We start from the raw sequence: 144179 nt of genomic DNA, 5'->3' as shown, positions 1-144179 counted from the left end.
GTAATTCTGTCACACATACTTCAGCAACACTGAAAATTAACACTTATCAATGCTGGATTTCATTAGGTGCCTTGGTCAGTAATGTTTCTGTTCATCTTTTAAATATATAAATATTGCTTACTGATTAGAGGATTTCCCTGCTAATATGATCTAAATAATACGATTTCATCAGTATGAGGAGACAATCTCTGAGAAAATCTCTAGCTTTCTCTTTGAGAGCATTTCCACATGGTATAAATAGTTACATGTTTATTGAGACTGATTGTCTGTACAGCCCATACAGCATTTATAGCCCTTGAAATCTCAGACCCACATTCCTTGTCGAGTGAATATTTAGGAAGGAAAGTACCAGACAGGCAAGCAGAAAATAAATTGTCCTAGAATAAACAATAGTCTGTGAATAAGGCTGAATATAAACCTGAACAAAACCTGAGCATAAACATTAATCTCACCTCTTCATGAACGTTTTAACTCTGATGCAGAACAGTAATTTTTAAAAATCATGAGTGCTTGTGTGGAATGGGGGAAAAAAGAGCTAACACAAAAAAAGCCCCTAAAAAACTAGTCAGCCAAATCTGATCATTATTTTTTCAACTTGGCTTCTAAATTGAAGTAGAAAACTAAATGTTTGGAAATTAGTAAAAACTTTAGATTCGCATGAACAAGAAACAGAAAATGATATAGATATGTATCAGATTCAGTAGTTTTCTAGATTATAGTATGCTCAGTCAAAAAGGTTTTCCATTTGTTTGCTTCATGGGCATATCAGAAAATTAGATACAAGATGCAGATGTTCTGGGTTAGGAAAGGTAAAATATGCTGGTTATTTTGCTTATTATTAATAGCTCATGCAAAACTCTCTCTTATATGACTTAACTTCCAGAAAAGAAAATCTGTACTTCAGTTCAGGGCCACCAGACAATCTGTGTAAACTCTGGCACTGTCTAATTCAGTATTTCATACATACTGTATCCAAATAATGAAGAGTCTAGAGGAAAATCAGATACCAGAATCAGATTAGTGGTTGGGTTTGGGTTTTTTTAGAACTGAAGTGTGCAGAATTTTTCTACGTACCCAAAAGAGATAAAACCATTTGGAAGATTATCATACTATAGAATAACCACTGAAAGAGCAAGTTAGGATAGTTATTTCATCACAACAAACTAATATAGAAGTAGATGAGGCTATCATACTGTTACTAGCAGCTTGGATGGAAACTCTTTTTTACAGTTTATCCTTTCACAGGTGTGATATGCAGGCAATACTGTGTCATGAATTTGGAGACCATGAATCATGGCTGCAAAAAATAGGGAAATATGTCATAGCAGCCCTTCTAAAAGTAAGTAGTCAAATATTCTCCCTCCTCCCCTCCACTCTCAAGGCATGTCAGTTGTCACAGGAAGAAAATAATAAATTATTTTGCATTCAGTGCCTTAGACAAACCTACAATGCATTCAGCAGTAGCTTTATTTGTTTCTTATCTTCAGATTTCTAATATGATTTACTGGTGGAGTTAATCTGGAAAAAAAAAATCTAATTATTTTTCACACTTTATGAACTAAATAACACAATAAAATCAGTCCCATTCCTTGATAATCTCTGTGATAGTCTTTGATCCTTGTTTCAGATATCCTCTGTTCCTTTAACGTGACTATACCTTTTAATTTGAGACAGGAAAAATAATTTGCTTCCTGCTATTAGAGTGAATATAATTTGTGAAACTGATCCAATATATCACTTAGCTACACCATTCCTGTTGTCTCCTTGTAGATTAACCACGGGTCTGGTGGATTGTTCTTGATGGAAAGTCAGAACAAACCCATTTGCTATGCCATTCTTCTATGAAGTTAAGCCTCAGTGATTCTACTTTCCTTTTATTCTGTCACTTTCTTGTTTTTCTGTCTCACTGTGTAAAAGATTTTCCTGCTCTATAAAAGGATTGAAGATTTTGAAGTATGATGGCCAAATTTGGGTCAGTAAAATAAAGCACTCCACTGTGTAGACAGCTAGAATATAAGAATGTATGTCTGAGATGCCCACTAGGGATCACTGAAAGCTGATTTTACGTTTAATGGTGCACTATCTTCAGTGTTATGGAGCATACTTAAAACCCGGTTGCCTACCCCAAAAATCTCCAGCATAGGGAAGTATAATGCCTGATCATATGTACTTCCAAGTACATATAGGTGATTCTTCAGTGATAGTATAATAATATCCTGTGAAAACACTTGATTTATCAGAAATTCCAAATTCTTAGTGTCATTTCAGGCAAATTAGACATCTTGACTTGTCAGGAGGTCATATTACCATAAAAAAAGTGAAGTAAAGTAATAATAAGAAGCAAAACTAAATGAAAGAGGTCTCAGTAGTAGACTCAGCAGTAATCACTAGCAATAGTGGTATTACTGTACCTAGCCTAAGACTTGTTATTTAGTGATTCTTATTCTTCACAAATATCATTTGTAGAAGTGTTCAGGATACTCTATTTTTTACAGGCTGAAGTTATTGTAGTGTAATTATATTAAAAGGTTTTACCTGCACTGACTTATTTTTAAAATCTCAAGAGGAAAAAAAGTCATAAGAACTAAGTGTACAAAGTATGCTAAGAAGTTACCACCTTCATCTGGTAAAGTGGGTTTAATGTTAGCCAGCATTACTTAACTTTACATGCTTTCAGACATGCAGATAATGTAATTTTCCTTACAAGAAGAGAAAAGGAGAAAAAGAAGGGAAAATTCCACAAGACTAGTTTTCCAAAACTCAACCTGTCTTAGATAAATTTAAATGAGTAATTCCTTTTTAGCTGGACAATTTCTCCCTTGAACGAAGTTACAGTGTTGTTATCTAAATTTTGTAGTAATGATACAATCATAATAATAATAATAATAAAAAATTAAATCAATCAGCTTAAAATCAGAAAAATAAAAAAGTCTTTCATTATGACATTCAGTTGCATATATTAATTCTGTTTAAAAGTTTTTCAATCTTTAGCTGAAAACCTATTTGCTTGGAGGTCCTCAGTGACGGAGAGCATTTGGACTAAAAGAGATTAGTGATAACTCTGCAATTCCTATAGTTTTAAATAGTAAGATGAATTTAGGTAAGATGAAATTTTTGTGCTTTGTTAAAAGTACCTAACGGTATACAAAAGATTGAAACAGATAAAGATTAAAAAGTTTTATATTTAGATAAATCTGAAGGACAGATGTTAACAGATCAGAGAAGATATGACTATTTCTCCAAATGAATATAAATTGATTTCATATGCTGTGTATCGAATTATTAATTAAAATTTAAGCAATTGAGATTGTTTTAGTTGAACTCTTATTTTGCAGATACCTATATGAACATATGACACCTCCTGAAACCTATGGGATTTCTATGTGATGGCATGAGTGTAGTCTTTTAAATCAATATATCAGACTGTAATCAAACCATAAGAATTAATTTGGAAATGCTTGAAAAACTCCATGGAGGTAAATATCAAATACTTGTTGAAAGTTCCTTGGAATTGAGATATTAAATTAATTTTGTCTCTTTTAAAAATTCCAGCCCTATTTTTTAGTTACAGCACAACCACTGTTTAAATCTGAGAGCCTTGTCTTATTTTCATTAGGTGTTGTATTAGTATTATTTGTATTATTTGTATTATTACATTGATTTAGAGTACAGGACTAGGTACCAATTCAAAGTCTTATGAATAAATAAATATCTCATAACTAAATCCAGTTAATCTGGTCTCTGAGAAACCCAACCTGGGTTAGGGATAGGACAACAATTAGCAAACAGAACCAGGGCAAAGTATTTCAACAATGGATAAATAGCACTTGTATTATTTGGATGAAGTAGACAAAATTTTCTGCAAACTAATTCCAATAGGTAACCAGTGTTAACTGTAGCTTACTAGCATCCATTTCCAGCTGTGTATTCTTCTACTCATTTTATTCAACTTCTCTATTATCTTCTTGCCAATAAACTAACAATACAATTAAATTTGTATGCTGTTAAAAACAAAACAAAACAAAACAAAACAAAAACCTAAACAAAACAAAACCACGAATTTTCTTTGTATGCACTTTCCAATTCTTGGAATTCAAAAATAGTATTTATTAGCACTAATGTATTCTTAAGAGCATTTGATAAACAGGAAGGTTGTCTGCTGGGCAGTTCTGCTTTATGCAGGACACATTTATATAAATTTCTGGCTTATCTTTGTTGTTTAGTTAATATGATTATAATTTTGGCAGCAGAGTTTGTGTTCTTAAATGTTAATCTGGAAGTGGCTGAGAATATTTCAACATATTTTTCAATAGAAAAGCCATTTTTTTTCAAAACAGAAGTTTAGTATAGTCACATATCCATTTTGATTAGGTGTACTAAAATAGCAATAAAATGGAACTTAAAATATGAATACTATGGGGAAAATATCACTTTCTGGTCTGAGTTACTTCTACTTTTTCATCTGTAGCAGAAATTAACGCAAATAAAAGTAAAAATAAGGACGATAACATGCAGTGTCAACATTTTTGAAATTTAGTGTATAAAATATACCAACCTACAGTACATTTCCTAGCACCTAAGTTTTTTGGATTTTTTTATAATTAAAATATCCAGATGAGCAGTGTCCATTATGATGACTGAGAAGATCAAGTTTATTCCTATGACTCTCCTCAGGTAATCACAGAATCACAGAACCACAGAGTGGCTGATGTTAGAAGGGATCTCTGGAGGCCATCTGGTCCAACATGTCTGCTCAATCAGGGCCACCTGGAGCAGGTTACCCAGCAACATGTCCAGGCATCCTTTAAATATTTGCAAGAAAGGAGGTTATACAACCTCTCTAGGCAGCCTGTGCCAGTGCTCAGTCACCCTCACATTAAAAAAGTGTTTTCTTACATTCAGACAGAGCCTCCTGTGTTTTAGTTTGTGCCCATTGTCTCTGGTCCTGTCACTGTTACTTCTGAACTGTTAAACACAGGTGCTGTGGATCCATTTGTAGGTGAAGAAGGTTAAGTCATGTCTTTTATGATACAATTGGAAGTGTAGAAATTGCATCACTTCCTGGTTTTTCTACTAAGCATATATCATTTCTTTCAAGCCATATTTAAAAGGCACATTTAAAATGAATGAGAGCTAAGAAGTGATATACACTTGTTTCTTCTATTTTCTATGACAAAAACATAAGCTGTAGAATGTCAATCAGAGGGGGAAGTAGGAAAAACTTAATTGCATCTTTTTTCTTCTTTCATATAAACTTCCCCTATTTGTTTAAACTCAAGCTCAGTTTTGCCTGAGAGCTAAGAAAATAGTGATACCTGTTTTGGAAAATGTTTTGCGACACCTGGAAAACTAAGACCACTCTTTCAGTGATCCACTTTTCCAGTTTTTCTTACATAGGCTTCTACAGCTCTTTGTCCATTAGTACTTGTCTATTTTCTTCCTCATCAATGAATAAAGTAAACTGAAGACATTAGTATGCACACCAAAATTTAATAACAATCGATGATATGCTAATTTCCTGCACTGCAGAAAAAGGACAAAGCATTATAATCATGCTATGGTTGTTGAGTTTTCAAAAACTAAGAATACTTGCATAGTGTAAATAAATTGTGCTATGTACTATTTTGGAAGATCTGGATATGCCGTAGGTTAATAGGTAGATCACTATATGTTAAGTTAAACATTTTTTAATTACAGCTATTTAATTGCACACTGAATGGGTGCTTTGAATTCAGGAGACAAGCAGAGTGTCAGAAGTTACCTGAGCAAGTTCAGTATAATATAGTCTGCATGTTATGTTTAAAATATTCAGTCCTAGAGTAAATTAATCACCTCTCTTGAAACATAAGTTATTAAAAATGCACTTCAGCCTATGTTAATGTTCTTTGCTACCTAAAATAATGTTCTTTGCTGTTGATATCCTTTGTTCTATGTGCACAGAAATTTCTTCACTGCCTCTATGCTGGACTCTGTTTTAATCCTTATTTACAAGAAACATTTTTTCAAATATGTATTTTATTAAAAGTCTGCTACCTGCCTCCCAAAATTCTCTCTGTTGCTTATCCTGATCAATCACTTTTATAATTACTTGAAAGACACTACAATAATTTAAATACCCATATATTCTATTCTAAATGTTCATAGAAAAGAAATGGAAATAAATAATACCAAAGATCACTGTTCTTCATATAAAATAGGACCGGAGAAGTAAAAAGGCTGGGAAAAATTAAGGTACCATTATGGCTTCTTTGGGGAATAATTACAGAGCCATCTATAGCAGTCTTTCTTAAGGGATTAAGTTTACACTGTTTGATCAGTGTAAATGGATGACTGTATCGCCATAAATAAGGTAAAGGTTACTTTTAGCACAATGTACATAAAAAAATCTACAAGCAGATACCATATTTTTTCTTTTTCTTTTTTTTTTTTTTTCATTTTGAATTTCAGCAGAGGGATTACTTGAGAGCTTTTTGCAGCAGGCATGCCATACTTAAAGATTGAAATGTGAGCATTGTAAGATCAGTGAACAGCTGATGGTGTTTTCTGTTAACAGATCAAGCTTTCTGGGAAATCTTAAACTCTCAAGAAGAGGGAGCCAGCAATGGAAAAAAGCCAAAGTTTATAAAGAAAGTAACTATGATAGTACTGTAAAGACCTGAAAAAGAAAAAGACATCATTTTACTTCTACATATGCATTATAAAATAACATCCTGCTGGGTTGTACTGTTGCTTGATTATTGTTTGATTATGCTTTTATTATTCAGTGCCAGTAAACAGAAGTACAGACAGTTCTCCTTTATGCTAAGCTCCTTTTCACTCAGATTTTCATAAGTGTGGAAGTGCCATTAAGATTCCACAATCATTCTAACCCTGCTTACCACATAAATTCTGCTAGCAGATGGAGAATGAAAAGCTAACTGTGCACACTATATTGTACTGCAGGAATTATCTGGATTGTGAGTATCAGTTATTTTGAATTTACCTTACAGTGGGGAAAGGAATTAAATATGCTGTTGAAGTACCTTATTCTGAATTCTATTATTCTATATTATAATGGCCCCTGGAAGCAGAATAGAAAGGGAATGCTGCTGAAATTGTCCTTATTTACTCAGGAAGATTTAGATTCACCCCTTAAAGTCTGTGAGCAAGGAGGACAAAAAGAATTGAAAGCCAGCTTTTCTCACTTGTTTACAGAATTAAGTGCCAGTAAAGTTAATTAATTGGGTAGAATGTTTATATAGTGAGAATATCATCTTCCTATGAGAAAGGGGGACAGAACTTTGGCACTCAAACTCCTTATTAATGTTAAGGATGTAGTAAATTCTATATCTGTAAATAAAACCAATGAAAACCAAAACAAAACCCAAACTATAACTCATTTTTAAATATAATTAATTTTTAATATAAATGCTGATGAATACCATAATAAATATTTGCATTAATGGATTTTACATATGTATTTAAAATAGCATCTAATTTCAGCATTATGTCACAGTTCAAATTGATTCTACAATAACTTTTAATTATAAAAAAACCCAATAAAATTTCTATAAACAATCATGGTAGTTTCCAGTTACTGTTTATGCCCTCTATCTCTTTAGGAAAGTAAATAATGATTGTTACATTTTGGCTAACACTAAAACAATGAACAATACACTCAGTAGTTTCAAATTTTTTCAGTGACTGAGTGAGGTCCCTATTTTGTAAAATTTGCCTTGATTGCCCTGGGATTTTACAATGTTTGTCACTATGTTTGTTCCTAGCATAACAGGAATCTCATCAAGTTCATCAAAGGCAAATGTGAAGTCCCACACCTGGGATTTGATCATTTCATGCTCCAGGAGAGGCTGGTGACCAACCAGTTGGAAAGCCGCTTTACAGAAAAGACCTGGCAGTTCTGGTGGTCAATGAGCTGAACATGAGCCAGCAATGTGCCCCTCTGGCAAAAAAAAATGGCCACAAGCTTACAGTTGCATCAGGAAGACGGTTGTCTTGCAGGTAGAGGGAGGTGATCCTTCTCCTCTAATCAGCACTGGTAAAATATATCTGGAGTGCTGAGTCCAGTACTGGGCTCCTCAATACAAGAGACACATAGATGTACTGGAGTAAGTTCAGAAAGGGGTCACAGACCACAGAGATTGTTAGGGGACTGAAGCATCTGTCATATGACAAAATGCTGAGAGACGGCACTGTTCAGGCTTGAGAATGGAGCTGAGACAGATCTTATAAAAATATATAAATATTTGATGGAAGGGAGGGAAGATGGAACTTCTTCTCAGCATGGCCCACTGACAAGGAAAGAAACTATGACAAAATTTTTTTTCAATTTCTATTGAAATATAGAAATTTTCATTTAAACATTTAAAAAACAAACAAACAACAAAACAAAAGCTGAAACCCCACTCAAACAAAACAAAATGAATCTTTTTTTAATGTGAAGGTGATCAAACATGGAAACAGACTGTCCAGAGAGACTGCTGAGGCTCCATCCTTGGAGATATTCAAAACCTGACTTGACATGGCCCTGAGGAACCTGCTCTAGATTTCCCTGCTTTAAGCAGGATGGTTGAGCTGGGTGATCTCCACAGGTATCTTCCTAACTCAACCGTTCTGTAATTCTGTAATATAGGTATCTCTGAGAACATACAGCCCACGTTTTATATCAACTAATGCTGTTGTCAACAACATTAGGTTTTTGAAACTTATCTATTGACAAACATGTATTGTAACTTGTGATAGTTAACATATATATTAGCTAGTCTCAGCTCATTGTATGAGAGATATGAAGATTTCTATAGATTGAGGTATTTTCTCCTACTTTAATTGTATCTTTGTGCCTTTGTTTCCTTTTGCTGAAGGTGTTATCTTTTCAGTCCCCAACTTTATATCCTAGGACTATTTTATTGCTTCTGAAAACCAAACGCTACAGAAATTCTTCAACGTAGAAACTAAAACTAAGATACTTCAAATCAGTAGTCATATGGTGCATGTACAAATGATCTGAGTGTGTAAACCCCATTCCTCAGTTTATCAAATAATGTCTATCATTAATCTCAACATCAATGTCAATGTGCAAAAATATGTATTTACCACTGAACATACAGGTTTCAAAATGCTTTTGCCCTTTGGCATCCCCTTACTTCAGATGTTCTCCCTACTTTTGTCTGTATGATGACAACTTAGCTACATTCAGTGAACTATACACCACAAATAGTTTGTCCTGCATAGTAATTTTGTAAACACTTATTGAGAGAAATTAATCTTTTACTAGAGCCAATTATGCAGCAAATGGGTTTTACTACCTATGAACAATGAACATGCTGTGCTACCCATCTGGTAGAACATCTGAACTTTATAAGCTATAGAATCACTATGTATCTTGTTCTTTCTGTCAGAACAAAAGGCAAAATAACACATCGGCCTTCATAAGGAGTGTGTAACTGAACAAGCAGTTTGTTAACTGAGGCCTTGGATAGGCATGAACCACATTCATGATGGTACGTAGTTGTTGACAGAACACATATAACAAAACTGATTAAGAAAAATGTCTTTCCACACCATATTGTGGTAAAAAAGTGAGATCCAAAGATGTAAACTCTATATTAGCAACAAACAGTCATATATATACTTAGTCATCAAAAGATGAGAATTTTTGGTAACTTTGGTAACTTACCTATCTTGGCACACACCCTCCTCCACTTCTGAACAATTCTAGTGAGAAATCTAGAGCTTGTGTTGAAGGCATTACTCACTTCAGCAACCTTTAAGTCCTCTCTGAATCTCACCTTCTTATATATCAAATATTTTGCTTTATTCTTCAGATATTTAAATGCATTTGTGCTACATTTCTACATTACATTTTCTGAACAGAGCTTGGAAATGCACTCTGGTAAGCCTTGTTACTTGACTTTTTTGTTGGTGTTTCACCTTGAAAGGAGAATTGGCAGCAAATGGTTAATGTTGCATGAAATTTATATCTTCAGCAACACTAGAGCTTTTTGTTTCAAACTTTGAGTGTTTTTTGTCCTTAGTTCTGTCATATTACGTTTCTGTAAGTTTTCTATGTGACCACTTTGAAAGAGGTTGTTTAAAACATCCAGCTTGGTTGGAATACTATTGTTTATTTCATACTATTTTGTATTACCTCTTGCAGAAATGTGCTCACTGATAGAGGTTTATGATAATTTCAATGTTTTGAAAAAATTTACCACTGTATTTTTTCAGTAAAGAACATTTCAATTCCCTTAAAACATAACAACACTGTTCTGCTTTTAAGCAGAGAGTATTATACAGAACACAGTATACCAAGCTAAGTTCTGTTACTATTTTGCAGCTAGTAAGCATATATTGACTTTTTTAGGTCAGTATTAAGCTTATTGACTGGAGAATTTAATATTTACAGTATTTTGTCAGAATCAATATGATGATCTTAAGGGGGAAAGAAAATTTCTTTGAGCCAACTAAAGCCCAATATTTTCTGTTTGTGCCAGAAGCCTGTTAATATTTAAACATATATATGGTGAAAAATTTGGAATGTAGTGACAATTAATAGGCCATTGCTCTTTGTCTCCTGGAACTCTAATTTTTTCAATATGAAAAAATAATATTTTTTATCAGTGTTTGTTGCAGATCAACCACCAGATCAAAACAATGCGCTACGTAGTGGATTTTCTTAAAAAAGACACATAGAAAAGTAGCGAAGTGATGATGCCACACTTTTCAATGATTGTATGCTTATGTAGCAATGTATAATACTAAGTAATTATGTATTTATTTTATGTTTATTAGTGTATTATAGATTTTCTTAATTAAGAAAGTATATATATTCAAGTTTTGCTTTTAGAATGTTTGCAATATTCACTTCCTTCATCATTTTTTTAAGAGATGTCAGTGGAAGTCCATTCAAGAAGCCTAAACTGAGGAAACTGAAGTGATTTAATTTTTATTTTAAAACTTATTCCATAGATCTTTGAGTATTTAAACTGATAATAGATCAGATTAATTTGTTTTTTATACTCAGTCTCCAACTCATTTTGAGGACATGTTCCAGAAAATCTGGAAACAGAAAGAAAGAAGAAGGAGTACTAAAATGTCTAATGCAGCATATGAATCTCCCCTGCCCCCCAAATGGATATGAGAAACAAATTTCTAAAGGGAAAAACTACCATCACTCAGGTGTAAAAGAAAGTTTTGTTCATTTTCAGATGTTTTTAGAGATGCCAAAATCTAAATGTTTTTATAAAAGCATCTGGCTACTTTGCTATTTAGTATTCAGCTCTTCACAACTTGATATATTCATGAAGACATTCATAAAGATACATCATCATAATTGCAAAATAATTGAGGAATCAGTTTCAGCATTTATTTTTAATATATGTAAATTATTTATCTGTGGTATTCTTACTATGGTAAAATAAGTGACATTGATCTATTGGATAGAATATCTTTAGGGAACAAGAGACAAAAAAGAATTATTTGTTTCAAGTTGAAAATACCAATTTTTCTATTAAGAACCTCAAAATCTCTTGGGATGAAAATGGAATCAAAAGAGCTACACAGATGTCAAATGGAGCACTCTATGATGTCCTAAAAGCTTATTTACTCTAAGAGAAAAATATAAGGGGAGAAGAGAGAAAGCAGCTGTAACAATCTACAGTACATGTGCTGTTGCTGAGATATGGTGTATTTCTTAAGGAAAAAACTTTGTCAGTATGTAATATGAACTCTTGCTCTGTGTTACAAGGCAAAAATAGAATTTACAGAAAGAAAAAAAAATCATTGCTCTCTCTTAAAACTTTGCTTTGGTTTGTTTTTATTTTCTTCCCCTCTGGATGCAAATATACCTGTCATTGTATTTTCATCTAAATAACACCAGAAATAGTTGAAAGGTACATTTGATTTCATCACAGCATGGAATAAAGAGGAAAAACATCATAAGCATTTGTGTCTTAGTCTAAGGCCTGAGCATATAGACGTACCACTTTTCTCTTGCCTTGTCACCTTCTTTGCTTTTCTTCTACCTAAAACCTCAGTTTAAGTACAGGCTGCCATCTTTACTCACCTTTTCAGCAAACATAGCATGAATAATGATGAAAGTAAAAACAGAATAAGAGCTGTACAATGTCAGGTGAAACATTAAGATAGTGAAAGGTTCATTTATGTTGACTAGCGAAAGCCAACAGCAGATGTCTAGCAAAAAGTAACAGAGTGGGGCACCTACGCATACTCTCCTAGATTATCTTCCTAGTCTCCAGCTGTTTTAGGCACAAACACTTTTTGAGCCAGAGGTATTTTCTTTGTATTTGAAAACCTGGATGTATTTCCTTTCTGCCTCTCATGTTTGTCCAACCTGTCTTTTGATCCCATGTAATGTAGATTACTACAAGGCAGATTCTGATTAATATTACTCTTAGGCAAATACTGTTTGTTTCAGATGTTCTGCGAAACCTCTACACAATTCTGAACATAATAAACCGAACACTTATTATGATGAAGAGTTCCTTTTTCTCTTTTCTTTTCTTTTCTTTTCTTTTCTTTTCTTTTCTTTTCTTTTCTTTTCTTTTCTTTTCTTTTCTTTTCTTTTCTTTTCTTTTCTTTTCTTTTCTTTTCTTTTCTTTTCTTTTCTTTTCTTTTCTTTTCTTTTCTTTTCTTTTCTTTTCTTTTCTTTTCTTTTCTTTTCTTTTCTTTTCTTTTCTTCTTAATGTTGCACAGATGGCACTGCACTTGCTGTTCTGGGATTGCTGTAAAAGATCCCCAAATAGCTCCCACATACTGCTCTGTCTTAGGCAGTTTCCCTGATCTCTTAAAGTGTCCCATTTCCCTTTTAATAGGGAATAAACATTTTCTTTCCTTTTTTATTGAACTCTGCTCCTAAGAAACTCCAATACACCTGTCAGATGGAATATATTAATTTTCAAGTTTGAAATATTTTCCAGGAAATATAAAAAATTTTCAAACAAATGCTAATAGGCTGGTAACAGAGAGGACTACAATCTAATATAGGGAAAATTATTGTTCAGAAAAGAAAATTTGCCTCTTGAGCTATACTTGAATGTTTTTCACTTATTGCATATATCTTCTTTTAAGGTAAAACTTTTAAAAATCATATTAAATGTGCACTATAACCATATGTTGAATTACAGTATCTTTCTGGAGAGACTTGTCCAATTACATTAAGACAACTTCTCTAAATTAATAGTCAAGTTGCATAGCAAATGAACTTAAAATTTGGTTTTAAAACTATAATCCCATGTCACAGATCTTTTCCTACGGCTACATGCAGGAAGGTATAGAAAAAAAGTATGTATATAATTGATAAATGTATAAAATGCTGAGATAGATTAAAGAAATACTCACTGCTTGTCATAAACAGGTATATGAGTCTCTGATGTCTAGAAGAAAAAAAATGTCACTCTTTTTGGATATGATTTTAAAAGAAATTATTAAAAAAAAGTTTATCTTTTAAAGGAAATGTAAATTGAGTAAGGAAGGTGACTTGTATCTCTGAGCCCAGTTACTCTCAGTCTCTAAGATTCTCTTGGTCAATCAAATCTGTATAATGCAGTATTCTCTATTAGTGGAATTGCATGTCATCTACCGTGTTGATGTTTTGCAACCAAGGAAAATCTGAAAAGATGTTTTCACTGAATACCGTGATACCAACAAAATGTACATTACAGCTAAAGTGCATTTATACCAGTAGTTCTGCCTTGTGTTGCAATATAATCCAAATAGACATTGAAAAATATTCTTTCAAAATATTTGTTTCATATTTGGTTTTGTGGCATATGTTTGTTTTCTCATAGTCTGAAATTTAAAAACTTACATGTGCAAATCTAAGCGTGACTAATTTAATGAAATCTTCCAAACTCTGAAGTTAACATGAATTTGACACAAAAGAGTAGAAAGTATGTTGACATATCTTAAATCTTTGTAGGTGGGTTTGGTTTTGTTTGTTGTGGATTTTTTCATTTTTCATTGCATTTAGTTTAAGACAAGATTTGCTGAAAAAGAAGATGTGCATATTTATGTACATGATATTCTCACTTGTGTAATGCTGCTTAATGCAGACTATCTACTGTTCCTGATAAAAGTTAAGAAAGGTATTTAGTATCTCTTGTGAACAGTCTGAATTTGACAGAAGAAATACAATTGCTTCTCTGCCTACAGACGGTTTATTTAAGACTATTACCCAATATGTAGCCCTAGGCAGAAGTTTGGTTCGGAACTGATTAATGATTGCCTGGTTTGAGTGTAAAGTATGGTATAGGAACTTGCCTAGGCTATCTACATTAGACCACTGTTCACAAATCCCTAATTTTAACACTCTTGAGTTTTCTTACTTATTTTAATGATTTTGAAACATGTAAATATTGCCTAAAAGGAATGACTAAGATGCAAAAACCCTGACAAACAAATGAAAAATCCCAGGGAAATACTAGAAGAAAACCAAACAACACAGCCACCACAAACTAAGCCATTGCATAAGGGGCAGAATGAAGATAAATATGCAAACAAGATCTGAAAAAAATTCACAAATGGATATCCAGTATGTTTTTTCCATGATATTATAAAAGTCACTAAAACTTAACTGATTAAAAACATTTATTTTTGAAAATAGTGATTTTTAGCTAGAATTCAGCAAAGTACCAAAAACATGGTAAATGCTTATTTCCCTTCGCTTACTCTATATCTTTAAATTAAATAAAGAGTAGCCTTGCCACGTAAAAAATGTTTATTAATTATATGTGTGACAACTATAGAAAAAGTATGCCAATGCAATTAAAAAAACAAAAAAAGTGTCTGAATGCAGCATGTTTAATGGAGATGAAAGCTGAAGCTCCATTAAAGTAGTATGAACTGCTGCAAAATGACAGCTGTGTGACTTGATTAAAGGAACAGTTGCAGGTGCTTCTGCTAATTTTGAATTGCTTTTAGAAGCTATATTTTCACAGGATTTTTTAAGATAACTTTTTTAGTTTCTCAGTCATAAGGCCTGACCTTTACGATATTTTGACTGGAAAAATCAGTCACCTCTGATCTGAACACTGAGATACTGGAGATAATGAGATGTTGAGGTTATAGTTAATATTCAGAAAATAACTTAATGCACTGAATAGGAAGATATTTACAGAAACAACGAATGAATAAGTGAATGGATGGAAGGGAATGAGAAAGTGCCATGATTTTTTTTTGTGGAAGAACACATATATTATGGTGGGTTATGGGCATTCTTTGTTCAAGAAAACATTAGGCAAGCTGTTCCACTTTTTTGTGTATGCTAAAACAATGGCTGGAAAGATGAATTTCAATGTTTCTCAGATGATGGGATAAATTGACAAATATATAAATTCTTCTCATGCAAATTACAAAGTACTCATGCAATATTTGAAAATTAGATTAAATAGTAGCTTAAAGAAATGTTAAATTATTTTCTATACCTCGTTCTCAGATCTTCTCAAGAATAATTTATTTATGGTTGTGTGCAGAGAGCTGCAAGTGGTTAAGCAAAAGGAAAGTGTGTTTGTCGGTTCCAAGCATTTGATATTGTGTCTATAAAGTCTCTATCAGAAAATTTGACAAAGTCTTGTGCCATTCTGTGAACTCTTTGTAAGTGGCACTGCCCCATTTGTTTTTACCTTTAAGTTCTGCATAGTGTAAGATTCCACTCAGCATTATATCTTTATTCATTCTGCATTCTAACAGACCCTTCATGCTCTTTGATAGTCTATCAGAAAGTTATTGGGCTACATGCTTTCAATTTGCCTGCTTAAGCATAATTTTGTTCATTGGCCTAATGGCAAAACACAAGGAAACGGAAGAAATACACAGCAGACAGTGCAAGATGATCATAAAAGAATAGTTCAAAAAGCAAAACTAAAAGGGACAGACTTCCTCCCCAAACCAGAATTAAACTAACATTTCTGCTCCAGATGAGTCATTAAAATCTGAAGAAAAATACTTACTTTTTTCCCCTCTCTTCCTCCCCACCCCTCTCCTCAAAATACATTTTATTTTCTTCTACAGTAATGAGCCAAACCAGTGGGAAATCAAAACCAGTTCCTAAAATAGATGACTGCATGGCCAAATTTTACAGACAATTAATGGCACTGAAAGAGATATGACTGGCAATAGGTAACGTTAGACAGAGTATGATTTTCAAAATATTTGCATTTGTGGACTGCTAAAACTTCAAATATTCAAATATTAAGTTAGGATATGAATGCCATACTGAACTGCACATACAGAACTATTCCAGAAATTCAATTTATTCTATTGTTTTACAGTAGTCACATTCTTAAAAATGTAATGAACTTAAAGAAGTAAATACATATCATTTCAGATATGACTGAGTCAAATAGAGTTTTATTCTGTATTCACCTGGTAATTGACTATTTGCAGTAAATGTAAATCACGCAGTCAAGGGAGTGCAGATCAGTTCTCTTAAGTGACTGTTCTTTAAAATATTTTCAATAGTCTTTAATGTTCATTTAGGGCAGGCTCTCTTTGCATTCTCAAATATATCCGAAGAAAAGAGAAAAGACTTCCAAACTACAGTTTCCTCATCCTCTTCCTAGAGAGTATATCTGCCTCTGGGAATTCTATCTCAAGGAACATATTCCTGTTTCTTCTTTCTTCCAACATTAGACCTTCGCTCATGTGGGGATGATGAAAAAGTTGTTGTTGGCCTAAATGTTGCTTGTGTCCACCCCTGAAACATACTGAGAGGTTTGTGTGTAATCAGTTGAGCACCAAAGTCAAAAATTTCAGAGAATTCTTTAATACTTTGAGAATTTTGAGTAAAAAAGAAGAAACACTTTTAATCACAAGAGTTGCTGTATATTATGGTTCCATCTTCTTAGTACATTTGGGAATGCTGTAAAAATTTTTCATTTTTTTTATTAATCTTTCTATTTTACAGACTAGAAAATTAGAACATTGCAGAGAATTATACAAATAAATCCTGAGATCTTCAGAATACCTGAAGTGTCTTGGTCTTTTCTTCTAAATGAATGTTTGCATCTTACTTTTTGCACACATTCTTTTACATATTGTGGTTGACAGTCTTGTCTGGAAAAGTTAAAAAATAGTGATGTAGTTTATATATTAAAAACTTTTATAAATTCTAAATGATTCATGAACAGTAATCCGAATATTTTTCTTTAGTGCACATTAGACTTAATCCAAACTTTTGTAAAAAAGCATGTTGTTCCTTAAAGAAAAGGAAATACATTAATATCTTCTTCCTCAGTACTCAGACATCTCCAATTTAAAATAAAATTTATTTTCTTATTCTTCATAGGAGTGTAGTAATGCCTTGTTTCCTATGTCATGGAAGAATTTATAGTGAAATACACTGAAGATAGGAAATTACTCATTGTTGAGTTATAATATAGAAAATAGAATGTATTCTTCCTGACTGCAAAACCTTTAGCTGACATTTTTCCAGTGATTCAGTACTACACAGTGCCTTCAAATGTGTCATTTTCCGTTTTTTGGCACAAGGTATCTAACATTGGGAATACATCTATGTTTTATTTGTACTTAGATTGCATGTCTGGAAAAAGTTACTATGAAATGTATAAGCAAGGAATTGGTTGCAAATTACTGATGGCAGTTGTCTAGCAACTGCTCTATTTTGGAAATGACCAAGGGGGCATTTCAGTTGTGTTTTAACCATTGATAGCTTAACAAGTAATGTCAAAGACAGGTAATCTGTGTCTGAAATATTTTTAAAATTGAAGATTCTGTGTCCTTTCATAATTTAAAGTGTTTCCATACTTATTATAGCAAACAATACTTCATGCAGAGTTTGGGCAGATATAACTACTTCTTCTAAAAATACTTACTGAGATTTAGGTGAATTAAGTCATTTTCATCCTAGCATCTGTTATGTTTTCTTCACATTAATATTCTACTTAAAATTTATATACATTTTAAAATATTAGATTCTAAACAAATGTTGAAGAATATGAGCAGAAAATTACCTTTGAATTTACAAATGCAAATTCAGTTATTAAAACATTTCTCTTATTCTATAAGAGAACAGAAACATTCCTTACAGTCTATATCTCAACACAAGCTACGCAACAAGATTTGGATTTTGAATTTTAGATTCTTGCAGTAAACCCAGTTTGAAACTAAGTTACAGGCCAATACTTACTACAGGTAAACATCCAATAAATAATTTTAACATTGAATATATTTGATTAAAAAGATGTTTGTATGAGCAGAAGAAGGATGTAGAATATGTTATTTACTCAAAACATATTTATTAACATCTTTATGATCTTGATATCATAAATTATTGCCATTTTTCTAGGTTTGGCTAATGTCTTGCAACTTAAGGAAACAGATAACAAAACTATTCCAGAGCTTGGAACTGTTTCAGCAGATTATTTAAGACCATGTTACTCTATAGCTGGTCAGGTGAAGGACTCATCACTCAAGTTGTCCATGAATAAACTCAACATAAGTGTCTGTAGTACAGAATAACTATCCAAAACTCAGTAGGTGTTATCTTTGAACCCTGAAAGTGTACTGCCTGAGACAATAACTACATATGATTTGGCTATTAATGCAAAATAAAACATGGGAACATTGTCAATGACAAATTAATACAGGGAGGCTTTATACCTTTTTGGATCATACTGCCATTTGAAAACTGAAATACTGAAGTACAACTAAGTTATCAATAAATACAGAAACTAGACTTTCTCTTAGCATCTTTGGTCACAGCTGGTCATATCTCCTCCTTGTAATTATTTTGAATGAGAGGGAGAAATACGTGTCACTAATTTGAACTGTGTATTGAGGATAAAAACTAGTTCATGATTTCCTGGTTTCCTAACAATATATGTTAGTTATTATGTTGAAGGTAACAAATTTTCTGACTGAAGGTGAGAGAAAAAGATAATCAGTAACATTTAAAGAAAGGAATTATCCATGGTCAATACATCCACCAAAATGTGTGAGCATGTACCAAGCATACTTGCAAGTAATGAGCAAAGTCTCATAACACCATAATTTTTACTAAGTTAAGTTTTTGCTGTAAAATTTCTATGTATTTATATTCAGGACTTTATATTAATATAATTACTATGGAGCAGAGGACTTAATTTCACTTTTTAAAAATAATCTGTGGGAAGTCCATAGGTCTCCTTGTCTTCTGCTTCAGATGTTACCAGACTATAACAGATCAGAAAATACATTATGTAGCTAGGCTATGCATATTTGAAATTAGCTTTCATGGTTATTTTTAAACCTGGTTGTGCCCTTGAAATTCCCTCATCTTCATGCTTTATAAAGAGAAAAACACAACAATTATGTCATTTTAGGAAAGAGAAAGAAATTCTCAATGCATTCTTCAAATTAATAATTATTAGTAGTAACCAAAATCAAGAAGTATAAAAACTGTAGTGCTGGCTTATTGCCATATCTAAATAATACCACAACAGAAAGTTATAGTTATGTTGTACAGCTGAATGAAACAAAACAAAACAAAGTAACAAAATCATTTAATATATGTATGCATCACTGACCCTTGTGTCTGTGATAGATCAAAAGAGATAATGATCCTCATTCACAAAAGCTGAAAAAGCCACAGTAAAAATGGAGTAACTCAATAATCAAGATAAATATAGTACGATTAAATTAAACTGAAAAATAAAAACAAGTCATTAGAATAGTAACCATTGAACTCCATAATGTTACTCTTAGTCTGAAAGCATTTATTGGATCTTCTTTTTATTATAGAGTTAATGAAATCTATTGGAAATAAGAATAAACAGAATTGTTCTTCAATCAGTAGTTTGTGCTATTAGAGGTTTATACCTAAATGTGAATCTCAAACAAAAAGGGCATTCCACATTTGCTAGAATTGTACTATTTGCTAGAATTATACTATAAATGTCATCTCACAAATAAACTCTGGTAAAGACAGTTTTCAGCTCTATATTTTATAATATTTTTATCTTTCCAAAACTTGCAGTTGAATTCCCAGATCCCTGCAACAAAACAGTAGAACAGAAAACAAACACTATAAGTATGGCAAAGGGATTTTCTTATTTGTAAGAGAGGACAACAGGGACAAGCCATTAGAGCTTCACTTGTAACACCCTACTTATTTCCAGCTGTTGCATTGACTCAGTATAGGTGAAATTTACATTGGGAATAAGGTTTATAAGTCTGATGCCTATAAACCCCACTGAATATATGAATGACTTTTACTTCTTCTAAGATCAGTTAAAAGATTTAATGATGTTTTAGATTGTATGCTAGGTCACTGTCCATTTAAATTTTGCTCTTTCCTAATGTCCTTGTTTTTTGGGAAGGAATAGTTTGAGTAATGGAAAGATATTTTCAATAATGAAATAATGAATAATAAATAATAAAAGATACTTTGGACAATGAAAAAATGCCCATATAACACATTATGTAAAATGGTTTTAATTATTTAGTTTATTTGTATGACAATATAGATACAGGAAATCTGGGGATGATCTGAAAGTGGGTCAAGACTGTTACACAAATTGATGAATCTTTTCTAAAAAGCATCATATTGTATGAAAACATGCAGAGGTAAATAAACTGATTTTGCTTTTTGTATAGGCTGCAGTTCTTGTGAATTTGTGCTTGCGAGAATAGATTGATATGTGAATTTGGAAAGTAATTAAATGATGCCTGACCCATTCCCTGTATAAATCGAAAGTAATTATGCTTACATATACGTAGTGCTTGAGAACTTTAGGATTAAGTACACAATATTTATTACAAATGCTACTTTGATTATGTTTGGAGTGTCTCTGGTGATAAGAAAGCACAGTATGGATTTCACAAAAAAATTCACATAAAAGTTCAAAACCACAAGTGTATTGTTTAGCCTAAAGAAGTGGCGACTGAAAAGGCATATGACAATAGTCTTAAGTTCACAGAGGAGTTTTATGAAAAGGAAAATAATAATTTGTTCTTTATGTGTGTGGTAGATAAAGCAAAGGCTGATGGGTTTGTATTGTTGGAGAGAAGAGTCATGTTAGATACAAGAAGCAGCTTTATTATGATAAAGATATTGAAACAGAGCGATGCATTCTTTGGAAGAGGGTTGGTGTGTTCCTCATCTATAGTCTTAAGAACAAAATAAACTATCAGGAATTAAACTGGTTCTCTCCTAGTGCAAGATGAATGCTCAAGATATTACACTTTTCCTCTTTTATTGCCCTTTATTGAAAAAGGGGGAAAAAAGTGTTGCTGAGACTGTTTAAAATTGTCAAGGGTAGCTTAGCTTTGGCAAGAAACAAACAAACAAAAAGCAGCAGCACCAGAAAAAAAATAAACATTTTATTTTGACATTTTATATGAAAATTTAATTTTCAGGAAGAGCTGACTGGACCAAAACAGATTATTTGCTTTTTCATTTCATGGTGAAGCTGGTGTTATGTTAATTCAGAAGGTAGTTGAGTGTTTATACTTTTTTTTTTCAGAAAATCAAAATAACCAGTATCATTTGCAGTGCTTTAAACTTCTCTGCCTTTAAGATTGATGTGTGTAGGCACTGAACATGACAATCATTTGTATTCTACTAGTTTCTGTACCTCATGTGAGGGACTACATGCATTTTACTTAAGATATAGTTTGGTCTTGATCAAAATCGCATTGAATTTAAAGCACAGATTGTTACTGATTTCTCCCCAGCTTTGGATTAGACTTTTTGTGAAGTATCACATTTCCTTCGGAAAGTTGCATGTATAATAATTATATATAATATATTGTACCATCATTTCTGACTGACTTCAGTGCTGTACAAATGAGTAGGGCATACTGATGAAGCACCAGAGGTATTTAAAGACACTCCAACCAATGGTAAACCATTTTTATATACTGCATGCAGCTACGTGAATTTCTGGTCTTTACTAAAGCCTTCTTCAAAAACCAATTTTTTTTTTTTCCAAGTGAATCAGATGTGCTTCATATTCATCCACATGCCCTAAGAATGGGACTAAAGCAATATAAATATAACACATATGAACATCAGCCCCCTTGGATATTATAAAATATATATACTTTCAAACCTCAAAAGTACTAGCTACCTAGGACTGTATAAGTTCTCATTTAGAAGGTTACTCTGTTCTTCGAAAGCTCCAGTAGTTAATTTTAATATTTTATAATTCTTATTAATATAATTAGTGCTTGGGGGCAGAAGGACTCTATAGAACAATTGGGCAATTGGCAGATGATAAAGTTGTCTAGAGAATGCTTTAATATCAATAATGACTTAGTTGAAATATGCTGTTTGTCACAACAAAAGGATTACAATTAAAAGATTATATGCCTTAAAAAATGCATGCATAAATCGTGTTCAAATTTAAGACACTGGAAAGATATATTTTACCTTAAAGCTTATGACTGCTACACTGTATTACAATTTACAAAATTAAATCCATCCTCTATTCTGAATGTATGTAGTACTGAATTATTCAGCTCAATAAAGGACATAATAATAATAATAATCATCATCAAAGCAATAGTAATGAGAATCCCTTAGTTTTGTCTGAGTCATGAAGTTATAACACCATTTACTATGTAATGTTGTTATGTTCTTGCTAAAGCCAGGGATTTAAGGACCAAGTTTTCGAGGTAAAAAAGCCCTACTGCTAACCACTTTTTTCTTGCACGCTATTGTTCACTTCAAAATCTGTTCCTTATGCCCCCCACAAATGTTTACACTTGCTTACATGCCAAAATTTTACGCCAGAAGATTACATTGAGAACTGTTAAATGAACAGGAGTTTATGTTTAGGGCTTTCAAACAATATTGTTTTCCTGAATTTTGAGATTTAGGTGTATTTGACATATAAATGTGGTCACTCTTGATCCTCATAAAGTTCAACCACCATTTCTGCTTCAGGATAAACAGAGAACAGAGATCAGCATTTGTTTCTGGTAAGACCTGTATTTTCTACTGGTGATTTTTTTGTTGTTGTTGTTAATAGATTTAATTTGTATATTACCAACAAACAGGTTAATATTTTCTAATCAAGCAAGTAAAGCTTTTTAAAACAGGTGTTAATCTGTCTCTGGAGGCACCAAATTTGTACAGACGGTTAAGGTCGTAATGGTCAAAGGCTGAAAGAAGAAAAAGGACGATCAATTTCTGCTACTTCTATTTAAGATATATTACTGGAGAGGAAAAGGTCAAGATTATTGATTAAAAAGAAAAAGCAAAACCATGAATATGTAGTTTACTTGCCAATGCTTTCATTGGCACTCACTGAAAGATAATGCTTGCACTGGTCCTTGATTTTGGATTTGTTTCTCTGCTGTAGTCCATAATGTTTAATATAAAATATGTAAAAACTTTTAAGCAAGAGAAGCATCCATACTTCCCCCTCTCTGATGTTTGCCATAATACAAGAATCATACTTTCTGTTGGTTTCAGAGTGGTTTTAAATCTCTTCTATGGTGACACAGCTTCTTTGGGAGCTCTGGGAGCTGCCCTTCTTATCAGAGCCTGCACTTTCCTAACTTCCTCCATAGGATAAATCTGTCAGAGCCCCAGGCATATACCCGCACTCCTGGGGGTTTCATTGCTCAGACTCAGGGCCAACTTTAATATTGCAATTCTGCTGTGCTGCAAAGGGCTGCACAGCTGCCAAAGAGCTGTGAGAGCCCCTAAAGTGGCCCACCCTCCTTTCCCTTCTCTTGGGATGTGCTTTTCAGCCGGGTTCTTGGTTTTGGTCCATCTCTGAACTACACTGCAGCTACAACAGTGCAGAGCCACATCCTTTGTTGATCCAGACCCTGAATCTCACCCATATATGTGACTACTGACCTCAGACCAGCCCCATCATAATGGACTTGTTGATGGTCAAGGGACTGTGGCTAACCCTGGTTACCACCACCAGGCCTGAGACTCTCTCTTACTTGTGGAATTCCTGTCCTGGCTTCACATCATAACATTCCCCATCACTATGGGCTTGTCTGGTGATCTGGATTCTTGGCTGACCTTAGCTGCTACCCCTGGGCCTGCCCTACTCCACTTGTTGGGGTGTGCTGGGACATGGCCCATTCCCCCTATTCCCTGATAAAATCATTGTCCTAAGAATCATTAAAATTTCTTTGAGCAAAAGATGATATTAATTGCTGGGTGAGTTGGAGATATCATCATTGGACAACTCACCTGTTTTCTGGGTAAGTTGTCTAATGATGCTATCACAAGAAAGGAAAACATACCCTTCTAAAGCAGAATGCAGCAGCTACTGCCAGAACAATTATACTTGTATTTGGGAAAGTGAACACTGCTGCTAGAGGGTTAGGCACACTTTGCAAATTCCTAATCAAGGATGTTGAGTGGAAGAATGTCAGTTTTTTGGATCCCCATTACATCAGTAGTGAGATAATTCAAAGTTATAAAACTGAAACAACTATTGAAACTATACTTCAGTCCCCTACTGACACTTTAAGGCTACAAATTGCCATGACTCTGAAGCTGACACAGCAGGTGAATAAGTTTTAGGCTGAGATACCTAAATGTTATGCAAGTTTTACATTAAAAGGACATATTTAAACTGTACTATGGAGTATAGAAATCTCACCTCCAGAAACATAGCAGTGTATCTGTGCAATTTTTGGAGTGTGTCTATTTTAATTAAGGATGCTGAGAAATGGAGCTGATTAGTCCAGAACAGTGTCACCCTCCAATGACCATCCTGCTTTTGGGACCTGAGCTCACAATCCCTTATGGCATGTCACAGCATGATGCCAATGTACTGGCTCAGACTGATGCTAGCTAGGGGGTGTCTCATGAAATTATCCTTCAGTTCTGCATTATATAAATCATGAAATTACGCAGTTTGACTTGACAAAGATCAAATCTGGAATAAAAAGGATGTAAGTTATAGTCAAAACGTTTTTAACATAACTGTGATCCTTGCTGTATCTAGGAAGCAAAGTTTTAGCTCACACAGTATTATAGTTCTTAACAAATAGGGTAAATGAAAATAAAATATTGTAAATTGCTGACAAGAACATTAAGAAAGAGGAGAGAATCTGTAACTTGTTCATAACTCCTAAGACTTTATTTGAACTATCATCTTTCAGTGCATTAAAAATTAGGCAATTTTATTTTGTCTTGGAAGATTTTGTGATTTGTCCATACTTTTCATTCCGCTTTTACATAAATCCATTAAACAAGCTTGAAAAATGAATTACTATTTATGGATAAATTTGTGAACACTTTGTAATGTGAATATTCAGAATTTGCACAGATGTTTACATGTAAGCATTAGGTAGATTTGCAAATTGAATAGTTTATATACTATCTATATATTCAATTCAATTTTTGTAATCTTTGTTAAGTTTTTCAGCATTTTATTGTTCCAAAACAATCTACTTTTTAATGCAAACATTTTTTTATATCTGCTTTTGATATACACAGACTGCTAAGCCTTTATTGTGGTTGTGTCCACACTTGTGGACATAATTTATTACAAAACCTTATTATTTTCTCTGAGACTACACAAACAAAAAAGTGTTTCTAACTATACTTTAAGAGCTGAGTTGGAACAATTTTTCACCTCCTGAGATGCAAAGAATATACATGAAAGGAAAGAAACAATGTTTTTCTTTGTTACAGAGAAGTATGAGGTCAAGGATGATCATTAAACCTCATGGGGAAAACAACTGTTGCTGTGTAGTTTTTGTCGTAATAGAAATTTATAACAGTATTCATTAAATTAAAGAATATTATATAAAATGTTTCTTTCATGAGTTTCTTTGGACTTATTCCACAAAATAAATGCTAACAGAACTGATTCTTGCTTATTGTCTGATTGGTTTTGTTTTCATACGGAAAGGTGAAACAGGAAAATTACTTTGCATGTGTCACATGCATATGAAGACATTTTGTCAGGTCTGTAAGAACACATAAATATTGTTATTTGAACATATATAGAATTTTTTTTTATTATAATCAGTATGAAAGTTGAACTTTTGTAACCAAATTTTTACCTTCTTGACAAGAGCATCAAGAACTCAAAATATAGAATTAATAAAAGGTTTACTGTAGGAATGTCAGTAGAATGACAGCAGACAAAGACATTTTTTAAATGTCCAGTGAGATTGCCTGTCTTCTGGTATGTGTGTTACCTTCTGACATAATATTACTATATGTAGACCAGATCTCATAACTTGTTTTGTCACAATAGTTCTATTGAGGCCCCAAAACAAATAAATATCTCTTAAACCAACTCTTATTTGATTTACAAATAAAAATTCTCAATATATTTTCTAATTGCAACGCTCCTTTCCTTCTGGTTACTCCATGAAGATCCTCTTGCAGAGCTTGTACCTACTTTTTCTGTATTGCACACTCAAAGGAGGAACACATTGATGTCAGCTGTGAAATATGTGCATCCTCGTCTGTGACTGAAGGACAAAGGTTTGTTTGTAGAGCAGCTGGCATAAATAGTTCACTATGGAATCAGCACACTCTAAAAAAGGAAAATTCTTTCACTTAAGTACCTGAGGTCTGATGTTATCCACAGTGATACGAGAAATAACTTTCTTTTAATTTGGAAGGTATTGTTCTCTTGGAAAGAGAGATGAAAAAGGGAATTTGGACCTGAATTAATTAATTAAATAAATAGGATGAAAGATTTTATGGTTTTGTGTGCATAGACATAGATATGAAATTAATTTATTCATCTTTTTTCAATGTTAAGATTGCCAAAAAAAGTTTACATATAAGTGTTGTCAATTCAATCTCTAAAAACATAAAATCTACCCATCAATTTCCTGAGGTATCTTTTTTCTCCAGAAGGAGGAGGCACTTAACAAAACAGGTTCTCCTACTGAATTACCTTATATCTCAACTCACACCACATGTTAATGGGGCTGGTTTGTAATCACAAAACACTCTACTGACTTACCTCCAGAGTATTCTAGTCCCTCTTCTGGACTACACTATCTGGAGTCATAAAGTGCCTTACTTTGAGCGAATGACTCATATTAAAATTAAGAATATTAAAATATGCTTAATATTAAAATATTCTTAATTTAATTAAAATGAATAATAGTATCAAAATTTTGTTTGAAAGTTTGAAACTTCATGTTGTTCAGTTTCCAGACAGGTTATTAGAACAATTCTCAGAAGCGTAGCAGAAAATTTAACAGCAAAACAATCTGATATCCTGTTCCAGTGGCTACTCTAATTTCTGCTGAAATAATTGCTGATATGTTATATGTTGCCTCTGTTCAGACAAAAGCTCAGCAGATCATCTTCCTGTTTGACTGTCAGTTTTGTGCATCTCAGATTGTTTTAGGTATAAGATGATTTCCTATACCAAATTAAAGCAGTTGGATATGTTTTTGTGGATGAAAGTTTTGGATTAAGACACCTCAATTCCGGTGGTCAGAGCTTTGTAGCAGTAATTCTTCTGATAATTCTGGCTAAGTTTTGTAGACCATTGTTTTAGCTTCCCAGAATGAGTGTCTTTGTGTGAGAAAAAGCACTGAATTATCTTTTTCATATTTACATTTCGAGTTAATTGTTGTGTTATAAAGATGAGGTTTTTGTCTCCTAATTCATTAAATTGATTCCTCCTTTGTTCATACTAATAGGTGCACACTCACACACATGTAAACACACATTGCATCCAAATTACAAACAAACCTCAAGGATGAGTGAGTAGATCAAATGTCCAGTGCAATTTCTTTGAGCTAAATAAATACATCTTATGAATGTATATAAAATGTGAAGGGAGGTTGTAAACAAGATGGATGTGTGCTCTTTTCACTGGTGCCCAGGGACAGGACAAAGGGCAAGGAACACAAACAAAAACACAGTTCAGGTTCCATCTGAACATAAGGAAACACTTTTTTTACCCTGATGGTGACTGAGCACTGACATGTGTTGCCAGAGTGGTTGTGAAGCCTCTATCTTTGGGGACATTAAAAGCCATTTGGATATGGTCCTGGACAACTGGCATTTGGTGATCCTGCTTGAGTGGGGGGAAGCAGACTAGATGACCTCCAGAGGTCCAACCTCAACCATTCTGTGGTTCTTTGATCTTTCAGGTGGAACCAAGAAATTCTTATTAGTCACTAATTAAAGTATTGGTAATATAATAAAGATTAATAAAATCACAAATCCAGTTAAATTTATACCAGCAGTTTAAATCGAAAGTATTGAAATACTGAAATTAAATAATTCTTTTTGAAAATATGGAAATTAAATGTCTGCATTTCAAACTAATCTTTTTGGTTTTTTAACAAAGACTATTTAAGAAATTCTACTGAAATTAGCAATTTTGAATTGTTTTGTGTGAGAAATTAGTGGCTCTCGCAGTCCCAGATAAGCCAAGAAGTTTTGAAATTGGAAACTAAAGCACAGAACTCAGAACTTTGATAATTCTAAAATAGGATATTTGAGACAAAGTTCCCAAATCTGCACAGCTGGGGACCAAGCCTGCCTAGAATTGTGCTCTAAATGCTTCCAGATTCCTTCTGTGAAAGAGTTGATATACTGAGATCTCTAGATGTTCTCTTCCTCATCAGAATGATTACCCTGAGCCAGGTATTTGAAGTTCATTAAAACAAAAAAAGTTCCAAAAAAACATTTCTGTTTCAACAAGTAGTATTTTCCACAAGAAATCTTTCACTGTAGAATTACTGCAAGTTTGAAGAGTTCTGTCATAGAAGAATGGTGAAAAAAATGGGGAGGAGCCTTTTACAATTTTCTTGCTCTATCTTTATGATCTAAGCAACAATAAAAAGGAGGAAAAGTATGTGTTAAAAATGCATAGGATAAGACTCAGTGTTACCTCTTTTTCCTTGTCTAGCAAATCAGCAAACTCACTAAAAAAAGGTTTTTCTTTGGTAAAAGTCACCTTTTATGTGTATTTTACAACCTTTACCAGTTATTTCCATGCCCAAACTCATCTTTTCTTTATTTTTTTTCTAAAAGCTCTTATACATAGAAGTCAGATGAATGGACCTCTGTTTGCCTGTATGACTTTTTTCTCTCTCTGTTTCTTAAATGTAGATAGTACATTCACCGGTCTCCAGTCACACAATGAACTGTTTCAGTACAAAATCCTTCCAGGTAGATCACTGATTGCAAATTTAGAATCTAAACTATTCAGTTCCTCCAAGTTCAGCACATCACAATAAAGACATGTTAGTATGCACTTAAAACTAAAATAAGACATATTCACTGATGACATAGTGGTTGATTTCCCTTTTTCTATAGATTTTTAAACTGATTTTCTTCATGCAAATACAGTGTCATCATAAGCACATGGTTTGCCTAGCAGATATATAATCAGTGAAGACATTCCTCATGGACAGATTTCAGCTGATATGCCTGAATCATGAGATATTTTACGGCTTCATTGTAGCCAAAAGGACAGGCACCGAGACATGGTAATTCATGACCAACCAAAGTGGCTTATTAGAGGTTAAACAAGAGGTATATACACAAAAAAAAAGTCAGTTATTAAAATCACAGAATCACAGAATCATCAAGGTTGGATAAGACTTGAAGATCACCTAGTCCAACCATTAACCTAACACTGACAGTTCTCAACTACACCATATCCCTCAGTGCTATGTCAACACAACTCTTACACGCCTCCAGGGATGGGGACTCCACCACTGCCCTGGGCAGTTCATTCCAATGCCTAACAACACGTTCTGTAAAGAAATGCTTCCTAATATCCAGTCTAAACCTTCCCTGGTGCAAATTGAGCTCATTACCTCTTGTCCTATCGCTTTTTACTTGATTAAAGAGACTCATCCCCAGCTCTCTGCAACCTCCTTTCAGGTAGTTGTAGAGGGCGAAGATGTCTCCCCTCAGCCTCCTCTTCTCCAGACTAAACAACCCCAGTTCCCTCAGCCGCTCCTCGTACGACATGTGCTCCAGACCCTTCACCAACTTCATTGCTCTTCTTTGGACACGCTCGAGTAATTCAATGTCCTTTTTGTAGTGCGGGGCCCAAAACTGAACACAGTAATCGAGGTGTGGCCTCACCAGTGATGAGTACAGGGACAAGATCACTTCCCTGTCCCTGCTGGCCATGCTATTTCTAATATAAGCCAGGATGCCATTGGCCTTCTTGGCCACCTGGGCACACTGCTGGCTCATGTTCAGCTGGCTGTCAATCAACACCCCCAGGTCCCTCTCTGACTGGCAGCTCTCCAGCCACTCCTCCCCAAGCCTGTAGCGCTGCTGGGGGTTGTTGTGGCCGAAGTGCAGCACCTGGCATTTGGCCTTATTGAAGCTCATACAGTTGGCCTTAGCCCATCGCTCCAGCCTGGCCAGATCTCTCTGCAGAGCCTCCCTACCCTCAAGCAGATCAACACTCCCACCCAACTTGGTGTCATCTGCAAACTTACTGAGGGTGCACTCGATCCCCTCGTCTAGATCATCAATAAAGATGTTAAACAGAAGTGGCCCCAAAACCAAGCCCTGGGGGAAACCACTCATGACCAGCTGCCAACTGGATTTAACTCCATTCACCAGAACTCTTTGGGCCCGGCCATCCAGCCAGTGTTTTACCGAGCAAAGCATGTGCCCATCCAAGCCTCGAGCAGCCAGTTTTGCCAGGAGAATGCTGTGGGAAATGGTGTCAAAGGCCTTACTAATGTCAAGGTAGACAACATCCACAGCCTTTCCCTCATCCAATAATGCAGCTTTTACAGTTTGTTCTTCTTCTCTTGAGGATGTTTATTATTTCCTCAGACAGTTAAGGTAAGGTCAGGTGAAAAATGAAGATTTTCAAATATCTGATACCATCTAAAATGTCCACATCATATATATTTATTTAGAAACAAATTTCATGCCTTTTTGTAGCTCTATAGTAAAAAAACCCTCAAACATTCCTGCTATTGTAAAGGTAAACAATGAAATATTTTGAATCTTCTGAATGAAACAGAACAAAATGTGAAATTTGAACCAGAACTTCCTTGGTTGGCATGGTGGATAACTTGTATATTGCTGTGTTTTACCCCACTTGATGCTGGAATGTACTAGTACTAAATCTAAACTCCTGTATTTCCATTCCTGAAATGGGACAAGTTAAATGAACTAGGAAAACAAATATCACTTTATTCAAGACTGTTTTCCTAGATGCATTTGAGGAAATAAGAAGAAAAAGGAGATGGAAAAAAAAAAAAAAAAAAGTAATGCCTTTCTTTGGACTTGTAAAGAAAATTGTCTCTTTGTGAAATAATGGTGAATCTAATGGAAGATTTGAAATAGGAAAGCAAAAAGATACTTATATTCTGAAAATATGAAGAATTTTTGTTTTAATCTCTGGAAGCTGTTGTAGTCACTTCTGCTATCTGTTTAAAAAGTTTAGCCGACTTCCAGCCACAGCAGCTTTCTATTCTTGTGTTCATCATCAAATGTTTATATTACAGTTCAGTTTTAGAAAACCAGAGACAGGTGAGAAAAAGGACACTATTTCTTCAGTCACTAACTCAAATTAATCTTTTGTTTTTTAGAACTGCATTCTATTTTAACATATGAAGTCATTAATACAGTGTAATATGCAATGATTAATGTGGTTTTACTTAGAAAATACTTGGGGATTTAAAATCTAGATTAGATTATTACTTTGTTAAAGTCAATTACTATTGCCAATGCATCCAAACATAGTCTTAAAAAATATAAATTTTCATTCCAGAAAAAATAATTAGATAATCTATTTTGATCTTCTGTATAGTACAGACAATTTTTTTCTTCAGTTAGTATTCTCTACAGTACAGACAATTTTTTTCCTGGGTTGAACCTAGCAACATATATTAATCTAAGTCTATCTTCTGGAATGGATCTGATCTTAAAATTCAAAGATGAACAGAATTTATTATTCTCCTTTGGCATTAATTCCCACAATTAATTACCTCACTGTTAAAAATGTGCCTATTTCTGCTTTTAATTTGTCTAACTTTGTTGAAAGGCATTGATTCTTCCTGTAAATTTCTATGCCAGATTAAAGCACTTTATAATACACAGTATTTTCTTCCTTTGAAGAGGCTTTAATTCTGCAATATAATTGGTAAACAATAAAGAGTTCATTAAAGAGAAAATCTAATTGGCTGTCACTTAATGTATATAAGTAATTAGGAAATGTGTGCAGTCTTTTCCTATGCTGGTTAATAAGTCAGAGGTTTTCCCTCACCTTTTAATACATTTTGTGTTAGCTTAACTTTTTTAATAACCCTATCCAACAGAGGTCTTAGATATGGACAAATTGTCATGATATGCCTGGGGTTTATCCATGTTTTTGAAGGAGAAATGCTACTTATTTTAATCTTTACTCTTTTCTGTCTATTCTCATTTAGAGGTTCTAAAAAACAATATTTTTGCTTATGTGAACCTAACTGTGATACACTCACTATACCATGGATTTAAGTTAGTCATTTTTAGCAATGGTTGAATTGTTTAGCTATTGCTATTCCAAATTTGCATATATAGGACTTATTCATACTAACAGTTTGGGTTTTCTATGACTGCTTTTTATTTTATGCATCCAAGTAAGGAACTGGCTTCTATAAATCATTCTTCTTTCATTCTTCCATGAACAGTTACTAAAAAACTTTCAGATTTCTGTATGTGGAGTATGGGCAACAAAGATAACAAAAGCAAAGAAATGGTACTAAAAAAAAAAAAAGGGAAAAAAAAAAAAGAAGAAACATCTGTGCTTGGCTTTATTCTGCAAGTTTTATAAAAAGCGATTTCACAGATTGCAGTCAGAAGCAGTGATTATTGAACAAAGTCTTCCCCAAAGCACTCTGATTTTCCTTTACAGTGACACTTCTATCCAAAGCTGAGCACTTTTATATTTGGAATGTACACTGAACTGTGACAATAGGCATCCTGATATTCAGCTGATGAGAACTATAGAAAATCCTAATACTAATACATCTTTCCGTGGGGATTATTCAAGGGTATAAAAAAAGGAAAAAGGGAAAAAGGAAGAAAAATAATATTCAGAATGATTTTGTCTATATCTAAAGGCTGTGCTTTTAGGGGAACACAAGAACTGAATGGCTGTAGTTCAAAAACTGACTGTCCAGAGGACTAAAAGGCAAACAAAATCTAGAAATTATCTCTTTGCATTTTTAGCCTGTGTTTTCATTGCTTCAGTAGGACTACAAGGCACAGAGACATTCAGTGGATTAGACTTTGTACATGATGCTGTAAATTTGAATCTCTTGTTCGGAATGAATTGTAATTACTTTTCAAAGTTTTAGATGTTTTTATAAAAGTTGGGGCGTTTTTATTCCATTAGCTTTTGTTAGCTTATTTTCCAGTTAAGAATTTTAAATTGTTTTACCAGTAGAAAACTTCATTGCGATCATATAAGATCACTCTCTGCCTCCTGTTTTTGGTTTTTGTTTGTTTGTTTTGTTTTTTTCTTTTCCCTGAGAACCAATTGATATAGAGTTAAGGTGTACAAGTTTTCTTATGCAGACTATTTAGGTAAGAATAACTGGCATGAATCTATGGTACAGATCATGGTCTGAAATCTTCCCTGGAGCCTGCTTGAGTGATAATGTCCCTTTTGTTCCCCACAGCTATGAATCTTCCTCTAAACCAGCAACCATTTTCCTAAGAGACCATAAAATCTTCAGTTTTAAGCAAGTATGAAATTTCTCATGTTATTAATGATTTCCACACTTCTCAGTGAGATCATATAAGACTCACTGCACTATCAGCTGCCCTGGGCATTTCCACTGGCTCATGTTGCAGCAAGGTCATAAAGGCCAAGGGCAAAAAGAAAGATTGAAAATATATGCAGCATATGTAATAATGCAGAATCAGAACTGTCACTAACCTTTGCAAATAGGAGTCGAGGTGAAAGTGCTTGCATCTTCACCCTGCTGTAGGTGACTCTTCATGCTGTCTCCATTACTACTGTTTTCAGCAGCCTAGGGCCCTAAGAAACACCTATATTGTATTCCTTTTGACTCACAGTATTCACTTGGTCTTAACCTCTGCCCCATAGTGTTAATCTTTCAGTCAATGTCAAAAGAGGATAACAGGTAGTAAAAATGTAGTTAAGAATAACTGAGCCAGTGTCAACGACAAAGAAGTGTCATAAAGTTCTTCCCTGCAAATTATGAAGTGATGTGGCAGAATAGATTATCACTCCACATTGGAGAATGAAGGCTTCTATGAAACAAAGATGGTAGTGGGAGGAAATACCTTATACTAGATCAAATGATTTATTATGGTGTAGCAATAGACTTTAAATTATTATGTCATAAAGACATAAAAAAGGAAACTAGTGTGTCTAATAAAAAATGTTATTTCATAAACTGGAAGTAAGAATGTTTAAACTCTGATCGTGGAAAGAAGCATTATTTTGTTATTTGTTTGTTTTTAATAATGGAATTTATTTAGAGAATAATAAAGAAATGTTGACACTGGATGATGAAGAGGTTTGGAGACAGGATGATAAGGACTTTTATAGCCTTTGAGACAACTTCGAACTTGTATTAGTGTTCTTTGGATTTTGTAAAATGCAATCGCAAATACTCAAAAAATATTTTTATTATATAGATATTTTAAAGATATGTGTTGGTTTTTTTGGTCAGTTTTCATTGCAAAGGCAAGGTTTTTAAATCCATGATTTTCTATTTACATGTATTTTTTTAAAAAAGGCCATCGTGTAAGTTTATGGTGGCTTTATTTGGTAAATACTTCTTATAACTATTTTTTACCTACAAGGACTTTTCCAAAGGCAAATAATTTATAAAACAATGAATAAATTCTAGACTAAGACATACACAACTTTGTTATACAGCTTAATAATTGAATAGGAACTGTATAAACAAGTTGTAATTATTAAGAAAAATAGAAAAGGTTTAAAAAGTCTTTTTAGAAAACCAATCAAACTTTATTAAAATAAAACCACAATAAATTATTTATCTAGAAGAAAAAATCCAATTTTAAATTAAGGAAAAATTTCAATTTTAAAGAAAAAAATCAATTAAAATATATATATACATCCATAACCACAAACACTTTTAACGTAGGTGTAAGAAATAAATTAAAAAATCCAAATATTTTAACAGTTTAATGAGTAAGAGTTTGCAGAAGTGGAACAGAATTTTTCTAAAACATAACAGTATTTATATATAATGTCATTTTTAGCTACATACAGTCTTCCAAGACATTATTTTTTATAATCAGGTAGAATGTGGCAGAAGTGTAAATATGTAATATGTATGTGTAAAAAAGTGCTAAGAAATTTTAGTATCCCTTTCTGTTTTGACTCTTGAATGTTATTATTCTAGTCCTGTTTCTTCTGTGATACTTAATGTTAACACAATTTCATGTCAGCATGTCAGGTTGATTTTCTTGATATCATTAATATTATTATCTTACATTTTTCTAGGAGATTCAAATCAGGGATTGGTATCAGATATACATGCACAGTTTACAGTAAGGGGAAAAACCTCATTGATAATGTATATACTGAAAAGCCAGTACTCCAATGAAAAATGTATCTTTCTGAATATAGAGATCATATCACTATTATATGATCCTTCTATGTGTTCGTTAGCTAAAAAAAAAAAAAAAAAAAAAAAAAGAAAAATTAATAAATAGCAGAATGTGAAAATACTCTGAGATCCAGTAGACTCTGTAGGTTGTTGAAGACAGAAGCATTCTTCAGCCATAAAATCATGCTGTGATAAGACATCAGTATTCTTTCTTCTCTGTGTTCTCTTCAGCTAATTTATAGCTGTAGACTATTTAATCTCTTAAAAAAATAGTTAATGGATAATATTCCAAATGAACAACTTAGAACTAAAACCTGAATATTCCCGAGGAAAATTAGGTCTCTGAGTGGTCCAGGAGCTCCCCAGCCAGACATCTTCATATACAAGATAATGGACAGGTTTGAGAAAATGGAGCAACCTGGTACTAGGTCACTAATTGAACTCTTAGCAACTCTCACACCTTGATATACTGGTGCTGATTGAACTTTTAGCAACACTGATGACTTGATTAATTGGTGCAGGAGTTCTCTAGGTGAGAATTTCAGACTGTTGTGAAAACTCCCTCCAGACAGCTCCTTCTGTGCAAGGACAAAGTTGTGTGTTTAACTACATTAACTAATGTCCTGTGTGGGGAATCTGGCCCTTCCTTCCAGAGACTCCCCTAAGCAGTTCCTGCTGGAAATTGATCATATTGTATATAGATAAAAGACTTTTAATTAAGCAATACAAAATTCCTGCAGATGCAGAAACAGTCACATAGGACAGTCTTTTGTACCTACTTAACAAAGTTAGGAGATGTTTTACATGTGGATTAAGAAAATCTATGTCAATGGATCATACACATGCTGAGGTGGTGTGAAAGACTGAAATGTCAAATGATTGTCTCAAAGATTGTTTATATCTGTACAAACCTCAAGTACAAGCTGCGGCCTTTGGATTAGTCTAAGGAATGTCACCCAAGGAAGCAAGAGTGTATTGAAGGATGCACCCCCCCCACTCCCTTGCAGTTGCATTGTCAGACTCCTTAGATAAGCCTCACAGGGTGAGACATGGACTGAGCAAAACCAAATGTTTATCACTGGCTCCATCATGTAGCCATTTGTGACTATTGTGTACACCAGACACCATGCATGCATTGCTAATGGACTGATAAGAGGTGAGCATTTCTGCCCCAGAAGCTGGTGCAGCAAAACCTGTGGGACCAGAGAAAAAAAACCCTAAAGGTTGGCAGATATGCTAATCAGCTGATACCATGAACTTAAAAGGCAACAGAAAACTTTGCTGCTTGTGCACCCACCACCAAAGAACTGAAGACTGAGGGCCAATGGGACACTGCTGGATCCATGGTGGTGACTATTCTTGCAACTTTATCCCTCATGCTTGCTTTATTTCTGTCTTTTCCTTCCATTCTGTCCTATCACTACCCCTCTTCACATTTAACAATAAAAACTGGTTTGGGTATACGGCATTTGACCTCACTTGTGTCTTAATCTCGCTCTTGGGATCATATCGAAACCTCTCCCAACATTGGATCAGGACAGGTCGTCACATAGGAGTATGGGCCAACTACATTAGGAGACTTCAGCAGAAGAGTCAGACCTGATCCAGTTGACCTTGCTGCTACAGTCTTGTAACAGAGACTCCTATTTCCATCTTGACAGTGACTAACTGTCCTGTTTCAGATATTCCCCACATGAGAGTTACTCTATTCAAAGGACCAAATAAATCCACTTTTTTTTTGTTTGTTTGTTTGCTTGCTTTTAAACAAACTGTTCATCGTGTCTGTGCAAGGAGAGAAATTATATGACAACTCCATAAAGATGTGAATTTAGTTATAGGTGAGTTGCTTGGGAATATTTTCATCATAACTGCAATGTTTACACATAAATCCAGTGACCAAACTGTATCTTACTCTTATTACTGTAGAGCTACATATCCTTGTTCTGTGCATTTTATCAATGTGCAATCATCACCCAGATTCTAAACCTTGTTCTTAGATGTTTCTATAATGCTTAATATAGCACAGTTTTAGTCTACAATTAAATGTCGAAACAGCAACACCTATCAATATTATTTTCTGGTGGGATTCAGTAAAGTTAAACCAACAGTGAGCAAAGGACATGAAACATCATGAAACAAACTGTCGTGAAACAGTTGTCTATATACCTATTTGCTTTTCAAACACAATTCAAGCAGTCTTTGCAATGATAATTACTTTAAAAAATAAGATGGGGAGAGGGGGAATTTTTCATAAAATTTTATGACTTTAGGAAAATAAAAACAAAATACAAATGAAATTGAAAATAAATCATCAAGAATGGGCATATTACAAATGTCAGTCTCTAGAGACCTGAAAAAGAGTGAAATACTACACCTACAAATTTTTGTGCAAGACACCTCCTTTCACAACCATAGTTACCAATACAAAGAATCTTGCAGACACTAGTACGAGTTATGTTAGGGGTTTTTATATCAAACACAGAACAGCTCATGAAATATATCAATATTCACCTAGTTCTGTTTGTCTTCACAATAAAATGTTTGCAAAAAAAACATAGGATTAATTTTCAGAGCCAGGTAGAAGGCTTATTTAGCATGTCTGTCAAGAAAACATTTGAATGAGAAGACAAGCAAAATCTGAGATTGTTTTTGGAAATGAGGAGTAACATGTGCCATTTTAGTCACAGTAATCAGGCATGTCTTCTAAGAGACTCTAAATAGTATGTACCTGTTAAACTTTCAAAGTAATCAATTTGTCTTGTAATATAAATCTATAAATATTTCACTCAAAAAAAGAATATTTTATTAATTAAGCTAAACCATAATTTTTGCAAATATTTACATCTTAATAAACATTTATGGTAATTGAATCCTTAGAATAATTACTCTAAATATTTAATATTCATTCAATATTAAAAAAATATTACATAAAAATACTTTTCAATATTAATAAAACTATATCAGGAAAATGTAAGATGGTTTTACAAAATGATGTCAAATATCCTGAAGTGCTGAAATAAACACAATGGTTTCATTCAATGGGATTCTGAGATCTTAATATCTTATGAGTGTCATAACAAACTAATTCCTCTCCTGCATCTTATTTCAGGCTTTAAAAATCTGACACTATTCAAGCACTGTCAGTTTTCACAATAAATGTCTAAAAACAATGTGATGGGAATTTAAGTCAGTATCACCTCATGCGTTTGTTGTTTTGTTACCTGTTTATTTGATAGATCCTGCTGACTGTACCGCAGAAACCTCTGGTAACCCAGGGGTCCTAGACTTACATAAGAAATATTCTGGTTGATATAAAGTGATAGCTTTGCAATGCTAAGTGTTGACAGTGTCTAGCTTCAATGTTTTATCAGATCGAAATTAAACCCCTGAAAGTTATTGTGTCAGTAAATCAGTACAGTAAAATTTGTGAATCAATAGATCGAGGAAGTTGGTGCCCAGATTCCTAATCCCCCTCTAGTATATTTTGGTTTTGGTTTCTTTGGGAGGAGGGGGAAAGAAAATTCAGGGAGTAGAATATAATTTACCTGGTGCCAAATGCCTCTACGGCACAGACAGTTCACAGCTTTCTAAAGAAAAAATATCTCACAAACTTTTCCTTCTCCGACTCTGGGCTCTTCTATGAAGAACCATACATGATTTTTATCTGTCTCAAAGAGGGGGTAACAAGCTAGTGTCCCCATCTCCTCAGTATCTGAGCCCTAATACTCTTCCTCCTTGTGTTTCCTGAGCAGCTGTCTGGTACCTGATGACTGGCCCCCCTCCCAGCTATGAGTTTGGACAATGTGCAAGGTGACTTATTGGGAGAGTGTTAAAATCACTTTGGTAGCTGCATCAACAATGCTGAAAGGACATTTTAAATGAACTAAATGACAGTCCCCCTTCAGGTCCTTTCCCTTAAGGAAACAAGTATTTGAACAAGTCTAAGTCATTGCTATTGCTTCACGTTTGGTTTAAGAGACAGTAGGAAACACTTTCATACCCTCTTGCAAATCACTTCACTTATGGTCAGCCATCCTTTTTGAACATGCAAGATTACTGTGATTGTTCTCTCCATATAGCTTTTGCCCCTTTCTGTGTATGGGGCCAGATGGGATACACCCAAGGGTGCTGAAGAAACTGGCTGGGGTGCTCGCCAAGCCGCTTTCCATCATTTACCAGCAGTCCTGGCTGATTTATCAGGGAGGTCCTGACTGATTGGAAATCAGCCAATATGACACCCATATATAAGAAGGGTTGGAAGGATGATCCGGAAACTACAGGCTTGTCAGCTTGACTTCAGTGTCAGCTGATGGAGCAGCTTATCCTGAGTACCATCACACAACACATGCAGAAGAACCAGATGATCAGGCCCAGTCAGCATGGGTTTATGAAAGGCAGGTCCTGCTTGACAAACCTGATCGACGGGGCGACCTGCTTATTGGATGAGGGAAAGGCTGTGGATGTTGTCTACCTTGACTTTAGTAAGGTCTTTGACACCATTTCCCACAGCATTCTCCTGGCAAAACTGGCTGCTCGAGGCTTGGATGGGCACACGCTTTGCTGGGTAAAAAACTGGATGGATGGCTGGGCCCAGAGAGTTCTGGTGAATGGAGTTAAATCTGGTTGGCAGCCAGTCATGAGTGGTGTCCCCCAGGGCTCGGTTTTGGGGCCACTCCTGTTTAACATCTTTATTGATGATCTAGATGAGGGGATCGAGTGCATCCTCAGTAAGTTTGCAGATGACACCAAGTTGGGTGGGAGTGTTGATCGGCTCGAGGGTAGAGAGGCTCTGCAGAGAGACCTGGCCAGGCTGGAGCGATGGGCTAAGGCCAACTGTATGAGTTTCAATAAGGCCAAATGCTGGGTTCTGCACTTTGGCCACAACAACCCCCAGCAGCGCTACAGGCTGGGGGAGGAGTGGCTGGAGAGCTGCCAGTCAGAGAGGGACCTGGGGGTGTTGATTGACAGCCAGCTGAACATGAGCCAGCAGTGTGCCCAGGTGGCCAAGAAGGCCAATGGCATCCTGGCTTGCATCAGAAATAACATGGCCAGCAGGGACAGGGAAGTGATCTTACCCCTGTACTCGGCACTGGTGAGGCCACACTTCGATTACTGTGTTCAGTTTTGGGCCCCGCACTATGAAAAGGACATTGAATTAATCAAGCATGTCCAAAGAAGGGCAATGAAGCTGGTGAAGGGTCTGGAGCACATGTCGTACAAGGAGTGGCTGAGGGAACTGGGGTTGTTTAGTCTGGAGAAGAGGAGGCTGAGGCGAGACCTCATCGCCCTCTACAACTACCTGAAAGGAGGTTGCAGAGAGCTAGGGATGAGTCTCTTGAACCAAGTAACAAACGATAGGACAAGAGGTATTGAGCTCAAGTTGCACCAGGGAAGGTTTAGACTGGATATTAGGAAATATTTCTTTACAGAATGGTTTGTTAGGTGTTGGAATGGGCTGCCCAGGGAGGTGGTGGAGTCCCCATCCCTGGAGGTGTGTAAGAGTCGCGTTGACATAGCACTGAGGGATATGATGTATTTGCAAACAGTCAGTGTTAGTTTAATGGTTGGACTAGATGATCTTCAAGGTCTTTTCCAACCTAGATGAATCTGTGATTCTGTGGTTTTGTGAAGCTTTAGCTGATATCTCTTCAGCCCCCAATAAATACTCTTATTTCCTGAGATATAGCTGCTCACTGCACAGGTCTTGACTACTGTGGGTTTGACTAGGAAAATGTTACAGTCAGTGTCTCTAGGTGCAGCAACAGTAGGAGTTTGGTAAACGCATTGAACGGAGAATGTGAAGTTCCACAGAAGAAAAACTTTAAAGGACTTACAGATGTAAGGTACATGTGTAGCTCATTAGGCCATGGTGTCTAGAACACAATCCAAGGAGGATGCTCTCTCCTCCTCCTATCATGACTAAGACAACACCTTTTATCCTTTTTACCACTATGGAATTTTTTTATCCCTTGTACTCTTCATCTTTTATCTTTTTTAGTTCTCTGGAAGCATCACCCATCACTCTTGTTCCTAGGCTTTGGCTGTTCCTTGGCTTTTGCTTGAAGCATTCTATTCAAAGAATAACCTGATGGTTCATCAATACCCGATGTGTGATGCTCCTTACTCAGAGGGTCACCACAGCCGGACTTCCTCATTCCCAGGATCTACCCTCATTCTGCTGCAAGCCAAGCACTTGCAGTAGAAATCCTGTTCTCTCTGTCCCTGTAGTCCTTGCAAAGAGTGATTGAAAAGCACATTTTTCCTTTTGATGGAGTATCAATACACGTCCCTGCAGTCTTCTCCCTCCTTTTACATCCAAGAACATATATGCAAGAAAGCATACAGTTTTAAGTGGAAGTCAAGCATAGGATGAACTGTAGCTGAACAGAAAAGTGTCAGAAAATATTTTCAAACAGTAAAAGACTGATTTCCTAAGAAGCCAATATAACCCATGACTTGCATCTGTGATTTAGCTCTGGATGTGTAAGGAAGAAGTATTAGGAAATCTTTTGTGATCAAAACAACATTCAAAATTGATGTGTTTCTACTCCTAAGAAATTGGTTTTGATATATGAATATTTTGTAAAGGAAAAAATTGCTATCATATTCCTGACAAGTGTAATAGCAATATTTTCTACTACTATATCTGGAACAGATCAGTAGTAAGGGGACATCAGTTAAGAATTCCAAAAGTATAAGCGGAATTCGCATAAATATAATACAATATTTAACCAGTTTCTGGAGTTCGATATGTTAGACCTTCATTTTTGTGTAACACTTTAGAGATAATTAATAGCATAGTGGTACTTAAATTGTTGAGCATATATATGCATTTCCTATTTTGATATAAATTACTAAGTGAAAGTGTTGGCAGAATTATGGTATCAGGATTGATTTCTTGGCTTGCAGAAGGTTAAAAAGTAGATGAGTCCTGTCAAATGTTGATACATTACATTTCTTCTGAGACAACTTTTTGTTTGTTATTATTATTACTTGGATGGCCTACAGGAGTGTATCCTTAATCATACATTTTATGTTTGATATATACTAAGCTGATTGCATAAGATCTATTGTAAAGTTCACATTTTTAACAGGCATGATCCTTGATCTCCTCTTGGAATCCTCACTTAAGTTATGCATTAAGAACAGCTTTTAGTAATTGATAGTATTTGATAAAATAGACCTAATAGAGACACCAAAAGTGTGTCCGATCAAAACCCTTGTCATTGCCCTTCATGATTATTTATGACACTTGTGACTTTTCAATATAATACCCATACATCAATCAGTGTTATGACAGCCCAGTTATTTTCACTTTATTGCATCTTATCTAGTCAGTTTTAAAATAATTTAAATAATTACTGTTGCAATCAAACAATTCTGATCTACATCTCTAGTATTTCAGAACAGTGAATACAGCCCACTGCTTAAGAATGACATTCATGCATGCAGATTCAAATTATGTATTTTTTTTACCAATCAACATTCATCACTACATATTTCACATGTCTTTTCATGTAGTGTGCTGTATAGAAGAAGCAATTGAAAATTTCCCCTGTGAGCATACTAGCTGTACTTGTGAATATTTGTTTATTGTCATATAAACTCTTTCTATAGTTCAGACACTTGGAAACTGGCTGAACTGATCCATCTAGATTTATGCCTGCAATTTTATATATCACTAATGCAATCCTGATGAAGGAACTGCAAACCATTTTCATCTTCTTGACTTATTGTTGTGGGATACGTACTAATAGCAGGTCAGTCATTGACCATTTGTCCTTAAGTTGCTTTCTGAGAGGATGATTAGCATGCTCTTAGCAGACATATTCCTTCAAACAATGCCCAGTAAAATATATACTCTTCCATGGATACTACAATAGTGTTTTAGTGCAACAGAAGCACTAGCCAATATAAAGTTCTGGATAATGAACATTTGTCTGTCTGCCCCTTCCTTCCTTCCTTCCTTCCTTCCTTCCTTCCTTCCTTCCTTCCTTCCTTCCTTCCTTCCTTCCTTCCTTCCTTCCTTCCTTCCTTCCTTCCTTCCTTCCTTCCTTCCTTCCTTCCTTCCTTCCTTCCTTCCTTCCTTCCTTCCTTCCTTCCTTCCTTCCTTCCTTCCTTCCTTCCTTCCTTCCTTCCTTCCTTCCTTCCTTCCTCTTTCCTTTCCACAAAGCCTAAACTTGAAAGCTGTTCTTGCTTGCTACTACATATGTTTTCAGACAGGAGAATTAATTTAACATGTCCACTTTCATAGGACAAGGAATATACTTTTTAATTTATGAAATATGGACAGCCTGAAAATACTTCTACTAGAACATTTTATGATCATCCCTTTTTAATATTAAGACAGTGACATTTGCAATCCCTACTTTCCCTTTTTTTTTTTTAATTACCCTTTTTTTTTAATTTTTATTTTTAAATAGTATTCTTGTTCATCAAGCAGTGTATGTGATGCAGGGGAATAAGAGACTGCAGGACCTCAAGTACTTCTCACATTTGGTTGTGTAGAGTAAGCCAAACTGAAGTTCACAGCAACAGCATTGTCTGAATGGTGCCAAAAGCACAAAATAGCTCATGTTTTCTTGTTCAGGTAAGAGCAGAGCTATGGCCTTTCACACTTTGTGACAGGGTGGTTGTTTGTTTTTTTTTTTTTTTGTAATAAAATACTTTCTGTGGCAACAGTTCATCATTTATTCACTATGTGGAATACATAATAATGATGACAATGTAAAAGGGCTAATAAATTGCCAGTCCTTCTACGGGTATAAAGTACCATAAAAATAGTGATGGAACATTTATAGTTCTTGACATGATACAGCATGTGGAGAATATTACCACCAAAGATTAATTTTATTTGGAAGAAGTTACCAAGGGCAAGTATATCATTAAAAACAATTGCATTTCAAGCTAGATATTAAAAAAAAAAAAAAAAAAAAAGTGCAATTCATTTGTCCTGAATGAATTGACTGTATAACCTTGAATGAAAAAAAAAAGAAAAAAAATTACTATACATCCAGAGGATTAAGGCAGACACTGACAAATTGATGGAAGTGTGTCAATGAATCACACAAAATTGTTTAGTCTGTCATTGAATAACTCTGTATGGTTTAATTGATTAAAGTGTTCTAAAAATATAATATTTTAGCATTTTTTACAGATGTAAAATGTGAGTAATTTGCAAAGTTTTGTTATCAGCTCAGATGGTCTTATAACTTTTTGTCTCTGGGTCATAGTACAGGCACCTTTTCCAAGTTGCAGAGAGACTCTGCAGGAAGGTTATGGATAATTTAAGAATATAAAGCAATTATTTTTTTCTGTAAATATAGTCAATAGATGGCCAAGACTAATAATCTCCCAGACTAACATTTGATATTTGAGGTGGAGACACTTAATGTGCCTTTGCTGCTAGACAGTCATTAGTCAGAGAGGGAAGCGTGGCCTCTGTTGCTCCTTGGAATGGGATGATCTTTGATGTTGCTGAATCATCTTTCCACATAAAATTTTTTCTTGGAATTTTATACATTTCCACATCAGTTCTTTTCGTCTTTAACTCCTGAGTTTCTGACTGTCCTATCTCAATTATCCTACCTCTTCCTATATTTTTACCTTTATATTTTATAGTTCTTTCCTTCTTAGCTTAAAAATGTCATGGAATAGCTTGGTGGTGGAACATGCTAGATTTTTCCTCAACATTCACAGCTTATTTGATCAAACACAGAAGAAAAATTATTTATGAGGAGGAAAAGAGTTATAAATTGATCAACAGCTATGTAGTAGGAAACAGGGACTATGTAAATGATAAAAATCTTTTCATGTAGCTTTACTATTCAGAAAATGTAATTTTCTCATTAAAAAAGACAAGGAAAAAGAAATAAAAATTACTTCTAACCCTACCTCAGTTCAGAAGATTGATTTCATGGCCAGCCTCTTTGAACACATGTAGAACCTAAATTCCTCACAGATATAAGAAGTCATCCACAGAGATAAGGTGGCAAATAAAGGGCCTGGGATTTTATGACCACTGTGAGAAAATAGGAAAATGAGTAAAGCACTCAAAAGTTCCCAGGAGACAAGTGTTATCGTAACCTGTTAAAATCACCCTGCTCTCCACAGTTTTTCAGATTTTTTAGCTGTATTTCCAATTCAGTTAACTGAGTGGAATTATATTTTAACTTCTAGTGTTATCTATGGTATCCCTCCTCATTGCCATATTCTTGATTACAGTGGCTAAGAGTAAATAATACTTCTTGCTGGCTGTGCAAAACAACAGTCTGCTATCAGTTTAAGATCATAATATTTCTAAGTGGACCCAACTTTAAGGACAGTGAAATATATTAAAATTAAATTGCTAAGAAAACTGAAGGAAAAACTAAACCATGGTTATTTTAGAATCCATCTGAACCTTCCCTAGTGCAAAAATAAAAGTGGCAACAATGACTGAAATCTTTACAAATCCTATTTTCTGGGATAAGGTGTAGTCTAGCTAGGCCAAGGAAACAATTAATAGCAGATCCCAACTTTTTAAAATTGAAATGGTGATCAAAATGATGATCAGCAGTCAAGGATTACATGGAATATAAACTACCATAGGACATAAGAGTAGTTTAGACTTATTCTTTCTTTCTAATTGTGTGTTAGGAAGATAGCCTAAGCTGCTACAAAAAATTTTGTCAGATAAATGTCTACAACATAAATAGATTTATCTTACAAAAATGAAATAAGCTATTTCCATACATTCTGTTAACACAAGGCAGAGAGGTGAGCCATGCAACACAGGTTAAAGACATAATCTACACAAGTTCCATGCGTTTTCTTGCTAATTAGGTTATGTTGACACTTATTTCATAAAAAGCAATAATTTGAGCAATTTCAGCAATTATTAAATGTTCTAGAAAGCACACTTTTGTGGATAAACTAGAAAGAAAAAGCAAAATCAAGAATTTTCCTTATGTAGGATTTATAATACATTAGGAAAAAAATGTAAAATAATCTGGAAATCTGAATTGAACTAAAGAAACTACCATCCAGACCAAAAGGTTCCCACTCATTACAAATGAATGTATTTAATCCAAGGTCTTTTATTCCAGAAAAGCAAAGGCTAGGCATGCCTGTTTACTTTTGCTTGTCTATTATTATTAATTCATGCAGAGCACCTCTGACACTAGATGTTGTGTCTCATTTTCCACAAGAGGAAATAGAAATCAAATTGTTCCATTAAATAATATTGTTAAAACAATAATTTTCACCTTTTTTTTTTTTTTTTTTTTAAGTGAAGATGTACTATGTGTTGTCCACATTTATCTTTCCAATTTCTTTTAAAATTATTTGCTGGGTGTCCTGGTTTCAGCTGGGATAGAGTTAATTTTCTTCCTAGTAGCTGGTACAGTGCTGTGTTTTCCCTAATGAGAGATATCTATTAAACTCCTAGACTTAAGGTAAAGATAGATACTTTCAAGCTTAGTGAAGGTCAATTTTTCAATCATGTTAATAGGACTCCATCATGATTTTAATCTAATTCTCTGGAAAGTTTTCTGCTCAAGGAACTTCTATCACTTCTAGAAACAAAGGAAAGAATGACTTCTTTTTTCTTTTTTACCTTGGTCTTTTTGTGAGATAGTAAATTCAGTGCTATGCATTGTCTACCAGCGGAATTGGGGATTTAATGTATTTCTACATCATACTATACTCTCTCCATGAAAAGCCAGCTGGCAGCTACTGAGCACCCGCTCTCTGCATTGATAGAAAACAGAGACAAAATATGTAATAGGAAATGAAGCATCAGATGTGTGTAGATCTCAGAGTGATCCTCTAAATTAATGACCTCCGTAAACTGATCTGAAAACCAGCTATGGAAACAACAGAATTTATGAGGGGAAAACAGTTACTACTATCTTCTTTCATTAAAAATTAAATACGTTCATTATCACAGCTTGATTTTTAAGACTTGGTCTGTATTTGGAATTGTTACAGGGTAGCTGTGTAACATATAGGAGATGCAGTTTAGCACTTAAATGAAGCTTAATGCTGCTCTGAGGTAGCCAACAGTCAGTTATCCTCTCTGAACCCCTACCAGTAACCTTCTGTGAGGTCTCAAAAGAACAGATGATACAACAATACGTAGGCTAAGATTTCTGGAAAGAGGTGTTGTAGCTGGAGTTCCTTGGGAATTGATCAAATACTTTATGTCTGCTATTTGCCAATGCCTCTGAACAAAACCTTTTGCTGAAATGTGTAGTTTCATTTAGCAAGATTGTTCCTGTACAGGAAAGATTTCTAAACTACTAAAATAGAAAGTGAAGAAAAGAGATTCTGGTTAATCATTATCTAGCTTGAAATATATTACAACTCTAATTAAAATTCATGTAAATATTTTCTTGCATCCATAAGAACAACTATTACTTTTAACAAAATCAACAATATCCTTATGTATTTATACTCTTGTCATATCTCTTACATGTAATTTTCTTGAGAGTACTCTAAAAAACAAGAAATAATCCTGACCAAGAATATTTATTTTGCTTGATTTGCATTTCAATTTCTGCAGACTGGAAAAAGTTCTCAGCTGTTTCTATTTGTGAAAGTGTGTCTTCTGATTGTTATGTTATGAAGTAACTCTTAAGAGTATGTGCTCTGCTTCATTGATATTTTTGTCTGCTGGGAACCCAATGACAGGCCTCAGACATCTCACAATGCTCAGGACACAACTAATGGTTGTATCATCATCAGGACACTACTGTCAGAAGAAAGGGCAACGCTTTCGAATTTGGTGATAACAGTAAGCTCTGTAAAAATTTTTGTAAGTCATTAAATAATAAAGTTAAGCTTTGAAACCCTAATACAACTTTCTTCTAGAATTCTGCTAACAGAACATTTGTCTCAGCAGTAATTCAAATTGAAACAATAATTAGAAATACCAAAAAAAAAAAAAATACCAATTAGGAAATTAGTTTAACAGGACATATTTTAATGTGTTGACGATAGTGTCAATGAAAACATCTCCTTCTCCTGCAAGAGAAAAAAATAGTCAATATCACTTCAAGACAATAAATAAACCCTGATTAGCTTTTACTGCATGTGGTATCTTATATAAAGATATTAACTCCTTGTGTTCCCAAAAAAACTGCTTTTGTTTCTTCTTAAAGGTCCAGAGCAGAACATCTCTGAGTCAACATTGATAAATAGCTTATCTTCAAAAAGAGAAAGAGGAAGAACCCAGGCTAGTCAGCCTCACCTTAATGGTTGGAAAGGTGATGAAGCAACTAATCCTGGAAACCATTTCCAGATGCATGAAGGACAAAAAGGTGTTTGGGAGTAGTCAGCATGAATTTACAAAGTGACCTCATGAAAAGTCAACAAAGGGAAGTGCAAAAACCTGCAGTGAAGGGGGAATAATCCCATGCATTGTTATATGCTGGGGTTCAGCCAGCTGAAAAACAGATTTGCTGAAAGGGACCTAGGGGTGCCCATGAAGCAAACAAGGTTAATGGTATCCTGGACTGCATTAGTCAAAGTATTGTCACAGGTCAATGAAGGTGATTCTTCCCCTTTACACAGCACAGTTAATGTCCCATCTGAAGCACTGTGTCACAGAATCACAGAAGCAACAGAATGGTTGAGGTTGGAAAGACCTCTGGAGGTCATCCTGACCAACCATACCTACTCAAGCAGGGCCAACTACAGCAGGTTGCCCAGGACTATGTCCAGATGTTTTTTTAATATCTCCAAGGGGGGGGGGGGGGGGGGGGGGAAGTTCTGCAGTCTCTCAAGAAACCTGTGGCAGTGTTCAGTCACCCTCACAGCAAAAACATTTCCTTACATTCAGACCAAACCTCCTGTGTTTCAGTGTGTGTCGATTGACTCTGGTCCTGTGAACTGGGCACCAGTGAAAAGAGCCTGGCACCATTCTCTTTGCACCCTCCCTGGAGGTATTTATACACATTGATGATATCCCCCCCCCTTAGCCTTCTCTTCTCGAGGCTAAACAGTCCCAGCTCTCTCAGCCTTTCATCATAGAAGAGGAGCTCCTATCCCTTGATCATATTTGTGGCCCTTCACTGGAGTCTCTTCAGTATGTCCATGTCTCTCTTGTACTGGGGAAATCAGAACTGGACACAGTACTCCAGGGGTGGCCTCAGCAGCGCTGAATAAATGGGAAGGATCACCTGCCTTAACCTGCTGGCAACACTCTGCCTAAAGCAGCCCAGGATACCATTTGCCTTCTTTGCAGCAAGGAAGTATTGATGGCTCTTGTTCAACCTGGTTTCCACCAGGACCACCAGGTGCCTTTCTGCAAAGCTGCTTTCCAGCTGGGTGTACTCCAGCATCTATCAGTGCATTGTGTTGTTCTTCCCCAGGTGCAGGAGTCTGCATTTCCCCTTGTTTAACTTCATAAGGTTCCTGTTGGCCGATTTCTCCAGCCTGTCGAGGTCCCTCTAGATGGCAGCACAAGGCTCTGCTATATCAGCCACTCCTCCCAGTTTGGTGTTGCCTGCAAACTTGCTGAGAGTACACTCTGCCCCATCATCCAGATCATTAGTGAAGATGGATGTTGAATAGGATTGGACCCAATATCGATCCCTGGGGTACACCACTAGTCACTGGCCTGCAACTAGACTTTGTGTTGTTGACCACCACCCTCTGGTGATCAGCCAGTTTTCAATCCACCTTACAGTCTGCTGATCCAGCCCATACATCAACAGCTCCTCTATCAGGATTTTACAGGAGACAGTGTCAAAGGCCTTCCTGAAGTCCAGGTAGACAATATCCACTTCTCCCCCCACATCTACCAGGCCAGTCACTTCATTATACCAGTTTATCAAGTTGGTCAAGCATGACTTCCTCTTGGTGAAGTCATGCAGACTATTCCTGAGCAGGGGTGTTCAGTTCAATGCTCCCCAGTAAAAGAGACACAGGGACATACTGTACAGCAGCGATATGGAGCTACCAGAAAACCCAGCAAAGGGCCAAGATGATTAAGGGGCTGGCACACCTTTCATATGAGGAGAGGCTGACAAAGCTGGGACTGTTTAGCCTACAGAAGAGAAGGTACAGGGGCATCTTATCAATGTGTAAAAAATCTGAAGGGAAGGTGTACAGAAGACATATCCAGTCTTTTCTTAGTGATGTCCACTGACAGGACAAGACACAATGGGCACAAACTGAAACACAGAAGGTTCCATCTGAACAGAAGGAAATTTTATTATGGTGAGGGTGACTGAGCACTGGAACAGCTTGCCCAAGGAGGCTGAGGAATCTTTGTTCTTGGAGATATTCAAAGGCCATCTAGATAAGGTCCTGGGCACCCTGCTCCAGATGGTTGGTCCAGATGACCTTCAAGGTTGCCATCCAACCTCAAGCAGTCTGTGATTCTGTCAAAGATTTACTCAATTTTTTCCCTGTCTTGTCATTGATCATGGCTTGATATTCTACAGATGTACATTAAAATGTAGGTTGTCAATAGTATTAGCAGACCATATTGCTACCGGTTTAGAAAGAGAGATGCCTAAGTATTTTCTGGATGAAAAGTCTATAAAGTGAAATACCATTCTGTATTCAAGTTTTCTGCATTTTCAAATTTGCTGTGACTCCAGGTATTATGTAGATAAACTATGCTATGAAATAGCCCATAGTAGCCTGTGAGAAATACCCCACTGGAAATATAAAACAACTTTTTAATAGGGTGCACACTTAACAATCGCACACCTTGAGTGCTATTGTCTAAATTAATCATGGTTGGTTCATGAATCTAGTCGTACAGAACTGTTTTATAAGCTAAATGTCTCTGAACAGTTTGAAGCATATTTTGTTTCAGCCAATGTAAAGCCCAGCTATCTGTACAAAGACTACTGTGAGGTAAGCATGCAGACTATGCAGCTCATTAGAGCACTATATCTGTATAAGAAGGATTTATTTTCCCTGCCTGTCAACTCAGTGCCTATTATTGTCTGTCAAGTCAGACTTTTGTGAATTGTGGTCTACAATATAGTATTTGAAAGGGATATGGAGTGCCAGAGCTTTGTAGATATGGCCTGCCATTAATGGTTAGGCAAAAAAACCTTTTCATTTGCTTAATATATGATGTATAAAGTTTTCTAAGATTCTGGGATGTCAAAAGTTAGACAAGTCTTCAATATCTGATAAATTCCCAGTGAACTGGTATTAGGAAATGCAACAGGAAAGCCATCAAATGAATACAGACTAAATACCCCAGCAAAGTGTTCTAAACTTTCTAATAAGGAAAAAAATCATACAGTAGCAACACAGTTTTGCTAAGGTATCTTCTTGGGAAAACGTAATAATTACTAGAATAGTGGATAAATAAGTGGGATTCAGCTTAAGGCATAATATTTCATGTGACACTGATTTGTTTTATTAGATATCAGTGTTATAATGTTTAAATCAACATTTTTAATTTGAATTCAAGGGATGGCATAGCAAACATCAAGAAATTTTTCTACCTGCTTCAGTCTTCCTAAATAACTATAACAAAATCTAAGCTCCCTTCACCATTAACAGTGAAAGACAGGTCCATCTAAAGGTGTATCTGCCTATCTTGGGTACCTATTTGTAGAGCAAGATAAATACCCTTCCAGAGGTTCCTTTAAGGTCTCCAAACACCTTTATTAAATCTAGCCCTCTTGTTGCTTACAATGAGCATGAAGAACAGACCCTGAGAAGCCACCAGTTTTTTAAATATCAATTAAACATTCCCTAGCTCAATGACTTTAATAATACTGCAGAGCATTAATGGGGTCTTGATTTGCTGCAGATTTATTTTTAAAGTAGAAACAAACCTCAAGACACCATAGTAACTGCAGTGGGTTGTGTATTATATTTGACAAATATTTTTGTCATAAACTTCATATGTAGTTCATAAACCATCCATCTTTACTTTGAAAAAGAATGTGTACTGAAGTGTTTCGTATTATAAAAGTCATCACATGGATTCCAAATATTGCAAGATGGTACAGTGTATCTATATGAAGTAGATTCTTAGACTTATTCACTGATTTATTGTGAGCAGTGTGTCAAACTTTTTAAGTGAAAATATCATACTATTTACAGGTGCTTTCAGCTTCCTACCTTTTCCCTGAGTCAATAGCTATAGTACCATATACATTTACCATATAAATTCTTGAAGAATTTTCATTCTAATTCCAATTTGTCAATGCTAGAACCCTATGTGAGAATTATAAAACATGAAAATTGATTTGTTCTACTCTGAATATTCAACCATAAAATTTTTAAAAATAGTTGTCTCAGACACCTTTGTATTGTGCACGTAAAATACAAAATGCACACCCATTTTTCACTTTAGCTTTAGCAATAAAAATAAAGATATTAAGACTTTATGAATACTTTGTCAAAAAAAATTAATATAAAATATAAAATACTTTTATAAAGATAACATTAAGGATGTTTGTATCTGGAGTATTATGTTAATTTCTGGGGTATTGTGTCCTCAGTGCAATAAAAATACGGACATGCTGGAGCCAATCCAGTGCACAAACACATCAGCTGCATTTAAACCATTACTGTCACAGCTCAACTGGTAGTGTCCAAACATTATTTTTTTTTGTTAAACTCCATTCTGCTCAGCACTGGAAGAGGAGCTAAAAAGACTTGGCAGCCCATGACGATGGTCCAATTCACTTTACTTGGATTAAAGAATGGGTCATTTTGTAAGGGCCTTCTGAGTGACCTTTCAATGGCTACAAACTTTGCCAAAACAGAGAACCTCTGAAGTACACATAGATAACATATTTATATCTAATCAGACAACATCGATCAATCTGGGAAATATAATGAAAAAATCATCCATTAGGACTTAATATTTCACTCTTCCAAAATATTTTTTCCATTCTTTATTATGTCGTGGCAGAACTTTGACACTGATATTTACCATTTCATTTATATTTATTAAGTTCTGTTTAATTCTGTACTGGGTGTAGGTATCAAGGTGGAGGGGGCTGCAGGGATGGCTTCTGGTGTAAGAGGCCAGGGGCTGCAGTTTGCTGCTTCCAGCTGGTTCCAGTTGCTTCCAGCTGGTTCTAAATGACCCACTCGGGACACAGCTGAACCACTCCGCCATGGATGTGGCATGTCCGGGGAAAATGTATTTAAGAAAGGGAAGAAACTGATACTTTCTCATTGAGATGATGCAGGGGAGGGAGAGTGTTTGGATTGTTATTGTTTTTATAGTTGTATAATTATACAACTTATCATTATAGAGAGGAGAGAACAAAAAGGGTGAGAAGTAGCAGAGATGGAGACCAATGGAGGACTGGATTTTTCTCTGCAACTAGATCCTATGTTGGAGCAGCTAAATGTGTGAGAGGAAAGAGTGGCAGAGAAAAACCATAAGTGACTGCACCACCCTGTCCTTCATCTCCCCTGCACTGCTCAGGGGAGGGTAGAGGAGTTGGGAGTGAAGAAGACAAGTTGAGCCTTGGAAAGGGACCAAAGAAAGGTGGTCTCTTAATGCTTGTCTTTCTGTTTTCCACTACCTGAATTGGTAACTACATTTTCATTTTAACTGGCAATAAATTAAATTAATCTTCCTCAAGATGAGGTTGTCTTGCCTGTGATGATAATAAGTGATGTCCCTGTCTTTATCTTGGCCCACAAAATTTCTTATTCCTGTTCTTATTTCCTCTGCCATCCTGTTGAGGGGAGAGTGAGTGAACAATTTAGTGGGAGTTTGGCTGTTAGCCAGGGCTAACCCACTACAAGTTCTTAAAGGTGTACATAAATTAAAAGAGCTAGTAAGCCGTACTTTTTTGTACTGGTATGATTCCCTAAGGCTTCTGTCCAAAGTTTACAGGGCTTGACTGAACTCTGCTCACTTTGAGCATTGATTTCTGATTTCTGCATTCGCTTTTGCTCTGTAAAATCTTCTGCTAAAGCCACTAAGTTCTAATTGTTTTGTTCTAATATTTCTCTGTTACATATATCCACTACAATTCATTTCATAAATACGTTAATGCTAATTTTTGGGGCCTGAGCTGCAGCTATGGAAATTGCAGGGAAACTTTTCCAACAAGTAAGTGGTAGGATAAGGGAGGAGTCCTTTCCTACTGGTTACAGAGTAGGAAGCTTGTGTCCAGCAAGTCCTAAGATCCTTTCCCAAATGAAGAAATATGCGTGATTAGAATCAGCATAGAATCACAGAATCACAGAATCATCTAGGTTGGAAAAGACCTTGAAGATCATCTAGTCCAACCATTAACCTAACATTGACAGTTCCCAACTACACCATATCCCTCAGCACTATGTCAACACAACTCTTACACACCTCCAGGGATGGGGACTCCACCACTGCCCTGGGCAGCCCATTCCAACATCTAACAACCCCTTCTGTAAAGAAATGCTTCCTAATATCTATTCTAAACCTTCCCTGGAGCAAGTTGAGGCCATTACCTCTTGTCCTGTCGCTTTTTACTTGGTTAAAGAGGCTCATCCCCAGCTCTCTGCAACCTCCTTTCAGGTAGTTGTAGAGGGCGTTGAGGTCTCCCCTCAGTCTCCTCTTCTCTAGACTAAACAACCCCAGTTCCCTCAGCTGCTCCTCATAAGACCTGTGCTTATGACTATTTTTCCTGGTAACTAATAGCACACACAAAGTCTGTTTGAAACTCACTCTTTCTGCAGAGGCAAAATATTTGTGTTTCTCAGGAAAACTCAATGCAGAATTCAGACCATTTCCTGACAGTTGGTATCTGTAAGTTATCTGATCAGAATATGTTTTTTTCCATTAAAGAAAAATATTTTGCTTAGTCAGTATAGAATATGTATTTAGTGCCCTCTTTCCAGGTGTCACATTTCACATTTCCTAATATGCAGTTTCATAACTTTCCTATGGTATTTGGTTTGTATTGTCTCTTATCTTCTGCTTCAGAACTCATTAACATAGTCCACATCCACTACATAGTATTCCTCAGCTATCCTAGATATTTTATGTAGTCTCCATTCACAAAATGGTACAGAAGATGTGTACTTTTATTACTCTTTACTATCTGTTCATTTACTATTTTAATTGAATTTATTTGCAGTTTTTAGTCCACTTGTTTTAGCGTAGTGTCCTGTTTTGTTTTTTTTCATGACATTAAATCTATTTAAGCAAATGCTTTTAGGTTAAACTGTGATCTTTTGGCCTCTTCTGATATTGTTTGAAAACACGTGTATAATATTTTGTTCATTAGTAACATACTCAGACAATGGCTTTCGTGTTTAGGTAAACATGAAAAAGAAGGTAATAAAGGTAAAAAAATAAGGCAATATTTCTAGTAATTATTTTGTTTCCTTTTAATAACTTCTCAAAAGGCTTCACAGTTTATAGTATTTCTCCAGTGAGATAATACTGTTTGTGACACTAGCTGACAGAAAGGGACAAATTTCTTGACTGCTATAAAAGTTCTATTATATGGATAAAATCAGAAATACATAAATTACATATTTTTCAAAATTTCAGAGAGAGAACATGTATTGACTTACTAATATTCTTTAAAGGGACAATAGACAAGATCAACCAGTTCTTTAATTAGTTTTTTCATGCAACTATTCCCATGATATTCATAAGTATGAAAATATAAAATAAGCAGCTTTTAAAAAATATAATTATTTATAAATGGCTCAACTGTGTTATATTTCAAGATTGTTCTCTGAAAATATAGCACTGATCAGGGTGAAATAAATGCAGAATCACAGCTGCTATATGGCAGAGACATGCTTGTGTACACACATCTTGTTCTCAAGTTAAGTATCTCTGGCTACTTGAAGATACTGTGACTTTCCTTTTTGAACTAATTTCAGATCTGTTGGGAAGGGTATATTCGGACTTAGTTTTGAGATCTTGGGAGAATACTGAAAGCTTGTCCATTGGTGACCAAACATTTAAACTTTCTTTCCAGATACATAGTTCTTTCCATAAACTTGCATGGAATTTTATTTTAAGCAGTGAACTTTCCTGGCTTAATTTTCTATTTTGTGTGACAAATTATTTTATTAGCTAGGTTTGTAATCTTTTTTTTTTTTTTTTCTTAATTTCACTCAGTGATAACACTCAGCACTGAAGATGTTACTGCACGGGATGTTTATTTTAAATAAGGTTGTACTGGTCTTTTCCCGTAATAAATCCACTGTATCTGGTAAAGCTTTCTCCAGTGTATGTGAGATCCATTAGTAATACTTGGCAACTGAAAAATAAATTGTCCCTTTCTTAAACATTTCTTAATATGAACAAAATTCTTAATTCATTCAAACATAATAATTTGTATATTCATGTGTGATCATGATATATGTGTATGTGCAATCATGTCCTGACCATAAGTCCGTGAAGGCAAGGTAGTGCATAATAAAGAGTGGATGTAGTCAAGAACATATAAACTGATCAGATGAGGGCCACAAAAATGATCATAAATCTGGAACACCTCTCCTGTGAAAAAAGGCTGAGAGAGTTGGGGTTCTGCCTGGAGGAGAGAAGGCTTCAGGGAGGCTGTATTGTAACCTTTTAATTCTGAAAGGGGGCTTATAAGAAAGATGGAGAGACACTTTTTACCAGGGCCTGTAGGCATAGGACAATGGGTACTGGTTTTGAACTAAAAGAGGGCAGATATAGATTAGATATAAGGAAAAAATTCTTTACAATGAGGGTGGTGAGAGACTGGAACATGTTGCCCAGAGAAGCTGTGGATACTCCATCCCTGGAAGTGTTCAAGGTCAGGTTGGACTGGGCTTTGAGCAACTTGATCTAGTGGAACATGCCCCTCCCCCTGAAGGGGGCGTTCAAACTGGATGATCTTTAAAGGTCCCTTCCAAAACAAACCTTTCAATGATTTTAAGATTTTCTCAGAATAAAGTTAGAATAAATATTCTAAACCCTAAGCAGAATTCAGATCGTTTCACCCTCCTGTTATAAAATAAGAAAAATGCAATATAACAATTCAATTTTATGCTTTTGTGGTTTAAATTTAATTTGGGGTTAATGAGTAGGCAAGCAGGTCATATAGGCTCATATTTTCTATTTCATTTTCTTGCATCCCAACTGAGAATCATTCCAATGAAAATTCATTTGTGTTTCTAACTAATTGGCCAGTTAATGGCAACCACTTTGATAATAAAGTGGAGTTTTGCTTGCAGACAAAAAGTAAGGAGTTGACATCTGAAATAGTTAAGAATTCAGTGGGGGATGATGAGATATATGACTTTGCAAAATCACTATGAGATGGCTGAAATAATATGTTATAAAAATCCCCTGGCCTTTGGTTGTTCCTGAATGAAATACATGCTTTCTGTAATATGTGGAGCAGGACTAAAAATTTAATTTTTGAAAGCTCAAACTTTTCAATAAGAGACAGCAGCTTCTCTGTTGTTGTCACCCTGTGGTGTGACCTTATCTTAGAACTTAAAAATTCAAAAGCGTTTTCTAAAATTTATACACTCATAATTAGAGCAAGGAAGTCTTATAGGAAACTCTTCTTGGAACAGTAAAGCACACATTCAGAGAAATGTCACTATAGAAAACAGGATATATACGCTTTCTGCTCATGGTCTGTCAAATGGGTTGTGTTTAGGGCTGTCCTTATTGAAGCTGAACTATGAAGCTCATCTCTACCAACATCCCTTGCACATCAGTTATGGACCATTGCCTTACATTGACCTCTGGTTGATCTAATATTTACTACCCAAAGGGAGCCAAGGGGATATAAGTACAACTAGCAAACAGAGAAGCGAGCAGACAGTTTAAAAGCAGAGAAAGAAAGTGAAAGTCAAAGAAGTAGAATTACAGTTTTCATAGTATTTTTATACCACTGCTAAAATCAACATGGTGGTCTGATTTACACATAATGGAGAAGTATGTCGAGAGTATGCTTTATGTTTTTTCAAAATTCAAGTTTCTCAGCATACACAATTACTTTGGAATGATTCAGTGTTTACCATTTGATAAGGTTGTTTACACTGAAAGAAAGAGTTATAATGTGGGTATATTACGGTGATATAACTATTATCTTGGAGTGTCAGCATCTTGGCTATGTTGAATCTCTTATTGCTGAGACTGATGTAAACAAATGCAGAGATGTTTTCTGAGCTAAGATCAGTCAGTGAAAAGAAAGTATGCATATGCAGGAAGACACTCAAACCAAGAGTTCCTTTACGTCTCCATTAACTTAAAGGGAATTTAGGATGACTAGCTCTGTGTTAGAAGTCAATGACAGAGGTATATTATGTGAGATAAACTCAGATATAGAATTTTACCATTTACCCCGGGGTAATCAGATGATTGTTCTGTATTCAGATTTTATCTCAAAACAGTCACTTGTGATGATGTTTGTTCCACATGATCTCATGTTGTATTGAAAATTTGAATAAACTTTACTGTAGTTATAGCTGCTGAATAAACATAAAATTGACTAGAAAGTGACCAAGAATCTTCTGTTGTTTTTCGTTTGTGGGGTCTTTTCCTGTTTAATAAGACAAAGCATATGGTAGAAAAAAAGCTTTTCAGTCAGTCATTGGTCAAATAAATGTGCAATGCTGCAAAGTCCTGATCAACCATTCTTTCTCCCCAGTAATACTGTTATATACAGTAAGAATATAATTCTAATCCCAGTGAAAACAACAATAGCTTCTTAACATAATCAGTATTAATGTTCAAGATTTATGCTTTTATCTGTACCTTCAAACAAAAATTCAGAGAGAGACAAATCCCATAGTTTCAATGAGGTGAAATTCCTGAGAAATGGGGCCAAGTACAGAATCAGACTGGATACTGATAACATCTCCATTCTAAGGGTCATAATGAATTAATTAATTTAATGTAAGTAATAAATTATTTCTTGCACTATTCCTTCTTTTCAAATAATCCCATTCAGGCTATATTAATAGTGTATTTTAGGGGGCTACTTTTTTCACAGTTAAGAGGCAATAGACATGGAACACATTTCCAAAGGAAACCACTGGGAAAAGCTCATTATTTCCATTGTGGACATGAAGGTAAACCTTCAAAGCATTCATATGTATACACTCACACATTTTATTGCCATGATCATGACTATGTTGACAGACAGGCAAGTTAGAAATTCAGCTTCTGTATAGATCCTGAACGCAATTTTCTTATACTTTCTGTTGCTATGATTATACAGGATTCTGCATTTCAGTGTTACTGTGCTCTGCTGTGCTAGCAAGTTCATCTGAAAAACACTCAGTGACAGCAGTAAAAAAACATTGTGCTAAGTACGTGACATCACTAACACGGCAAGAAAAAACTAATTTGGTACATGCTGAAACAGTTCTTGCAACAAAAGGAATTGCAATGCCAGTAAAAGTCCCTTAACCTTTTTCAAGCTGAAAACCCAAACATATTCACAATCCTTGCTACAGAAATCTCAGTCAGATTTTTCCATGTCTGTCCTTTTCCCCCTCATAGGGGATCAAAGGTTAGTGGCTTCCAAATTCAGCTGAATTTAGACTTCCTTCTGGACATGTTTATCAAATATATTAAATAAGAACTGTAGCACTTTCTTTTACCGGTATTAAGAATGTAGTACCTAGACATTCCCATGAATGTTGCTTTCTAAAGAATGAATTAAAGACAGAATGACTCAAGATTGTCATGCCAAGCATGAAGCTCTGCTGTTAAGGGCTATGACATGTAGATTTATACAAAAAGTCTGAATGGAAATTGGATACGCCTTGAAAACCTCCAATCCACTGATATTTTTTTATTTTCTGCTTCTTATGATCCCTCTTTCTCCAGCAAAACTACAAGTTTATGTGTTTCTCTTTACTACTTTTTTTTTTTTTTTTTTTGCACACCCAAATGCTGAAGGGATCCTTCCTGCCTCATATAGTCTTGTACTATTTATGAAAAAGAGTAATGCATTTCTAACATCATATTCATTATTCAAACCATTAGTTAATTACATAAAGACTCATTCCCTTCTCCCACAAGAAGAAGTCAAGCAAAATTTGCAGCATAAATCTGTGGTCGTGAAGAATTAGACAGCTCTAGTCTTCATTTACAGTCTCTGCACAGACAAGACAGAGGATATGACTGCTTAATTGTGCATAGCTAATGGATGTAATAAAAATCCTATACCAAACTTCATAGGTCTTAGACAATTTAAATAGTTTTAAAGCTATGTATACTATTTTAATATATTAAAATATTTCAAAGCCACATTTCTGCCACTATCTTCTGCTCTAATTTCTATTGACATCATAATTTGTATGTGATGATTGCTAATTTGTTTGCCATATGTTCCAAGATATTCCTTGCATATTATGTCTTCTTTTGTTCTCAGATAACTCAGTAGTGCTGGAGATTATTCTGCTGATGACCTCGAAGTTCAGGCTTGCTTTCAGTCTAGACTGGTATAACTGTAAATCTAACTGAAAACAATAATTTCTGATTAGTAACTAACATAAATTAACTTGAGTCTTTTGTCATATTCTTAAAAGAACTTGTAATCAAAGCACAAAGCCCACATTATTCCTTGTTACACTTCTGGAACAGAGTACTTAGGAAATTCACACCTTTAGTTTTATTAGCTTCAGCAGCAACTTTGAACTGTAAGTTATTACTAATATTTTTGACCTCTCTTTTTTCCAAAAATTGAATTGGCTTTTTTTGTAGCTGCAAAAGTTTCTATTTTTTTTCCTTACCGAGTAAAGAAATCTCAGTTCTTCGCTTAAAGATCTAAATTGCATGGCAAATAAAAACTACAATGTATGCCACAGTTCTGATGTCTTAGAATACCAGACATTTCATTTTATGCATAAAAATTTCCTTCTCACAGAAATCAGAAGAACACAGAAAATGGAGGCTAAGGCCAGGTAAGTTTCTCTGATCTTCCTCACAACAGTGGGCTACTTCCTCTGATACAGGGTGACCTGTGCTAAATTTGTCAACATTTTTCTAAGTGCTTGATTATGTAGAAGACTTTTTTTGAGGAATTTCAGTTACTGCCAAGAGAAAAATGTCAAATATAGTTTAAATAAAACGTCTTATTGCAGAATATTTTTTACACACTTGTAATTATAACACTTCAAATTTTATAAACAATTTGCATATTTCCTCTTTTGATATTTTCATAAATCTAATGCTTGACAACTGTTATCTGGCTAATGTCTACTGCAATACAAAATTGCAAACTAAACTGTAAACATATTTTAAACAATATAAATCTGTTATTCATAAAACTAGCTGCAGTTGCCCTGTGAGGCACATTGTTATAAATAGAAAGATAACCCACATGGGATTATTTAAGAGATAATATATTCACATTTTATGTGAAACCATTTGTTACTGGAAAACTGTCAGGATCATGCTGATGCTATTTAGGATAAGCCAATATGCACTACACTCTTATTTTTGTTTCTTTTTTCTCACAAGAGTAATTTTCTAGTAAATTTTTTGGGAAAAGTCCTTTTAAGAGTTATTTTAAATATTTTTTTTTTAAATGCCATGCATTTTCAGTCATATTATTTTTAGGACTGATGGTTATACCCAAGATAATTTCACTAGTTAGTGGACCAAGATATTTGCAACTTCATGAACATGACAAATACAATTAATATATCATTTGCACTATTAAATTTCTTCCTTTACACATCATCTACCATTAGCTCTTTCCCATTCTTCTTTTCTCCCTCTGAACCATCTAATGTCCATTGTGCCAGTGTTGCTTTAGATCCTGCTATAGAAAAATGTCCAACTGATAAGAGGCTGTGATAAAATGATCATTTATTTCTGAAAATTTGATATCTCTAATTATAGTGGTTAATTACTTCTGGTAATTCACGACTATGCTAGTACCACAGATTGAAATTTTTTGTTCTGCTCAAAGGGATTAAGTAGTAGTAAGTACTTAAATGAGATTCGTCCTCTCAGTTATGTGTTTCTGTCTGATGTTTTTGCTATGACAAGTTTACATATAGTTATTGTAGAGTGTAAAACAAAAAATGCCAAATAAAACCATTTTTCTGCACTTCATGAAGATCTAAATGTCCTTCTTTATTGAAATAAACAGATAGAATTTCAAGGCTCCAAACTTGGAAAATTATACTTAAAATAAAGCAAAAAAATTAAAAATTCATGTCATTAAAAATGAATTATTATTTACATCTAACACAGAGACGTGTATTTGGGTGAATAAAGTGATGAATTATTAATACTTAGAGAAGGAAAAGAGAAAAAGCTGTTTGTTTGTTTGTTTTCTGGCTTTCTTAATGTCTTTAGTTTCACTGCAGTGTATCAAGGTCATGAGGGCACCACCAGGTCTGACTGTTCCCACTCAAGCTCCCTCAGGGCCATCAGTCCCTGGCCGTGACCCCACACCCTCTTTCAGCATGCCAAGACCCATCAGTCCCTGCCCCGGTGACGCCACAGTGGTGCCAGTCCCCACAGTTCTCCCCAGCCCTGCCCAGCCATGGGCCCTGCCGATCTGGGGCCTCCTGTGAGCCCATGTCCCAGCCAAGCTTTGGCCCATCCCTATCCCCAGGGTGGTGTTCAACCAGGGCTGGGGCTGCCCCTGTTGTCACCCAGCTGGGGTGGTGGGACAGGCCCTGGCTGCCAGGCCGTGTCCTGCTGGCCCCATGAGGACACCCTGCAGCTCCTGGTGCCCAGACCCCAGGCAATCCACTGGCCCTCAGTGCACCCTGACACAGTAGAAAATATTTCAACTTTTTTGTCAGAGAAATTCTGGAATTAAAATGGTGGGGTTTGCCTTCAAGAGTTGTTTTCTTTCATCATAAACTTAAAAAGAAGAAAGATGAAAACATGTAGGTTTTCCTGAGTAAAGAACCTAAGGATTTAAATTTTGGCTTTGATTATCTATAGCAGTAGTTAAATCTTACATCCTGTTCTAGTTCATTGTGATCAATCTACAAAGGAAAATAAAGACAGAAACTCTTAATATATAATTGGTTACCAAACACATTCAACCTGGTGCAACTGGCTGCTAGAAAAATAGAAATATGAAATGGGATGAATATTTATATTTCTTATTAAGAAGAAAAAGAAAAAAAAAAAATCTACTTATACCTGTAAAAGAGACAAGAATCAAACCTGACAAGGCATGCTGATTTTCAGTCTTTTTTTCATCTGCCTTTCTTGCAATATTCCAGTCTATAAGCAATCAGTATTTCTTCTTTTTTTTTTTTTTTTTTTTTTTTTTTTAACTGCTAACTGTATATTCAGCAAAAAGAAGGAAGGAAACCAAACCTAATATCTACTATGACTGGCCAGAAACTCAGTTTTATTAAAAATTAATCTAAATACTCTACATCTGTAGTTAAGCATTTTCTTTAATGATGTAAGGCAAAAAGATGTATGTACTGTATGGGTAGGCAGTATTAACAAGCAACAGAAAAATCCTTTACTGTTAATGTGCTGACAGGTATGCAAGTGCAGCAAAGAAGAGTAGAAGAACCACTAAGAAGGAGAGTTTGAATACTGTATCTATAAATAATTTGTGAATAAAGGTAAGAATGTTTAATTGAAGCCAAATATATATCATTTTTTATAGCAGTGTGCTTCAGAAATGGTTGTTGCACATGCCAAAGGAGTTGAGTTAGGAAAAGTATGTTAAATTATTTCTCTCTTAAAGCAAATGATTTATTTATCTTGTACTAATCCTGTATCCTAGAAGGTAAAGTTTATAGAAATAGACAGTTCATCCTTTTGATAACTTCTATTGGAGGACTGAGACCAACATTGGATTGTAAGTGGAGCTTTTATTTATACACAATTTATAACTTCAGTGGAGAAATAGGAACAAAAATTTGGGAAATAAAAATATTTAAGATTGATGAATCACCCATAGAAAAGAGAGGAATGTTTAAAATCTAAAGATCTTTGACAATGGAACAAGATAAATGTAAAGCTACAGGGATTTAATAATAATTCCACACAAACACAAGGAACCACAGGTGTCCAATACCCTTGGATTCTTCTCTTCTAAATACATTAATTTTGCTCTCTATTAATAACAAAGCAGTTCCTGAATGAAACATTTTTCAAGTCATACTGATCCTTCTTTTGGCTGCACCAGTCTTTCCACATGAAAATGAGCAGACTTTCTATTCGTTTCACTAGGATGTATATGTCTTTATTTTTGACTATTACTTGAGTAAACACTGTGCAATAATGTCTTAATTTAATCAATGGTGTTATTCCATGAATTGCTAATAAATAATTTCAGAACAGTAATTTTCTGAACATTTTAAAAATACAAAAATTAATATATGAAATCTAAACTATATTTTTATTCAACACATCTATGAAATGTATCATGAAACTAGCATCCTAACCACTTCCTTCTTTCCCTGAGGAGAAAAAAAAATTATGAGAAAGATTATATGACATCAAAATTCACCTATTTCCTAGCTCCATATGATGCACCTATACATGTTTATGAAACGGTGATGCAGAAGCAATCAATGGGTAGAAGCTGGACTGTGATATCAGAGGATAGTTCAGGCTGGAAGGACCTGAGGCGGTCTCTAGTTCAACCTGCTGTTCAATGCAGGGTCAGCACTCTTATCAGAAAAAATTGTTCAGAGTTTGATCCAGTTGGATCTTGGATCCCTTAAGAACAAGACTGCAGAACCTCTTTGAGCAGCCTTTTCCAGTGCTTGCCTGTCTATATAGGGAAAATTTTTATCTTTATTCCCACTCTGAACCACTGTTGCTTCAATTTATGCCCGTTTACTCTCATCCTCCCTCCAGGCAGCTCTGGGAAAAGCCTAACCCTGCTAGCTTGGTGACAAACTTCTTTCAAAGCTGTCTCTTCTCCAGGATTAACAATCCCAGCACCCTCAGCAGAAATTTCTTCAGTTTATTGATGTATTTCCATCATTATATTCCCCCCTGCACTTAAGAATCTTCAGGCATTCCCACACAGAATAGGAAAAATTTGCGGTAACTATACTACAAACCATGCATCCAAATATGGGCTGTATCAATGCAGAGTTGGTATGGAATAGAAATCAGATTGCCTCAGTCACTGTCAGACAGGAATATGTGGAGTTCCAGTTCAGAGATGTGAGACTGATGTAGCTCAAGCTGTGTAAATTTGCCCCAAATTTCTCAATAATAAATCAATTAATTAAAAAAATAGGGATTTTTTAAAAAAATTTGTTACTAGAGATGGAGCTCTTCCCCATATGCCAGACAGAAAAGCAGTTTCAGAAAGAGGTATGTTTTAGACAGTAGCATGAGGGTCAGCACATTTGGCTGAGCATTCAGTGCATATCCTGCACTTTTTTTCAGATCTTTTCAATGTAGCATGTGGCAATTACACAGGTTTGATGCAGTAAGGTTTGGGGTATTCAGCAAAATAAACCTGCTTATGGAAATCAATTGTGAAAATAAACTTTCCATATTTTTGTCAGAGACTGTATTTGTTATAATGCAAACAACATAATACAGGATGGGGGTGGAAGAATGGCATCTTCTGCTGATAGCATAGCTTGATATGTTGTTTCATGACCAGTCTACTAGACCAGTTTGTTCCAGTTTGCAGTATTAAGGTGAAGACAAATGAAATAGAAAAATCTACAAAACCTAAATCAAAGTTCTGATTTTATTGTAAGGGAATACAGAACTTCATAACACAGTTTTTAAGAAATTTTGCTTTTATGATATTGGACTTTCCCAGAATGTTTCTAAAATTTGTTACATTTCATCCTGGAATCTGTCTAAAGCTGGAATCTTCCAAATATTCTGCAAAATTAAATATGAAAAAAAAATGCAATATATTACAATGTTTTCCTTGTGGATTTTGTCTTAAGATGAATGTGGATAAAGCAAACACTCCTGGCATCTCTATTTCCTTTCTTTAAGTCAAATATGCATGTTAAAGCTTTAAAAAGGATTTTCCCTTACCAATTTAATTAATGCAGACTACTGTGTAACCTCATTAAGCTGTTCTCTTTGCTACAAAACCAAACCAAATCAAACTAAACCAAAATCCCAATATCCAAACAAAACAACTGCTGAAAATGGTCATACAATCATCTTAAATGTCTGCTCATGTTACGGTTTTATGCCTTCTGCCAGTTCTTATGCTACAACCAGTACTAGTATTTCTGATATTTTCCTTCTGCCTGACCTAAATCTCATAGTATTGATAAATCCTTTAATCTAATATTAAACTGGCAAAATGATCACATTACTTTTTATACTGTTCTCTGACATTCCACAGAAACATCAAATAAATATATATATCTTTAAATTGGAACTAAAGAAACCTCTTTGATACTTTTTGAAGAACACTTTATGTGATATTATTATCCAGTATTTTTTGCTACTAGTAAAACTTTGCAGTACAGGTTATACCTAAAGCTCTTTGATCTGGTGTTTCACCTCCCTCCTACCCTTTAACTCCCAAGTCCTTTTCCATTTTCTGAAACTTGCTGCTGATTGTAGCTGGTTGATACTTTTATATTGAATAGGATTAGGTTTTCTTTTGTTGTGCTACTGCCACTGGACAACTGACAGTTCTAACTAGATATTAGTTATGGGAAAATGAAGACTCCCTGATCGTTTTAGTATAATTTATATTGTCTAACCATCCAAATTTTGGATAACCAGTAAAGGATAGTAATTTAGACTGCTTTTAACTTAACTGATAAATGTCCCTTTTGGTATGATTCATCATTCCTAAAACTGAAATATAAACTGAGTGAGATGAATCATGCTGTGGAAAGTTCTGCTATCTCCTTAGATTACAGATGTAGATTAATAAACTATTTTTGAAATAACAGTTATTACTGTGCTTCTCTTTTCTACTTAACTACACAATATTTTTTCCAGTTAAACTCATACAGCGTTTTTTCTGTTGCCTCCATGCCAGAAGAAAAGATTCGTGGAAATGATACTAAACACTACATGTGATGCTACAACACTCAGCATTCATAATTAACTGTACCTTCATGCATTGTTTAATATTAGAAATGCAGCTGCCTTAGCACAATATGATATTTTTTACTTTTTTTTTAAAAAAAAAGCTAATATTTTTATTTACAGTAACTATACAAGACTATTCATTATAGGAGCTGTATTCATATCTCATATAAAACACTGTTTCTGTCTTTCATTACTTTCAGTTTCTGTTCTAGAGCAAGATAAAGTGTGATAGTTATGAGAAACATAACTGTTTTTTCTATAGACTCTGTTTATGGTCTTCTAGGGACAAACACAATTCTATGGAACACTGCACTAGATGTGCAGTGCCATTCTGCAATCACAGTACACTAGGTATTATCTAATCTACCCTTCCAGTCAGTGAAGATTAGTATCTTGTCCAGAAAATATATCTGATTTGGTTTTGTCCTTAAGACAGAATTTGTTTTATTTTCTATAGTTTTAATTTTGTTTTGCTTTTAAACATACTGCAATAGTTACAGTTTTTGTATGTTCAGAAATTCTCTCACTTCCTCTTTTTCTTCTTTTCAAAATGAAAAACAATGAGATATTTTTCACTTCTAATATGCACAAGGTTTTTTTTAACTTGTATATTTTTTTCTCCTAAGATCTTACAGCAAAGATCAGCAAACTCAAAAATCACTGTAAATTGCTGCATGCTATTGTTGCTTGCTTTAAAAGCTATCTAAAATGGAATCTTACATAATAAGTTTGACACATATCATCCAAGCCATCTCTTTCTCTGTTTTAGCACATCTAGTAGAATAATGCTGTAGAAAAAGTATGTAACAAGACAGTAAGCAATAACACTCAGAGAATTTTAGATGGATTGAACATTAGTGATAAAACCATTTAGGAGTAGAGAAGCTACCAAGACAGAGATAAAGAATAGAACCCTGCTTCTATCAAAATAAGCTAAAGAGCAGGAGACATATGGATTAATGTTACTGTGCATATGGTAATTGAAATAGGGTATTTTGCCAATTAAAAAGACTCATGACCGAGACTGAGGCTGCCAATTTTGGTGATGATTCACACAAATAAACTAATGTATCCTTCTCAAGTCTACAGCTTGTTCAACTCTGCAGGACAAACAAGTATTCACTTGTTTTTGTCAGAATAAGAAAATCCAAGATGCCAAAGAAGGGACAGTGGTGATTTTCTGTACAAATATGTTCTTTAATTTACTTACTTAATGAGTATATAACACTGAAATGTTGAATCAAACTGCTTTCTACTATTCCAGCAGAAATGAAACAAAGAAAACTGAAAAGTCCCCAATTAATATTATGATAAATAGAATTAAAGTCAGCTTGACTTAGAAAAGAAGAATGGATTCCCAGTCTTTTCCTATTGAGAACCAGTGCTCTTCCTGTTAATAAATCAAAGGAAAGAATAGAGAGTTTATCCCTTAAAACACTATGCAGGAGGTCAAAGAAATTAAACCCTGGCATAATTCGAACCCAGTAAACAGAGTTCAGCAGATAGTGAAAGATTATTATAAAACAATTTTCACTGGATTTATGATAGTCCAGGAAACAGCAGAAAGCAGAAAATGAAATCATGACAATTTATATGTTAGCGTCGATGTTTACAAACTCTGAAAGTGCTAGGTGAATCTGCAAAAGGGGAAAGTAGAGGTCCGAAGCTAGCATGAATAAGGGAGTCCCTGACAGTATTAAATGGGTAACTAATGCATAGCTATCAATCAAGGTTGTGAGAGTCTATGATATTTCTTATTGCATTGCTCTAATTAAATGGATCACACATAGTTCAAACTAGAAAAGACAAGATTCCTCTAACTATTTTAACGCCAACAACAAAAGAGGATGGAAATGATTCAGGAATTTGCACTGAAAAAACGCTTTGCTGATGAGCTTAATTAATTTTTGGTAGGTGAGGGAGTTGACTGAGACCTAATTCACACCTAACTTCTCTAATAATCTCTTGTGTCATCATTCCTCTAGATCATATAAATAACAAGAACAGGGATTTGTCAAGGAGGAACATAATACTGTATTATATGATGACACCACAATCGATGTAAGCCTGAAGCATTGTTCTTGGTGTTCATACAATACCTTTTAGCATAAACTCTACCAAAAGTATTATGTTTCAATTTTCATTACTCTGAGAACTGCAGTTACATTAAATATCAGAGAGAAATCAAATCACCATGATCTCTCCTGAGCTTTACTCATAGTTCCCACAAACAGTTATTTGGAGAATAGTAGCATATTAGAATTTAGTGTGCTTGGCAGAGATTTAGTAATGGGATAGTCTTATCACTAATAAGTATATAGTAAAAGCCATAAATGTTATTAATGGAAGTAAGTTTTAGTTGACCAAATCAAATTAAGAACAAATTGTGTCTATTTCTGACTTATTTTTCTACTTTAAAAAACTGAGTGCATTAATTAACTTTGGAAGGGTTAAAGGTTGTATAGACTTGGGAAAAGAGACATGATAGGCATCAAGAAGGTGACAACTACTTGCTCTCTTGCATCTTTATGATCATGAGAGGTACTCTTCTAGTCATTTAAGTGGTATATTATCTGAAGTGGTACTTAAGAAGATTTGCCTGATATTTAACTCTAATGACACCACTCAACAAAAAAAAAAATCCTTAGCAAAAAAGCTGTACTTCTGGATCTTTGTATTTTGCAATAGGGCATTAACAATGCCAACTATTATGAAATTTTATATACCTCTCTAAGATTGATGCTATTGAACATGTACGATATTATTGAAATACAGTATTTCACCTAACAAAGGTGATTGTCTGGCACAAAAATCAAAACATGTATAGCTATATCTATTTCAAGCTACTATATACAAGACAGCCCAGTTGGATTCAGGGTCAAAAGTCAAATCAGTTTGAACTGAGATTGTTTGAGAGTGACAAAGTTTAAAACAGATTACAATTGATTTCTGAAAATTTTTAGATGATACAACATATTATTTCTTGATAATGTGTATTTTCCTGCATTAAATCTTACATATTAGAGACATCTGACCTACGCAAAAGGATTTGTCTCTGTATACAGGTTCCTATTTTCATAAATAAAGGTACAAAGGTAAAGTCTTTTATAGTTTCTCCTACATAGAAGTTATATATTATCTAACAAATATCTGAAAAAGTCAAACTTGCTGTTTTTGCATTATGTTCTTTAAAAAATTAATGAAAGGGGAAGCACAACAAAACATACAACTGATTTTGAATTAACATAATAAAAATTTACACAGAACTGAACAACACATTAATGAAGCAATTCAGGTATTTGACAAAAAAATGAAAGAATTTCATATAACTCCTATAATCCATTGGTCAGTGTGTTAGCAGCACTTTATCAGAATAATTTTATTTCCCCTGTAGGTGTAAGGTGTAGGTGTAGGTGTAAGACTTGTAGGGTTTGAATTTCACCTTGTTATAGGGAACAAAATGCAAACAAGAACCTCTTTTACCTCCTCAAAGTCTGCTGAACAGTGAGGTGTCCAAACATTATTGCTGATACCACAAAGTCTGGCAAACATGAATATATACTCTTAAAGAATATCCAAGGTAAGTTGAATAAGAACATATTTTTCAATCCTGGGGAAAAAAAAAGAAAAACACCAAAAAACAAACAAACACACGCCCCACACACACGCCCTCCCCAAACCAGAAAGAAAACCCCAACAAAATCCAAAACCTACATACTCTTTAAAAATGGTAATTTGCTTTTATGCAGTGCAGGAAAATAGTCACATTGTTTAATGATTTATCAAAATATGTCACCACCCTTAACACCTTCTGACAGTTGTTTCTTTTATTTAATTATATTTAATGCTCTAAATACCACATTTTTCTATCTTCTGATGAATGAAAGAAAGAAAGGACACCCTCTTTACCTTATGCCTTCACTTTCAAGTCATTTTTTTACATAAAACAACCTTTTTTGCCCCAGGAGAAACATTCACTTTTCAGAGACAATATGATGCTGTCAACAAATCTTTTTTTGTAATGAAAAATCACTACTAAATTTGGGCTTCAAATTGATGATGCAGGCCTTGTGTTCCTGTGATGAGTTTCATGAGAAACAGATACAAAAGTCACTGATACTTAAAATCACGAAGTGGATTCTTACTTCTTTATGGAATTCTTTTAATTTCATCAGGCTTTTTATCAGACACTATATTCATATACTGTACAGCAAGGCTGTAGCCATACGCTGCTCCAAGGCAACAGCATATGTCTTTTTGCTAAAATTTAATCCAGTAGCAGGTGAACTGGAGCTAACTGCTTTAAGCCTGCATCTGTCATTAAAATAGTATTTTTCCTACATCTGTCTGTGTGACCATTTTCCAACATCCCTATCAGAGGATTATTTTGTCAGTACTTGTGTTCAAAGAGGTAACTCATTGTGTATACCTTGTAACATTTTTTGTTTCATTATCTCCATATTTAAATTTTCCTGCTTATATTTTAGTGCATTGCAATATTTTCATCTGTTTAAAAAAATTGGAAACTATGTTAAAAAATCATCCTCTAGGCAAATATACCTATATATATAGGTATATCATTCTTGTTGTTTAATGGAGAAAATCACCATTAGCACCTCTAAGAAGCTGACATTCAGGGTACTGGTTAGTCTTACTTTTCTGTACTGAACTTGTCCCTAGGGTTATATTGTTTACATTTATGCAGACAGGCATTTTTTCATGTCTTACTTCTATAAACTAGTGCTCCTTGTAACCATGTACCCTGTAATGCAAGGCTGTTGGCATTGCTGGTAACAGGCCATAAGCTTTGTAGTGGATTTGCAATCGTTTGACCTGCTCTAGCTGTACTTGACCTATCTGTAGCTTTGTCTCAGCTTGGTTTGGCTGTGAAAAAATTTCTCTAATTGATCAGGTGATTATGGTTAATTTGTTTTACTTTTGGTTATGTTTCTGTGGTATAGCCATAGTTTTATATAGTGAGTGGTAACAAGCACTATGTAGAATGAGATATTTACAACTCTAACACAATGATGTAGAGAAATGCAGGCCTTGAGTAGCAGACACACAGGGTGTGACACAGAGTGCAGGCATGGGATGATAAGGGATGGGCCGTAGGCCTGACACTGGAGGCATCATGGCTATAGTAACAGCACTCATAGTCAGTTAAAGAAATTATGCTGGACAGAACCGGATTTAGGGTTAACAAAGAGTAACAAAGAAATAATATCTAACATATGTAAAGGTCACAATATATAGTAAATTTGGATGTAACCTGGAGCTGTTGGCCAAGGCAGAAAGATAAAGGTGTAAAAGTGTGTTAGTAAACACATAAAAACAACCCCAAGTCAACCCTAGAGGGCTGAAGAAGAAACCATCAACATGAACATCATATTCCTCCTGGTGAAGGATTCCATATGCTGACAATTCATCATAACACTCCCTCCTCATAGGTGTGAAACCACAGACCTTAGGCCCAGAGGAGCAGGAGAAGGGTGAGCACAACACCAGGAAAAGGGGTGGAAACTAAGAAGTGTATGTAGAACAATTTTAGTTACATCGTTATTTTTTCTTTTCTTTGGTAACAATTAGATCCAGACTAATAATGATTAGACTCTCAAGATTTCAATTATAGTAACAGTAAATTCTTGATTTTATTTATACATAAGATGTGCTTCCTCTTTGCCCATAAACAAGATTTTGAGCATAGTATCCTTCAGGACCTAATTCACTACAATCAATCTGATCTAATTACTACTGCTGACCTAGTGGAAACAAGGTAAGTAGAGCACTGCTAATTAGTATAATATTAACAAAAAAGATCTTACTAGGTGGAAGAATTTTTGTTGAAATCTTACAGCTTTTTGAGATAAAAGATATAATTGTCTTTCTATGGAAAAGTGACCCAGTTATAAAATCCACATGGAGATTCTTTTCACAGTTTCTGCCAACAAAGATAAATCCTATTTGCTAATTTCATGTGCCATAAAGGAGCAAAAAATTATATTTGTGCGGTGCAACCATAGTTCTATATAGATAGCTGTAACAAGAAGTTATTCTATGCACAATAAGATACTTGACTCCAACACAGTGACATATTGCACAGAAATTCAGACCTGGTGTGATAACAGAGGCCTTGAGAAGTAGAGACACAAGCTGCAGCCTGTGGATAACATTCCAGAATTTTTTGAAAGCTTCATGCTCTGTAATCTTCTGGTGTGTTATAATCATCTGCTTTTACAGGGAACTGAAAAGCAATACTGTTCTTGAATTAATGTGAAGAATTACAAGTATCTCAGTACAATCATAGTACAGAACAATGTATTTAGATGTCTGTGCAATATATTTTTAAATGGACATAATATTAATAAACATGAATTTAATAAACCACAAGGTGAAAAAGAAAAATATCTCTAAGTCCAGTGGAATGCCTCTGTAACTGAAAGGGAAGCTCCCCATTGAATTTATTTTGAGATCTAAGTTATGAAAATTTCTACAATGTAAAGGAAAATCTGAAAAGTTTTCAACAGTTTTCATCTACTCTCTGAATCAGAAGGGAAAGACACGGTAATAAACCAGTGGCTAAATAAAACCTGCTGCTCTGTGGTTATAATGGTACCTATATTCTAAAGAATAATGTATAAGAGAAGGTCAGTTATCAGATGGCTCACCAGAATAACCAAAATAATAGTGTGAAAAGTAAAAAGTTAAATAAGGCGGCCAGTTACATTAGACAGAAAGAACAGAGAAAGAGGTGGGGATAGGAAAATTATAATTGGCAATATCGAACTTCGCATTTACTACAACAGACTTTCAAACATTCCAAAATTCCAGGAAGATCAACAGAAGATCCTGTTAGTCTAAGCTTTAAAAAAAAAATTAAAATATTCCAAGACTAGTTACACCTTAATATTTCTTTGGTAAAAGTATGTCTCAGACATTATTTCTATTTTTTCTAGCATGACAGTCTTTTGACCTTTTAGATGAGAAAATGATCAGAAGAAATTGGCAAAAAAACCAGTCATGAGTTCAGAGAATTCCTTCATTTCTTGATCTACCTGCATTTCAAATGCTCTGGAGGTTATGTTAGGAGAGACCTTCAGGGCATATTTTTGCTTGCTCTGAAAGTTTAAGTCTTGCAGGCTTACCCTCTCCCAGAATTAGTATCTGATCTTATGGTCAGCTTTCAGGAGTGAAGCAGCAAATGTATACTAGACTGAGTCTATTAATACAATGATGTCCCAAGATAAAGCATTTTTTGTTCACTTGCAAAGGAGTATTAACAGAGACACAAAGAGCTACTCTACAGAAGCTGCTACTGCAATTCTTCTCCTGTTGAGAAGTCTTTAGTTTTTCTGTCCTTGAGTTCCATATCCTTTAGAATGTACAATAGTACTTTCCAGTCCTTCAAGGGTATATTAAAGACAAGCTTATGAAAAGGCTCTTAGATTTTTGAGCTTTCATTAGTGCAGGGTTTATATATATATCTTAGGTATGTGTGCACATGAGGTTTACAATGCACATACTAAATATACCTTTGATAACTGATTCACAAAGTGATATGGAAAAATAACCCACAAAAAACAGAGTAGCAGCCAAACGTTATTTTTAGCATAATGAAAATGCATTATTGTTGTATATATTATGTCTACACAAGATCGTGATTTATGGTGTAAATCCATGACTATTCCTGGAACTATTATCTTTTCTTTTTATATCATATTTTTCACTGTTATGTAGCATAGTAGTTTATGGGATTTTGATCTGTCTCTTTGCCCGAGACCAAGACTGAGAAGGTTCTGAATTCCAGAAACACTTTCCTTATTGGCACATCTGTTTTGATTGTATAGGAGGGAGAAGGAAGGGTGGGTGCTTCTTCATTTGTTCGTATAGGTATGGAAAGATATTTGCTGTGTGATTTCAAAACAGCACTAGACTATCCAAATTCTTAGTAACTTGAGGAGTTAAACAGCACAAGCTTGAGAACTTTCCCCAGTTATTAGTTGGAACAGATTTTTTTCCACCCACTGAAACATGTTACCAGGCCACTGTTTAAATCATAAAACATAGATTATCAAGACACATTAACTTTTCCACAGTAATGATTGTATCCTTATGCTCACTCTGCTTTCCTTGATAATGACTCACTGCTGAGATGATTGTATTGTACAATGCAATCTCTATTTCCTTTACTGTAAGAGTATTATTACTTTTCACTTTGGGGTATTTTATATTTCCTCTGTGTAACTATATAGAGATTTAAAAATGTGTTTTCCTTAAAAGGCAAATGTTTCTCTGCCTTTTGTGGAAAACTATAATTAAATGCTTGCACTAAAATGTACTATATTATTTAAGTACTATTGATATGCTTGGTGTTTTAAATGTATTTTAGGATGACCATAAACTTTGCATCATTTCAATAACTGTAGGTATATGTATACGTACATGTGTATATGAATGTCTGTATGTGTATGTGTATGTATATGTACATGTGTGTGTATATGCATATATACACAACATATTTCTTATCTCAAATATGTACACTAAAATATAGCTTAAGGCATTTAATTTATTCCCAAATCCTGTAACAAATATTGTAGCATTTGTATTCCTTTTTTCTTCTTTCTCCCTCTAGGTCTTTCTTTTTAGTCTATTATTCTGAAAAACTGATTTGAGAGTAAACTATAAAGAGTGAAACTGTTTGGATAAAGTGCTGTTAAAAACTAATTGAAAAAAAATTACAATAAAGTACCAACCTGAAAATGAACTTGCTTCTCCTTCTCTCTTAAAATGACAATAATCATACAAGTTACTGTTATTCTATGTAATATTATAATTATTATCAGAGAGAAGCATGAGAATTAAAATTACTTATTTCTAACTCACAACCTAGCCCTAAATGTATCTACCAGATTCCGACTGTTTAGTTTATTCTTTAACTTTGATTTGTGTTGATTTTTTCCATGTATTACAAAATATAGAGGTATATGTAGAGGTGTATTGCTTTTTGCATGTAGGACTACCATTAAAATTCCCAGTGAGATCTGAATTTTTTATATACTGGTTTGAGGTAATTTCCTATGACATATCTTTCTTGTATAATTTGCAAGAACTGTAGCTTTGCAAGAGGTCGAAGAACAGAGAAACAATGGAAATCGAGATAAGCCTCACCCACTCAAGAAGTGTTCATATCACTCTCTAAAAGTATACCTTAATTCATAAGAAAAAGAGAGAACGAGTGAGAATGATGATAAATGATAGTTGTTGAAACATTAAGCTCTGATCTGCAGAGGTGCTTACTAATCATATAAGATTATTGCTTATCAAACTGGGAAAGATTCCACCAAATCCACATAAAATATTATTGCTTGAACAGAAAAGAAGACCTTTCCTTTCAGACTTTGTCCTCTTGATGTATAAATAATATTGTGATATATGTTTCATTTTTTACCACCCAAACACCAATTTAAATTAATATCAGGGTAAGATGTTTGGCCAAACCTTGGAAAATCTAGTTAACTGAAAACTTAGAGCTTCAGTGAGGCCCAAATTCAATAGCTAATGTGTTAGAAGTAGGACATTTTGGGATTTTTTTTAAAGACGTATTCAGATTTTATGCGACTAAAGCAGTAATTGGGATAAACTAAAAGTTGTAGCTGAGAAAACTATCCCAACTACCATTTCATCTGTGACATACTTAAGCTCCATATTATTTTACTTTTTCCTGTGTGGGCATCATTAGGCACTTGCACTTCTGTTTTTGTGCATTTACAAAAATCCCAATCATAACACTACTATGCAGCTTGAAGTCTATTTCATAACTAAACTACACATCCCTACTTTTTCTTATGATCCTCTCACATCAGACACCGAAAATATGATTTCTGCCACTGAAAGTATGATTTCTGCAAACCTAAATTAAATTAGCTAGTGCTTAAAAAAGTACAGTCTCATTAACAATACTCCTTCTCTCTGCACCATTGTATCTATACCCTTGTTCTTCTCATGATTCTGATTTGAAATGCAAATTGTTATGTAGGGAGGGTTCCTATAGCCATTGACTCATGGTATAAAATGTTCCCGCTCAGACAATTACTACCTAATAAGGTCAAGTTGTTCGTGAGGAGTCACAGCTAAAGACACAGGTTTAAAGCAGTTACTGCTAGATAGCTTTTATTTTTGACTTTGAATTCTGTGGGAGTGCTTTGTATAGGTAGTTATAGGAAATGGTAATAATTTGTTTTCGTGAGCTGTTGATGATCCTGACTAGAGTAATATGTACAGCTTAAGTAATTTACATGGACTGAGTTAAGAGCTGTTGTCAGGATTATGAGGGGTAGACAATTCATATTCTGGAATAGTTTGACTATGCTACAGTCTAATTTTGATACAAACTGACCTTTTTTTCTTTTTTTTTTTTTTTTAAAAAAAAGGCAAAAAATGTGCTGTGCACCGGCTCTGTAACAGTTTCAAGTTTTAAACTAACAAGTGCAACACTCGGACATTACTTTTCTTCATCCAAAAGGAAGTTCATACCTACATCTGGCATCTCAAGACATGTTCATAACACTTTATAAAGGTATAGTTTAATTTATTAGAAAGAGAAAGAGAGTGAGAATGATGATAAAAATTACTTGCTAAAACATTAAGCTATGATCTGCAGAACACATGAAAATAGGAGAAATGGTTAATACAAGAGGTGAATGTGCTTCCATTCAGAGAAACCTCAACAGCTGGACAAGTGAGCTACCAGAAACATCATGAAGTTCAGCAAAGGGAAATGCAAAGTCCTGCACCTGGAAAGAAATAACCTCATGCATCAAGACAGGCTGGGGGCTGAGTGGCTGGTAAATGACTCTACACAGAATGACCTAGGTGTACTGGTGGACACCCAGTTGAACATGAACCTCAATGAGCCTTTGCATCAAAGAAGGCCAACAGTGTCGTGGGCTACATTAGGAAATGCATGGCCAGCAGCTTGAGGGAGGTGATCGTTCCCTTCTACCAGGCACTGGTGAGGCCACATCTGGAGCACTATGTCCAGGTCTGGGCTCCCCAGTACAAGAAAGACATAGACCTACTGCAAAGAGTTCAGTAAAGGGCCACTGAGATGTTCAAGAAAGTGGAGCATCTCTCATATGATGAAAGGTTAAGACAACTGGGACTGTTCAGTCTAGAGAAGACTCAGGGGGAATTGGAATCTTATAAATGTTCAGAAATATCTGATGAGAAGGCATGAAGATGACAGAGACAGGCTTTTCTCAGTGGTGTCCAGTAGCAGGACATGAGGCTATGGACACAAGTTGAAACACAAGAAATTATAAGGTGAGAGTGATTGAACAGTGGTACAAATTGCCCAGAAAGGTTGTGGAGTTTCCATCCTTGGAAATACTCAAGACCCAACTGAATACTGTCCAGGGCATCCTTCTGTAGGTTTTGAGTCAGGAGGGTAGGTAAGAGGGATAGATTAGATGATCTGCAGATCTCAGCAATTCTGTGATTCTGTATTCTGTACATGTTCTTGCGCCTGTTTTGCAAGATCCATGTACTTTTATATAGTAACAATGTTGTGGAAAAATACATGAAAAAATCTGTAGAAGTGGGACGAAAGTTTATATCTCTGGCCCCTAAGTGAGAATCCTACAGACTAATGAGTCCTGACCTTGAGCTTTTAATTTTTTATAATATATTTTTCACTAACATTTATTTTAAAAAAATGTCAGATATAGTAGTTGTGGGTTTTAATCTTTTCCAGAAGAGAAAAAATTAAGCTGAGCACTCACTAGCTCAAGTAAGTTCTAACAAACTATAGCATAAACTCAGATAGGTGGAAACTCTTGTAGTTATTACTTTGTGGCAAAAGCAATGTCGTTTATCTATAATCAGGAGAGTTCTAATTTTGACTGTTTACTTCTGTACCATAGATCTGAGTGGAATATACAGTATTATACTGAATTTATACTGGTATCTTTTGTTGCTCTCATAGATTTTGTTTAAAACTACTACTAGAAACATGGGATGACTGATAATATTTAAGACCAGGTCTTCTAAGTTAAGCTAAAAAGAGTTTTGCTATTCATTGTATGTTAATTTCTGACTCTCTTACTATATTCAGTAGGACTTTATGCCACTGTTATGATCAGAGAAGCCAAAGGTTTTGGATTTATTTTTGAAAACTAAGATGAGATTTACCTTCTCAGTTTGGCAACAAAAATATATTTCCTTAAAGGCAAATGACTGAGCTTTTAGTGTTGTTTGCCCATGTATGCTTTTGGTGGAATGCTGCCTTCATTATCTTCACTCAAATCCATAAACTGGAAAGAAGATTAGTTTCCTTGGATATGGACTATGGATACTAGATTAATGAAAACTGGGCGACTGGACCATCTCATTTGGTTTTACACATTTTACTTCTAACTTCTTTTTTTGTAACATATTATTTATTATTATTATTATTGTACCAAGCATCAAAGGAAAGCTACTCTTTTTGCAAACAACACAGAGAGGAGTTTGATCAATTTACTAAAACACATAATTCAGAAAATCCAAACTCCCAAGCACTTGCCTTTCCTTATTCCTTTTTTTTTTTTTTTTTTTCTTTTTTCTTCCTCCTCAAAATGCTGATTTAATGTAATAATTTGGCCAACTCTTAGTCTAAGGTCTGGAGATATCAAGAGAGATCATGTGAGAAAGAGATTTCACAGATATCTTACATGACAAGCTTCTCAAGAAAAGGTATCTTGATCATTGGCTTTCCACTATTTATAGACTCATGGAATGATTTGGTTTGGAAGGGAACTTAAAGATCATCTAGTTCCAACCCACCTGCCATGGGCAGAGATACCTTCCACTAGATCAGGTTGCTCAAAGCTCCATCTAACTTGGCCTTGAACACTTCCAGGGATGGGGCATGCACGGCTTTTCTGCACAACCCATTCTAGTCTCTCACCACTCTCAATAAAAAATGTATTCCTTACATCCAATAAAAATATACCTTCTTTCATCTTAAAAATGTTCTGTCACTACAGGCCTTGGTAAAATTTCTCTCTTCATCTTTTTTATAAGCCCCCTTTAAGAATTGAAAGGCTGCAATAAGGTCCTCACAGAGACTTCTCTTTTTCAGGCTGAACAACCCAAACTCTCTCAGCCTTTCTTCACAGGAGAGGTGTTCCATCCCTCGGATCATTTTTGTGGCCCTCCTCTGGTTCTGTTTTAGGAGGTCCATGTTTTCTTGTGCTGGGGACCCCAGAGCTGGATGTAGTACTCCAGGTGGGGTCTCACCAGAGCAGAGTAGAGGGGGAGAATCACCTCCCTCAACCTGCAATCCATGCTTCTTTTGATGCAGCCAAGGATACAATTGGCTTTCTGGAGTGCAAGCACACATTGCTGGCTCATATCTAATCTTTGTCCACCAGTATCCCCAAGTTAAATGGTTCTGTCTGGGGAGAGGGCAGGGGTGACCAGGGTTATTTATGTGAAAATAGTTGCAGTACAAAATTAAACTTGTGGTAATCTTTACAAGATCAGAATCCAAAGGGTACAAACTTGTTACAACATAATGTCCTTCAAAAAATAAGTGAAAAAGAGCTAGCAAATTATATTTAATTCTGTTAGTATACTATATACCATTAGGTTGCAAAAAATGTATGTTTTAAACAATTAGTACAAGCAGAAATTTTGTCAATGTCAAGCATTTTCAGCTAATTGGCACTAACATACTTTGCTGTTACTGTTGCATTTATGATTTAAAGGTAGCTAAAGAATATGGTTAAGATTTATAACAGTATCTGCCAATTTCAGTGAAAATGAAACAGATTTTTCAAACCCATACAACCACATAGCAGAAGCTAAAATGGTTCTGTTAGTAACTGTGGTGGGTTGACCCTGGCTGGATGCCAGGTGCTCACCAAAGCCACTCTATCACTCTCCTCCTCAGCTGGTCAGGGAAGAGAAAATATAATGAAAGTCTTGTGGGTCAAGATAAGGACAGGCAGCTCACTCATCAATTACTGTCATAGGTGAAACAGACTTGACTTGGGGAAATTAGGTTAATTTATTACCAATCAAAATTGGAGTAGGATAATAAGAAAATAAAAACTAAATCTTAAAACACATTCCCTCCACCCCTCCCTTCTTCCCAGGCTTAACTTTATTCCTGATTTCTCTACCTCCTCCCCACCAGCAGAGCAGGAGGATGGGGAATGGGTGTTGCAGTCAGTTCATCACATGCTCCTTCCTCCTCAGAGGGAGGACTCCTCACACTCTTCCCCTGCCCCAGGATGGTGTACCTCCCACAGGAGACAGTCCTCCACGAACTTCTCAAATGTGAGTCCTTCCCGTGGGATGCAGTTCTTCATGAACTGCTCCATTGTGAGTCCCTTCCACAGGGTCACAAGTCCTGCCAGAAAACCTGATCCAGTGTGGGCTCCTCTTTCCATGGATCCACAGGTCCTGCCAGGAGCCTGCTCCAGCACGGGCTTCCAGGGGTTTACAGCCACAGGCATCCACTTGCTGTGATGTGGGGTCCTCCATGGGCTGCAAGTGGAGATCTGCTCCACTGTTAACCCCCATGGGCTGCAGGGCACAGCATGCCTCACCACGGGCTGCAGGAGAATCTCTGCTCCAGCACCTGAAGCACCTCCTTCCCCTTCTTCTTCACTGACCTTGGTATCTGCAGAGTTGTTTCTCTCACTTATTCTCACTTGTCTCTTCTGAGTGCAACTGCTGTTGTGCAGGGTTTCCACCCCCCCTTCTTAAATACATTAACACAGAGGTGCTACCACTGTCTCTGTTAGGCTTGACCTTGGCCAGCAGTGCATTCACCTTGGAGGCAGATGGCACTGGCTCTATCAGGCATAGGGGAAGCTTCTAGAATCTTCTCATAAAAGCCACCCCTATAACTAACACCCCCCTCACCCCTTGCCACGCAAACCCAGTACAGTAACAAATTTATCTCAAATACTCATCATGCTGACCAGGCCAATGATGTAAGAAAGAATGTGTAATCCAGAAGTCTAATTTTTTTTAGATGCTGTTCAATTTAATATTATATAGATTTACTTTTCTTAGTACTATTAACTCTGGACAGAATGAATGCTGTAATGTTAAGAGCATAGAACTATTTAGGTTGGAAAAGACCTTTAATATCATTGAGTCCAACCATTATCCTAACACTACCAAGTCCACCACTAAACCATGTCCCTAAGCGCCATGGTCACAGGTCTTTTAAATAACTCCAGGATGATGACTCAACCACTTCCCTCGTCAGCCTGTTCCAATGGTTGACAACTGTTTTGGTGAAGAAATGTTTCCTAACATCCAATCTAAACCCCCCTCATGCAACTTGAGGCTATTTCCTCTTGCCCTGTCACTTGTTACTTGGTTAAAGAGACTTGACACCCACCTCACTACAACCTTCTTTCAGGTAGTTGTAGAGAATGATAAGGTGTCTCCTAAGCCTCCTTTTCTCCAGGCTAAACAACCCCAGTTCCCTCAGCCACTCCTCAGAGGACTTATTCTCTAGACCCTTCACCAGCTTCATTGCCTGTCACACTCCAGCACCTCAATGTCTTTCTTGTTGTGAGGTGCCCAAAACTGAACACAGTATTTGAGGTGCGGCCTCACCAGTGCTGAGTACAGGGGGACGATCACTTCCCTAGTCCTGCTGGCCACGCTATATGATACAAGCCAGGATTCTATTGGCCTTCTTGGCCACATGGGCACACTGCTGGCTCATATTCAGCCAGCTGCCAACCAACAACCCCAGGTCCTTTTCCACCAGGCAGCTTTCCAGCCACTCTTCCCCAAGCCTGTAACATTGCATAGGGTTGTTGTGACCCAAGTGTAGGACCTGGCCTTTAGCCTTGCTGAACCTCATGCAATTGGTCTTGGCCCATTAATCCAGCCTGTCCAGACCCCTCTGTAGAGCCTTCCTACCTTCAAGCAGATCAACACTCCCACCCAACTAGGTGTCATCTGCAAACTTACTGAGGGTGCACTTGATCCCCTCTTCCAGATCATTGATAAAGATATTAAACAGAACTGGCCCCAGTACTGAGCCCTGTGGAACACACTTGTGACCAGCTGCTAACTGGATTTAAATCCATTCACCACAACTCTTTGGGCCCAGCCATCCAGTCAGTTTTTAGCCCAGTGAAGAATACACCCGTCCAAGCCATGAGCAGCCAGTTTCTCAGGGAGAATGCTGTGGGAAATGGTGTCAAAGGCTTTACTGAAGGTAAATAACACCAAACACATCTCACATTATTAGCCGTGTCTGTATTTCAAGTAATTTTCATTTAATCTGTATTGATATATTTTCTAAATTATCTTCATGTGAATGATCTGCACTCATTTTGGACCGCTATGAATTCTGTGTTCTCTCAGTCATTATATGCTTGCTTCTTTGAGGATCATCTTTTTCAAGGAAAACTTTGACTGTGAGAAAATTATTAGGAATGAGTATTATATGCTACATCTGATTGAATAATTTGGTAAAATTTTCTCTCCCATTAGGAGAAAGATTATTGTACATCTTTAACACTAGATCACCATGGGTTTATAACAATGCAAAGAACTTGGACAGCTTTATTTGAAAGTGAAATCTGGAGAGAAACAACACTTCTTATTTGAAGCAAATCCTGGTATTGAACAGTGTGTACACATCACTCTTGTGTGTTTTTCTTTAATATCAGAATTTATTCCATGAAAGTCTAATGTTGGCATAATGTACCTGAATATTTTTAAAAATAAGATTGAATATGAAAAGGTGATAGCAAGCTGTTGTAAGAAGCAGTTATACCTCCTGTTGAATCTTCATATTACAGAGTTTGCACACAGATTTTGTTACAAACTGATAGTTTATTGTTTTTCACTCTGTTTTCTTTTACTGAATTAATCCATCATTGTTCCATTATCTTTTACAAGACTGAATTCAAATGGGTTAAGAACATGATTTGACAAATTCATTGAAAAATTTCTTCAAGTGATTATTAGAGAGATGAAGAGGTGATTGTGGATTTGGAAGTTCTAGGTGAAGACTGCAGAAAGCTGGAAGCATACAACTGTATGCTTTTCTTGTTACTCTGTGCATCTCTACTGACCTACATCAGACACAGGTATGAACCAGTGATAATTCTCATTTTCTTTAGGGTGTTAAGTAGACTAAGTGAAAGTGCATTCAACTAAGCTTGACTGCAGTTGCTATATCAGGATGGGATGAAACTATCTTTAAGAAGACTTCATTTGCAATTATATAGACATATTAGGCATGCTAGAACAACATGTCATATGCCCAAGGTCTAAATTATCCTGCAGGTGAGACCCCTAATTGAGCTTACCCTAAAAAGCATGGGCAGAATATGGCTGTTATCTTTGCTATGCTAGAGGCAAAAAATGTACATCCCAATAAGACATTTACATTTAGTATGAGATTCCTTTCCTGACTATTTTGACCATTTCCTTCACTAGAAGTCACAAACTTCTCTGTATATATGAATGTATTTAATGTATATACTAGGATATATGCTACCTATATACAATATGCTATGTATATACAAGAATGTATGCTATTCATAGACAAAACATTTTTTCCCAGTTAATTTATTATTTGCTGAAAAGTGCAGTTCTGAAAATATTTGCAAACTGAGGGTAAAGCAAACAAAAAAAAAGATATTAGTTTTGATTTTAGGGGACTAAGCCAACCACCAACAATCCAAAACTCAGTTTTCAAAAGTAAGAAAAATAAAATGACGCTTGCTTTGTGAATAAAGTCACAAGTTTTTTCTTATTGAATTAGCAGAAATCATGAAATTATTTGAGTCATTTTATGAATAGAATCACTCTGAGATGCTCCTTTGGCAGTGTCATTTACATAGCCTTAGGAAATGATCATACCAAAAACTATTTTGAGTCCAGCATCCTTTAATAAATATTTGAGATTATGATTTTAATATCATGAAAAGTATAAATGCAATCATGTTGCATAGACATTTTTAATTGTCATTAATTATACTTCCAAATTATCATGAAATTAAAAATTATAGTTTACCATGAGCTTTAACGTATTTATGCATGGAAATAATTTCATTCATACACATTTCCTGAGTGCCATCAGATGATAACAAAAATTATTTCTGTATTTATCTCTTGGGATAAAGCAATGTTTCTATTCCACACATATCTCTTGGAAAACCTCAGTCAGACTTCTGTTCTGTATACTTTAGAAAGCTTGTATGAAAAATATATTCAGGAGTCTATACAATAATGCCAACCAATGGTTATTTGGAGAAAGAACAAAAAAAATGTTTCTGTTTACCTATTTCTTGATCTGATTACCATTCCTGAGTCTACAAAAGAAAAAAATATCTTGCAAAAAGTCCAGAATGCTTCCAACTCAAGAGGAAAAAGACATTGAATAAACTGAGTGAGCACCTGTATTTTTTCATCACTTAACTAAATGTAGCTGAACTTCTCAGGTTTTAATCTTACCCATCACTCACAGAAATAAGAAACCTGACAACCTGATATAATAATATATAGGTGGATGAATGTCTGTAAAACTTATTATGTCAGTACAGAGAATATGTTTTGTTTAAATGCTGTCTGCAGATAAGCTAGCTAAGAAGGCAAGAAGGTTATTGCCATGCCCTTTTCACCTCTATATAATGATTTTAACATACTCAGAAAAAATTGTTCTTTAACACTTGTGGCTCCGAGACTGGTGTTACTGGCAGGACTTTGGATTTTTCAATCACAGGTTAGTATACAGGACGCCAGACCTTTTGGCAACAGATGGGATACACCTGTCCCAGAGAAGGAAAAGGATCTTGGGGCAGGAGTTATCTGGATATCATTGAGATAGCTTTAAACAAGATTTGAAGGCAGAAGGGGACAAAACTGGAACTCTCAGGGAAGATTACCAGACAGAGTATTTGGGATGGTGTGCCAGCGACAACCCTCACCCTGCCACCTCAGTGGAGGCAAGGGATGGAGAAATGCAGCATAGCAAAGATGCAAAGGATATTGATGGATCAGTAACCATGGTAACATCTGTGAAAGGTCAGGCTGGAATTAGGACCTCTAAATGCAAAAAGGTGCTGGGGACATCAGCCCATCTGAAGTGCAAGTATACCAATGCACACAGCATGGGTAACAAACAAGGAGCCTGAAGTCATGATGCAACAGGAAAATTATGATGTAGTGGCTATTACAGAAACATGGTGGGATGTCTCCCATGACTGGAGTGTGCCAGTTGATGGCTACAAGCTCTTTAGAAGGGATAGACAAGGAAGGAGAGGCGGTGGGGTGGCACTGTATGTTAGGGACTGTTATGACTGCTTCAAACACAAGTATAGTGAAGACAGGGTGGAGTGTCTTTGTGTTAGAATCTGAGGAAAGCCAACAGGGCAGATCTCATAGTGGGACTCTATTATAGGCCACCCAGCCAGGAAAGAGAGGTGGATGAAATATTCTATAGGCAGTTAGGAGAAGTCTCATGATCGCTTGGCCTTGTTCTTGTGGGAGACATTAAATTCCCAGACATCTGCTGGAAATACAACACAGTAGAGTGGGACCAGTCCCAGAGATGTCTGGAATGTTCCTGATGCAGCTGGTGAGTGAATGGACCAGAGAAGGTGCCCTGCTGGATCTCCTCTTTGTGAACAGAGAAGGGCTGGTGGACAATGTAGAAGTTGGAGGCTGACTAGGGCACAGCAATCATGAAATAATAGAGTATTCTTAAAGAGGCCAGGAGAGGGGTCAGCAGAACTGACATCCTGGACTTCCAAAGGGCTGACTTCGTCTTGTTTAGGCACCTGCTTGACAGAATCCCTTGGGAGATGATCCTGAAGGGTATAGGGGTCCAGGAAGGCTGGACACTCTTTAAGAAGGAAGTCTTAATGGCACAGGAACAGGCTGTCCCCAGGTGCTGTAAGAGAAGTTGGTGCCAAAGAAGACCACCCTGGCTAAACAGGAAGCTTTGGCTGCAACTCGGGGAGAAAAGGAGAGTTCAGGGCCTTTGGAAGAAAGGGCTAGCCACTCACAGTGATTACAAAGACACTGTGAGGCTATTCAGGGCAGAAATCAGGAGGTCTAAAGCCCAGCTAGAAATTAATCTGGCTTCAGCAGTCAAAGAGACAATAAATGCTTCTATAAGTATGTCAACAGCAAAAGAAAGACCAGAGAGAGCCTCCATCCCCTGCTAGACGCAGGAGAAAATATGGCAACAAGTGATGAGGAAAAGACTGAGGTGCTTAATGTCTTCTTTGCCTCAGTCTTTAGTTGTACTGAGGGAATCCAGCCTCCTCAGCCAGAAGACAGAGACTGAGAGAACGACCACCCCCCAATCCAGGAGGAGACAGTCAGTGACCTACTGCATCACATAGACGCACACAAGTCTATGGGACCAGATGGGATACACCCGAGGGTGCTGAAGGAGCTGGCTGGGGTGCTCACCAAGCCGCTTTCCATCATTTAGCAGCAGTCCTGGCTGACAGGGGAGGTCCCAACATATTGGAAATTGGCCAGTGTGACGCCCTTATATAAGAAGGGTCAGAAGGATGATCCGGGAAATTACAGGCCTGTCAGCTTGACGTCGGTGCCTGGGAAGCTGATGAAGCAGCTCATCCTGAGTACAATCACACAACACATGCAGAACAACCAGATGATCAGGCCCAGTCAACATGGGTTTATGAAAGGCAGGTCCTGCTAGACAAACCTAATCACCTTCTATGACAGGGTGACCTGCTTATTGGATGAGGGAAAGGCTGTGGATGTTGTTTGCCTTCACTTCAGTAAAGCCTTTGACACCGTTTCCCACAGCATTCTCCTGGCAAAACTGGCTGCTCGTGGCTTGGATGGGCACACGCTTTGCTGGGTAAAAAACTGGCTGGATGGCCGGGCCCAAAGAGTTCTGGTGAACAGAGTTATATCCAGCTGGTGGCCATTCATGAGTGGTGTCCCCCAGGGCTCAGTTTTGGGGCCACTCTTGTTTAACATCTTAATTGATGATCTAGACGAGGAGATCGAATGCACCCTCAGTAAGTTTGCAGATGACACCAAGTTGGGTGGGAGTGTTGATCGACTCGAGGGTAGGGAGGCTCTGCAGAGAGACCTGGACAGGCTGGAGTGATGGGTTAAGGCCAACTGTATGAACTTCAATAGGGCCAAATGCCGGGTTCTTCACTTTGGTCACAACAACCCCCAGCAGTGCTACAGGCTTGGGGAGGAGTGGCTGGGGAGCTGCCAGTCAGAGAGGGACCTGGGGGTGTTGACTGACAGCCAGCTGAACATGAGCCAGCAGTGTGCCCAAGGTGGCCAAGAAGGCCAATGGTATGGTGGCTTGTATGAGAAACCGAATGGCCAGCAGGGACAGGGAAATGATCTTACCCCTGTACTCGGCACTGCTGAGGCCGCACCTCAATTACTGTGTTCAGTTTTGGGCCCCTCACTACAAAAAGGACATTGAATTACTCGAGTGTGTCCAGAGAAGGGCAGCGAAGCTGGTGAAGGGTCTGGAGCACATGTCGTACGAGGAGCGGCTGAGAGAACTGGGGTTGTTTAGTCTGGAGAAGAGGAGGCTGAGGGGAGACCTCATTGCCCTCTACAACTACCTGAAAGGAGGTTGCAGAGAGCTGGGGATGAGCCTCTTTAACCAAGTAAAAAGCGATAGGACAAGAGGTAATGTCCTCAAGTTGTGCCAGGGAAGGTTTAGACTAGATATTAGGAAGCATTTCTTTACAGAACGTGTTGTTAAGTGTTGGAATGGGCTGCCCAGGGAGGTGGTGGAGTCCCCATCTCTGGAGGTGTTTAAGAGGCGGGTTGACATAGCACTTAGAGATATGGTGTAGTTGGGAACTGTCAGTGCTAGGTTAACGGTTGGACTAGATGATCTTCAAGGTCCTTTCCAACCTAGATGATTCTGTGATTCTGTGAGTGTGTCCAAAGAAGGGCAACAAAGCTGGTGAAGGGTCTGGAGGGCAGGTCTTATGAGGAGCGGCTCAGGGAACTGGGGTTGTTTAGTCTGGAGAAGAGGAGGCTGAGGGGAGACCTCAACGCCCTCTACAACTACCTGAAAAAAGGTTGCAGAGAGGTGGGGATGAGTCTCTTTAACCAGGTAACAAGCAATAGGACAAGAGGGTATGGCCTCAAGTTGCATCAGGGAAGGTTTAGACTGGATATTAGGAAGTATTTCTTTACAGAACGTGTTGTTAGGCATTGGAATCGACTGCCCAGGGCAGTGGTGGAGTCTCCTTCCCTGGAGGTGTGTAAGAGTTGAGTTTACATATTGCTTAGGGATATGGTGTAGCTGAGAACTGTCAATGTTAGGTTAATGGTTGGACTTGATGATCTTCAAGGTCTTTTCCAACCTAGATGATTCTGTGATTCTGGGAACATCAAGGTGGGGATGAGACCACAGTGAATGACACTTTCTGTTATGACATTTGTTTGTTGGTTTTTTGTTTTTGTTTTTTTTTTTTTTTTTTTCGTTTAATTCAGTTAAAGTACAACCACTGAGATTGAAATATTGCATCATAGTATCTTTTGGACACGTCTCTGAAATTTCTGTTCAATTAGTTCAAATATTTCTGAGAAATGTATAAGGAGAATAACATTCAGTGTACACTAATTACTTAAAATAAGGAATTATCTCTCCTGAGAATCTATTGCATACCACTCTGAGGTGCAAAATTTACAAAAAGTTCATTTGTACATCCTGAAAGGTGTTCTCATCCTCATTTGTCTCAATTTTGTGTGCTTTTTCAGCCCCACCAAATTATTTTTCTGAAAAGAACACCAAAATGTAGCTGATTTCTGTATTTCTAAATATTTTCAGGTTTTTTAGAGATAGGTAGCTAACTTTTCTGAAAGACCTCATCATCAAAAAGCATGCACCAGCTGTGAGAACATGCTTAACTAACTGGAAGTGCACTACTTTTCTCTTAGACACTGAGCTCATACTATGACTGCAAGGGCTAAGCATAGATTCCACTTTAAGCGCTCCTCTGAACTAGCGGAGATTGCTATAGAAGATCACAAGAACTGAAAGCAGGCAAACAGTCTTCTTTTCCTGTATTTACACTGAGACAAATTAGAGTAGAAGGAGGAAAAACACTGATGCAAATGCAGAAGTCACACCAGTGCTGAGTATAGGGGAAGGATCACTTCCCCTGACCTGCTGGCAACACTTAATGCAGCCCAGGATACTGTTAGCCTTCTTTGGCTCATGTTCAACCTCGTTTCCACCAGGACCACCAGGTGCCTTTCTGCAAAGCTGCTTTCCAGCTGGGTGTACTCCAGCATCTATCAGTGCATTGTGTTGTTCTTCCCCAGGTGCAGGAGTCTGCATTTCCCCTTGTTTAACTTCATAAGGTTCCTGTTGGCCGATTTCTCCAGCCTGTCGAGGTCCCTCTAGATGGCAGCACAAGGCTCTGGTATATCAGCCACTCCTCCCAGTTTGGTGTTGCCTGCAAACTTGCTGAGAGTACACTCTGCCCCATCATCCAGATCATTAGTGAAGATGGATGTTGAATAGTATTAGACCCAATATTGACCCCTAGAATGCACTGTCAGTTACTGGCCTGCAACTAGACTTTGTGTTGCTGATCATTACTCTCTGGGCCTGCCCATTCAGCCAGTGATGACTATGCACAAAACAAGAAGATTATAGTTAAATAGTGTACCAGAAGGTGCACAAAAGGACTAAATTAGATCACACAGGAAACTTTGGTCTCTATCTTGTTATCTTTATGTTCTTTCATCATAGTTATCTTTTTTATGTAACATTGCCATATTGTAAATGAAAATAAGAAAATTGCACTCTCGTAAACTAATAATGGCGAATTGAGGTAGATAGAGAGTTAGAAATCCACTTACAACATGGAATGACTAAGTATGAGTGCTGCAGGCATGAAAATAGACAAATTACTCATCAACTGCTATATTGTGCTCTTAAGAAAGCACTCAGAGGACAACAAATTAAAAAAAAATAAAACAACACAGCAACTTGCAGAGTAGAAATCACCATCTAACACATTTGTTAAAGTCAGAACTAATAAATTGATCTTGGACTCTATTTGTGTGTGTGTTTAAAGAAACAGCACAAATGTTTGAAAGGGAATAAGTGTATTTCATCCATGACATCCAAGACAATTAGAATAAATTGTGCTTTGTGTGACATAAACTTTGTTATAATTTACAGGACTGGGTAGGAGATTGAGCTCTTCCTGAAATGTCCACATGGAAAAGATAATGTTCCTTTCTCAGAAAGGATAAATTTTTTTGGTAAGTTGGCATTGTATCATGTCATAACATGAGAAGGTGACCAGTGCCCAGTTTTGTGTTTGCTACTTTGTAACCATACTCATTTATCTTTTAAGGTTTTAATGGAATTAAAAAACAAACAAACATGAGAAAGAGCTTTATTTCTGGACGACTGTCTCTGTTCTTTGGATTTTGAAGACATTTATATACCCAATAGAATAAAATATCTTAAACACCAAAGGCAAAAAACATGAAATAATTTTAAACATAGATTTTTAAACTGGAGTTGATAAAACATTATGAAATACAAACTAACTCACAAAATTCTGAAACATTTAGCAATCTTCATTTTATTTTTTCCACCTTGTTGGAGAGTATAGATTCCTCTAACTGGATGATTGACTGATTGAGGACTATGCCTTGAAAGACATCTAAACATAAGATTATTTTATGGCTAGTTGCTCAAGTTGCTAGTGATCACTCAAAGCTATGCACTTTCCCACTCACTATACAGAAACATCGTGAAACACGTTGAAACATTGCAAAACATAATATGTTTCAAACACTTTGTTTCCCACAGTTTAATAATTTGTCACTTGTATAATATTTTACCAAAGAACTTACTGAATTGTGTAACAACAGCATCTGTGATAAACAGCCACCTTAAATAAACTTAGGGTCTCAGTGGTTATAAACCACAGAGTAATTTTGTGTGATATCCAGTGATTGTAGACGTGTTGTTAATGAGTTATCAGCAATATCACCTTGATTTCTCTTCAGGGACAGAACAGAAGAAGAATTCCCAGTGATTTAGGGGTGAAAATTATGAAATGCTCTTTTAGATATCCATAGATGAGAAACCGGTGCAAAGGGTTTCTGTATGGTAAGAGACAGTTACACAGGATAAAAATTTCCTACCCTGTGAATGCTTCCAAGTTCCATAATTCTGCTGTTCCACATTAAGATGAACTCAAAACTTTCTTTGCCTCATTTTTCATAAGAAAAAGACTGCACACAATCCAGAACAACCAATTATTACCTGGCTTCATCAGTATGATAGCATATCTATTTCTTCCTCTACTTTGGTCAGATCAGAACAAGAATCACAATCTTCCATATTTCAAGTGAGAGAGAAGATCAGTGAAATGTCTTCTACTGTATGTGGCTACAAATTAGTGTTTAATAGTAACAAGTTCAGTATGAGGAATCAAAATCTGATGGATCAGAGACCTTATCCTTAGTCTCTCATTTTCAAATGTGTAGGATTAAGCAGCAGAGGACAGGCAGACAGTTATTGATTCTGGAAAAGATTCACATTGCTCTGTAGCTTTGACTGGAAACTGCTCTATGGGAAGATCATATGTACCCATGCAAGTACTACAAATTTCCCTGGAAAGTCTACCAGAAACATTTATAATTTCAGGTGGAAGATGTTTTGGTCAGGTGTGAAAAATAAGACAAAACCTCCCTTCTCCCACCATATACTTCACACTTGTCTCTGGAATCCTCTATCTGTCTTCTTCAGCTGTCTGTGAAATTCTTGTTCACCACTGCTTCTGTCCAAGTAGTTGCATTTTTAAATTCAGTAGCCTCACTGATGACAGATTGTCATCAGTCAAATGTGCATTTTATTAAAACTTTGTTAAAAAGTGTAAATTTGTTAAAATATTCAACAAAGCAAATCAGACCATTGATATCTCATTTTGAAGCACAATTAAACTCAGATTTTAAACCTGAGAGGTACTTTTACTCTAAGAGTAGCCATTATTGAAGTAGACTGCTACATTAACTCTTCAACTATATTTTTCCATTGAAAATGATAAATACTCATACTAAATCCAAAGTAAACTGAACATCCAGAAGCATTCTCCATCAGTGAATGAGCTAATTGGCAGACTTTTACCACTCAGTATACTGAGTACTATGATACTTTCCTCCTAGTTTCTTATTAAAAGGTTTAGATGTATTTCTGTGACTGAATAATAGACTTAATATCTACCTAATTCTTATACATTGGACATCATGTGATGAATTTATGACTGGCCATCTTCTTCTACTCTTTGACAGAGATGTTATTTTAATATAAAATCAAGGTGTTATAGGTTAGTGTGACCAGCATTCAGCAGCCATTTGTTTATCAGTCGCTTTCTGGTAGATGTATACAATAGTAACATGCTAATCTATTTAAAATACTTAGAAATCTATTTTGAAATACTTAGAAAACATTATTTTACTCAGTATGGTGTCAAGAATTCTGGATTGCTCAGTGATTAATAAGTTTCTAGGCTAAGGATGCTGCAGTTCACCCACCAACTAACCACTGTAATTGTTGGGATTTTGCAGACAGCAGTGCTATTTGAGATCTGCTTTTGAAAACTGTTCTATGGAATCTTGCAAAGAATGTGACTCTCTTTAGAGATAAGATGTGTTCATTATCTGCTGATTTTGGTAAAAAACAAATTTAAAAAGGTCTCATTTTATGCTTGCCTGCTTCAGATCTTTTCTGAGGAAACACCTGAGCTTTGGACACTTCAGAGAAGGACATGTTTTACAACTGAGTCTCCTAAACAAATATAAAAGATGATGTTCTTAGGAGCAAGTCTGCAGGGAGCAACTATGTAAAATTTGGCCCAGTCACCAAAATGACACTTTGCCATTTGTTTTTTTTTTTTGACAGAATTCTGTCAGTGTTTACCTTTCTTTGCCAGTTAAGAGCTTGGAGATCATATGATTTCCTGGCATGTTCTCTACTGGAAACAGGGCATTTGGCATTTACCCCAGATTTTGATATGAGGTTCACAGTTTATAATTAAATTGCCTTCACTAAGCAGCAGTTATGGCTAAGCTATTCCTTGCTATTAGTTCTCTAACACCCATTATTTTTTACTATTACACCTTCAGATGGCAGTATTAACTGTATCCCAGGTTGGTCAGGGTTAAAATGTATGAGGCTATATGCAAATGTATAGTGAAAAGAAACACCCATAAGAAAAGACATAATTGGTAAATGAGACAAGCAAGAACATGAAAGCAGAGAAGGATGACAATTCAGAAAAGCAAAAATGAGGGAGAAATAAAAGAATTCAGGAACTCTATAGCTCAGGAGTCAGTGAGAAGGTTAACAATCAACTAACACATGGCATAGGGCTATGTCATATTCATATGTCAGGTTTTAACATATATACTGTGTACCAGTCAGTTATTGCAGTGCATTATATATATAAAAATGTGTTTGTGCCTCTTGAACATTTCAGTTATCCTGGTTATGTGAATAGCAAACAATTCAATAGCACCATCATTTAGTTTTCAGATATAATGAAGTGGTAATAGACTTTTCTAGCTATGAGAATATTTGAGTTTCTATGTCTAATTACAATTTTTTGAAATGTAGTCATGAAAAACTAATAATTGTGACAATAGTCTTCTGGAAATTATACCACAGAAGCACAAGATGCAGGCAATTTAATGTTTGCTATGGTTCATCAAATTCAAACTCCTCATGCATAACTTGGTCACATTTATTTGTGCTCCACAGGGGTGTAACTCCAAAAGGAAAAGCCAGACCCAGAATGTGCTTTACAAAAAAATGTCGTTGCCTTGGCAACTAATACAGTACTAAATGTTCCGACAGGTAGAATACCACACAACATTAAAACACATCATTCTTGTTGCAGAAAATATATGCTACCTAAAGTCCTATACTAAAAATGAATGCAGTAGATGCTCCTTTATATTGCACCCCAAAATGTTTGTCTTGCCCACAGGAAGTTGCCTTCCATTTCTTTGCCCCTCTGCCATTTAATAGATTTTTCCCCAATATATTCTTTATCTAGTGTATCAGTCTTTTCTCTTCCTCCAGATATTTCCTCCTGTCTCTTAATTTTTCTGTTTCCAAGGTTCTCGTTCCCTCTATTTCTCACTCTTTTAGTCCACATGCATCTCAGTTTCTCTCTCTTTTCATCTGAGCTGAGGGAATTCTTAGGAAAATTCTTTTCCTTTGAATTTCAGTTCCCTTCCACTGTCCTGCCAGTAATCTTTAATTTAGCTTGAATAAGAATTTTCAGTGCCAGCTTATGATCTGTGTTCACAGGGGAGAGCTGGGACTAGTTTGTTGTGCCCAGAATCCTATTTACAATGCTTGCTGACCACTCTGAGCTCAGAACTTGATCTCTGTCAGACCCCCTGGCTCAAAGTGATTATTGGAAAACATATGACACAGGAAATGTAATAGGTAATAGATTAAGAGAATTCTGTGAATGGAAAAATGGAAGTGTCTTACAAGTGGTGAAATTCTTCAGAAATATGAAGACTGACTGGAGAAGATATATAATTAAGGAGACACATATTCTATATTTACAGTCAGGAGGTGCAAGAAAAGACTAAGAAGAGAGCCACGAAGGTGGTTCTTTTTTTGATACTGGCTGTCTTTTAGGCCTCTAATATTAAGTTTTCATTTTCCTGTTATGAAGACCTAAGTGTCATACATTTTACATGGCTTTGTTCAAAGGAAGTTGCACCTGAGACACCAGCTTTATATAGTGGGAATATCTATTAGCTACTAAAATAGAGATTTTTCTGTTTTAAAGATTTTTTTTTTTTTGTTAATTAATTTGTCATCATCAGCATGTTTGGGTTTTTTTCCGTTATTTGTAGGATATGTGTCGTGGTTTATGTCCAGAGGGCAACTGAACACCACACAGCCCCTCCCTCGCTCCTTCTCCCTCAGGGATGGAGAGGAGTAAATAAAACAAAAGGGTCGGAGATAGAAGGAAGGACAGAGAGGGATGACTCACCCATTATGGTCATGGACAAAGGACAGACTGGATTAGGGAAGAAAAATAACATCAATTTAATTTGACCACCACCACCACTAATTTACCAATTAAACAGAGTAGGACAGTGAGAAAATACAACCACATCTTTAAAACACCTTCCCCCCACTCCTCCCTTCTTCCCAGGTTCAGCTTTGCTAGTGATTTCTCTCCCTCCTCCCTCACAATGACACAGGGGGACAGGGGATGAGGATTGCAGTCAGTTCATCATCTGTTGTTTCTGCTGCTCCTTCCCCCTCAGGGGGAGGAGTTCTCACAGTCTTCCCCCGCTCCAGTGTGGGGAACCTCTCACAGGAGACAGTCCTCCACAAACTTCCTCTGACACATTTCCTTCCCATAGGGCTCCAGCATGGGTCCTTTCAGAGCACTGCAGTCCTCCCAAGGAAAAATTGCCCCAGTGTGGGCTTCCCTCAGAGTCATGGTCTTCTTTGGGTGCAGCCACCTGCTCCAGTGTGGGGTCCTCCCTGGGCTGGAGGTGGGCATCTGCTCCACCTTGGATCTCCATGGGTGGCAGGGGAAGAGCCTGCCCTCTCACCATGGGCTGCAGGGGAGCTTCAGCTCTGGCAAAACTCTCCCTCCTCCTTCTCCTCCTTACTTCAACTGACCTTGGTGTTTGCATAGTTATTTCCCTCACAACCCATCCTCCTCTCAGGTTCCCCTTCTTAAATGCATTATCACAGAGGTGCAACCACCATCGCTAATTGGCTCGGCCTTGACCAGAGGTGGGTCTGACTTGGAGCTCGGTGAGCTTCTAGCATCTTCTCACAGGAGCCACCTCTGTGGCCTCCTTCCCTGCTACTAAAACCCTGCCACACACAAGTCCAACGCAATATGCTTTCTTATTTGGCTGTAGATACATTTTTTTTTCTCTCTTCACACAATTTAATTTCCACCTTTTTTTATTTTTCAAAGTATAGTTGCAAAAACGTTGCAGGTTTCATTTTTTTTTTACACTCAGCATTTTGATTCATTAAACTTCTATATTTAAGGAAGCATTTTAACATACAAATTTAGTTTAAATTTTGTTCAGTGTTTGAGATTTTTGTAAAAACACACACACAAAAGAATCCAGACTATTTCTTAAACATTTCTTTTAACTTTTGTCTCTGGTTTAGGTTTAACAGGTTTTTTAACTATTTAATGCAGAAAAGTTTCTGATTCAAAGCCCAAACCAAGGGCAAGATCCTCTTTATTTTTTATAATCTTTTGCTGTAGCTCAAACTTATGTTTTCTTAAGTACATATAAGATTGAATAGACTTAAGTAAAGATAATGGAAACATTTTGGATAATGAGCAATGAGTATGACATTGTCGGTTGTTAGAGCTCAATAAAATTGAGTTAACATTTTCTATTTGCTTAGTCACATACTCAGATTCTCTTTCAATAGCCAAAACTAGAAGCTAGGGAATTAAAATGCCATGAAAACCAGAATTTTTATTTTTCTAACATTACCAGTGTCCTGATATTTCAGTAATCTCACCAATGAATGAATGAATGTATGAATGAATGAATGGAGTTTCAAGAAAAAATGAATCATCCCTCCTTGAAAAGCAAATCTCTTCAACAGTCTTTTGCAGCTTTCCACACAAACAGAAAACACTGGATAGCAGTTTGGAATGTGAAAAAAATTGGAGTTTCTGTCCTTTCTCTTTAATTTTTTCTTAGAAAGACAATTTTCTCTTGGAAAATGTGCAACATTGTTCTTTCACAGATCATATCTAACACAATTTTCCCAAATTTCATATATACTCAAAGGGCAAAGGCCTACTGTGTTCTTGTCAATCTACTTTCCTTTCCAAACAAATACATGCCTCTGAATAAGGAAGAACAAAAAAAACCTCAAAGCTTCAAGATTTGGGATTATGAAGCAAAAGATTTGCAATAGAAACTTACAATTCTCACGAATAGTTTCCCTATAATTACTAATACACTTTGAGTGTACTGATACACTTTGAGGCTTGGGAGCCTGTCACATTAAAATTCCCAGTGTTTTAAGTGTCTGAGCTTTTTAGAAGATCTGTGTTTTGGTACAAAGTGTAGAGAAGATTAAAATAAAATGAAAGTTACAATGGACAAAGTCTTAGAGCCCAGAAGCTCAATAATATTAAACAAATCTTTTAATTGGATTTCTTAATTTAGGAATTTTTGTCAGTTGATGTGTGCCTCTTTTAATCTGCCTTCATCTCCTGTCAGGAAACAGAGACATCCCAGGAGCTTTAAAGACAGAAGTAGGAGTTTTGCTTTTTTGTAAAAGCAACGTATATATGGACATCAAAGTTGCTTAGATGCCTAAATAATGTAATAGGTATCCAAGGGAAATTTAAAAAACACCTGGACAACTAACATTCATTTAAATCTGCTCTTTGAAATATTTGCATAATGATGGCTAAGCACTGTAATGCCCCGTTATAAAAGGCTATGAATAAAATCATATTCTAAATCTAAATTTAAGCTTGAGGCCATATATATGCAATGAAGTGAAATCATATATCTGTAATGAGTTTTAATAGTATCTAAAGTATGAACTGTTACTGATTTTTAGAAACTAATCCAGTCTACAGCTTTTAATCTAATATTCACTTTTAAAAACAAGAACAAAGAGAAGCAGGGAGTAAAGAATATGGAGCCAGACTTTTCAGTGGTATCCAATAACATGATAAGAGACAATGGCCACAAACCAAAAGGCAGGGGATTTCATTTAAACAGAAGAAAGCACTGTTTTACTGAGAGGTTGGTTGAACACTGGAACCAGTTTCCCAGAGAGGGTGTGGAGTCTTCACCTTGGAGATATTCAAAAGCCATATGGAGGTGGTCCTGTGCAACCTGCTCTAAGTGACCTTACTTCGGCAGGTGGGGCTGGACTAGCTGATCCCCTGACCTCCCTTCCAACCTGAGTAACTCTGTGATTCTGTGAATTAGGGAAAATATGTTAAACTCTGAAAAGGTTTAAAAATTTTTAAGAGTAACAGTAAAACCACAGGTAGTTAAAACAATGCACTAGAAACTGTATTTGCTATTTGTTTCCTTTCAAATTTTATTTTAAATTTTTTTTAAAGAGATGAAAAAGACAGTTACCAGCAGCACAAGTGGGTGTTGCTTTCATGGAAGCCTCAGAATGAAGGTAATACAGACTGAAGATTTTAAGTAAAGTGTCAGAGCTTGTAGATGAGCTTATGACGTTCCTTTTGCTACTATACTGTTGCATTATGATTTAGTCATGTAACTACACTTCCCTTAGAAATGTGTCTACTGGTCATGAAAGCAATAAAGACAGCTGAATCGTATTCACTGATACTAACAGACAATTGACATGGTGAATGAAGCAATTTTTATTCTGATTAAATTGAGGGTTTGGAAAAACTTTAAAGAATTCAGAAAGGTCAGAAGCCAGCAGTATAGTAAGCTAAGGGACTTCAATTCTTATTTATAAACTCTATTAATTGACACCACTATCCTTTCTAAACTAAAATTTGTTGAAATAGCAAAAATTAGTTGTTTTTTTTTTTTTCTTTTCTGCTCACCTCTGACTAAAGGTAAACTATTGATGTTAGTTTATTTTTAAAATAAAGGATTAATTAGGAATTATCTTTCATATACAGCAACTATCATGTGTAGTTATTACCTTTAGCGATGCATGTTTTTCAGTCCTCAGAAATATGTTTATGACAAAATGTAATGCAGTGCCAAAGTAAAATGTGTAAACTATCTTGTACATCTGCTTTAATGCACATTGACAAATGAAATAGATGAAAATGAAGTAGAAGGGCTTTAATACAGTAAATAATCAAACACAGCAGATCTTATATTATAGATGTTTACTGTTAAATGCCAAAATCTTCAAGTATTCAAATAAAAGCTGGATGATTTTCAGTACTGCTTGGCACCCCTTCTTCCAATTACCTTGTGAAATAACTAGGATTCTGTGATGTTTAGAATCCGTGAAAATGATGCACTGCCTAAGGACTTTACTGAAGGTTATCCATTTACCTTAAACTTCAGCTTGTCTATGAAATCAGTCTTATAATTATTTTTAAGAGTCTAGTCCTGATTGTTTAGCTGAATTGTAAATGCACAATTTTAATTTTTACCCACCTAACACGAAGAATTAAAAGAACAGTTAAAAACTAGATGGATACTGGTGGTAACATGTAAAGAACATTCCACTTTGACTATTTTGAAGAATATTTAATAATAGGTACCATAAAGAAAAAAAAAAAAAAGATAAAAAAGGACATGTTGTGAACAACTCATTGATACATTTTTTTCATGATTACTGAGTAAGACTATTTTTTTTAATTTGAAGCTTCTCTCTGTGTGTGTCTGTATGTGTGTATGTTCACGTACATTTAAGGAAGAAAAAATAATGGTAAAAATCAAAAAGGGTGAAATTTATTGTTCCACTGTTATGTATTTGAAGTTCATACAACTTTTTATGGAAGTCTCATTCAGCATGTTTGAAAATTCAGTTTCCCAAAGCTTGAAAAATGTCATTCTACATCTGTTTTCTTTTATTCTTTTTAATACATATACTTCACATATTTTAGCTGATTTAACTGTGGACCGTAAACCCTCAGAAGCAAAGATTGTCTGCCCAGTGTCTAAAATATTTTTGGAAGTTGCAGAGTTATTGTTTAAAACAAAAAAAATATATATGCAGTTAAATATTCTTCCTTGTCAATATTCTATTGCACACATAGTTGGTCAGAACCCTTGGAATATTCTCAAAAGTAATACACGATTATTAAAGTGTGTTGATAATTTACAAATAAAATATTTTTCATCTTTGGAATATGTGGTTGAAACTGAAAATATTATTAATAAGTCATTAATGTAGTAAAATGTTGTGTTGCTTTACATTTTTTGTTGATGTATATGTTCATTTCTATTATATTTTAGTGGATTTATTTATTTAAAATGCCAATTTCAAAGAACTTAATTAAAACATAGTGTTCCAGGAAGCTCATTTATATACTTCTCACTGAAGAAATATTTATGATTTTGTTTTTGATTCTGGTTCATGGTAGAGGTTTTTTTATAGAGAAGAGCTCATGAGCCAATGATGAGTGGAAAAAAATCTATTATTCCTTATTGTTAATACTGTGCTTATAACTTAACCAATACTCAGTCTCTAAAACTTTTGTAATGGTTTATATCTACACAGAAAAGTCTCTGGTTTGCTTAAAATTTGAGGGCAAGGCTCAGCTTCTACTTACCCAGAAGCTTGAATCATGACCCTCCCTCTGTGTGAACATAAAAAGTAACCAGTACTCAAGTCCTAGAAGAGGCTGAAGATGTATAAATGTATGAAGGTTAGTCTAGGAAAGCTACACTTGCATGAAGAAACTAGTCTATCAATTCCTCTCAAAAGACCCAAACTGTCAACTTCACCTTCAGCTTTTCTAGAGCTCTGTTAACTATTTTCACTTTGCTTCTCTCTCCAAAAGGGAGGGCAAGAAATGAAGGAGGTGGTAATAATACAGAAATGAAATTCAGAGGAAGGAAAGCACGTTGTCCTTATTTGCTAAAGGATAATGACCAAAAAAAAAAAAAAAAAAAAGCAGAGAAACGTTATTTGCAAGTATTCTAACCTGATGACTGTGAGAAATGGACAGACATGCAGCTGTTGCTTTTCTGTAACTCTGATAGACAGTTGAAGTGTTCATAAATAACATTATCCCCCCTTTCACAACACGTTTTTTAAGCCAAAGGACATTGACAATGTATGAAACTGCAAATAAAGTTATTTCACACCTTTCAAGTCTGTGTTCAGCCACAAATACTACTTGCTCCAATTTCTTGTAGTGCTTATAATTTTAAAATATTTTCTACATATTTATCTTTGCACTTTTTAGAAGTTAATCAGAAAAAAAAAGAATTAGAAATTATCTGTAGAGACAGAAGATATATGGCTGAAATACAAATTGTCATGTTTGATGTTATATAAGGGAAAAGCACAAACTTTATTCCTACATAAATATAGATATTCTCAAGCTTTCTGATTGCTATGTAGCCACATTGTGTACACAATGGGGCTACTCTAAAACCACATATATCAGAGAATATGAATAGTGAACTCAGATACTATACTTGATGTTAGCTGAAAAGCTGAGAAGCACTATCTAAAGGGAGGATGTAAAGAAGACAGCTCTTTTTGGTGGTTCCCAGTGACAGGACCAGAGGCAATGGGGACAAACTGAATCACAGGAGGTTTCATCTGAACGTAAGACAACACTTTTTCACTGTGAGTGTGACTCAGCACTGGCACAGGTTGTGGAGTCTCCATCCTTGGAGACATTCAAAAGCCATTTGGACATGGTTCTGGGCAACTAGCTCTAGGTGGTCCTGCTTGAGCGGGGGGGGTTGAACCAGATGACCTCCAGAGGTCCCTGCCAACCTTAACCATTCTGTCATTCTGTGAGTCTGAATTCATTGAATATAGAACCCTACTAGTTTCTCTTATATGGGTCTTAGTAATCTGTCCAAACTGAATATCTGAAACCTAAATTCCATAAGTCTATGTCTTAAAATGTCACTGTTTCATCTAGAATGTGTGTGGCTTGATGTGGGAGACATCGTCCTGTCAGCCCTGCACAGCCTCTGAGAAGCAGCTAGGCTTTGATGAGAAACAGGCCTTGGGAAAAAGATAAGAAACTGCTGAGTTGTGCCACGGTGGCAGGGAAAAACAACGGACAGCTGCAACACTGAAATGTGGAAAAGTACTGAACTGTGAGAAGTTACCGCCATGTGAACAGTGTGTGAACAAGAAGTTGATTGGTCTGCACAGCGTGTGTTAGAGTGGTCTTATGCTGATAGGAGAAAAGGTTGATAGCTGTCTAATTGTTGATTTGCTAAATATGAAGTAAGAGCTTTGGTGAGAGCATAAGTATGTACTATTGGAAAAATAAACGGCTTTGCTTGATATAACTCTCATAGAGTTGTACAAGTCCAATATTCTCCTGCAACAGCTTGATACCAGCCACTATTTTAGTTCTTACTAGTCGCCGTGTCACGGTCAGTGTTAGGTTAATGGTTGGACTAGATGATCTTCAAGGTCTTTTCCAACCTAGATGATTCTGTGATTCTGTGACTAGCAGGAGCTGAAACAGTGGAGAAAACAGAAGTATTGAGGTGAAACCTGAACATATGACAATGCACAGTACAGGCAGCATCACAAAACTCCCTATAGGATATTTCCCTACAGGAAATTGGGCAAAATACAGATATTTATTAAGTATACACATGAAAACTTAATTTTTCTTATTAACTCCAGAATAACTGCAACACAGATAATCAGAGCTTTGTTCCCTTGTTTCACTGAGCTTATGCTATTTAGACTACCCAACTTCTAAAGAGTGGACTTGAATGAAATTTGGGTGTGTGTACTTGAGAAAAATGTGTATTTCTTTGCCCTGTTTGCAAAATACATACCTGTGTGAAAATTATACTGAAAAATTACTATGAACTTTTTAAGTTTGATGACCTTGCACTTCATAAAAATGAAGAAAAGAAAAAATGCTCACTTTTGTTTTGTATTTTTTCACTTTCCAACAAGAAAACTGGACTTCTTAGTCATTGTAATGTGGAGACATTTTGATAAAACTAGCAAAGAAAGGAAAGAATCCATGAAGAAATGTTAGAACCACTTTGAAACTGCAAGTTTCGTGTACTCACGAATGCCAAAATTAAAAAACTACATGATTAAATTGTGTGAATCTAAAGCCAACTAAATATGCCAATATCAGTATAGAGAATACAATTTCTAGATAAGTTGCGGAAGAAAGAATTTTTTGCCACAAGTATTGAGAGAGATGTTCATAAATTATTTTGTTATGCAATTTACTTAAAGGTTTTCAGCATTTATCAGCTTGCAATGTAGTAAATATAAAATAATACTATATCAAAGATACTTTTAAATAGACAGATGTAGACTGCACTTGGTACCACACTTATTTTCATTCTAAACATATAAAATAGAAAGCTGAAATGACCAAAGCAGTTTTCACCAGACTGGAACACATTGATTGAGAATACATTAATTTGGAATGTTTGTGATGTCTGTGTCAGAGTAATGAATTAATGCAATAAAAATCATATTGGTAATACCTGCGAGCAGGAGAGCATGTTGTATAAAGTCTATGGAGAGGAAAAGATATGAATTCTAAACTGTAAATTTTGTGAATGGAAATTAGCTTGTCTGAAATGTGCAATCCTTTGATTATAAACATTTTATTCATCAATGCTTATATTCACTATTTTATTTTTAATTTTTTAATTTTTATGTTCTGTTTGACTGTCAACTTATTAAAAACTTTCATGGAAGTAGAAGGTTTTGAAAAGTATGCTTGTGTATATTAATTGGTGTGAGCTAATTAATCAAAGACCAAAGTATTCAATGGAATTAAATTTTTAATTGACACATCCAAACTGAGATCTTTAGCTTTTTGTTTCTTTGTTTTCTTCCTTTAATTAATAATGTCATTGTATTCTAACTATAAGGACAAGGTTTTGTTATTGTGATTTATGAACCTGATGTTATTTGTCTTGATAAGTACAACTAGCATTTTATTCAGCCTGTTCCTCAGTAAACTCAGCTGTTTATTCCCACCATTACCACATTGTACTTCTGATGTACCAACAATGTCCTTTAATTTGAATGCCACATTCTCTTTCTCTGTAATTTTTTTCTTTTTTCTTTTTTTTTTTAGTTTTTTCCTGAGACTATAACTCATTTGTGTTGAAAGCTTTTAATGTTTTATTCATGGGAGGATTAAAGTACCTGTAAACTACCCACCACTACAAAAAAAAAATGGTTTCGCAAAAAGAATCGGTAGTGCATGCATTGATTAGTGAACTTTGCAATATTGTCTTCACTCTGGTACCTGTCTTGAAAAAGGAGTAAGGCAAACCAATAGAACCAAGAGATGGTCCAATATATGTAAAAGTTCAACTGAATATTGCTACAAGCTGGTAGATGGTGTTTAAGCAGTATTTCATACCAAAATTGCTTAATTTTAAGTCAATGTGAGGGAAAATTTGGCAAATCATCTCTTTATATTTACTTTTAAAGACAGAAAGGTTATAGGTAAGAGGGTGGAGGCAAAGACCTGAACAAGGGTGTGTGCATATGTGTGGGAGTTTATAAACAGTCCTAGGTATGTTATAGAAAGCCATCTAGATGACATTACTGATTAGAGTGAGCAGATTATTCCTCACTAGAACATCCAGATTTGATTGATACAGTTGATTGCTATTAACCAGTTTGCATTGTTAGAGAAGTGTAAGGACTGTTGTCAATGGAAGTATAGTTTATCATCAATCACGGATTACTGTATTGCTTCAACTGCTAAGAAAGACATAAGAAATTATTGTAGTTAGTTTGGGCTATTGATAAGACACACACTTACATGCAGTATGCCCTTGAGTTAAAGGAAAAATATTATTTTTTTCCTGTATTCTAAAACATAGTTGATAACCACAAAACTTTCCAAACCACTGAACTGGAAATATCTGGAATTCTTCATGGTACAAAATTCTTTATAAATTCTGACTTATATTTGTCAATTAAAAAAAAAAAAAAAAGTTGAGGCCTTTGTTAGCATACCTGAAGTATGATTTGTTCTGTCATTCTGAGAGATTCAAGTGCACCCTACTTTCTTACTTATTAACGCATTTACTGAACATTCATCTTGAAGAAAGAACCAGGGTATACCACACAGATAAAGAATAATGGTTGATTGTGAGACACATGCCTGTGCCTACTGATCAGTCAGGCCTACCTCAAATGCTATCTGTTTTCTTTATTTAGTGCAATAATACAATAATAAGACAAGAAGAGATAAAAGACTCAGCAATGGGTAAGAGAAAAATATTTAGAAATTTTGGGATGCTTTGAAAAGCAAATAATTTTTATCTGCAAACAACAAAATATTTCTGATTTACAAGTCTTATGATTCTGTTATGAGAATGAGAGGCTGAACTGTTGTAATAAAATGTTAATTCTTATACAAAGTTTTTATTAATCTGTGTGTAAGTATACAATGAAATAGAAGTCTAGTTTTCATTATTTACACAATAATTTTATTTAAGGCCATTTTATTATATTTAAGGTGGCTCTTATTGAACTACAGGTTTTTTCAAAATAATATTTTTTTCAAATACAAAGTTAAACAAATATTAAAACCTTGATTTAGCAGACCAGTGCACATCAGGAGACTATAAAACTTAATGTTCATAATTAGACAATAGAAACATGAAGAGAAAGCTGAACAAATAATAACAATATAATGTACTAAATATGTAAATATATGTAAACAAATAAAATACACTAAAGTGCACTATTTATCAGGTTTGCATTGGAAGAGTGGTGAGCTGGACTGTATGAAATGAGATTGATTTTGTCATAGACAGTTTTTATGTCTTATGGGATAGAATATGAAGAAAAGAGAGAGGGATTCAGAAACATATTGCTGCTATAAATGCAAATAGTTTTTCCTAAGCTTCACCACTTTTGGTGAGAGTTTGATGCCAGGAAAGATCTTTTTACTGAAGTCCTCTAGCAGAACTGACTGCTTCTATGTCAACTGCTACAATTTCTTCTGTGTACTTACCTTTTTTCACCAGAATGTCTCTTTTTGGCAATAATCTATCCATCACTCTCAGAAGACTTTCCCCTCTACCTTTTTCCCTTTTATGGAGCTGAAATATTCCATTATTGAAAGGGCTTAGAGATAGCTGATAGTTTCTACCTTACTTCTCTGTTGTATAAAATCACTATCTGAATCCTGAGTTTTTTACAGGTTGTAGGTCTGAGAATAAAAACAAGGCAGCAGGAGATAAGGCATATATAAGTGACCCTGTGCATCCATGGGCTCTAATACTTTGGACAACATCATACTAACACTGAAATCAAGAATTAGAAAAAGGTCATCTTGAACAACACAAAAGAGTTTACATTCAGTAGTGCTATTTTGAACAGACAATAAGGAGACCTGGGTATGACCCCATAAGCATGCACACATGTCCACTGAACATAATGCTGTATTCTGTTAAATCTACATGAGCCAGATGACAATTACCTACTATATCTGGAAGCTGATAAAGCATAGTGTCATGCCTGTAGCTGCAGAATGAATATCACTGCAGTGAATTACTTGGGCTAGTTAATATTGTTTCTTGGGTAGGTTAATTAGCTGGTTGTGGAAGTAGGTTTGACAGAGATATGTGGCTGTGATTCCGGAGTCAGGTCATTTGCTGCCTGCTACATCCTGCCTTATGCTCCACCGAATGATGTAAGGCTACCCTGTACTTCTTTTGGTGTGATACAAGATATGTGTATGGCAATGATGTAATAATGATCCCTCCCTGGTACCCTCTATTAAGTTATATGTTAGGTATGTCTTTTCTGTGAAGAAAAGATCCTGGTTTTCTGGAGAAATTTCTCTACCTTTGGTGTTCTTTGAAGATCTTTGTTACTGAGCAGTTTTAATCCCTATCTGTTGGGGGGTTTTCCCTCTCTGTAATTCTGGAAGAATTTGTAAACATTTTTCTACAACTGAGTGCGAATGCTGTTTTGACATTTACTTTGACATCTGCTTACAAATCTTGCATAGTAAAGTGTGTAGGTGAGGCAGGACTAGGCTATCTAAAACAAATTAGTTCAATTATATATGTCGAGATAGATACACAGATTCTACTAAACTATAAAGGATATATGATTCATCACTAAGGTAAATAGTCTAGAAACTACCATTTTAACAAGAAATCATCATTTAACTAAACTGACATGAGCCTAGAATAAAGAGAAGAGACCTGGATAAACAGCTTGATACAGGTATGAAGCAATGCAGTTTTAAAACAAAAAGAGAGGGTTGCTACATTTGGATGAGAGGAATGGATGTCTCTACAGTGTGCATGGTAAGACAGACTCTTAAGCAACTACAGCCTGATCTGAATACATTGGACACATCAAAGTGTGGCACTGTACATCTACCAAATGGAGTCTGAAAGTATCTTAGCAGAGTGTTTTATCTTCACAGAATCTTAAGTTAGGTTTGATGGGATATAGAATAATTTAGTTTGGAGTGGGGAACCTTCACTCAGGGCAGGACCAGCTTCAAAGCTGAACCGAACTTTGAAGTTACATCAAGTTGTTCGGAGCTTTTGGTGAATTTTACTTAGAGTGGTGTTAACCTAGGGAATTAATCCCTGCAATGTGGATGTACCCTCAGTGTCATTGTCTCTGACCTGGACATATAAGCAGGTTGTCTTGCTCTCTGCCTCTTTCATAGTTATATGCTGTCTTTCCTCCCATGCTTTAGTCTATTTGGGTGACAGTGAAGACGGTCCAGCTCCTGTTCCTGTGATTTGATAAACAATATGGGACATTTTGTTTATGTATGTTGTGAGAGACGAGAAACCAGGCCTGTGAGAAACTAAGAAAAACAGCCTGAGAAAGCAAAAGTTGAGGCTGATCAAAGAAATGCCTCAAACACTCGCAGGACAAAACTATGAGTCACAGGGTGCATTCTGTGGAGGTCGAAGCTGATAAGGCTGCCCGAATAACACAAGATGGGACTGGAGGAGGGAGCCCTGTGAAGACAGGACGGCTCTGCTCTGGTGCACCTGGCCAAAACTTCAAGGGCCATCTGTCCGGTGAATGACCTTTGCTTCATTATCCACAAAATGCATATTAAAGTTAACACCCCTCAATATGCTAACGAGGGCTAACATGATCATGCTAATTACATCATCCCATGAAACACCTCACCCCTCCCCGTACATGGGATACGTAGGTATGGGGGTCGACCTAGGGGATGGACCCAAGGAAAGTGGGTATAAATCAAGAAGGGAAGGGGGGGGGGGGGGGGCGCGCCCCGAGGAGAGAGAGTGCAGTGAAGCGAAGAAGACGGATGCCAGCGAAAAAGACGGATGTCTCCTGTGCCTCCCGGAACCCTCGGCGGCGGGATCAGCGCAGAAACCCAGACCGGTGATCTGTGTTTCCCCATTCCCTCTATCTCCCTCTTTTCCCTTTCCTATTAAGCAATGCAAGGCATATTATATTGCTTGCCACAACTTGCTATATACTTAGCCAACTATCATGTGTTCAATTAGTACATTGTGAGTAGTTAATAAATGTTTAGACTTGGAGACTTGTTGTCCGCTCCATTGGGGATTTGCGAATCTGAGTCACTTGTCCCCCTCGTCTGAGCGGGACGTGACAGTATGTGTATTATTATTTTTCTCTCATACAACAACTGTTACTAGAAAACAACCTGCTTTACTTTCAATGTCTTCTTTATCCACAAAGTCCCCAGGGAGAAATTCTGGGAACAAGAAGATTTAGATCTCCCTTCTGGCCTGAAAGGGCCTCTAAGTTGTGGTACTCACAGCATAATGGACTTTTGGGGTAAAGTGATTATATTCTTTGATGTATGTAAACAAGGAGACTTATGTGAATTGATAAACTATCATAACTCTCTGAATTTTCTACCTATATTGTAGATAGCCAAAAGACAAAACCAAACACCTCATCCCACACTGGTGAGTGGGTGAAGAGCTAGGCATGGGGACATAATGTGAAGGCTGACTCCATAATATGAGTCTATGATTCTATGAATATACTAGTACCCATTTTATGAGCAATGAGAGGAGCTTAGGTATGCCAGAAAAAAAAGGATGGCATAACTGTAATGGATCCTTTGTCTGCCTCAAAATGTTAAAGGAAAAGAAAAAAAAAAAAAAAAGGAAAAACAAAAGCAAAAGCAAAAGAAGCTGTCCAACATCGTAGTTCTGTCAAAGGACTCGGGATATTGACAACTTGCTGTATGGCTCCCATTAGACAAAAAATATTAATATTAGCATATTGAGGGGCAGTGGAAGAGTAGTATACCAGGAAAAAGGGTAGAAACTAGGAAATGTGTGCATAATTTTAATTGAATTATTTTGATTCAGACTTTTTCTGTATAGTAATATTTTCTTTATTTTCCTTTTTTTTTTCCCCTTTTCTGTAATAAAACAGAACTAGAAGCACTTCTTTAATTAAACCAGTAAAAATTCACATGAAGTGCATTTCCTTTTTGCCCATATTAGGATTTTGAGCATAACATATTTAGTAATGGATGTTGTCCTCGTGAGTATACTAAGCTGAAGATGAGACACATGGCAGTGCAGAGTAGGTAGAGAGACTTTTACAGTGCAGAAATCAGTATGGATCTTTAAGAAACAGGGCCCTTATGAAGATGAACTGGAATAAAATAATGCTTTCATGATTTTCACCAGTTTTAAATAGATATCTCTCCTTTAAGTGTTAATGTAAGACACCTTTTGGCTACCATTTGAATTGTTGGCGGAGAAGGTGGTGTCATGTTTTTCCTCCCTACATGTCAGTCTGGTCCTAGCTAAAAAGAACAGAAGGGCCTTTTGGAAAGGATTCTTAAATAAGCATATTGAAGCATATATGTTTGCCAAGAATAAGAAGTGGTTAGAGGGAATAAATGAGACAAAGGAAGAACTCATTAACTTATTTATAATAGTTGCACTTTACACTTGTATGCTTATTACACAACAATGGAACATATTTAGAGACAAATATGAATGTCCTGTTGTGTCTGTGATGATGAAAGCTGTGTGGGTTACACTCTACTTATAAATGACAACTGAAACAAGCAGATGAGAGAAGGTCAGCCACTTACATTTCTAAGGGTTTCTTCATACTTTCTGTGGCACACTTTGACCATGGGAAAGAAGGATACATCTCTTTCTTCCCTCTTCAGCCATTTTTTTGGGGGTGGTGCAGGGTGAGTAGGAATTTTTAGGATTTAAGGTCTTTCTCTGGTTAATTGGTCCTAGGATCTTGACCATAGTAAGAAAAAGTTGATTAATGGCTACTACGGACTGTTCAGTACATCTGAGTTGTTGGCTCTTTTCAAGTAATTTTTCTTTATTTTCCTATCAGTAATGGGTGAGGTAGGGGCAAATACCTGACATATGTATCTCTTCCTAGTTGAGCTCAATGATGCATTTCTTCCAGGTAGGAACTCATCCTCCAGTTTATGAACTTTAAAGCTGTCCCTAAGGTTACTGACATCTTGTATCAAGTATCTGGAGGAGCTCAAAGTTGCCTACATGGAGTTCAAAATGGGTCAGAATGTGATGATACAAAGTGCATGCACGTCATCTTCTTTTGTTGTTTTTGTACTGGTTTGGATTGCTGTGTTCTGTGTGGAGGTGGGAAAGTGTAAATGGCTCTTTGGAGATCAGAAATTCTGTCATTTTACTTTGTTGCCCACACACAAAATGTAATACAATGGAGTAGAAAAGCAGAAGAGCAAAGAAGAATATAAACAATGGAGTGGATAGAAGAACATGGAATGGGGAGTGGGGGAGAGAAACCAGAAGGAGAAAATTTTGTGTGGTGGGGTATTTTCACAGTTAAAATAGCCTTTTAGATAAAGTTGTGGGTGAAGTTCTATTTCAAATAGTGAGAAATTGTGTGGAACAAATGATGAAAGATTGAGAGAAAAATTCTGTATATCTGGTAGTTTAGCCAGGGATTCTGGGGAAAAAGGAAATAAGAAAATATGACCTTGTATATCAAAGAGTAGCTGTGCATCTCGAAACACATCCTACTGCAAAATGAAACCAAATAACTTGCTCTCTCATTTGCTGCCACACTCAGGGTTGATTTTCCTTTCAGTGTGAATGTTTCTCCAAGACCTGCAACTGTGCTTCTATGTGTGCTCAGAACTCAGGCGGAGCTCCTGCTTAAGCTCTTCTAGAGCTCAGAAAAAGACAGAACAGTACATCTGTCCTAAAGGACACATTCCACAAATACAATCAGAGTATGCTGAACACAGGGCATCAAGATGACATCTCAAACAATATGTAGTTCTTTTTTAAAACAGTGGTTGTGGGTACATTGTCACAGAATAAAAAGTGAAAGAGCTGAATTTAGAGAATCAGTCTGAAGATTGAAGTCCGTCTATTTCCTATCTTGAGAATGCCTGAGACTAAATTATCAAGTATTTTAGTAGAATATAATAGATGGTGCTGATGATGTGCATTCAGGAAATCCATGTTTAGGAGTGGTGCTCTGTAATATAGTAGTAAGGACTAAATGTCAGCTGGCAGCTGGAGTGTTTCAGGTGAGCTCCAAGAGCTTAGCTTTAGTCTTATCTAAAAGGAATCATCTTTTATCTAAAAGGAATTTGGTTTGTGCCTTCTAAGACTTCCACAATGTGAACCAAAGTGCAGCAGGTAAAGAAGATCACTTTTCACAGAAGCACAGAATCATCTAGGTTGGAAAAGACCTTGAAGATCATCTAGTCCAACCATTAACTTAACATTGAAAGTTCTCAACTACACCATATCCCTCAGTGCTATGTCAACCCAAGTGTTAAACACCTCCAGGGATGGGGACTCCACCACCTACCTGGGCAGCCCATTCCAACGCCTAACAAACCGTTCTGTAAAGAAATGCTTCCTAATATCCAGTCTAAACCTTCCCTGGTGCAATTTCAGCTCAATACCTCTTGTCCTATCGTTTGTTACTTGGTTAAAGAGACTCATCCCCAGCTCTCTGCAACCTCCTTTCAGGTAGTTGTAAAGGGCGATGAGGTCTCCCCTCAGCCTCCTCTTCTCCAGACTAAACAACCCCAGTTCCCTCAGCCGCTCCTCGTACGACATGTGCTCCAGACCCTTCACCAGCTTTGTTGCCCTTCTCTGGACACACTCGAGTAATTCAATGTCCTTTTTGTAGTGAGGGGCCCAAAACTGAACACAGTAATTGAGGTGCGGCCACGCCAGTGCCAAGTACAGGGGCAAGATCATTTCCCTGTCCCTGCTGGCCACGCTATTTCTGATGCAAGCCAGGATACCATTGGCCTTCTTGGCCACCTGGGCACACTGCTGGCTCATGTTCATTTGGCTGTCAATCAACACCCCCAGGTCCCTCTCTGACTGGCAGCTCTCCAGCCACTCCTCCCCAAGCCTGTAGCGCTGCTGGGGGTTGTTGTGGCCCAAGTGCAGCACCCAGCATTTGGCCTTATTGAAGCTCATACAGTTGGCCTTAACCCATCGCTCCAGCCTGTCCAGGTCTCTCTGCAGAGCCTCCCTACCCTCGAGCAGATCAACACTCCCACCCAACTTGGTGTCATCTGCAAACTTACTGAGGGTGCACTCAATCCCCTCATCTAGGTCATCAATAAAGATGTTAAACAGGAGTGGCCCCGAAACCGGGCCCTGGGGGAAACCACTCGTGACCAGCCGCCAAACGGATTTAACTCCATTCACCACAACTCTTTAGGCCCGGCCATTCATCCAGTTTTTTACCCAGCAAAGCGTGTGCCTATCCAAGCCACGAGCAGCGTGTTTCGCCAGGAGAATGCTGCGGGGAAGTGTCAAAGGCCTTACTGAAGTCAAGGCAGACAACATCCACAGCCTTTCCCTCATCCAATAAGCAAGTCGCCCTGTCATTGAAGGTGATCAGGTTTGTCAAGCAGGACCTGCCTTTCATAAACCCATGCTGAATGGGCCTGACCATCTTTTTGTCCCGCATGTGTTGTATGATGGTACTCAGGATGAGCTGCTCCATCAGCTTCCCAGGCACTGAAGTCAAGCTGACAGGCCTGTAATTTCCCCGATCATCCTTCCGACCTTTCTTATAGATGGGTGTCACTTTGGTCAATTTCCAATATGTTGGGACCTCCCTGGTCAGCCAGGACTGCTGGTAAATGATGGAAAACGGTTTGGCGAGCACCCCAGCCAGCCCCTTCGGCACCCTCGGGTGTATCCCATCTGGTCCCATAGACTTGTATATGTCTATGTGATGCAGTTTTGCTTCAAAAATACAAGAGCTGAAGTAACGTTCTGTTGTACATGGAACTTTCCAGGGTGCATGTTTTTATCAATCTCTTGTTGCCTCTTTGCATAGGATGGTATTTGTGGTATGCAGTTGTGAGAGACTGAAATGTCCTATGACTGTCTGAAAGCTTGCTTGTGTCTGTGCAAACCTCCAAGATAAGCTGCTGCGGCCTGTGAATAGGTCTGGGGGATGTCGCCCAGAGAAGTGGGAGTGTATTGAAGGATGCACCCACCCACTTCCTTGTGGTTGCATTGATGGGACTCTTTAGACAAACCTCAAAGAGGCAGATGTGTACTGAGTTGCCCCATCCTGTAGCCATTTGTGGCTCTATTGTGTAGGCCAGACACCATACCTGCATTGCTAATGAACTGACAAGAGGCAAAGGTTCCTGCCCTGAAGACAGATATAACAAAACCTGTTGGACCAGAGAAAAAAAAACTAAAGGTGGGCAGATATGCTAATTAGCGGATACCATGAACTTAAAAAGGCAGCAGGAAATTTTTCTCAGTGTGCATCTACCATCGAAGCCAGATCCATGTGCACCCACCACCAAAGAACTGAAGACTGATGACCAATGGGACGCCGCTGAATCCGTGGTGGTGACTATTCTTGCAGCCCTATCCCGCATCCTTGCTTTATTTCTGTCTTTTCCTTCCATTCTGTCCTATCACTACTCTTCTTCACTTTTTAAATAATAAAAACCTGTTTTGGGTATATGGCATTTGACCTCGTTTGTGTCTTAATCTCACTCTTGGGATCATATCGAAACCCTGACATTTGATTGGGACAGCAGTGACTATCTGATATAGTAATCATTTGCAATGATCAGTCTTTTATTCTTAGCACAAATTCTAGAATTTAGATCCCAAATGCACTTGCAGTCCTGCTTTGCATACCTACCTTCCAGTGAAGGGTCAGAGGGAGATCAGATATTACAGATGTGCTCAGCATTCTGTAAGTAAGTGAGCTATGAGAAAATTCCCATTCAGCCCACTAAATTCTTTATTTCTTTTATAGTACCTTACCTTCCACAGCAAGAGTTGTAAAGGAACCTAGAAAACCAACACTACATTTTTATTTCTTTTTGAGATCCACTACAGAAAATATATTAGATCACCTAACTTGCAGACCCTTAAAGCCTTTTCCTGGATCACACCCTCAGCTGAAAAAATGTCATACGTCCCATACTTACTGATAAAATGTTAAAAAATAAGAAATTTCCCTCAATTCTGACAATAAGTGTTTGCAGTAGACAACTATATAACTTCCAAATATGTTTCAGTATTTTATTGTATGGAACAGCACAATTATTCAATTGAGCATGGTCACATACATTGAAATAAACATAAAAACTCTCACCAGGTTCAGTGAGCTTACATTCAGAACTGATGTTATAGAATTATATTGTTTCTACATTGGAAAAAAAAAAAAATGCCTAGACATTCTGGGTAAAAAACTGGCTGGATGGCTGGGCCCAAAGAGTTGTGGTTAATGGAGTTAAATCCAGTTGGCAGCCAGTCATGAGTGGTGTCCCCCAGGGCTCAGTTTTGGGGCCACTCCTGTTTAACATCTTTATTGATGATCTAGATGAGGGGATCAAGTGCACCCTCAGTAAGTTTGCAGATGACACCAAGTTGGGTGGGAGTGTTGATCTGCTCAAGGGTAGGGAGGCTCTGCAGAGAGATCTGGACAGGTTGGAGCAATATTTAAGGTCAACTGTATGAGTTTCAGTAAAGCCAAATGCTGAGTTCTGCACTTCAGCCACAACAACCCCCAGCAGCGCTACAGGCTTGGGGAGGAGTGGCTGGAGAGCTGCCGGTCAGAGAGGGACCTAGGAGTGTTGATTGATATTCGTCTGAACATGAGCCAGCAGTGTGCCCAGGTGGCCAAGAAGGCCAATGGTATCCTGGCTTGCATCAGAAATAGCGTGGCCAGCAGGGACAGGGAAATGATCTTGCCCCTGTACTTGGCACTGGCGTGGCCGCACCTCAATTACTGTGTTCAGTTTTGGGCCCCTCACTACAAAAAGGACATTGAATTACTCGAGTGTGTCCAGAGAAGGGCAACAAAGCTGGTGAAGGGTCTGGAGCACATGTCGTACGAGGAGCGGCTGAGGGAACTGGGGTTGTTTAGTCTGGAGAAGAGGAGGCTGAGGGGAGACCTCATCGCCCTCTACAACTACCTGAAAGGAGGTTGCAGAGAGCTGGGGATGAGCCTCTTTAACCAAGTAATAAGTGATAGGACAAGAGGTAATGGTTGTGCCAGGGAAGGTTTAGACTAGATATTAGGAAGTATTTCTTTACAGAACAGGTAGTCAGGCATTGGAATGGGCTGCCCAGGTAGGTGGTGGAGTCCCCATCCCTGGAGGTGTTTAAGAGTTGTGTTGACATAGTGCTTAGGGATATGGTGTAGTTGGGAACTGTCAGTGTTAAGCTAATGGTTGGACTAGATGATCTTCAAGGTCTTTTCCAACCTAAACGATTCTGTGACTCTGTGATTCTGTGATTAAAACTTTATTCTGGTAAAGGCTTTGCACCTGAGAGCCTACAGTCTAAATAGGCAAGACAAAAAAATAGAAGGTACAGAGAGTTAAGAAAGCTTTGTAAAATAATGTAACAAGTTAATGGCAAAGCAAGAAATAGAAAACAGAGCGTCTTAAAGCCTTTATCTTATTCAGTAAAGAAATCACATGAATGAATAACTTGTTGAAACAAATGGCAGAGGATGAACAGAGTAGTGTATATTAAGAGATGACTTCCTATAGCTGAAGGATGTTCTCTTGAATAGGTTGATTTAACGAAGCACTAGTACCAATGAATTTATGAAATCTGTGACTAGATTAAGATGGTGTGGATTAAGACTATATAAGGAATAGAGTGACAGTCTAAATTCCATGACAATTCTAACAGTCATGCTGCAGTATGTCAGTCACATTATTTAGCAAGAAGTTAAAGGGAAAAAAAAAGATTTTTAACGGAAAAAGAGTGAATCTCATACAAATTATGAATTTAAAGACTGCTGAACACACACACTCCCAACACCAAAAATACAGAACACTGGGGCTTGCTACTGAATCACTGTATTTGAAAAGCTGTGCTTCAGTTCAGATACTTTGTATAGCTAGTTAATCACATTAATCATTCCCTGACTTTCAAAGTGACGCAGCTGCTAACCTGTAAAATAACTCTGACCCCAAACATTCAGATACTCCTATGCAAATATTTCTAACCCTGGAGACACGAAATAAAAATGCAGTGTCTTCTCTAATTACAACAGGAAGGTCAAACTCACATCTGTTTACTTTCACACTTTGCCAGACCTGATAAGCAGAATTAGATCTAGCAGTTTCTCTACTGAACTGTTTGCCTTGACAATACTGGCAGTCAAGGGGCACTGCCTTTGTCTGGTTTTAACTATATTTAGCCAGTATAACCTTCCTTTATGCATTTATTTCCTTATCTTCTTGTTATTGAACTTAAACTTGTCCCTCTGTATCTCTATGCTCAGTTCTTGCAGACATGTAAGATTGTGACTCAGTAGTTAGCACGGTTAGCCATGGGAGTTGCAGCATCGTTTTGGAAGACCTGAGAACACAATGGGCAGAAAAAAATAACAGGATCTAATAACAAGCCAAGGGATGGATGTCACAACTATGATTCTCTGATTGTCCTGGATATTTTTAACTTGGACAGTATCTAAGAAGGAGGGACAGACAGATAGATGGATAGGAAATGATGTTCTGTTCTGGGAAAAAAATAACGTTCCTCCCACCCTCCAGATCCTACTATATTTTGCTCACAAAATCTAAATGCTTTGCCATATAAAATTTTATAAACATTTGGATAAACAGCTTCTGATGGCTTAGTTTCCTTCTAAAATGAGAATAACGATACACAGTCTGAAAATATTCTGAATATGGTTTATTTAGCTATAGTTTCTGTGTTTTTCCTGGGACACCCATGAAGACCACTAGAATGATCCCTTCCTTCAGGAATTCTAATTTAACTGTTGGGATACCCAGAACATATCTGACTAGAAAATTGAGGCATCTGCAGGTTTGTGACATATCCCCAAATAAGGAAAACTGAAAATCAACTTCAAAAGGACTACTTTTTTTATTCTCCCACAAACCATACTGTGTTTGCATGGTAAAATATAGAAACTACAGTGTATGTTAGAATGTTAATTAGAGACTACTGCCAAGAAGTTCAGAAATTGCTTGGCCTGAACTTGCACCTTTACTGAAGATTCTTTAGTTCCATCACACAATACTATCTGCCTTGGCTATGTCTCATTTTGGGATGATGATTTAGAAAGAGAACAGCAGAAGTATGGAATCCCCACCTGCAACTATAGCAAAATTGTCTCCCTATCAGAATAATCTGTCTGCATAGAACCAAGGACTAAGTGTCAGTGATGCTATTAACAGAATTACAAGCCTAAAGATTTTAAAATATTCATAGACCAATGTTATTTGATTTATGAATCATTTTACTTAAATCAAAAAGAGCTTACAAAACACACTCTGGATCACCAATATGGAATATTCAAGAGTCACAACGCTTGCCTATAGTCACAGGTCTATGGAGGATGTCTAGGTGTAACATTTTTAGAGAACACTTGTTAGCAATTGTGACCAGTTAATACAAACCTTCAAATAGTGAGAGCATGCTTTTTTGTCATAATCTTCTAAATTAAGTATGACAAACTTGAAAACTGAGTGAGTGGTCACCCGATTTTCCCAAAAGAAATGTGAATATTCAAGATGCTGCATATGTATTGTACTAGTAGATGCAATTCAAATATTTGCCTGTATAACTGATTTACCCAGTATATTACAAGAAAATCTTTATCTAGAAGCTTTAAGAAATAAAACAACAGTCACTACAGCTATCTTCTGTGGAAAAAAAAAATATTTTAAGAACATACACCATTTTCTACATGCACTAGTCACTTTATTATAGCAAATCAATAAAGTAATATTACAGAATAACACTATCATGAAATATGCTTCATTTTCAGTTGGGAAAGACAATCTTTGATAGCAGTGAACTCAAATATCAGAGTCTTAAAACATTTCACACCGAAAAAACATATGAATAAATTCTGAAATATTGAAAATCCAAATTTTTGTTTTATTTTTATTTTTTTACCCCACACATGTTCTCACAATTGCCATTATGAAAAAACTCAACCAAATACCGTGAGTGAGTTTTCAATCTACTTCCCCTGTTTTTCATGTTCATTCAGGAACTAAGTTGTCAAGTGATTCCAAACAGTTAAACTTTCTTGATACTCAAGTGATACAATGCATTTTACTTTCACAGAGTATCCTGACATTAAATATTCCAATATGATTGAATAGCATTAACATATTCTAGATTTACAGAAATGTAATTATTTTAATTGTGTTTACATATTAATCTTTGTCTATGCAGTGTTTCCAAGCTATTTTCTATAGCATTTTGTAAAAATGATCACTTTCTAATAACCTGAAAGGATTTTCCCCAATGGTGTTTTCTTGAAATAATTTGTTATGCCTCCTACAAGGAAGATCTTAGCAACTGCTTTATGCTTTGTTATGCTTTTAACAGTAAAGATTTTCATGAAGACTCACTCTTAAAGCTCTGCTTAGTACTTGCTTTTGTATCCTTGTTTTGTTCTTTTGTCTTGTATAAAGAAAGAATACTGAAATTCAGAAATCATGGGCTACTAGTGAGGGCTAAAGAAAAACAAAATCAGGCTAAATGCACTTGAAATTTGAAAAAGTGACATGATGTAAATCAGAACAATCATTCAATCTTATTGTTCTTTATCCCATTGATTTGAGTGCAATAAATACATGTATGTACTCCAAATGTTGGATAGGTAGACATGTGTTGATTTTCCACCTCAAGTATTTAAATATTTGTTATCTTATTCTGGGAAGTTCTTACAGACCTTAGATTAGTGCCCTAATGACAAATAAAAAAGAAATTAGACTGTCATCTACTTCATGCTTATTTTCAATGGAATTGCTTCAATGGAATTGCTTCAACAAGAAAGTCTAAGGGAGACAGATTCCCAAACATTACAAAAGCTACATATTAGAGAACTCTTCTGAGAGGCTGTAGAGAGAACACTGTTCAGATGAGCAAAATTAAATTTTCCACATTTAAAAGGGACGAGAGATTTAACTACTAGTCATAGAATCATAGAATAGTTTGGGTTGGAAGGGACATTTAAAGGTCATCTACTCCAACTCCCCCTGCAATGAACAGGGACATCTTCAACTAGATCAGTTGCTCAGACCCCTGTCGAACCTGATCTTGAATGTTTCCAGGGATGCGGTATCTACCACCTCTCTGGGCAAACTGTTCCAGTGTTTCACCACCCTCCTTGTTCAAAATTTCTTCTTTATGCCTAGTCTGGATCTACACTCTTTTAGTTTAAAACCATTACCCCTCGTCCTATCACAACAGGCCCTACTAAAAAGTCTGTCCTCATCTTTCTTATAAGCCCCCTTTAAGCACTGGAAGGCCCCTATAAGGTCTTCCTGGAGCTTTCTCTTCTCCAGGCTGAACAACCCCAACTCTCTCAGCCTATCCTCATAGGAGAGGTGTTCCATCCCTCTGACCATTTTTGTGGCCCTCCTCTGGACCCACTCCAACATGTCTTTCCTGTGCTGAGGGCCCCAGAACTGGATGCAGTACTCCAGATGGGGTCTCACCAGAGCAGAGTAGAGGGGGAGAATCACCTCCCTTGACCTGCTGGCCACACTTCTCTTGATGCAGCCCAGGATATGTTTGGCTTTCTAGGCTGCGAGCACACATTGTTGGCTCATGTCTGTCATGAACTTGATGATATCAGAGGGAGACAAGAGGCTTACAAAGTAACACCTATGAACCCTTGGAGTTCCACATGCAATTAGGAAAGAATAACAACAAAGTCTCCACAATAGCACAATAAGTCTCCATGACAAATCTCCACAAAGCAGTGACAGCAAAATAATTATTTCTTTCATTGCATTGTACACTTCAGGAGAATTCTAGGTATTGTTAAGTGGTCTGAATAGCAGAATAAACAAGGGTGATAAGGACTGGAAGTAAGCATCTTCTCTACAAGCTGGTAGTCTGTTTCCCTGATATAGATACTAACAAGCTAAATTTTTGTTCCATTTTCTAAAAAGATTTAACAAAAGATCTTGTATAGAACACCAGGTTCTACATGATGATTTTTCTCTCTGATCCGTACATTTCATAACATTTTGAGGGATGTACTGTGATTTATGGATATCTGTTGTAACTCACTAGGGAATATTGACAGAATTACACAGCTGCTTTTCAGCAGCAAAGAATGTAGAAGCTGTACTAAAATTAGCATAATTGACAATTTTTTTACGTTTCAGATTTTAAGGCAGATGTAATAACAATAAATATTGAACAAATGCAGTTAATCTATTTCCAATGCATTTAAATATATCAAAACAATAATTAAAAGACAAAAATCAATGCAACCTTGTTCTCTGTTGTGAAGTCTGTTGGCTACAATAGGAAAAGTCTGAACATTGTTTGCATGTAGTTTCTTTCAATGTGATCATCAAAAGTAACATTTTTGAGTAATCTCTTACCCTTCCTTACTACAACACTGCTCTGTTCTCACCTTTTGCCTTAATTTTACTTTGCCTGATCTCATGCAGTGTACGAACCCTGTGGAGCAGGGCTTATGTGCACTTTCCATTTCGTAGCTATTTTGTTGTTGTTATGTGCCTTTTTTTTTTTTTTTTTTGCTAAAAATCATTATGTGTTTCTTAACTGGTGGTAAGAAAAAAGCTGAAAAGAGAAGGAATGCACAACAAGATGAATGCCAGAAAGAATCATACTTATCACATACAAATTTTCCTAGGATTTCATAGGTGCACCACTACTAATAGTTTCAACAGGGCCAGGGCAAGACTTGAGCTATGGCATATGTTAATCCATACTATTTAACTGTTAGCATACTCTCAGGCTTGTTTTGGTCTCTGCCTACTAACATGCTCTCCTTAAACAATGCTCAGGTAAAGTTCAGGGGATAGAACAGGGCAGAGTCAATTCTCAGCCAGTAAAACAGATGTGGTCAGTCTGTCCTTTTTTGTTTGTTCATCTGGATTTAGGAGGGGAGTGAATTTAGCCCTTGAAATAGGAGTTCGGTTGTAGGACTTGCCCTCAGAGCCATAAATAAAGAAAAATCCTGGTCTATTTCAGTTACCAAAGCATAGACCAGGGGATCAGATCTCTCATATGCACTTTCTAGCATATCGGTTCCAGTAGGAAAAGGCGAAACAATGTATTTTCTTGACCCTATTCAAAATCTTTCTCTGTATCGATAATACAGTTTTAGATGAAGGCAGGAAACAGTAGAGACAGTGATCATTAATGAGCCGCCACAAACTGACGGTGGTTTGCATCAGGCTGTATACAGCATCTGGTGTTCAGCAGCCAAGCTGCAACAAAGCCTGATGGTGAAGGAACCAGACTGAAAATGTTGTGCAATTTATGTGGGCTAAGGAAACACACCCTTTGTGCAGAGCCAAGAGTTTATGAAAGGGGGTTGAAATGGGTTCCTGGTCGCTGGGCAGGGTGAGGGGTGTCCCGAAGGGGCTGGGCAGGGACACTCAAGGCTGGCAGGGTCCTCAGGACCCTGACATTGCCTCAGGAAAAAGGGTCCAGGAGAATGGCAACAACTCATCATCCCTGATCCCAGATCTTCAGCAGGATGAATATGTTGTTGAAGGAAGGTGTTAAATTCTCTTTACTTTTAAGTCTGCTGGGTCTATTTTTGTACGTTTTCTAACAGTGTCAACTTGTTCTTTATTCATTAAAGTAACAATATAGTGACTGAATCTGCTATTTTACTGTGCGTGTTAAATTTTATCTATATTGAATTTGTTCTTTTTTCTCTTTTTTAACCCAATGATCAGCTTCAGTTTCTTACCAGTTTTTGTATCACTTTAATGACCAGGTGCTGACCACTGGTAATTGTTATTGATAGACAGGGGCCTCCCTTATATTCCTGCACCTGCACTTTTAAAGCCTCTGTTGTCATCTTGTGCTTGTACTTGTTAACAACTGTTTGTTTTTCTTCAACAGCCTTTGAACTGTGGTTTTCTCTGAAACATAACTAACTTTGTATTATCACAATGTGGTGACACGCACATCCTTGTCTTAGGTTCATTGACTTGTTCACTCTACAAAAATAATAATCCATTAGAACAGATGTATAGATTTAATGCCCTGATAACTTGTTATTAACATCTATTAGTTATAGCAGTATTGCTGGTGTGTTAAACAGTGTATCTTATAATAGGAGAATAATGATTTTTATATTTTCTTTTTTTAATCTAAATTAAACTTTCATTTCTGAATGGTGAAAAAAGAGCAAAGTTCACTATGCATATTGCTGACAATTTGACTAGATCTATGGATGATTTTAAACAGCCCAATCAATATTCCATAGAACACTTGAGAAATTATCTGCTATAGAAGAAATGGTCTTATTTTTATTATATCCCTCCTTGCCAGGATTTCTCCTGGTTAGGCCCATAATACTTCCCAGACTGACAAGAACAAAGTTTTTTAAGAAAAATGATAGTCACATTCAACAAGGGTCTTCTACAAAATTCATTGATGTCACTAGAAAGACTGTTCTCATGTCACTGGGCATTGGATCAGTCACAGACCTCTGTGTATATACTGTAAAGGTTGAAAGAAAGAAAATAAAGTACAATGGACAGATAATGAAAATGCCAAGAATAAGTACAGGTGGCATGTAGATGACCAGAGTTCAAGCTGATATTCTCGCTTACTCTGTTTAGCTCAATAAACATCTTATTCAAATTGAAACAACTCCATTAGAAGAGAGTGAGCCAGAAAAAAAGTTACCCTAGAGTGCAATGGTTAGTGCACATAAGTGACTGGAAGATGTGAAAATTCGTCAGCCTGAATATATTTCCTTGCAGCAAGTCGATGAAAACTACCCTTGTAGTTGTGAAATGAATAGGATCTTACAGCATGTAAGGAAGAATATTATCTGAAGTAACATTATTTTTTAAAAAGTCTCTCTGCTAAAATTATGAACAAAAATGAATGCTAAATTGTGCTGGAATCCCCATGCAATTCCATGCATATCCCATAAAAATCAAATAATTCATCATGAATAATGTTAGTGCTGAACAAGGAGCAACAAAATAATTTTAAATAATAATTAGTGTGATGCTGTAGCAAGCTCCTTTAGTGTTTTGTTAAATTGAGTAGTAAGTTTATACTCCATTTGGCAAATGCACATTACAAACTAAGAATATTACTGTGTTTCAGAATTCTGGTATTAATGTAGCCTGACATAGCCTGCACAGAACACAGTGCATATAGTACTAGGCTGTGCCTCTCCTGTTATTCCTTTTTTTTTTTTTTTTTGCAACATTTATGTAAAGGGGACAGTAAGTTACTTTGACTATTGCCATCATTTGTGCAGGTGATGAGGAAGCGTTGCATTAAACTAATATAATATAGTCCGAAAATTAAAAGTGGGCATTTCAATGACAGCAGGGCACCTAACTTCAAAGCTCCTAGTTTGAATCAGTTCATTCTTTCATTGACATATGGATTAACCCAATGTGCCTGCTTGCACTAGGTAAAGCCTGTTCTGTTGTAGAAGGCATCCACTTTGTGTTGATCACAGCAAAGTAGACAAAAATGTCCTTTAAACTAGCCTGTTCTTTTTTCTTCCACCCTTACCCCTGGAAATTCTTCGCTTTTTTTTTTTTTTTCCTTATGCTACTGTTCTCTGTTTCTAAGAATTTATTTTTATGACCCAGAAGTACTGTAGCTGGATAATCTTTTATTCTTTATAAAATGCCTATTTTTGGGGCTGCATATCTCTGAGGGACACCGTGGTTGTAAAACTTACACGTAATAGCTTTGAGGTTTGGAGGCAAAAAGAGAGCTAGAGAGCTTCAGGTCAGAGCTCAGAGTAAATTCATTAATTCCTTTTTTAACAGAAAGCACATAAAAAATTAATGAATTGGGCCTGCTGAGCTTAGTTTGCTATATAGTGCAGTAAACAATTTTTTTTTTTTTTTTTTTTTGTCAAGGATTACTTGCAGCTTTACATTTTTAATCTGCAGACAAAGATAGAGAGAAAGAAGAATAACATTAAGGGAATAACTTACCCCACATATGTGTGTTATGTGTTGCAGTTACTGCTGTCCTAGAAAGAGATCATCCTAATATCCTAACACTTCAGTCAGTACAAATGTAGATATTAACCGATATACACACAGATATAGATATAGCTAAGGGGATGTAGAGGATGTTCACACTGAAGTCTATATAAGTGGAATGATTTGGCATATATTAGTGCTGGAATATGGATACACAGAAAGCATCCCACATCATTGACATTTTGGGGGTAGGTTGGTACAATGTATTCAGCTTATTACCCATCCTTTCATGTCCCCCGAGACAACCACATGCACATTTATTAGCACCAGCTGCTGTGTCAAGCACAGCAGTGTCTTATGATGACGTTAGCCAATACACCTGTATTGGGTCTACTGATGTTTTCAGAATATAGTGCAAAGATACCCAAATGCTTTAACAAACAATCTAGCCACATTCATGAGGTGCTGCAGCCAAGCCTTATTAACTTCAGGGTGGCAATTCGCCATGTTGATTAACTGGCTTAAGTTAGTGCCAGGTTGGTGATTTTTACGCCTCAGTCACCTGGACAATGTAGACATACCCTAAGGACATATGGAAAAATATGGTAAAAATTATAATGAACACCAAATGATTATTTAAACAATTAATTGGAGTTTCTAAAAAGCTAAGTTAGTACATTTTAGACCTACAGTTTCTTTCAGTTCTTTAACAATTATGAATACTTCTAGAGTGAATATAACCAGTACTGTGTAATGTGCTTAATGATACTATGCAGTGGAAAATTTACTAAAATCAAAAGCTGGCTTCAGGTCATTTGACTTACAATGAAAGGGAAAACCTTAGCAGTGCAGGTAAAAAATCCTTAAATATCAGAAGACTGTAATATTTCTTAAAAATACATGTATCATAAAAGCAATCTGAAACATTCAGAAGATTTTAAAGCATACATAAAAAAGGAATAAAACATACTTTAATGGTGATATACAAAATAATATAAATTAAAACATTTTTAAAGTTGAGGGAGGAATATTTTACTGATGTTATGACAGATTTTTAGGTTAGATTTTTCTGTGTGATTGTTTTTACATGCACATACACTCAAATATAAGTACATCACACAGTATTAAGAAAATCTGTGAAATAAGATGAGGTGCTGTGAAAAACCAACCAACCAAAACAAACAAAAATGAACTCTGCTACTTAAGTTTAAATTTCAGGAAGACGACAAAAAGGTAACACTTCCATTGAAAAAAATATAAACCTGATAAGGTAACCAATGTTTTAAAAGGTATAACAGGTAAATTATGAGCATTATGATTAACTGATTAATTCACACTTTTTAGCGTCTTAGTCTCTAGTCTTTTAGACCATAGTGTTTGTAGTCTTTCAGCACTAATAGTAAGTTATATTCCATAATAGGGATAATAACAGATGGCAAAAAGTCCTCCTTGAAAGATGTATCTGATCTTACAGGAGAAAAATCATGTTCACTGTAACTATTTCTGAAGATTGAACATGAGCCCAAGTCCATAGTTGGTCCAAACCCATGCAATAGCTATAGTATTTGGGAACAAAACATCAGACTTAGAATCCAGAGTGGGCCAAGAGAACTACAACACAGTCCTGCCTGCTCAGTAGATGACTGAATCTGGTCTTCTTTAAGAATAAATATTGCACATTCAGGCACAAGCAAGCAATAAGCACTATGGACAGCTGACAAATGTAAGGCCACTCATTTATAGCAATAACAGGGATAACCATTGTTTTCTGTGAATGTCTGGATTTGGAGAATGAGGAGACAAAAAATTTGTTTCTGAAAGAAATATGTGCATGAGAGGGAAGAAAAATGGGAATTTAATCTTGTCCTTGCAAAAGTTAATAGTTTAGATGATTGCATAGTATTCCAGTTGCTTAGGATGATCTGGTTTTGTTATTTATTCCCTGAGCCCATTTGAGGAATGTGTATCTGAGACAAATTTAGTGCCAGCTATAGTATCTTTTGACTTTAAAATAGTACCTTAATATTTGGAGGATACATTAATAACTTTTGTTGAATTCAATTAGACTGCAGATGTTCAGAATGTCTGAAAATCAGCAAGCATGTTAATACAATTAAACATGGATTTCAGTGCTTTGTGTTACATACCAGTTTTTGAATACAGCCTTCAGTAAATTCATATGGAATGGTATAACTCGATCTTTTTCTGTAGTGTTGTGTATTTTTGTGTTACATTTATACATTACTGCTTTAAAAAAGTGCTTATAAACCAATGTTATTTTCTCTATATTAGAGCCAACGAGAGCACTAAAACACAAACAGGGAATGTACAGACAGGGCATTCAAGAACTGGTACACAATAGTGAAGAGATGAAAAAGATGGATTTCTCAATTTTTATTTTTTTTAATCTATTGTATAACATTTGTAGTCTTTGACAGTCAATAATCACAATCAGATTTGATAAATTATGTTGTTCAAAACCTAATTCTTTCTCCCAACAGAGGAGCAAAAATGTTCTCTCATTCAAAATGGCTTTTATTTAAGATTAAAAGAAGGAATATACAGTAGATAGAGATTACAATGAGAAAACAAAATGAATTTTGATCACTTATTACATACATATAGGGTGAAAGCAGGAGAACAAGAAGATGACGTTTTAGCAGAATTTTGGAAGTCGGAGAACGGTCAAACCAGAAATTGTGCTGAAATCCTTGAAAAAGAATGAATACGGTGCCTACTGTTAAAGGATGTTAAGAGCAGCAGCCAATTCCAGTGCTCCAGCCCAGGACCCTGTGTCCTAGCCGCTGGAGCCCAGCCCAGTGCCCGGGGACCTGGGATCTCTGCCCAGCCTGAGGGACGTGGCTGCTGCTTTCCCATTTGCAGGTTCAACCAGTAGCAAAGCTGCACACATGTCCCAGATACACATGCACACACACACAGAGGACACTGACATGGGCAGTTACACGGGCTGCCACAGACAAGATGCTGCCTTCATCAGCACCTACATACAGGAGTCACATAAAACAAAACCCCAGACAGCCAAGACCTGTCCTCCTTTTCAGCTGGTAGAAGGTGCACGCATGTGTCATTCTCTACATTCACAACCACTAGCAATCCCCTGAGTACTGGCATGACCCCTTTGTTGGTCCAACATTCCTGACCAGATCCTGGTCCTTCTTACTTGCTCCACAGATCTCCCACTCAGTGTCCGGTCCAGCTTAGTGCTTGACAGCAAACAAACATGCACTCACACACTCCTTTCAAAGGCACCCTGCACTCTCAGGTCTCCCTGACCACCAGCCTGGGCCCTCTCCCTTCCTCATACCCCAGCCCAGACCCAGGGTCTTGCTGGCTGGTCCTGCTTCAGGCTTGCTAGCGAAAACACATGAACACCCCATACACACCTGGTTTGAAGGAGATAGAGATCAGGAATGGTGTCCCTCCAGCAAAGAGCGCTGAGCCCCTCATTCATGTCATTCACACTGGTCCCTCCCAGTAGATGTTTTTTGAGGACACACACCATTCCCACCCCAGTGGCTGGCAGCTATATGCTCCAATAGCTGGAACTGCGAACTCCACTCCAGCAGCTGACACCACAGGCCAGGAGTGTCTGTACCTCTTGTCTGGCTTCAATAGCTGGCTTCAAACCCACTCATGCTGGTCCCACAGATAGCTGACACCTAGTCCTTGCAGCACTGACACACACAGAGGACAGAGAGTGAGATTACATAGAGACATTGTTAAAAAAAAAATTAATAAGAAGGTAGGACAGACTGTAGTGATCAGGCACAGGCTCAGTCAGACAAGTGTGCTGACTGGCCCCATTTTACACCTGACTGATCCCTTTTATAACTTTATCTGTCTGTTCTCCCTTTGTTTTGCCCCTGCACATTCCCCCAACAGTTCTCAGTTCCGCCGACCAACTACAGTATCCTGGACCGTCACCTTTGCATCCTTATCAGTTAAAAAGTCCTGGTTTGTGTGAGGTTTTTTGATAGCCCATCAATTAGTGTGATTGACAAGGCTTGTTTCTTGTCTTTGTCTCCCTTATGTTTTCCTGTCAGGTTTGTGTCTCAGTATATTTTGTTTCTGGCTTCCCCTTTTTCCTTAGTAACCCATTTAACAAAGTCCATGATGAGATAATACTACAGAAATAAACATCACCACTGTCCACATACACTTACTAATTAATGTTACTGACTAGGTTTGGCTCTCTTTTCTGCCTCCCTTATGATTTGTTGGTCAGGTTTATGTCTCTCTATATTCTTATTCATGGATTCCTCCTTTTCTCATTATCCTCTTTGGCATTTAAAAGATCATTGTCCAGATACCATACAGAAACAGACAATGTCTCCTTCTACATTCCCTTACACCTATACTTAAGAAATAAGGGAAAATTCTGGTTTGGGAGTTTGGCCAATAATAACATGCTAAGATGCAATATAATATTCCTTAGGAAAAGATAATTAAAATAGGAAGTTATAGGAAAAAGGCTATGCTGAATTGGTTTTAATTATAGCTGCAGTGGAAAACTATAAAAAAACAAGTGCTTGTAGTGCTGTTGATTTTTCCACTTTCATCACTGGAGAGCTTTAACAAATGTGGCTAGCTTGCTGGCCCTTCTTTTGCAGCTGCATTGAGAAAGGGTTCCTAGTAAGGTTTGGGGTTCTTATTCCTGACAAAAAGTAGAGGAAAGTCAAGAATCCCACATACAGAATGAAGTGGGAAAGCACTCTATGCTGGGGGAGTTGAAGGACTATTGTGGGCATACTGGAAATAAAATAGAAGCGGGACCTTTTCGTGGTTTAACACTGGTAGGCAGGTTAGCACCACCAGCTGCTTGCTCACACCCTCACAGCAAGATGAGGGAGAGAATCAGAAAAGTACAAGTGAGAAAACTCATGGGTTGAAGTAAAGACAGTTTCATAAGTAAGGTAAAAGCTGCATGCACAAGCAAAACAATATAATTCATTTGCTACTACCCATCAATAGACAGATGTTTAGCCAGCTCCAGGAAAACAGAGCTCTATCACACTTAATGGTTACTTGGGAAGACAATGCCATAAATACAAATGCCCCCTGCTTCCTTCAGCTTTCTATGCTGAGCATGATGTCATATGGTATGGAATATCTCTTTGGTCAGTTGGGGTCAACAGTCCCACCTGTGTCCCCTCCCAATTTCTTGTGCACACCCAGCCTACTCACCAGTGCGGTGGGGTGAGAAGCAGAAAAGGCCTTGACTCTGTGTCAGCACTTTCACCAGTAACTAAAACATCCCTGAATTATCAACACTGTTTCCAGCACAAATCCAAAACATAGCTCCACACTGACTACTGTGAAGAAATTTAACTCTATCCCAGCCAAGACCAATACAGACCTAAATGATGAAATGTGCGTCCTGTGGCCTGGAAAGGTGGATGGAAGAGGAAAGTGGAATTGCACGTTAGAAGCAGAGTTTGACTGGAAGGTTATGAAAGACCAGCATATGCTAGGGGCCACACTTTGAGATCTAAGAGAACCCTTTGATTCCTAGATTTCTGTGTTCCTAAATTTTAACCACCGGACTTAATGGATTCTCCCATTAGGAGAGGAATAATTTAAAAACTCTTATACATAGAAATTTCTATCTTAAATACCTGATGATGTTGTGTCATATAACTGGTATGTAATATTGCACTATCATTTTCTTAATTCATTTAATGGTGGTTATTTTGAATTTTAATTCTAGTAACAATCAGAGACTCCCTCTCATGGCTGATAGTTAATGATGATAGAACCTGAAACAATTAATCTCCTTACCAGGTAAGTGAGAAGAAAAATAATAATGATTTTAAAAACCTCTATAATTTTCAACTTCTTTCATTGTCAATTTGCTTTAAAATGTGATTTCATTTGTTCTTACATTGCAGTTGGACTTCATCAGAATGAAACAAGTTTATTCTTCACCTTAGGAAATGAAGCATAAAAAAATAAAAATCAATGTCTTAACATTTCCATTATTGCTAAGATGGACTCTTGAAAATATCATGCTTATTTCAAAATTCAGCCATTCTATTCCTGATTATTCTTGATTCTCACTGTAGTTAGCTAATGACTTTCTCCTATTTCCACTGCCAGAAAAGGAAAACTCACTCACTTCCAATGAAGTAAAATCAGGCCCAATATCTAATAAAAATGTGTAGTGGATGACAGAAGACAAGTCTCCTTAATTCATGTTAATTGTTTTTGTGTCTTTGAAATATACCCAATAATTCTACTGTGGATTTTCTTTATATTGTTCTTTTTTATCTGGAAAGTCGAGATGATATTAACAGAAATTTTTGCATTAAAAATTTTTGGAGACCATAGAGCTGCAGAATGGAATTTTCAAAAGGATTCTGTAGTGCTAACTCTGGTCTTATTGAAGTCAAAGGAACTTCTATAGTAGGAAAGAACTGAAGATTTTAGAAGCTCTTATGATACCTGTGCAATGATAATATAAACACAACAGTACCACCTAGGAAATGTTATTTGTTCAGCTTAAGTTATTTTAAACCTTTAGTTTATTATCATTTAAAAGCATACTGAGGTTTTCTAAACACAACTCAGAGAATGAATAATTCTTCATTAGTTGTTGCTATTGAAAAAATAAACACAATCTATTAATTAGGAACCTCATCCTGTCAGATTTTGAGTAACTTAAGCATCTAAAACCACCTATGACAACTGAGATTTTTAAGCATTTTGCAAAACTGAGTCCCAAAACATGTTAATTTACTAATGAAAAATTTTCTCAAATAAATTAAGAAGCTCCAAAAAACCCTGAACAAATTAAGAAATCCTCTCTAGCCATGTTTCCTTGAATGATTTTTCATGCATACCTCTAACTCACCTAATTTTCAGTAGACAGAATTGAATAATAACAATTGTTTAATGGTTTATACAGACTTCAAATCTTATTATTATTGATTAAACAACATTGTGAATTATTTTTGTTATGTTTTATTTGCTTAATCTACCTAAAGAACATCACTTAATATTCAAATACATACAGCAGCAACAGCTTTTGATAGAAATTCAATTCAATTCATTTGGAAGCCACTACAAAATAAAACGTTCCTGAAAAGCCAAAGTTTGTAAACTGTTCTTGAAGCTGTCATGGAGGAGGAGGTGGCCATTAATGGTAGGTGTCTATTAATACAGAACAAATAATTTTCAGTAAAATAGCATTCTCATTATAAATTTATGTCTTAACTAATAAGGACAGATGTGAGAGATGGGAAACACCCAATATAAAATTGTTCATAACAGCTGCCTTTTGGTCCGAAGTCTTTCCCTGACTTTAGCTGCTTTATCAATGCATTCTGATATTTTTCATGTTTTTTAAGTTCTGTGCCTTGAAAATAGTTCATTGAATGAATATGTGCTATTATCAGTATTTTATCATACTAATGGTTAGATGTTCCAGCTGAGACTAAGGCCCTGTTGTACTATAGGGCCTATTGTGCAGATACCTAAAAGATCCACTGCACAGCTTGTACAATATAAACTGAGGACAAAGGAAAAACAGAAGCTGTTTCATCTCTATTGTAAATTAAGAAGAAAAATAAATGACTTACTAAAAGCCATATATGAGAGTTTTTGCAGAAATGCAAGTAGACCATAAACTTCTGAGGAGAGCTGATCAAAATACAAGCTTTCCAAATTTCAGCTGTGAAGTACACATATATGTAGTACTAGATGTGTACATACATTTCAATATGTGACATTACTTCTATATATACAGTTTATTTTAGTCGTTCTATATTTTAAATAAAAGTTTATATATAAAAATATTTTCTGTGGCAGCTGTCTACCAATCATAAAACTGACAAAAATATCAATTTCACTGAACATCAATTCAAGTTCTGTAGTTACAAAATCTTTTCAATCTTTTAAAGCCATCTCAAGACTGCCAATTTTTGTCGGTGTACAGCTTCACAACAGGGAGGAGCCACGTGCCAGATGCCAACTAGTCCTGGTTGGCTAAGAATGCTGAATTTTCATTTCTAAAGATTACTCAAGTTTCCCCAAGGGTTCCTCAGAAGATCTGACTGTCCCAGAATTACGGACCCTGGAGTTCTGGTTAAGTCCCAGCTGATATAAAAGTGAGATTGCTCAAATTAAATTTTTTTTTCTCTAACTGCAAGAAAACATTCCCTTTTTAATATAATTTCACTCACTGCATTTGACAATGCAACAGACTATTTTGGAATGAAAATAGATTATGATTCACTAGTTGAAGTCTGAAAAACATATATATAGGTTAGTGTAGTGCTGTGCTCAGTTTATATATATTTAGAAGCAGGACATAAACAATACACACAGTATTAAGAGAAATGGCATATTAGCTTGGTCATACTAGAGCAGCTATATAGCTTCTTACCAAAGATTTGCTTCTATCAAGCAGACTCAGAATATGAGCAGAAAAGTATGAATCTGTTTAAAACCTACCCTGTAATTATGCATTTGTATGTTTTGTTACCCTGCAGGACACTTCATAGCTTCACAGACAAAATTTATTTTCTTCTTCTTTATAATATTGTTAGTGAGAACACTCTTTTTTCTTCTCCTTACATGTATTACAGGTTTCAAGGTGAGGGTCAATGAAAAGTAGTCTCACGCACTTCTTTCTTCTTGTCTTTCTTGAATAGCTCAACCATTAAGAGGGAAAATAATTTAGGTGTCCTGTGCTTCATGCTCAGAATGGTAAAGTTGCAGAAACGATCTAGGAAGGACGTAGACAGACAAGAAATGCATTTAAATTAAATTTTGAAAAACTGTGTCTCAATCTAAAACATAGATCTCAAAAACTTCCCTTCCCAAGAGACACCTGGATATTCTGCATGCCCTTAGATGTTGTAGGAAGCTGAAACTTCTGTATCAAATTTTCATAGCACCTTAAGCTCCTGTTTTGAATGTGCCTAGAAGTCCTTCAATCTTGCCCTAGGCTATTCAGCTTGGAATGTAGTAAATGCCCAAACCTGATCAGATTCCAGAAATTTCCCAGTGGAATTTGAATAGGGAAGATGGTGTGAGACTGCTCAACCCTCTAGCTATGGCCATTCCACATGATGTAAGAGCATAAACTGTAGGAATCACTGCAAGTTCAATGATCTCACTTTCCTAGAAAACACACCTCTTCCTCTTCTGATTCCCTCATCGGATAGTACTTCTCATAAATAAAGCAGTAGTGCCCTGGGCTTCCTTTAAAGAAATCGACAGGTAAAAATCCTGTTACCTCCTATTCCTCCCTACTCAAAGGCCTATTTGGTCTTTTATTTATGTGAAACAACCCATTTGAAATTTTTGCCACAATGAGTAAAGGACTTTAATTCAGGGGAGGATGGAATTACAGTGTATGTCTAACCCCGTTAACTCAGAATTTAGCACTTGCTCATCATGACGGGTTGGTATTTTTGTTTTTATTTTTCTGTAATGGTTAATTCTCCTTGTACCTTGTACAGGCCTATTACCTAAGGCATGAGGGAAGCAGAATGGACTGTTTTAAAACTGACCTTATACACATTTGGTAAATTTCAATCTCAGGAAGGCTTTTAAAAAGCTCTTAGACAATTACAGATGTTAAAAATGTTTAAAGCACTTAAGCAGTAAAAGGTGTGAAATGAAGATTAAAAATATTTTGTCCTCACAAGAATGTGTGTTTTACTGATCCAGATGATTAGATAATACTGCAATGAGTTCATAAAACATTTCCGAAAAGCCCATATTGTAATATAAGACAATTTTGAACTCAATAATGTAATGCACATATGAGTGCGTCTATGCTTATACTTGTTTTAAGCCCCTGAGGACATTAAAAACAAATTCAGTGTTTCTAGGATAACATTAAAGAAACTGAGATCGAGAAGTGCTTAGGCAGTTCACAGAAGTGCTGACCCTTCTTTCTTGGATCCTGAGTGCTCTCTCTAAGTGCTACGACTGAAGATGTACATTCTTACTTAATATACATATCTTTTAGATTTCAATTATGTATTCTATTTTATGTTGTTCATAATGAAAATCACAGAAGCAGTTTTCTGCATTTAAGCAACTTCTATCCATCCACTGGAATTTAGCTAATGACAGATATCCATATCTATACAGGAAAGTAGATGTTAAATTTAACAACTTGAATAGGACATTCTCAGCAAAAAAAAAAAAAAAAAAAAAAAGGTTCCTTCTTTCCTTCTTTTCACTTTTATAGCTCCTCCCCTACTGTTAGGAGAGGCCTCTGAAATAATACCACTAAAGAATAATGACAGCTGCTATAAAAAAAGCAAAGCTATTAAAAAAGCAACAATCCTAAAATAAAGATATTCCTGAGTGCACAAAAGCAGCTGCTGTATTGATGCTTGCAATCAATTACTATACTATAAGGCATTTGCTCCTTCTGAAGAAGCTATTATTTTGAAACATAATGCAAAGTCACAGCAGGTGTCATAGTACTGGGCCATGCATACTGCATCTCAGCCAGATACAGAGAGCCTTAAACAGGCTAGACCCTGTGTGTATTTGATATTAAAAAAAAAAAAAAAAATATCAACAATCCCTATATCACTGCTCTAAACTGTTTTACCACATTTACTTTTGGGATCATGACTTTCATTACTGAGACTAAATCCTTCATTATGCAGTTTGTTGAAGTGTTTAAAGCAATACAACAGCCTAAACAGAAAAGGAGGAATAAACTTTCAATGGCTAGCTTCTCAGTTTCAAGGAATTTATATATTCACATGGCTAAAATAATGAACTATGTAGGAAAATCTTATTAATCAGAATTTTACAAGTCTGTACTCTTTTTAATACACAAAAAATAGGTCTCCCAATTTCTCTAAGATTTACTATCAGATGTTAATAAGGGGCTTAATTTTACTTATATTTTTAATTATAAAAAACTTTGCTAAATAATTTGGTCATATATTTGTTATTTTGTTGTGAAATAATAGCTTAAGTGGATAAAATTAAACTAATTGTCAAAACAGAGTGTAAATAAATTTTGCAACATTTACTTATATACATATTTATATCCTCACTAAATAACATTCTATGAGATATTCAATATTTGCATAGGTTTCAATATCTGAAATTTTAATAATTTCTATTAGGCCTCATAGTTCCAATGAATTATTTATGTATGTATGTATATACCACCGATATATATATAAATGCATAAAATTATTATTATTCGTGGGTGTATATATACACCATATATATATATATGCACGCACCATATATAGATATCCCCAAAGAATTATTATTATATATTTATTAAAATATATCATGATAATCTAATTGCATGAGTATTGCAAAGGGTGTGCAATGATCCCTTTTTAGGATTAATTTCTATGCAAGAAATAAGCTCCGCAACTTTCTCCCCATGGTATGAATTATAGATATCGGAACCTAACCTGGATGTTAGTCCTAGAACCACAGCAATATTAGAAACAGAAATGTTACTATAGATTCCAAAACATAACAATATGATTTTCAATTTCCACTGATTGTTGTAGGTTTAACCTATGCTAGACAGGGTGTTTTGGTTCTTTTTTTTTTTTTTTTTTGGTAACACACTGGTTTGCATTCTGGATGAACTATAACATTTTTTTTTATCATTTTGTTACTTGCAAGTACTGTGCTTCTTTTTTTTTTTTTTCCTAAAAACTGATAAAAAGATTTGAATACATGCACTACTGCTCTACTACAGCTCCCTTAGCAATCTTGATCCCAGGTAGCATGTGAGAGGCTTTTCCATGTGTAGAAGGCCTTTCACAAGAAGTGAGTGAAGGAGGCAGAAGCACATTTGCCTATTATAACAAATATGCTAAACATGACATCAGAGACACATATCCTTTTGCTTCTCTTTACCATCAACAAGGGCTCACACTTCAGCCTTGATTCTTGTCATTACTTCTATATCTAGGTATAATTGGAGAGTATTAAAAAAAAGATATCATTTTCTTTGTTGGTTCTACAGGAAAGTAGGCATAAATTGCTACTAAAACATATCCAAGTAGGACTATTTCTATATTATGCTGAAATGAAGTCATCTGGAGAGCAATAGAAGAGTTTGCACTTGTCGACAAAAGAAGGAGATACTATCTCTGAAGCAGAAAATTCCAATATGGAAAACAAGGAGATCAATTAAATGAAAATCAGGAGCCTGAAAGGTGCAGTTTCAAATAAGTGACCTCTTTTTTGTAACTGTTATCTGATATGTCAGGTAAAGGTTCTTACGGTAAATAGTGTCTAACGTAGTTATTTTGCTTGTTTTAAATATTAACTTGAAATAATATTTTATTTATATGAATGCAAAAGAGAGTATAAAGGTCTTTCAAATGAGTGTCTTTAAACACAATATCCTTAAAAATGTGAACTATGGTGTGTTTTTACAGCCATTTATTTAATAGATACCTACTGAGTTTCTAATAGTGTCTAAACATTTGGCAAGTCTGCCAAAAATCCCTCTCTCCCTTATGGCCATACATGTCAAGCCTGCTTAAACAAATTAACTGTAAGCATAAGAAATTATTTTATCACAGGTTAAAGAAAAATGTTATTTTATAAATTTAATCTGTCTTCCCAGATCATTGATGTCCATCCAGAGACAAATACTTGAAGATTACTTTGTTTTTTTACTTTATTGTAAACCATTCTATTATAAGCTCATTTTCAGAGTCTAAGGAGGTCAACCCTATTGAAGACAGGTAGAAGACCATCACCTAAATACTTAGGAAAATAAATAGGCCTTGTGTACCTTAAGGAAAAGTCATTCTGTGAAAGTGGTGTTTCTTGTGAGATTTTTTTGGTAGTGTTTAAAGAAACTTTTTTGAAGATTCTTCAGCTTTTTGGCAGCTCCTTTTCTTCAGAGATGTTCCTAGGCATTTTAAAAGGTCTTTCACATGTCCCCTCTCTTACACTTTTGAATTTGGTGAATACATCTAGCTTGAAGTTTTGTGTATCTGTCTGTTAGCAGTTATAACATTGGAGAGGCTTATTTTAAAGACATTTCAGTTGTCAATGGTTTAGTTTCAGTCACAACATGCTCTGGAAAGCCATATATTATTTATTTATTCCAGTGATTAACATATATTTTCTTAATAAAAAGTTAAGGCAGAGTTTCAGTTAACCTAGTTTATTTCATTTCCAGAGATTTAGAACTACAAGATCTCATAGATTAGAATCATGGCTCTGAGTTCTGGTAATATGAATTGGTAATTGGTATGAATTGGTATTCTGGTAATATGAAAGTTATTGTGGACAAAGCCCCCCCACCCCAACTTTATTTTGTCTTCTCAGGAAACTATTCAGGATAAAGTCCAGTCTCTTCTCATTGCTACCCTCAGCCATATCTCTGTAAAGACAGAAATAAGGATTTGAGGATTCTGACTTTTTAATGCTGAATTTCCATATTGTTGCTGCAATACTAAGTTATCCTTTTAATTTTTCTTTCTAATTTTGCAAATATTATTTAAAAAGGAATATTCACACACACAATACACTTCATAGTAAAACTTTACTTACACTGCTGCAAGAAATCAAGACAGGTGTAGAAACTTGTTGGGTAAAACTTATATTTGTTTCTCTAGATATCCACAGCAAACAACAAGAAAAAACCAGCTAATTTCATCTAGATTTGAAGATATTACTCTAGGAAAAAATCATTACTTCACTAAGAGTTTTCACGACATTGTTTCTAATTTGTATGCCTCTTGCATACCTGCTCTAGATAGTTCTGTATTATTTTCATTGATTTCATGCTTGTAACTGCACTTTGTGTAAGATTGTAAAGTTGGTAATGTTTTCTTGAATGCACTATTCCTCCTCGAAATAGGCATATGTTATTATGTTTTAAGTAACTTAAGATATTAAAGCACTGTAGTCAAAGCAGAAGCATGTGATGCCTATACATTAAAGTGTGCTAATCACTGTATAATTAATATTAGCTTTCCTTAAATTCAAATATAAACATACTGAAATAATGTAACCAATGCAAGTATTTTGTAATACTGTGATGACATGCCAGATACAATGCATAAGCTTTTTCTGTAAGTATGTGATCAATGTGACCAACAAGAGAGAAATAAGTTGTGTGTAGTACATAGGAGGCATACAAATATAAAAAAAAATTTGCTAGGCAAGGGCAAGATAAGCACCAGGAACTGCAGAAAGTTTGGACATCCTGCAAATTACACAAGAAGGATGAATGGAAAAAAAAAAAATGTTACTGGGAGCAGATGAGCTGCAAAAGGATGTGGAGAGAGCAAATAACATAAAAATATCAAGCATAAATAACCAGGATGGAGTAAAAAGAAGACAAGCTTGCTTCTGGTCTAGCTTCTGACAGGGAGCTTTCAAATCTGATCACTTCAACAGATGTAAGGCCATAAAGAACCATTGCTGTCTGCACTAACTGTACGATAGTAACACCATGATATTGTACTCACAGATGATTTAGGGTATAAATAGTAAAAACTAACAGCTTTCTGTATGAATATTGTGTAAGAACTAACCTTTAACATAAAATATGATGTTAAGGAGTGAAGTTAGAGTTTTTTTCTGTTTTGGTTGGTTGGTTGGTTGGTTTTGGTTTTTTTTTCCCCTTAAACAGAGTTTCTAACTGGCTCAATTTATTCATCTTCGAAGTATTCCCATCACAGCAATTTCTATTTCCCTGATATATGTATGTATATATTGTTTTGCACCATTATGCTCTAAAGTACTGTGAACTCAAGTGTGATTCTACTTGATACAAAAAAGTTTGAAATATCATGAAAAACTTTTGGAATTAGAATTAAGTCTGTGTCAATGCACATAAATTCCAGTCTTGTTTTTTATTTCCTTATTCACATTGAATAATATTTTATTAACAAATAAATACATACAATTAAATTACATAGACTGAAAAAATATGATCATGCGATGGCACATATATCATAAAATAATAAATATAATAAATAAAATATAATACTTAAAATCAGTATAATATACCATAATACAATCCTGTTTAATATAATGTAGGTGTCCAACAAAGTGAACTGTGAATTTTAAACATAAGGATACAGAGATTAACTGCTTCACTACAATGAGAGTAAAATACAGTAAAATGTAAAATATAAATACCCTGTTGTTCTGAAGATCAGTTCAGGTACTATGCTGTGGGAGGCCTAGGCCATCCCACCTAAACTAGTATCTCGGTTTTGATGGTGGTAAATAACACATATTTAGGAAATGACCAAAAGTAGGAGTGCTATAGACACATATGAATGTACGAAGAAAATATGTCACAGTGGTGCTCCTGACTTACAGGGTCTTGAGGACATCACCAGGCCTGACTGTCCCTGCCTAGCCTCCACCCTGCCTGTGGGCCCAGGACCCCATTATGGCTGATCCCATTGACACCACAGGGGTGCCTATGTTCAGTCCTGCCTCTATTCCTGCTCTGTGTATGGACCTCGGATCTCCATAGTAGCCCTGTTTCCAGCCCTGCCTCCCGATGTTCTTGACTGTCTAGGTCCCCTTGGATGAACCTCAGGCCCATTGAGGGACCCTGTTACCAGCACCTGTTCTCTGTCCACCCTGAGCAGAGCATGTGGGGTTGTGCCTCTTCGGTAAGGGCACAGTCTGTGCTGGAGTCACCCTTGCTTCCAGCTACCCGAGCAAACCTGCCTCTGGTGGTCCCTTGAAAATGACTGTATGACTGTCTGAAGACATATTATCAGAATACCTCTGCAGTGCCAACTCCAAAAGAAAACTAGAGATAAAATCACTGTTTGATCTATGGTAAAAATACATGTAGAGTGAAAGGCTGAAGAGGATCTCAAGAGACCTGCTAATTAATCTTTCACTGAGGCATGGTCATGATATTTCAGAGACATATTCTTGAAAACTTGTAATCAGAGATTTGATAACTTGGACAGAAACTTTGTTTCAGCATCCCACTATTCTCACAGCTAAAGTTTTCCTGATATTCCCTCCAAATTTTTTTTCTTGTAATTTTTCATGCTGAAATCAAATACCTAAAACTTCTACTAAGACTATTATAAGAACACAAGAAATTATGCAGAAAACAGAATAAATCTAGGTCTGTTATGTCAAAAATATTGAATTTAAATTATATTATCTTAGTCACTATTACACTGGTCTAGATTGCTAAAAAAGAAACAAAAAAATATAACTGGGATAATAAATCCTCTTTCAAGTGAGTTCAGGAACACTGTAAGATGTTAACAATGTTGGGACATATATTTAAGTGTTGCAGAGCTGGTTAACTAAAAAGTCCCCAGTAAAATCTAATAAACAGTTAATAGATTAATTCTTCACCCTGTTATGTGTAAGGACTCTGTTATTGGATAATGATGCCTTAATAATGAATTAGTTAAAAAGGGTAAAGAAAGCAGTGACCAAAAAAACATCGCTAGCTGTCAGAGAAAAAAAAAAGTCAGATCAGAGATCTGAGTGTTCTTGGCTGAGAGTATAATACTAGCTAAGTCAAAAAGTAACTTTCAAAATTCACTACTGCTGTACTCTTTTTCTCTCTGTTTTTGAGAAGTTTAGAGCTAGCTCATACATAGACCAATATTTCTCACAGTTATGTCTTTCAGACTGTATGACTGTGATTATAGAAGAAATAGGTGAGTGTTTTCATGTGTGTGCAAGAGATAGACAAGTATGGGACTTGATTCAACCGAGAATAATTCTCAAGGTTGCTAAAAGTAGTAAGAATCCTGACTTTTCAACATTAAGTGTATGCATGCAAATATGGCCATTTGGAAAATATTGGAGACAAATCATCACCCTTCACAAATAAGAGCTGATAAGCAATATTCTAACAGAACCTTCTCATTTCCAGTTGAACTTAAACCTAAGGGAAAATATGAGTGATTGCGTGGTTGTATACGTAAATTGATCTGGTTTAGCAAGAAAAACTTTTTTAAAATGAGTGGCATTTGAGTCCTGTCTGATCTGATTTCATATATGCGTATGTCAAATTTTGAGAGAGAAAATTTTTATTTCTTATTCATTGACATATTTCTTCTAACAAGGTCATCCTTAGAAACTAAGAATAAAGGATGTAATAGAATCACAGCTTCAGCAGTTTATGTATGTTTGGATATACACAAGCATGTACTGAGTTTGTGTAATACCATACTGGTCTTAAAAGTTGAGTACTCATCACTTTGTTTTCAGCTGAATTAATTCAGTAAACTACAACTGACCACGTAACTCAAAATGGAATGGTGATAGATCTAGGAGCTTAGTATCTTGTTCATGATATCTGAAAACTATACATAGGACAAAATAGACAAAGGATACCTTTTTCATTAGGATATAAATATCCACAAAAATCCATAATTCCATTAAAAATCAGAAATGTAGTTAATGCCACTCATTTTGGTACTGCTTAGCTTTCACTCATTATCACAGAGGTCAGAATCAAAAGGATTTGGATAGTATGTTCTAGTAAAATCTCATCTTTGGAATTGACTTATTAACCGTTCAATGATGTGAACGAAACATAAAGGAAGCTTTATAACATTAGTTCTTTATTTTTCCCCAATCAGTTAGAAAATATATCCATTCAGTTTTAGAACCAGTACCTTATATCTCTAAGAACTTGGTGATTTTATTTTTTTTTAATTATTTTTTCTTTATTTATTCATTTTATTTATCTAGGCAGACTGTGCTTTAATACTTTCTCAGTGCAGAGTTTTACACAAATAATAATACAAAGTTACTTACAATTTTGCAAGCAAAGTTACTTACAAAAGATGCTTACTTACACAGTCAAACACTGATTTGGGTTTTTTTTTTTAAATGCTTTCACTTTTTTTAATCTTGTCTTTTAAAAATTACAAAATGGACTTTTTTTTAAAAAAAATAAATAATTTAATAAATTATCTTGCCAACAAATATCCTCTTCTGCATAAGGATGAGATTTGCAAAGATAAATTGTCATGATCACTCTATTTTAGTCCTATATTATTATGGTAGAATGTCCTTTTTTACTCATTCTTGTAGTTAAGACTGCAAGATAAAGATTGAAAACTTGTAAAAAAATGACTGTACACAACTGATGTAATGATACAGAAATTAATCTATGTAAACCATCCTGAATCAAATCCTGCACAGTATTTTTGTTACAAAAAGAAAATGACTCATCACCTCTTTCAAATCCAGGGTATATTTTGCGGTTTATTTTCAGATGCTGAGGAGGATTTTCAATTTCCATCTTATTCTCATTTCCAATAGCTTTTTTTTCCCTGTTGACATCTAAGGATTTTTCTTGCTTTCTTCTTTTACATGGCTTCCAGAATGTAGTGAGACAGAACAAACAAAAATCTCAAAACACCAGCCCTGCTTTCTGTTCTAACTTGGTTGCTATTACTCATATAAATTATGGAAAGAAAGTATATACCAGTGGTTCAGAAAAACTCTCAGAAAGATAATTTTATCAGTTCTAGGACACCAAAACAGAACATACCTACATCACGAAAGGGATAGAATCAGACCACTGATGTCATTGACAGACACTTCCAAATTATTTTTACTTGAGTAAAAGGATTCTTTCCATTTCCAATCATGAAAATCAATTATATGCCCATAGTTTATATGCT

This window comes from Strix uralensis, chromosome 4, assembly GCF_047716275.1.
Source record: "Strix uralensis isolate ZFMK-TIS-50842 chromosome 4, bStrUra1, whole genome shotgun sequence".
NCBI classification, from domain to species: domain Eukaryota; kingdom Metazoa; phylum Chordata; class Aves; order Strigiformes; family Strigidae; genus Strix; species Strix uralensis.
The sequence above is the reverse complement of the archived record's forward strand: the minus strand, read 5'-3'. Positions refer to the sequence as shown.